Source organism: Lissotriton helveticus, chromosome 2_1, assembly GCF_964261635.1.
Source record: "Lissotriton helveticus chromosome 2_1, aLisHel1.1, whole genome shotgun sequence".
Lineage (NCBI taxonomy): Eukaryota > Metazoa > Chordata > Amphibia > Caudata > Salamandridae > Lissotriton > Lissotriton helveticus.
Genome location: NC_136059.1, coordinates 1,014,958,824 through 1,015,103,002, shown reverse-complemented (window position 1 = coordinate 1,015,103,002; position 144,179 = coordinate 1,014,958,824).

Sequence of the window (144,179 nt, the reverse complement as noted above, 5' to 3'; positions counted from 1 at the left end):
TTTAAAGCACGGAATCAGCTGAGGATCATTCAATGTGAGCATAGAGTGCCAGTCAAAGCACTCATCCAGGAGGTGCCAACATGTTGGAACTCAACTTATTACATGCTTGAACATTTGTTTGAGCAGTACAAACCAATCAATGACTATGTCAAGCAAGTTAGACTAGGGGATGCTACTGTGAAAGGCATGACCATTGAGATGGACCAATGGGGCCTAGTTAAATGCCTGACAGAGATGCTACTTCCTTTTGAGCTCTTCACACGTGAAATCAGCAAGGAGGATTGTACTATGGGCCAAGCAATCCCATTGTTGCACATGCTAGAGCAACAGCTGAAGGCGGTGTCTGACACGTACGCGGGTGTGGAGGAAAAAAATTAAGCATATGAGTTGGTGGAGAGCTTATCCCTTCGCTTAGCTGAAAGTACAAGGGTGCAAACTAAGATTGTGGCAGACAAACATTACATTTCTGCCACAATTCTGGATTCACGGTACAAATCAGTACTGAACGCAAATACATGAATTCCTTTTTCAGAAGTGGATGTTGCTAAGTACAAAACTTGGATAGATGAGGTAGACAGTGGCTTTGAAAAAGAACTGCTGGTAAATAAAGGCCCTCTACTCCAGGCCACAACAAGTACTGCAGGGAATCTGGCGTCAAGTTCAACTTCAGAGCCTAAGGGCAGTACGTTTGGCTCACAGCAGTCACCAACACTATCAAGAACAGCAAGAACAGGATCATCAGCCCCAGTAAAATCGGCACAGGATTGGTATCAACAGCAAGGGCTTGTTAGTCCAGTGCTGATGCAAAGGCAAAAGAGGCCCAGCAAAGCGGAGCACCCCTGAGCATTGAGCGGATGGTCAGGCCTATCTGGATGGTCCAACAGAGCTCTACATTGATCAAAACCAATTGGTGTATTGGTATGGGAAAAGACACCAATGGTCAGTCCTTAGCACGCTGGCGATAAACTATCTGGCTTGCCCTGTCGCAAGTGCCTCTTCTGAGCGTGTTTTCAGTGCTGATGGTGTCATTGTAACAGTGAAAGGGACCAGTCTCTCACCCAAAAATGTGGAGAGGTTAACCATGATCAAAATGAATCCGCACTTTATACCACTGGATTACAAAATACATGAATCACAGCAGGAAGATGAACACAGCGACTTAGGTGATGGAAGTAGTGTGTTAGATGACCAACTTCAGGTTGAACCACCAGAGTTTGAGGATGAGCTCTACTTCCCTGACAACTAGGCTTTCAATTTGTTACTTTCTTTCTTCTTCATTTACTTGTATTATTTGCATGTATCTCTGTCTTTCTGGTTCGAATCACAACAAATCCATCAATACCGTCCTTTCTTTTTATTGCCATTTTGTAGTTGCAGCTGTGTGCATTTAAGTCCACACCTCCGAGTACTGCTCCCTCCTCCAGTCCTGACTCGCCCTAAATCCATTTCCTTCAAGCCAGACATTGGATGGAGAATAGTACAAGACATTTTGCCTCGTCGAGTCCCTCCAAAAGAAGTGGAACATGATGACTTTAGCTATCCTCCTTTCTGACCCGAGAGTAACTGCCCCTTAGCTTAAGATGAAAAGGAACAGGTAATGGAGGCATGCATTGGACGCGGACTCTGAGTGATTGGTGTTTGTGTTGTTGTTTGTTGTGCATGAAGTGAAGTCAAAGTGTGCTAGTATTTAATCTACACACAAAAAGTGACTCAAGTCAATGTTTCCCTTCTTGTTGCTTAATAACAAAATTGTACTTCTACTGCAGGCCAATCCATAGCATTTTTGAATATGGAATCTGGACTCACTCTGTACACTACAGACTGAGTTGGACAACAACATGATGATGACCACATAGTATCTCCGCAGTCAGTTGGTTGGATCGGAGATGATTGATGGAATAACTCAGGGTGTTTCAAATCACAAAGTGGCATAAAAGGTAAACAAGTCAACAACAACCACTGCAGACCTACATGTCTGTGTAGTAGTGGTGGAGTTGAGTAGTCATGAGTGGTGTGACTGACAGCCGGGCTTTGATTTAGTTACTTACTTTAGAAAATGCTATGTTGCTGTATATGTGTGCTCTGTGACTGTCTGGCTCAGTCAAAATCTAAGCTAATTGGAGGTTGGGTCGGTGCCATGGGCCTGCTCTGTCCTGTTGCTATTGTAGTTTAATTCTTGAAACATACAACAGAGTAGACATGATTTAGCCATGCAGCCTTTGAAAGTGTTTGCACTCCTCCGTAATTCATGCATTTTTTTCTCATTGGTTTTCCAAAATCCCTTTTGTTTTTCCATCTTCACTGACAGGCCGGTCTTTACCCTCTGCTAAACAGAGAACAACAACTCACACTTACCTACCAATCCGCATCTGCCAGGCAGCCAGTGGCACCCAAGATTGACGAACGCAGCGTCCATGAAAGGGAGGACCAAGAGAAATGCCGAGATGCAACTCCCCAATTTGACCAGGATAACATACAGTAATTTTAGTATCATTCATCATCTTTTAAATAGCTTTATTTTATTTTTTCTCCCATCAATATGAATGTGTGTTTGTTGTTGTTGTTATTATGTTTCCTCGTTGCTTATAATTGATCCCTACAGATGTTTTTAAATTTTCTTTGCTTGCTTTAAAAGGTAGCCAGGTACAACAGAACACAAAATGTATGTAATTTGGATCTCTATGAGGGCAGACAGGCAAGACAAATAGCATAATAATATTTAATAATATACTGCTGCCCTGTACTGTCTACTTTTCCCATTAGTAAGTACTACTTATCATCATTAATCATAAAGTCATCATCCTGAATGCATTTCCTTTTTCTCCCTTAATAGGTATATGATGTCCGTCTGCCAAGATTGTGTGTGTTTAGTTGTTGTTGACTATGTGCAATGTTGTCTTTGTCAAACCTTTACCTCAAATACCCCTTCCCAACCATTCATCAAACCCTAACCCTCTTCCCCTGGGCTGTGTGATTTATATTGAGGTGCAACTAAATTAAATTTACACCAATAATTGATCACACACTTGCTGGCGCGGATGTGGTGAAAGCAACACTAATTCAATTTCAATCAAGGCAGGGCAAGGATCTTCTTCTGCCTGCCAATGCCCACCCATGCTCTGCATATTTGCAAGTCAATTTTTTTCCAAAGGCACATAATCCATCATAATTGATTGCCGGCATTGATTAGATTGTTCATCCCTCTCCTAAGTTACAGCACTAAAGGTTATGCTGGTGTCGAGTGACTCGAGTCAACTACAGTTTGTAACCATTATGTTTTTACCAAAGTATTTTACTTTAGCATTGCTAATCATCAGTGTTATGGTTTCTTGTTTGGCAGTCTTCTTGTGTACTGTACTGTAATTTGTTTCTATTACTCCTTCCACAGTCTCTCTCAGGCGACTGACTGTCTCATTTGCTTTTTTTGCAAATGCTACTGCCAGTGTCTACTGTACTACCACCTCAACCATGGCATCTTGGGAAATCAAACCATCATCACCATGCTGCCATTGCTGTGCCTAAGTTTAAACACCAATCACAGGTATGAGAAGAAGTTTGGGGGAGGCATCATTAATTATGGAAATTAATTCATTAATTCGCACATCCACACCCTTGAGTCCAGTTGCAGATGGCATAGACTAGGAGGAGAGACTGACAGTAGTAGTAGGACAAGTCACTCAGTGAGGGTACCACATCGATCTGTTTGTGTGTTACAAAATCAGCAGATTATTTAAATCAAAAACTGGCTGCAACCCTGCTGCAGCAAAGGAAGGAAACTGTGTGATGTAAACGAGTAACCCCCATGAAACATTTACATCGTATGTCAAGTTTAAATATAAATATAATTTAATCCCAAACAAATTAAACTAATGTAAAAAACCCCACAACCCCTGACTCACCCCTCCCCCTAACCCCAACCAATGTCCAACAAGACAAAGAGTCCAACCAATGTTCATTAAATAAAATTACTAAATAAAATTGTCCATAAATATATAAACCCAAACTTTTCCCCAACCTAGCCCAATGCCCGCCCACCAAAAACAGGAATAAAACAGGGGCAATCTAACGGGATCTCTGTCGGCGGGCTCGCAGTTTCTGCCTAATTGCCAGGAGCTCCTTTACCTGCTCCTCTAGGCGCGCCAATTGTAGGAGCATGCAACCCTTAAAAGCTTGACTATTGCATCCACGGGGGGCAGCAGTGCATGATGAACTGCGGCAGGTGGCTGCCAGACCGCAGCGCCATACCACTCGAGGGGCCTGGTTGGGGCCCGGGGCATTGGAGGAGCTTACGGCTGCTGCCACCTCCTCCTCCTCCTCCTCCTCCGTCAGAGCCACCAGCCACTGATATTAATTGCGGATGGCCTCAGGCTTCCAGCGCCGGGCCTATGGCTGCCAACTCCTTCCTGTCTGGTTTTGCTTTTACTTTTGGTTGGGAAGGAGTAGCTATATCAAAAAAGAAAAAAGACTATTGTAGCCAATACTGTCAGTAAAACAGTAACACAAAATTAATTCTACATATAGTGGCACAGTAGCACTAGCAAGCACAGTACATAACATTTGTGGTATCTATGGACTCGAGTGCACCAGTTTTTTTCTCTCTTGTTTAGCTAAATTAAGTAACCTTATTGTAGCTGGCATGCCAGCTCAGTCAGCTTGCGCCCAAGACAAACATACTCATGATGCAGACTCACGTTATTTTTATTTCTTATTGTCTGCAGGTGGGTAATCATCTTATTTTTTCTATTATGGCTGGAACTAGGCAACGTAGCCCAATGCCCGGCCACCAAAAACAGGAATAAAACAGGGGCAATCTAACGGGATCTCTGTCGGCGGGCTCGCAGTTTCTGCTTAATTGCCAGGAGCTCCTTTACCTGCTCCTCTAGGCGCGCCAATTGTAGGAGCATGCAACACTTAAAAGCTTGACTATTGCATCCACGGGGGGCAGCAGTGCTTGATGAACTGCGGCAGGTGGCTGCCAGACCGCAGCGCCATACCACTCGAGGGGCCTGGTTGGGGCACGGGGCATTGGAGGAGCTTGCGGCTGCTGCCGCTTCCTCCTCCTCCTCCTCCTCCGTCAGAGCCACCAGCCACTGATATTCATTGCGGATGGCCTCAGGCTTCCAGCGCCGGGCCTATGGCTGCCAACTCCTTCCTGTCTGGTTTTGCTTTTACTTTTGGTTGGGAAGGAGTAGCTATATCAAAAAAGAAAAAAGACTATTGTAGCCAATACTGTCAGTAAAACAGTAACACAACATTAATTCTTCACATAGTGGCACATTAGCACTAGCAAGCACAGTACATAACATTTGTGGTATCTATGGACTCGAGTGCACCAGCTTTATTCTCTCTTGTTTAGCTAAATTAAGTAACCTTTTTGTAGCTGGCATGCCAGCTCAGTCAGCTTGCGCCCAAGACAAACATACTCATGATGCAGACTCACGTTATTTTTATTTCTTACTGTCTGCAGGTGGGTAATCATCTTATTTTTTCTATTATGGGTGGAACTGGCCATACTCTGTTACATCAAGGGCAACTGCTCAATTTCACTTTCACCCTACCCTGACTACTATAACAAGGCAGATGATATCTGATCAAAAGTATCATTGCTTATATATATGGGATGACACAAGGTACTTTGTTTTGATAGATTGTGTAACCATGCAGCCGATAGGCCACCCATGGCAGGCTGACACAGTCGAAAACAAATTAACATAGGTAGTGAGTATGCCTCAGAGTTGGAGGGAGGCACTTGATAACATGCATACCCAATATATATGATGTGCTTGCAAACTACTGTGAGTCAAGGGAGTATTATGAAAATACAACCTCTATTCTCCTTGGCTTTGCTACTCTGGTGCTGTTTATTTCCTTTTACATTCTCTTCAAAGATTCTTCATCCAGTGACAGTCTCCACCTATGCTATGATGAATACAATCAAGGCATCCATCCATTCAAAGTAAACATGTCTATCATTGTTCCTAACCTATCAACAAACCTTAGTTTGTTTCAACAACAACAAACTTTTTTTTGAACCACCACCCAAGTGTCCTTCCTTCCTTGCTTGCCTGTGAGTTTGACCCATGAAACACCCGAGAGGATTCTTGCTATCACCCATACAGTTTCTTCCACCCAGACAGGCATCTTTTCACCTTCCACCCATCCTTCAACCACCCATGCATTTGATTCCTATTAGCCACCTATGCATGCATCCCATGTGGCATGTATCCTTCTCTGCCAGTTATATATATTACACCCCGCCCGTCCTTCTTCTTTCCATCCTTCTTTCCCTTTTCGTTCAACCCATCCATCAAGGTCATCTGACTCTTAGTCTTCTTCATAAAACTTTCCCAGCTTAGTTGAAGTCAGATAGAAGAGGCCATTAGTTACTCAACTACTACTCCCACCGCTAATGCTATTGCTCTGATGCAAAGTAAAGGGTGTCTTCTTTAACCGTTGTTCACAAAAACGTAGTCTCTCTCAACATACAGTGTTCACCCTTGCAGCGAGTGTGCAACTATTGTCAATAAGTTAGGAATATAAGTATAACTTACTACCGCCCACCACTGCTGCTGGCTCACCCACCCCTGTGGCAGCTGCCGCATCCTCTGCTCCCTCCTGGCTGGCGTTGCCTGTCCCACCGCTGGCCCCGGCACTGGTGGTCTGTATGCCTAGAAAAACCATTACACATTTTTTAGATGCCATATATACCTCCCTTATTTATTCTTTTTCACTAGCAAGATTGAAAAAAAAGTTGAAATACATATATATATGCTGTGGTGTGCCGTCTCCCCGACGAAATAAAATACACTGCTCACCTGCACTTGGGTCTCCTCTCTTCTTCTGCGCTGCGGTATCCAGGATTGGGCTCCAGGCGAGAGCAAGCAGGGACTGTCTTCATATATATATATATATATATATACATATTACATACATCACTGGTACAAATTGGGTGCTAGAGTAGAGTAGACACTGGTCCGAGTATGTCCTATCCTGTCAGAAATAGTAAAATATCTGGTTGGGCATTATTGGTGGGAATTGTCGAAAATACTCTCAAGATTAATAAGACTGGAAGAGGGCAACCCAAAGGACTGGACTCATTGACTAGAGCTTTTGATGAATCTGAGTTTTAAAACATTTTAAATGAAAATAAAGAGTGGCCAACTGGGCAAGCTTAGCTACAAACAGACTAATATAGTAGTATTACAGAGAGTCAGAGCAGAAGCTGTTAGAGGCAGGGATAACAAGAATTTAGAAACGGATAGTGTAGATCGAAGAAGATTTGCTAAAAAATAAAATTAGGAAACGGAAATAATAGTTCGTAAAAAATAAGGTGCAGTAAAAGTTATTGAAATATAATTAATATTAACAACTGGAGGACTTACTGAGGTCAGCAGTAGAACCCTTGGTATTGGAGCTGTCCTGGCCCTGGGATAGGGAGGTACCTTGTTGTTGTCCAGCTTCTCCCGCCAACCCTGACCCCATCTTCTTTCCCCTGGATGCTGATCATGTATTATATAATAAAGAAAGAGACAAACATTGAAAATTGTTGTGAAACAAATAGAATATTTTTTTAAACGCTCAAAAAACTATTTTTTGGAAACAACAATTGCAATAAAATTGACCTATATATTCTGATCGACTAGTAGTGTCACAGGATTCGCAGACCGTCTAGGTATTACTTATGAACTAATCCAGTGTACCATTCTGATTCCAGAATCCTAAGCCTAAGTAACACCTGACCTTGCCCACCTCTTCCAGACAAGCCAATTGTTCACTAAGTCTGCATTTCCATTTATTTTAGTCCTCAAAATGCAGAGATGGAGGACGCATGCATACATTTTTGCATACACCAAATTGTTATTTGGTTGCTACTAATATTCTGCTAAACCTATTACTCACTCACCAACAAACTACTAAAGGTTCTACTAAGGACTGGAGTAAGCAGCACTCAGCAGCACGTGGCGTGACAGAGGATGCATCACGCAAACTGCAAAAGAATTACCACCAGTATCTTAGTGACAGGAGGACAAAGGAAAGACTAGAGTCTCTCTAGCATTACCTAAGTTAAGTTCTCTACAATAAACTCTCTTACATAATCAGCCCAAGCGACCGTACCCGCAAAGTTGCAAACAAATTAGATCAGCAGTGCCGAGCACCTGTGTCTAGAAGAATAACAATCACAGAAGATATTTAAATGCAATTTACCTGCAATGTAAGCAGCACCATTCCTGCTATTTGGGAAAGAATTATATTCGCAATAACAGTAACACAGTCTAGAGAACACGCAATACTACTGGTATTAGCTACTCACCAAGCCCCACGCCCTCATCACCTAGCAGTTCCAGCAGTTCCTGCTCCCTGTCCAAGATGTCTGACCACCGGTGGGTCAGCTGGTTATGGGTGTGCTGGACCCCAAAGCAGCAAAACTCTGCCTGGTGGACCCTCGCCCACCAGCTGTGATGCTCCTGGGCAGCGTACCAGGAGCCAGACCTGTCTCCTGATGCCAAAGTCAAGGGGAGGTGGCGATGCACGAAAAAACAAGGGCGGCCACCTCCGCCTTGCTAAAAAGGTATCGGGCCTGTACCCCTTCTGGGTGCAGTCTGCCGCAGGGAAGGGGGCTCTTCTTGGGCGCAGGCTCCTTGCCCTTGGAGCCGGTACCCTTAGCCATGGTCTGGGGGTGGGATGGGGCGGAAAAGAAAATGTAGCAGTAAAAAATAAAGTCAGGGGAAGAAGTAGGAGAGTAAAAAAGGAAGTAATATAAAATAGTAGAAAAAGGTAAAAAAAGCAGTAAAAGTAAAAATAAAACACAAAATATGCACTTAGAGACAGAGAGGGAAAGATAATAAATATAAAAAGATCAGAAAATCTGTGTAAAAAACAATGGATTGAAAAGATTGGAGTGAGATTGAAAAGCAGGCCCCAGAACCATGCAAAGAATAGGAAAACAAGATGGCTGCGCCCCTTGGCGACCGCGTGGTGAAGTTTGTGCGATATATTTCCCCCGAACACGTCATCCACGTTGCCAAACTTCAAAAACATCTTGCGAGCATACGAGAGCATACGTGAGCATGCAGAAAGTAGCAACTCCGCTTGCTCGGGTAACTCCGCGCAGCATTACAGAGTTTTTGTGCCGCTACGTGTAACCTCGCGTAGCTTTGCGTAGCGCGGCTGCACGAACTTCGCCCAGGGTTAGTCCTGAGATGTCAAAAGCGACTTTTTGCCATGGTTCCTTTGGCCATTCTATCATTTCTAGTGGGGGAATGTTTACCCTTAAAAAGAAATCGCTAGACACACACACTTCACACTCTCAGACTGTACAATCAATAAATCCATCCATTCCAGGTCACCAGAAATAATTCCTTATCAACCGTTTCATGGCCGAATTCCTTGGATGGGTTTTGTGAGCAATTTTAAGTATCACATCCCGCATTCCTTTGCGAGGGAACACAGGGCCCGATTCACAGAACTAACTTAAGACTTAATCCTAAACTTACTACCATTTTTGTATTCACAGAAGGTACTTACTCATTTCAGTATTCACAGAAGTTAGGACTCCTAACTTTAAGACACCTAAATGCCTTCTGTGAATATCGAAAGTCTTAAAATTAGGATTCTTCTCAGTTTAGGAGTAGTAATGTTAGGAGTCCTAACTTTAGGACTCCTAAATGCCTTCTGTGAATACCGAAAGTTTTAAAATTAGGATTTTTTTCAGTTTAGTAGTAGTAAAGTTAGGACTCCTAACTTTAGGACTCCTAAATGCCTTCTGTGAATACCGAAAGTCTTAAAATTAGGATTTTTTCTCAATTTAGTAGTAGTAATGTTGGGACTCCTAACTTTAGGACTCCTAAATGCCGTCTGTGAATACTGAAAGATTTAAAATTAGGATTTTTCTCAGTTTAGGAGTAGTAAAGTTAGGACTCATAACTTTACTACTCCTAAGCTGAGAAAAATCCTAACTTTATGACTTTAGGTGTTCACAGAAGGCATTTAGGAGTCCTGTTCTGTTTCATTTAATGTTATTGAAGCAAATACAACATTCCATTCCTCTTTTCCACTTTTCTGATGAGGAACAGCCGTCTGAAGCTGAACTCGGACAAGACGGAGGTACTCATCCTCGGACCCACCCCCTCATCCTTCTCCTACCTCACCGCCAAGTCCTGGAACACCCTCCCTACCCACATACGGCAGACCCAAGACCTACTCGCCTTCAGAAGACTCCTCAAGACCTGGCTCTTCCAGGTCTTCCCCTCAGCGCCTTGAGACCCTCACGGGTAAGTAGCGCGCTCTACAAGAACTCTGACTGATTGATTGATTGATTCTGTGACAACACACCTCCGATACCATACAAACTGGCATCAACAGTAATAATGCATTCCTTTCTCATTCAAAATGGTTTTAAAGTAGGTGCACTAACAGTCTCTAGTTTGAGATCTTCAAATGCTTTTTGTTGTTCACATGACCAGTCATAAGAAACATTTTGTCTCAAAGGTTTGCTCAAGGGTTCCATCTTTGTGGCTAAATTCTCAACAAATTTGCTGTAATATACACACATGCCTACAAACGATAACAATTGTTCTTTATTGGTTGGAGCTGGGGCATTAAGAATAGCATCCACATTAGATTTTTGTGGGATGACTCCATCACTAGACAATGGTGGGCCTAGATATTCCACAGATTGATAAAACAATTTGCATTTATGTGCTTTAAGGGTGAGCCCATGTTTTTCCAACCTCTTACAAACTTCATTCAAATACATTTCATGCTCTGTTTCATTCTTTGAGAAAATCAGAATATCGTCTTGAAAACACCTTACATATTGATCGATGTCTCTGAATATCTGAAACATCACCCTTTGAAAAACAGACGCGGCTGATGCCAACACGAAAGGCGTATTGGTAAAGACCTTGAGGTGTAATAAATACCATACTTTTTTAAATCTTCCACCAGTTCTATCTGGTGGCAGGCAGACCTTAAGTCTAATGATGAATTTCCTTTTGCACCTTCCAGCATTGACACAAACTCATTTATATTGGGTAAAGGGTGAAAAATTATAATTATATTCACATTCAATGCTCTTAAGGCGACACATACCCTAAATTTTTGGTCTGGCTTGCGCACTAAAACAATGGGGGAAATCCATTCGGAGGACTCAATAGCCTCAATGATGCCTTCACTAGATAATTCTTTGAACAAGTCCCTTAATTCATTTTGTATGTTAATTTGTACACCCCTCAATTTCTGTTTGCCAGGATAGGCATTATCTTTTAAAATGATTTTGTGAGAGTAGTTTTTTTAGTTTGCCCAACCTGTCACAAAATACATTTTGTAATTATTAACAAGGTGTACTTCTTTTTCACCATAACCTATAATGGCAATTTGTCCTGCACCCTTTTCTTCACTTAGTGACACTGGTTCAATGGAACGTGGATTTAAAATGATGCAAAATTTCCACTTGTCCCTCCAGCCTAAAACATTTACTCCTTTCACAGCAATATACAATTTTATCTGTGCATATCTTCCTTTAAAACACAAAGAACATTGAAAAAACTTTCCATATCTATTTTTAATTTTTAAACCGTCAAAGATCTCAGCCACGATGTCAGATGGTTGCAGCTGATTACTTTTACATATTTCACTAATATTTTCCCTGTAATACTGTTGAGTGATGACTGTCCAATGGGACCCTGAATCGACCATAAGCTCTAATTCTGCTCCCAATACTTGTACCAAACAATTGGGAGATTTAATTACTATTTCTTTTTAAGAGCGGAATCCATGACTGATGATGGACACCACAAATCCATTGTCACACTCAGATAACTCACTGTACTCGCTTCCATATTTAACCTTGTTTGTTTCACAGATGCACGAAACCATACCACGTTTTTGATTAGGGTTTCTTCTGCTATCCCTGCAAGAGTTACCAAAATGTCCCACTCTGACGCATTTCCTGCATTCTCTATTTATGGCAGGACATCCAGGAAAGCAATATGAGATCTACTTCCACACCTTTAGTACATATTTTAATTTGCATGACTATCATACCTCTTAAAGCTATTACTAATAATATATTTTGCAACATTGTATTTGGCTTGTGAAATATCACTCTTGTGTTCATTTTTGGTTTTGAGTGCACACACTTCCTCCACCCCCTCCGTCTTAACAGTATTTTGTCTTACAGTTTGCATCCATTTTTCTGATTGTTCTAAAGCTTTTGCTGTGGCTATGCCTTCTACTAGTTTAGGATCACCCATAACCCATATTGTTTCTTGTATTTTCCTATTTCTAACATGCACTATGATCTGGTCTCTGATCATCTAATCTGCCATTAACCCAAAATTACAATACATGCTTAATGGTCTTAGTGCAGTCAAAAAATCATCAAAGGACTCTTTTTGTGCTCTAGTATAGAATTTAAATCTGTTTAGGTCAATGTTTGTTATAGATTTGAACCTCTCTTCCATTCTTAACATTGCTTCTACATATACAATCATATTTTCCTTTCCTTCTTGTGCCATCACTTGTGGAAGTGCTCTAAAATGTACTTGCACTTCTGAACCCAGGCAATGTAAAAATATGCTTTTCTTCCTTTCTGTTCCCATACATTATTCATCTATTGCCTTCATATATGTTACAAATTCCTCTTTCCACTTTGTCCACGGTATGGGTGGGTCATCTTTGCTTTGCAAAAATGTTCCTGGCGGTTCAAACTGCATACTGTCTCATTATCTTATTATCTGGATATACATATAACTAACCCCACTTCTAATGTAAGTTGAGTCACACTAACACAGAGTATTGTAAACATTCAAATTTGATTTGTTCTTTTTTTGTTGTTGTTATCTTTCTTCCAAAACACATATACTCACCCAAACTTGTGCCATATGTTTTGCTTGCACCTTCTCAGTGAGAAATACTCACGGCGATATACGTGAACCAAACGCAGTGTAAACTTGGAAAGTTACAATGCGGTAAAGCATTGTTATGGTGGTTTCACCAAAATTGCCAGCATGTCACGTTGCACGTATTCAGACATGTGGCATGTTGTCATTGCCTGACGCGCCTGCTTACGTGTTTCCCTCTTGTCTTCCAATCATTGCTGACGGCTTCTTCTGATTTCGAAGGTTGAAGAATGCGTTCCACACCAGAATCTCCTTCCAGGCATGAGTTTGTTATGGATTGAATTGTTCTCATTGCTCCTCCGTGTCCTCATCAAATAAACAGCGAAGCACAAACTTGAAAAAATGCAGTTCAGGGTAACACTTCCAACAACAGAAATCCACAAAGACAGTGGCCAATGCTTCTCCGTTGCACACTCAAAGTATAACTGACATCCAAAATAATGTACATTTTCTCATAAATCCAGAGTGGTTCTTCAGCTTGTCGCCATTTATAATATTCCTTCAGACTGTATCTTCTTGAAATAAATGTAGTCTTGTCCGCATGGCAAAAACATCCATCCATCAGTGACTCCAGATGCAACTGAAGCGCCAATGGAATTTATTAATCAAGGCTCTAAACTGAACATGGAACACATACAAAAGTACACATAGTGCATGCCATGCAAGGACAGGCTATGTGAGCATTATTATTAAAGTAACAGCATACATAAATATAACAGAATGTAACACACACCCCATCAGACTTGGAGATCCATTAGAACGTTTCACCAGATCCCACAGGAATGTGCACCATGTCCTGCTGCCCTGCTGGGCTGTGCTGAGCTGAGCTGTTCAGGTTTAATGCAGAAGAGTACTTGCTGCTTGCCTGACTCCTCTGGGAACAGTGTGCTCTCAGGATGTTCTGGGATGCTTTCTTGAACTCCTGACTCGAGCATGGGTAGATAATCGTGTTAATACAGCTGTTGAAGTATCCGAGCCAAAATATCATTTTATGAACTGTGTCAGAGGCCTTCATTGCTGGGAAGATAGATCCTAAGCTCATCAGTCAGCTGTCTGAACACTGTTGCCTCTTCAGCACCTTGAAACAATCTATTTTATGTTTGAGGGTATCTAATAGTTTAATATTTTAGTCCTTGCCATATCCGCTCATTTTTTCCATACATCGGTCCAACATAAATATGTTATCTCTTTTTCCAACATGATAGATAAGTACCAGTACTGTGAGCCTCTAGCCCTTTTCATTTGCCTTGATTGCTTCATTTGTCTCAAAATTCAGAGGAATTTGAATTAAAGCACCCATAACAAAGCATACTTCATATTTTTTTTATTTAAATTGTGTATTGCCGATCCATGTCATAGTTAACATCTGTTACAATTCATATGGCATAAAAAAATCAATACAAAAGACTTACACCGCAGATCACAGTTTCATCATATTCATAAAGTGATTATAGATAATATCCCACCTTGTAAGGAAATAGATAGACAGTAACAAAACCCATTATATACACATTTCATTCATCTAGTATGTGATCTATCTTTGGACCCCAAATCCTTAAACACATTTTCCGTTTCTGTGGCCTTTTAAGAGAATAAAGACTATACTAAAGATTAAAAATGACATAAACTCTAGCTCTTCACATCTCAAAAGTTAGGGGTTCATTCTGTAGCTAGGAGAAAGCTATAAAAAGTCGAGCAACCACAGTAGTCATAAAATCAAGTACCTATATCAAGTCTCCGGCCCTTTCCCCAGGCCCAGTAACATTGTTATTGTTTATTTCTATACCAAGCACCTCTAATAAAAAGACCTCCCTTCACCCCAGCAATTGTCTAAATTGAACACAAGTAAAGAGCATATGGAGAATATCTGCCTGTTCATCCCCGCAGCAGAAACATTTGCCATCATTTATCCTCCCCCATTTAAGTATTTTAACGGGAGTATGATACAAATTTAAAACAGTTTTAAAGTGCTGTGCTTTTAAATTAGAGGAAATGAAAATATCCTATGCTATCTCAATAGATTCCATCAGAATTTCCCCATCTTGACCCTGTAAATTATTCCACTTAAGATTTTGAGCCTCCAAGTCATCCTGTTGGGTATCCACCAAACAATTTTAAAGCCGACGGATCTTATCTCTCCGTCTTATTGCCTCAACAAGAGAGTTTATCATTACAGTCCCCTGCTTTCATTTTCTGGATAAGAAATCTAGGATCTGTAAAAACTTAAAAAATACAGTTTTAGGGAAAAGATATTTTTCAGCGAATGATGAAAATGAGAGGATACCATCTGTATTATAAAAATCCCCTACCATTCCCATTTTGTCTCCATCTAGCCATTATGGTATCCCAAAAAACAGAGGGCAATACCGTGAATGCAGCAGTAGGTGTATAAAAACAAACCCCCTCTATCTTCAAATATTTACGGATATGTTTTCAGGCTTTAAATGATGCTAGCAGAACCTTAAAACGAGTCTTCTTATATTAGCTTGTTTCAACTATATTGAATAAACATCTCTTTGCCACTGAGTCAAGAACCATTTGATAGATAGCTGGAGCCTCTGACACATTGCTAGCGCCTTCACCGGTAAGAACTACCCAGCCTCATCGCTTTTAAGGTAAAGTCATAAATGTCATTGCTCTATGAGGTTGCCCCTGGCTCCACATAAACCTACCGCACATCAACTGTAATTTCTGGAGCTAATTGCGACTAAGTTCTAAGGGTTCTGATCTTAAATATTAAAGCACATTACATCTTCCTACCAACAAGAGATGAAGATATTCAATTTTATCTAGCTGTTTTTTATTCCCAGCTAACATTCAGTCATGTTTTTAATACTAAAATAAACATCTTCATCCATGACCCGAGAGTCGCCACTACAGGCTTGATTTGTACAGATAATCTGAGTCTTTAGTCACATTTAATTTATAACCCGATATTTGCCCAAATAAGGAGGCCAGTCGCTCTATTTTCAGGATAGTAGTAGTTGGATAGTGAGTGACGATGGCAATATCACCCGGATAGGCAAACACCTGGTAATTTTCCTGCCTATCTTGGATGGATTTGATAGTCACACTATCCTCTACCATGGTAAGAATTAGGTTGATATATAGAGCAAATAGTAAGGGGGAGCAGGGGAAACCCTGCCTCGTCCCCCTTGAAATAATAACCAGCTCTCATTCTAAACCCATCATACAAATTTGAGCTGTAGGTGTTCTATACTTAGTCCTTATGGATTTATTAAAACCGATCCCAAACCCAAACCGTGGAGAACCGACCACACGAGCTGCCATGAAACCCGGTAAAATGCCTTTATTCTCCAACACTGCTGAACTACAAGCTGCGCTCTCGGACTTTGCGCCTTCCTTCCTTTTAGAGTAAGCGCCGGAGCCTGCTGTCGATTAGACTAACCTCAACGAGGCTGAGCCCACTCGTGACTGCATGGTGAATCCTGACACTAATGCTTGTTTGAAACAATTGATCCCACAAATAAAGCACACTGAAAAATCCTACTGCACCAGTATCACTACAGTGTATGCGTTTTTTTGTTAGTCCATAGCTGATAATACCCAGAAACGGGTAACCAAGTAGTCAAAAAGGTTGCGACATCAATAGCTCATGGAGACTAGATAAATAATAAAACACTGTGGTACACTACGGCTTCAGCAGAACTGCATGACATATGACTTCTACATTACACCAACAAAAAGGCGAACCTAGGCAATGCCAAAGTCACAAAGTCAAGGGGTGTGCCCAGGATGTTATAGTGAAAAAGTCTGTATGGTAAATATGTGTGGGTTATGTCCAGAATTATATGATTATAAAGACTTTTATTATTCATTGCTTTAGTGAGGTGTTTTGATAAGAGATTAACACTTGATACTACGACAATCTCACTGGATTATGGTGGAGACAGCAACACCCTATTTTTGGTGATTATGGCGGTCTGATTAATTATAACTCGCCATTGTAAAACATCTGCTCTTCCTGAACATGTAATTTTGTGTGAAAGGTGGGATCTATTATTTGGAGTAAATATAAAATCTGCATTTCTTACATATAACCAGATAGATGTGGTGGGAATCTGACAAGTAAAACATGTAAAGTAAAAAGTACTTTGAATGAGAAATCTGAAAAAAACAAGTCTTGAATTAAAATGCCAGTTTCTGTGTTATTTTTGTATTCATAATTTAGAAAAAGTGAAAAGAAGATAATCTTATAGAAACTTGTAGGATGTAAGGGGATGAAGATGCAAAATGTGTTGTTTAATAACGCACAAATAAAAGCCCAGGCAACATAAAGAGCAGTGATGTTCATCTGCACAACACCTTAGTACCCATATTTACATTGATGATCTCTGCAGATAGGTTGGCAGTCCGCTTAAAGACCCAAGCACGCATTAACAGACCACATCTAGAAGCAAATTAAAATGGGCATATTTTGAAAAGAACATTCCTACGTTCCTCATAGGTGTGACGCAGAGGAAGTACTGACTGTAACTTTCCAATACTACTAGATGAATGAGATCCTTGCAATTGGTATTTGCAAAGCATAAATATTCCTAATAAACTAGAATTCAACAGCTTTGGTGTTATGAGCACATGTTTATTATTTAATTACACAAAATGTAACAGCCTATTTTGAATAGTATTTAAATTCTAAATTTTCAATATTTAATAACAAATCCTTTAAAAATAAATATATAATCTCTACTACGTTTTATTAATGTTTAACACTAACTTATATTTGTTTATATTTTACACTACTTTAAATAATTTGATTGAATATAGCATTATTTCCTATGGGGTTTTATTTAACGTCTCTACCTCCATTGTTTTCTATTGGGGGTGTTGGAGTACCAATGGTTAGCTATGTGTGGTGCTAGACTTACTCCAGCTCAAAGCTGGAGTACATTTGCAACTTTTGTGGGTCGTTTTTGTCTCAAATAACTATAGAAGTGTTGTTTGTGATTAGCAATGAACTTGCTCTTCTGCTGGAGGTCATGTGGAGTGCTGTACTTACTACAAAAGTGTAAGTTACCACAAAAAGCTAAGTTACTACAAAAGGGTAAGTTACTACAAAAGTGCAGTTTATGAATACATAAAAGTAGTAAACTTAAACAAAAGAGTAAATACACTCTAAGTGCAGTTTAAGTATCAGGCCCTGTGAAAGTAATTGAAGAATTCCAGTTGCAAAACAGTAATACTTTACCACCAGTGTAAAACTGGCGGTAACCCATTTGCAAAGGGAAAGTGGTCCCCAAGGGATACCTTCCCCTTTATGAATGTAAGTAATAATTTTTTTATAGAGCAGGCAGTGGTCCCGTGCATCACTGCCTACTCTTAAAAAGTAAAATTTCAAGGTTTCATTTTTTTCTTTTAAAACACATCCCATTTTCCATTAAGGAAAACAAACGGCATTTAAAAAAAAACAGTTCGCTTTATTAAAAAGCAATCACACACATGGTGGTCAGCAAGCCACCATCCCTGTGATGGCTGTAATTCCTAATGGGTTGCAAACAGCTACCTACATCATCAGTATTTATGAGGTAGGTTGATTTGCGACTCAAAAGGAATACCGATGTCCTAGTTACAATTCAGAGAAAATGGCACTTAGGAAATCGGTATTCCTAATGTTTGTACATCGGGTCCCAAATTGTTAGGACAAGAAAATATAAACTTTCTAAAAGTGGCATTTTACAAAATGATGACTTTACCATTGAAGAGAATTTTAAATTACAAATCTTTTGAGACCAACTTGATTCTTTTTTTACCTGTTCCCAATCAAATGTTGGCCCTAATTAAATGTAATAAGATAATCCAATGCGATCCTTTGGAAGAGATAGGACTCACAATAGTGAAAAAAAATTTTTAAGTGCGTTTCCCAAACAGGATATGTAAATCTTCAAAGAACATATCCAATTTTTTAATTACACTAGGCCTGGCAAAAATATTTTTTTGCTAGGTTGAATTGGTAGTATTAAACTGCACACAGGCTGCAATGACAACCCTGAGACATGTTTTCAATGGCTACATACGTGGGTGGCACAATCATTGCTGCAAGCGCACTAGTAGCATTTAATTTACAGGCCCTGGTTACAAGTAATACCACTTTACTAGGAACTTATAGGTACACTAAATGTGGCAATTGGGTGTGAGCCAATCATACTATGATTAAATGTGTAGCTCAAACACTTTGCCACTGGTTAGCATTGGTAAAGAGCACAGAGTCCGAAAGACAAAAAAAAACAAATTTCAGCAACAGTAGGTGAGTAGACAGAAGGTTTTGTAGAAGACGATGTTAAGGGCTGTCAGGCCTATCTGTGTTCATTCTTCTTCTTAATGTATTTATTTATAACTTAAAGTGTAATCTCCCAGTAGGATCTGCAGAACATAAATAGTTTTCATTAGAACATCGTTTCACTGTTTCATACGTGCCAACAATTTAGACGAGGTCAGTGCGAGATTTTTAAGAAATGGTTGAGAGAATATATTTTCCCCATTGGTTTAGACTGATGTAGAGGAAATCTGTCTGAATCTGGTCTATTGACGTGTATGGTGACAGACAATCAGTATTTCATTTTTGGCAGTTTAATAACAGCACAAACAAAAGCAGATATATTTTTTATATGCCCTGTGTAAAATTTACAAAAATAAAATGTTGTAGCCTGCCACACCTTCTAATCTCCCCCTCCAAGAATTTAGGGCAAAGCATTCTGGCTCTGGATATATATTTCCAAGCTCAAGCTGGTTTGTTTCCAGCAGACCATGATTTGGCTATCCGAATCGGGTTACAGCATGTCGGAATCAAAAGGCAGAAAACTATCTTTGAAATCGGTAGTCTCCCATCTGAATCGGGAGGATTGTCATGTATGCTGTTTACCTTGTGTATTTGGTACAGCTTTTGCCAGCTCTGGGGCCACTGGTTGGAAAAGCAGTGCTAGGGCCTGAAAGGTGCAAGCCAGCCGCCGCTGCTGTGATACCTAAATGATGTCAGTGCTTGAACTTGGAATTGTGTTCAAATTGTGCTTCCACTAATTACAGCATCTCAGTAGTTAGTGGGTCAATAATTTGAGGCTTGAGTTGAAGTGGGGTCTTCAGTGCTTACCAAGTGACGGTTAAATGTGATCTATGACATACAAGAGATGTGATACTTTGCAGTAGTATTCAGTACTATAAGAAGCAACACAGTGTAATAGAAAACAAAATGATTGGCATCCTCAATGAAGGCTGATGAGTGAGTCTCTCTACAGTGTCAATGTGCAATATGGCTTTCATTTCTGCCTATACACAAATTTCTCTTAGATAGTCTGGGCCCTCCCTGGGTATCTCTGGGTTTCCTAAGCAGTCATACTCACCTGATCCAAACAGATTTCAATCAGAAGGAGCAATGGGCTACCTATTCTGAAACACTTTACTGCTTTTCATATTTGTCCTTCCTTCAACATTCTTAAAACTACCAAGTGTTCAGTCCTCCCTCCCTCCCTCCCCTCCCCTCCCCTCCCCTCCACTCCCCTCCCCTCCCTTCCCTTCCCCTTCCTCTTCCCCTCCCTTCCCCTCCACCTCCCTCCCTCCCCCAGCCTCCCTCCCTCCCTCCCCTCCCCTCCCCTCTCTTCCCTTCCCTTCCCTTCCCCTTCCTCTTCCCCTCCCCTCCCTTCCCCTCCCCCTCCCTCCCTCCCCCCAGCCTCCCTCCCTCCATTCATTTCTACTTTCCTTTTTGCCTCCCTCCATCAATGAGGCCTTCCTTTCTTCTGTTGTTTCTTCCAACATTTTGAGGAACATTTGCAAGACCCCTGTGCCGCGTACTATCACTGTTTTGTGTCTCCAGTGGCTCACAATGCTGAGCCATATATGCTGCGCCACACAAAGCCGCCCTGCATGGCTTTAGGCCTTGTAAATATGGCCCCCTTTCATGCATTACTCTGCGTGAAAGGGGCATTCGATGGGTGTTGCTGTGGGTGTTCCCATGCAACACCCATAGATTCTGACGCATTTCCAGATTTACAAAGTTTCATTATCTCAGAATGCGTCAGAGTCTAATGCCTTCCCAGGGGAGGCGTTAAAGTGGTGCAACAAGGAGAAGGAGGAAAACGTCATCAATTATTGTATTGGTGTAGGATTGTGTACCTTCACACACAAAAACAATCATCCCTGCAATGCATCACCATTGTGCAAGGGTGCCTGTGCTGGTGTTGGGCAGCCAATTGTGCACCCGTGCAGAGGAAAGCTCAGGGATGCATCGCATTGCTGTGAATACAACTTGATTTAATTGCTTCCCATTCCTTCCATTGTCTCCATACTTCCCTTCTCCCATTCTTAATTTTGTTTACTTCCTTCCTTCCTCTCTGCATATCCTCCTTTTTTTCTCTCTGTAATTCCATCCTTTCTTCTCCCTTTTACCCTCCAATCTTCATTGTATTCCTTTCATTTTCTTATTTCTCGATTGGTATTTTCTCTCCTTCATTACTTCCTTTTTTCTTCCCTTATCTGCCATCCTTCCTTTAGTCCAACTCGCCCATTCTCCCTCCCATCATTCCCCTCTTTTTCTTCCTTACTCTCCCCCTTCCTTCCTTTCTTCTCACGTCAACTTTTATAAAATAAATATATATTGGGCTCTTTCACATTTTTAGGTTTTATTAGAAAATAAAGGTGAGGCTAGGCGGAAAGGAGTAAATTAGGAGAACTTGAGCTACATTTTGATCCAAGCTCAGACAACACGATTTTTTTTATCTCGTCCTTCTATATCTACGATCGCCCTCTACTTAAAAGCCTTTTAGACTTAAAGTGCCATCCAGAGGTACATAATTGCACAAGTGACACTCCTTATTTTTTACAAATTGCACGTGTCATAAAGATGTAAAACAAAATTGTAATCTCTGATTTTCTAACCCTTCTCCATGCCATCTGTTCTCTGTCAAACACGGGGCGGACGGGAGCCCCGTGCACACTGGCACAGATGGGACCTTGTTGTAGATTAGAGCGCACTACACAGCATGCACAATTTCCCATTACGCACTCTCCTGTATCATTATTAGTATGACGCATATTTTATGTTGCATTCGTGCAGTGTCTGCTGTCCCAAAATATTTCAGAGCCACTGGATAGTTCATTCAACGACACTTCCCTCGGGGGCCCTCCTACCCACGTAGCCAGCCCCAGCGGCACTCGAGAGTGGGCGCTCTAGCCGTAAGGACATGATGTATGCCCGGCCCTCATCTGCTGCTGGGAGTTAGCTCTGCGAGTTCAAGCCTTTCTACACAGATAGATTGGCGCTAGTTTTCATCATTTATCCTCTGCCACCATTTTGTCAGAAACTTTCGGCCCATTGTATCAATTCATCTTCCGTAGCATCGATGAGATTTGCGCTGGGTGCCATGGGGTTTCGGGGGTTCTCTATTTTTAAGCTGCCCTTTCTTTGAAACAATCCCCAGGAGTGTTTTCTGTAGCTGCTAGGCTCATTTCTTCCCTTACCTGTGATAGATTCGTTTCAATTCTCTCAGAGTATTGTAAACGGGAGGGAAAGAGCCGCAGTTTTCCTGTGAAACTGAGGAGTTTGTTGGCATTAATGATAACTGTTGATGGCCTAATTCACTGCTGAGGCTAACAGTTTAAGTTTCAGGGGCCTTTTCACACATGCACTTTGTGCTAGGATTAGTAATGTCAAAATAGTCCTAACCAGTGCTTCATTTGTAAAACAATAAGTGTCAGAGCCCTCGCTTGGAGGCTCATGTAGCTTGCACCACACCACTGTCGGCACTGCCAATGACAGTACTTACACAATTACTAACCATCACACTGCTACACGTGCACGACAATTCAGACTGTTTAAGGTACCCAAAGCTATATGAATGGCTTGGGTGGCAGATTTTAGTTGTATTCTATTCTCTACTGAATTTGTAAACAACTGTTGTTCTGCTCATCGTTATAGTTCACAAACAGCAACAGCATGTGGCAGATGTCATAAGTGCCTGTGTTGGCAATTAAATGCCGGTGCCGAGTAGCAGAAACCACCCGGCTCAAATTAAGCACTGCTAATTACATTCTACACAATTCTATTGACAAATCTATTTGCGGGGCCTCTGCCTCCAACTCTCCTATATTTTCTCTGGGGAGGACGCCTCCCTGGTAGCCGAAATCTCCACACATATAGGCATACCTTTTAGTAGTAACTGCAGGATGAACCTGGGGAAATAGCTGGAAAATGGGCAATACTTAGTATTACATGGGAGGGGTTAGGGTGGATTAAGGAGGGATTTAGGAGGAGACACGGAAATATAAACATCAACCCCCAAATAACTAAGGCTATTGTTCTTTACAAACTGCATTTCTAAAATTACTGCAGCCAAAAAGGACCCAAAACAAACATAAATGTACTCCATCCGAGTCTTAGGGTAACTCCAGCGCCACGCATGGCCTCTTACAGACAGAGTGGGCTGTAGTGCTGGTTGCGCCTGGAGTGACAATCTTTTTTGGCACCAATGAACTCCTTCTCTGAAGATTCCCTCACTACCATGCTCCAACAGTGCCGCTCATCTCTCCTAAGCCACTATCTGACATGCAATTCATTTGTTTGATAGTGCTACTCATACCAGTGTTGAGAGTCAGAGAAGTTTACATTACACACACATTATACAGAGACAGTGAATCATATGTGTGTAAATCAGTCTATAGGAAATGTTACATACGACAATGAGGATTACAAGGTGAGGCGAGGTGGGGGGGGGGGGCGAGGGGATGGCCTAACGGCTAGGGCGGTCGACCTCGAATCTTGGGAACTGGGTTCGAGCCCCAGCAATGACACTGAACATCCTGTGATTCTGGGTGAATCACTTAATCTCCCCATGCCTAACAAAAATGAAACTGTCCTCAGGTAACGAAACTGGTGCTGTGTAAAGCGCTCTGATACCCGATTTGGGTCAAGTGTGCGCTATATAAAACTCTGTTAAAAATACAAATTAAAATTAAAAAAAGGTGTAGGAATCACGTCATCCATACTAGCAGGTTGTATATTTGAAGAATATTTCACCTGAAGAAGCATAAACTCATGTTTAGCCAAGCAAACCTTTTTTTTAGCAACTTTAAGATAATGAAAGACTGGGGCAAAAAACCTACAGCTCGATTCATCAAAGTCCTGTTTTGCGAGTCTGTAATAGCGATTCATAAGGAACAGACAATTGAATTTGCGCTTCCCACTGATTCCTTATTTGCGATTAGCTTATCGCAAATAAGGAATAACTCCCCATTCATTCCTATGGGCCTAAAGGCCCATAGGAATGCATGGGGAGTCATTCCTTATTTGCGTTTAGCAATTAGCTAATCGCAAATAAGATCAGTCTATTTCTGTCCAAACAGCCCGAGCCTGGAACACCCTGCCGCTCTCTCTGCGAGCGTCAGCGACACTGACAGAATTTAAGAAAGGACTGAAAACCCACCTTTTTAAACTTAGTATCTAGCTGCTCTTCCTCTCTCTCTGGTTCGGCTCTGTTTTAGCTCACATATCGCGCCAGGATACTCTGTAGTAGCAGAGCGCGTAATAAAATATTTTATACATACATACATACATACATTGCGATTTCAAGGTTGCCAGGGTGTCCAAAGGACACCCTGTAGCACCCCTGAAATGTAATCTGCATTGGTGTTGCGCACATACATGTCCAAAGGACATGTGTGTGTGTAACATGCAACCTAGAAAAATGCATTTAAATGCATTTTTCTAAGTTTTCGCTATTTACCATGAGGTTTGACCTCGCGGTAAATAGCGGCCCAAAATTGCGATTTCGCAATTTTAAAATGGTTCATGAATTGCATTTAAGGAATCTCAAATAGAGATTCCTTAAATGCAATTCCTCGCAAATGTGCGAATTCTTTAATAGCGAATTTTGCATTTGGGATGATGAATCCCAAATGCAAAAATTGCACTCGCAAAGGGCAAGATTCTCAGAATCTGGCCCTTTGCGAGCGCAATTTAGCTTGATGAATCAGGCTGCTAATGTTCTAACCTATACCATGCAGTTTGCATGCAGCTCTTTGATAACTGTTTATAAGTCACTCTGCTATATTAGGATTGTAACTTATATGAACTTCAAGTAAAAAATGATCTTTGTGACAAAAGCAGTAGCCAATTGAGCTAGCCACATAAATACAGTTCTGTGATCTGCATGGTACAAGCTCTGTGCTACTTTATGATGAGCCTACCACTAGACAAAACTTCGATCTCTCTCAAGCAGGAACATTAACCACCAGAGTTAGCGTGACATATTTATTGTTGCCTGGAAACTTCTGGGCACATAACAAACATTGCAGCAGGTGCTTTTAAACCCATACGTTATTTCTAATCACAACTCCCAGCCCAGCACGAGGTGCAGCTGCACTGGGTGCCTTGCTTTTGAGCCGGCCCTGCTCACAGGTATTGCAACACACTTCCATAGACAATAATGGAGGCAGGGAATTTATATTAGATAAAACAATATATGTTACACATGTTACATATATGTATGTAAGTGTTAACAGTTAAATACAACTTTTAAATTGTTAATAAAAAGTTAAAATCAATTTAAATTTATTAAACAAATATGATAAAAAAAATTAGTAAATTATAATTAAGTATAAAAATGATACTGAGGGTGGCATTCTTTCAAATAACCTAAATAATTACAAATGTATTGTGATGTTATATTTATTTTAGTTCTAGGTTAATAATTATTATTTTAAGTTATATTACATTTCTATTTTAAAGTAAAAGATGTTTAATATTTTTAAAGAACGAAAACATTTTATTATGTTTGCCTGTATTTTACCATACTGAGAATACTACCTCTATGTGAATAGGTAATAGTAGTAACATTTCTCTTGTAGACCTTGTTTAGGCAGCCGCCACCCCCCTGTTTTTGAAATGTAACTCTATACTTAGGGCCTGATCATGATGTCAGTTTGAGTTGCCTCCGACTGGCATCTCTGTGGTTTCGGATCCAATAGTCCTCAGGTTGGCGTTCCAAAAACGCAATTACGATGCGACCACAATTAGTGCGTTCACAAACTCCCATTTCCCTATGGGAGCTTGCGCAGTAGTTGGAAACGGGCCACAGGACAAGCTCTCATAGAGAAATGGGAGTTACTGTGAATCCCTGCACCGAGATGTGCCTCCCTGGCCCACAACAGGAGGCAGCAGGAGGGAGGTGCTTCTAGGGGCTCACAAAGTCGCTTTTTGAATGGCTTTCCATGTCGAAAAGCCCGACATGGAAAGCCTGTCGGAAACCTATGTTATAATCCCGACAGCAGAAATGCCATCCTTTAGGGATTACAATTGGTTTCTGACTGGCCAATAAGCTCCTTCAACCTGTCGGAAGCCAGTCAGATTGACCGTCCAGTTTAATCTCTGAACGCCTTCTTTGTAATAAGGTGGTTGGAGTTTAAATCATGGATGTCACTTGGAAAGTGACATCCAAATGAGCCGCTCAATAGTAAAAGTAGCCACTGAATGGTCATAAGCAAAACAAAGTGCAAACCTAGTGCTACATGCCCTAGTACGCTTGTGTGTGAGTAAATTTACACATGCAACCTTTGTCTTTGTGAATTGGGCCCCCAGTATATCTCTCATGTTACTTTTTCACCTAAGATTGTGTAACCTGTGTTGCTTGATTCATTATTGCATGTTGCTACAGTTACTCAGATAGCTACTGGGGAAAATGTAGCTATTTTCCTGCAAGTAAATCTTTTGACTATGTTTCTTATGTGTTCCAGTTAAGAAGTATTCTTTCTTGAGTAATGCCATTGTTGCTATATTTGCATAAGTAATGGATATTCACAACTTGTGTTTTTGTGTATGCCTCTCTGGTGCCTGGTAATTTCAGCAGAATGTTGGCTTTATATTAAATGAGTAGTGTCTATTTTTATCTGAAGGATATTTAAAGAAGAAGAATATAATAAGTGGCAGTCATTCCCCTCTGAGTGTTGTTGAAGAGTCTTGTTTTTCTCTATTCAAAATTCACTCAGAATTTCTCCATTAATAAACTGTGTATGGTCAGTGGATTAATAATTATGCCCCAGACATCTCATGACTACAAGAGCTGTCCAATGTCTACATTTAGAATAAAGGATTGTACTCTTAATAGAATCTACAGGGGAAGTTGTGTTCCCTCTGGAATTCAATGCAGGAAGAATCTATCACTGGGAGGTCAAAGATGAATGAGGATGTCTACCAGACATCTTCCACTAGAGCATAAAAAGGGGCCGTATTGCATAAAGTGCTCTGGGGACACAACAGGCGTTTGCGCCCACTTTGTGCACCCTGGGGCACCTTGGTATGCCAGAAGGGGCTGCAGACGCTGGTGCAGCCCCTTCTGTAATGCCTATAGTGCTAAGGCACATAAAGCGCCAGCACTATCTGCACGGGGTGTCCCCTCATTTGCATTGGGGCGTGCCTCATGCAAATGAGGGAATCTCTTTCCTTTGCACCGTGCTGTATCACAGACCCGGGCACAGATGCAAAATAGCCTTCAGGAGGTACACTGAGAGTGTGCCATCTAAAAGGTGGCACACTGTCAGTGCACCCCCTGATGGCAGCCCACTGGAGCGGGCAAGGGTTGTCCCATGGACTCCCCCAGACATTCCCTTGCAGGTGGGTGCATCAGTGACTGCACCCGGCTGCAAGGGGATCGCTAATCTCCTTCAAAAGTTCAGGCGGATTGCTGCCTGCACTGTGGAAACATGGAATGGCTGTAAAGCAGCCGCTCCATTTTTCACAGGAATGAGTTCACCGCTGACCTGGGGGCAGTGTATTCATGGTAATAGGGCACATTTTCTCTGTGTACACCAGGTGCACCTTTTTAAAGGTGCGCCCAGCGCAAACAATAAAAATGCACATTTACCATAATACGTCCCCTGGTGTCTAAATTATTCTTGGAACATTGAACCAATGCTTCATGTGTATTTTGTTTTTTAAAATGGGAGTTATTTGATTTCTCTGGAATTTCTTGTAAATTTTGCTAAAGCCTTAAAGGCCTGGCTTTTTTCTTAACTTGCCAGGCAAGCTTAGTTACCATTATGTGTGCAGTTATTAGATTATCTGTGAGCATTAGTTTCTTTTAGTTCCATGATACCGGCTGGGTGTGTGTTGAGTTCTATAAAAGCCTCACCTAAACTTACCACTATGTGTGATTCAGGTAATCAATGGTCCTTACAAATGACCTTCTAAAAATAAATTTGACAGGTGCTTTATATGTGGGATCAAGTAGCCTCAGTCGTACATTATAAGGATATTGGAAGTCACCGAGGAGTTCCATGACCATATCGATAAAGAAGAGAGAGTTCTTTTATAAAGCTATGGAGTTCCCAGGTGACTACTAATATCCTTATCATGTTTGGAATGGTGGTACTTTTTTGCTTATAATACATGGTCAGATCAACACCTTTCCCACAAACCACTTCAATCCTTGAGGCATTGCTCTTTTATATGAAAGAGAATGCATGTTTCTGCACATCAAGAATGAAAATAGACTATGTAATGCAAAACTAAGCACATAAACAAAAGGTGTTAGATCTTTGTTTCAAAAAGATATGAGAAGCAGTTTAATAAAAGTAGTAGAAAAATTCAGAAATATTCAAATTTTTTATAATTTCCCAACGAGTGCAAAACAATAAACATATTGCCATAAGTATCTCCTTTCTTTTTGTCAATGTACAGCTATGGGAATAAAGAAGAAGAAAGAAAAGCATATTGTTTCACTCCTTAAACATCTGCTTTAAATATGCTCTGTGACATGATCTGCATTTCCCCTCAGCAGCCAGCTCTAGCAGCAGACATTGTGATGTCAGAACTAAACTGTAATATGTTATTACAGTTGATCTCTGATGTAATTTCTTTGTTAAGTCGGGGGCTCTCATAGAGAGCCTCTATCATGTATTTCTGTTTCTAAATCCCATTACTCACAGCTATGACATGTCAACAATTGATAACAAAACTTGTTACCCACTGTTGCTACATCATAAAGGCCTTCCAGGCCAGCTTGACAGGGCTCTCTGAGAGCCTGTCAGTGTAGCTTTGCCTGTATTCTTGGTATGAAAGCAGACAGCACAGATGCAGGAGGAGGAAAGAAGACAGGGAACATGCTGGGGGTTGGTCAAGGATGACATACGTTTTTTTAACCTTTGGGATAGGGGGTACATAACAGATGCCATGTTTTGTATGGCTCCCCATTACTCCTTCCTCTGCCCCTGAAAAATAGTGAAAGCAGATGATTTTGGGGACCATAGTTAACATACAATTATAGACTTTTGAAAAGCTAATCACAGAGATATTTTTAACCTCAGGGTTCTGTGTGAAATGATAGACAACTCATGCATCACTCTTGTTGTCTATTTGATGTCACTCGGAACCCCTCAGGAAAAAACATCTTTGTAATTCACTGTTACCCATCCATATTTCTGTATATAATCGGTAACTGGATCCATCAATTCGATTTTTTATAAAGAAATTAGAGATGGATTTTATACTGGGATTGCAGCAGAACCCCATCTATCTATTTATATAAAAACGAAAGTATGTCAGTTTGTCCTTTATGCATTATTACACTATTCATCCGATCGGCATGAATCTTTGGGAAGTTGTTGAGTGCACACACGCGAATGTTTCTGGCAAAAAAAAAAAAATATAAAAAAAAAAAATTTGTTAACAGTTGCTGAGTACACTCCCGCGAAGGTTTCTGGCAAAAAAAACAAAAAACAAATGTGTTAAATATCGGCCCCCTGGCCCTCCAGGTCCCTCATAATCTTTCCGAAACTGAACGTTTACAGTTTACGGTGCGACTCGCTTTTGCAATGACCATCAACAAAGCACAAGGACAATCGCTGCAAATGTGTAGACTAGATTTGGAGAATCCGTACTTCTCACATGGACAACTGTATGTGGCCAACTCACGCATCGGAAAACCTTCTGATTTATTCGTGTACGCACCAGACGAAAAAACAAAATATACCGTGTATCCACAAGCACTCGAATAAATAAACAGAATTAAAACAACACTTTAAAATGTTTTCCATATTAAAATGAATAAGTTGCAATAAAAATGACACAATGTAAATTGAATGTTATCATAACAAGTTTCCTTAAATTTCCTTTCTTCTGAGATCGCAGCAACGCGCGACGGGTAAGCTAGTGTATTGTAAAAGTAATATGAACTGGAATCAATATAAATCACATTGTCAGAGTTTCTGTTTGGGCCAGATTGATATATCCCCAGCAAAGGTAATTCCTGAAGCAATATGGCTCATGAAAAACCTTATTGTCCCGATTACCTGAACCTGGTCTAGTTTCGTGATAATTCTGCTGCCCTTTCTCGCTGCTAAAACACACACTGTCTCAGACTGTAAGATATTATCTTACTCCTACTTTGAATTCTTTCCTTTAGTGAGTGAATCTTTTAGTTTTCAAGTAAGACAGTTTCATTTCTGTTATGATTTTGGGGTGTTTCATGGGCAAACAAAATAGCTCATATACCCCTCTGATATATATTTATGATCTTACTAAGTGCTGGGAAAAATAAAACATTTGTGTTTTTCTGGTTGAAAGTCTGGACTTCTGATGTGGGATGCACCAAGAGTGAGAGAAAAAAAACAAGACAAAGAGGCAGATGTAATTCAAGTTGGAGCTACCTGCAAATTGTGTACTGAATTCATGAAACAACATGTAGATGGCCTAATGAGGAGAGTTTCCTTAAAAACCAGAACTAATAGCCAAGCCTGGAAAGGATATGTAGAGGTATGTTGAGACCCACTTAAGGATGGGGAGAGTGTGGCTGGTAAGGTCACACCTTGCCCACAATTCCCTCATCTTCCTTGGATCTCAGGAGACACTCGTGTTTGAAAACTAACAGCAACACAATAGCTAAGGCTGAATGTAGGAAATTGGGTTTCTGGTTGAGCAGGGTGAAACCCTACCCAAGTAGCACAATTCCTGTCTGGGTGAAACATAATCCAACGCCAAAATAACCTATGCTATACCCTCTTGTAGCTTGGTGCAAAGCAGTCATGAATAAGTTAGAGGTAATGTGTGAAGTATTTATGCAGTACTTCAAACAGTAATAAAGTGAAAGCACAAAACATTCCAGCTCCAATTTTGGAAAATAGAGTAAAATGTATTAAATTATGTGAGATCAAAACGTCAAAAATCCATTCAGAACTGCAGATATGCAATTTTAAAGGTTTAGGTGAAAACAGTGCCTAGAAGCACAAAGCACCAACTGTGGTTATCTTGTAATTCCGGAGCGGAACAAAGTCACAAGTTCATGCCGACCGCGTTGGACCACGGGCCAAGTACAGGGACCAATTTAAGCCAGCTGAATAAAAGACCTTAAAGCCTGTTTTGCAGAGCATTACGAGATGCTATGTTGAGAACGAGTCGGAGAGCAGTGGTTCTGAGTAGACGCGTGGCTGGATGCAGAGTCCTGCGTCATTGTCAATGATGCCATCAAAGAGGGGGGTGGCAGTGCGAAGTCCTACATTGATTATGCGTCACACACCGGTGATTCGAAAGCAGCTGCGGGGCAGCTATTCACATCCCGGTGTCATCATTGAGGATGCTTTCAACAAGGGCTTGCAATGTGAAGGCCTTCTTTGAGGATTATTGCACAGCAGCAGTTCTGAGGAAACTGCGGCCTAAGGGGTTGCATCACAGGGCATTGGTTCTGCTCACAGGACCAAACCTGGCCTGGCAGAGCACCTTCAGTCCCACTGCAAGGGTTCAGGTCTAGGGTGGCACCACTTGGGGGGGGAGGGCAACGCAGAGAGCCCAGGTGCTGGTTTCAAAGTGGTTGGAGCCTTTTATGTCCCTGAGTCTCTGATCAGGAGGAAAGCCAACTAGCTCTTGGAGTAACTTTGGTGCTTCTGGGATCACAATGCTGGTCCAGTCCTTCTTACTTAGGCTGCAGGTCAACAGGTCAGCAAGGCAACGGTGTAACAGTTCTTCTAGCACAGAAGCACAGAAGTACTTCTGAGTCTTTCACAGGTCCAGTGGTGTACTGAAGAGTTGGGTCTTAGGTTCCATTAATCATACCTGGTGTCCACTTTGAAAGTAAGAGAAGTTTCTGAAGGTTTCCACCCTCAGATGCCTTCATGCCATGGCCTCAGCTTGTTAGTTGTCACAAGAGACTGTTGTCAAACCCCTTTGTGAGTCTGCTGGTCAGAGCCTTTGTGATGTGTAAGTGTAGTAGATGAGGTCAGACATACCCCATCCTACCTGCTACTACTCCCCTTTGACTCACTGTCTGGGAGCAATACACAAAGACCAATTGTCAGCTACTCCTAGTCATATGACCTAGGATACAGGTTGCAGGCACCAAATGGTTAGGATGCGAAATGGCTTAACATTCTAAAAGTGGGACTTCAAGAATTGTGACTTAAAATCTGACTTCACCATTAAAGAGGGTTTTAGATTAAAGTTACTTAGACACCAAATTTGACATCCATACCTGTCCCAATTGAAAGGTATTACTAATTGAATATAATAAGTTAGCACAAAGTTATCTTTTGGCAGACCTTGCAGTAGCAAAACACAGATTTAAGAGTTGTTCACTTCCAGGACATGTAAATGTGAAAAGTACATGTTTAACTTCTTAAATTCACTGCAACCTGCCCTATGGGCTGATCAGGGCCAGGTTGGGATGCTTGTTTAAAACTGAACACACAGGCTGCAATGGCAGGCCTGAGACATGTTTAAAGGGCTAATTAAGAGTGTCACAATAAGTGATGCAGGCATACCAGTAACACTTCATATACAGGCCCTGGGTGCATGTAGTACAACTTTACTAGGCACTTACAAGTAAATAATATTTGAGAACTGGTTATAAGCCAATTTCACCATGTTTAGAGGAGAGAGCACACTTACTATACTATAGTACTGGTTAACAGTCGTAGGGTGCACATAGTCCTCAGGCCAACAAAAACGAGAACAGGAAGAAACTGGAGGAGTAAGGCAAAAGGTTTTGGGGAAGACCAACCTAAGGCTGACAGGTCTAACACCGAACAATATAATATGAACAGCATGCAAGATAAGTAGTTTGCTTTCAATACAAAAACAGAGTTTGAGCACTGAAGAAGGTAAATAGTTGACTTGTGTTGTCTAAACCGAGATCAATGACTAATTAAGGCATGTAAATATGACATATTTAAACAGATTCCTCTGGAGATATTCAGAATATGAATCAGTACACATAAATCTGCGTTCAATACAAACTCCCTGCAAGCCATGGTGATGGTGATACATTGTGGGAAACCAGTTCCATGTTCAGGGTCTGCCAATGTCTTTTATACCTTATAACATTGCCTCCATTGCATGTCACGAGCAACTATGACCCAGACTGCACCATTATCGTAAATGTTGGCAGAGTGGCTAATAAATGCATTAACTTTAAACACCATCTCTCTAGCTCAGGGGTACTCATAGTACGGTATGCAACGTTTACAACAAAATTTTTACAACGCACTACCATTACAACGCAGGTATTACCACGCATACCATTACAACGCATTGCGCTGGGGGGCGCTCTAGGGTAAGTAATACGTTTAATTTTCTATCCAACACCTTCCCTAGTGTCCACGGGGACTGGAGTTGGAATAGAAAATTATACTTACCACTATCCAGCACCTCTAAGCGCTATGCGTTGTAACGGTATTCGTTGTAAATACCGCGTTGTAAAGGTATGCGTGGTAAAAGTATGCGTTGTAATGCCATACATCCTCATAGTATGGCCCGCGGGCCAGGGGCGGCCCGGCAAGCCTTCCCTGGCGGCCCGCGGACCCCCGAGACATCATACCTGTGTTTTACGTTTTTATTTTTTTAAAGTGTCTGCAGCAGCGCGAGAGACTCTGCTGCTCTGTGGGGGCTGCCGGCCAGGCGACCCTAGCAATGGCCAGAGTACAGCTGCAGGGGCCTAAGAAGAGGTGAAATACAAAGGCCTCATTAACATGCAAATGGTCTTTTGAAGACCTGTGAAGTGCTCGGGTGCGGCTGTGAGTGTGTGTGTGCCCCGGCTGGCACACAGGCAGGGTGAGATGACGGAGGGAGTGGGAGGGAAAGGGAGGGGGAGGGGGACGGAGAGGGAGTGAGTGGGAGTGAGAGAGAGTGAGAGGGAGTGAGAGGGAGTGAGAGGGAGTGAGAGAGAGTGAGAGAGAGTGAGAGGGAGTGAGAGAGAGTGAGAGAGAGTGAGAGGGAGTGAGAGGGAGTGAGAGGGAGTGAGAGAGAGTGAGAGGGAGTGAGTGAGTGAGTGAGAGGGAGTGAGTGAGTGAGAGGGAGTGAGTGAGAGGAAGTGAGTGAGAGGGAGTGAGTGAGAGGGAGTGAGTGAGTGAGAGGAAGGGAGTGAGTGAGATGGAGGGAGTGAGTGAGTGAGAGGGAGTGAGAGGGAGTGAGAGAGAGTGAGAGGGAGTGAGTGAGTGAGAGGGAGTGAGTGAGTGAGTGAGTGAGAGTGAGTGAGTGAGTGGGAGGGAGGGAGGGAGAGGGAGTGAGAGGGAGTGAGAGAGAGGGAGTGAGTGGGAGTGAGAGGGAGAGGGAAGGAGTGAGAGGGTGTGAGAGGGAGTGAGAGAGAGTGAGTGAGAGGGAATGAGTGAGTGAGAGGGAGTGAGTGAGTGAGAGGGAGTGAGTGAGTGAGAGGAAGTGAGTGAGAGGGAGTGAGTGAGAGGGAGTGAGTGAGTGAGAGGAAGGGAGTGAGTGAGATGGAGGGAGTGAGTGAGTGAGAGGGAGTGAGTGAGTGAGAGGGAGGAAGTGAGTGAGAGGGAGTGAGTGAGTGAGAGGATGGGAGGGAGTGAGTGAGAGGGAAGGAGGGAGTGTGTGAGAGGGAGGAAGGGAGTGAGTGAGGGGGAGTGAGTGAGTGAGAGGGAGTGAGTGAGTGAGAGGGAGGGAGTGAGTGAGAGGGAGGGAGTGAGTGAGAGAGAGGGAGGGAGGGAGTGAGAGGGAGGGAGTGAGAGAGAGGGAGTGAGAGTGAGTGAGTGAGGGAGAGGGAGTGAGTGAGAGGGAGAGGGAGTGAGTGAGAGTGAGAGGGAGTGAGTGAGGGAGGGAGTGGGAGTGAGTGAGAGGGAGTATGTGAGTGAGTGAGAGGGAGTGCGAGAGAGTGAGAGGGAGTGAGTGAGAGGGAGTGAGTGGGAGAGGGAGGGAGTGAGTGGGAGAGGGAGGGAGGGAGTGAGTGAGACGGAGAGGGAGTGAGACAGACAGGGAGGGAGAGGGAGTGAGACAGAGACAGAGGAAGGGAAAGGGAGGGATAGGGAGGGAGACAGAGAGGGAGGGAAAGGGAGGGAGACAAAGAGGGAGGGAAAGGTAGGGAGACTGATAGGGAATGACATGGAGGGACAGAGAGGGAGACTGATGGGCAGTGAGATGGAGGGAAAGGGAGGGAAATAGAGGGAGGGAAAGGGAGGGAGACGGAGAGGGAGTGAGAGGGAGGGAAAGGGAGGGAGACGGAGAGGGAGTGAAAGGGAGGGAGATGGAGGAGTGAGGGAGGGAGAGGGAGGGAAAGGGAGGGAGACGGAGAGGGAGTGAGAGGGAGGGAAAGGGAGGGAGACTGATAGGGAGTGAGAGGGAGGGAGAGGGAGGGAAAGGAAGGGAAATGGAGGGAGAGGGAGGGACAGGGAGTGAAAGGGAGTGAGACGGAGAGTGAGTGAGAGGGAGGGAGACGGAGAGGGAGGGAGAGAGAGAGGGAGGGAGTGAGAGAGAGGGAGTGAGAGAGAGGGAGTGAGACAGTCAGAGTGAGACAGAGGAAGACAGGAGACTGGGAGGGAGAGAGGGAGAGAGAGCTAGAGAGAGGGAGAGAGAGCTAGAGAGAGGGAGGGAGACCGAGAGAGAAAGAGAGAGAGAGATGTGTGTATGCTGGGACGGCTCAGTGGACGAAGGCGTCCGCTGCAGGGACCTGTGATCAACCTCATGGTCAGTTTTACGTTGTCGCTCTAGCCCCACCCCCTCCCCCACTGACCCCGCCCCCCACCGATGCGGCCCTCGGACACAAACCAAACTGTAAATTTGGCCCCCGAGAGAAAGTTTGTGAGTACCCATGCTCTAGCTGATGGTATTCTCAATTGGCACATGCAAATGGACCAGTGAGGTCGTGGGTCCAGACCGGACAGATGCAGGGTACAAACTACGATCTCAAGTCCTGCTAGCATGCCACTGAATAGATCAATTAAGTGCATGTCTCAACCTGTTCTGCCTCCCAGTGGGAGGACAGCTAATATTGGAGGAGAGTGAATTCACTGCAAAACATATGAAGACATTAGGCTGTTGGGAGAATGTACCAGACAGAGCACATGAAGAATCCCTCCTTCAAAATGAAGGGTATGTCAGGACCATGATGACAACATCTCTGTCATTGACATTCCACCATTTATATTCACAGCAGATCCGATTTGGCTAGACAGTACACCATTCGCTCTAAATAATAGAAGAACAAGTAATCGGATGTGAAGCAGTTTAGAAGCTGCTCATTCTTTACATGACACATAAACCAATATTCATGACGATAACAGATATATAAAATGAATGTGCACCTTGCACACGTCTTGGAAAATTACAATGATCATGAAAAATAAAATTGTCAATGCACCGTAAAAGCATGCTTAAGGTGTAAAGGTGGAAGAGTGGTTTAAACAGGGTGTTCTAACAAGTGTTAACAGATGTTCTATGAAGTTCTGAATCATGCCAAACATTCTCTGAAGTAATCATGTATTTCGTTTATTATAACCGAACCATCTGAATAATAAATAGTTAATAAGATTTTTAGGTGAAAGGTATTACTGTGTTACATTAGTAGGCTTTACTTATAACTAAAATGATTCAGATGCTATACTATTATAATGAATATAAATGTGCTATCGTCTCTAAAACCATCTTCTTTTATTCTTTTTGTAATGCACTATTGAATAATGAAAACTTGGTGCAAAACTGTCATATTAATAGCTAGAAAACTGAACATTTTCCTAAACGATCTTTATATATATATATATAAAGATATACTCTACATATATATATATATATATTACCTACTGGCGGTCGCCAGTAGGTATATATAGTTAGGATTTTTTCTCTATGGGTTTTTTGAAAATTCTATGTCTAATAACTTTGGCGTTTGTGGACGGAATTGGCTGAAATTTTCAGGAAAATGGCACATTTTGTTTCTGAGCAGCCCCTGAAAATTTTGGGGGGGTTCGTCAAGGGGGGGCCGAGAAAAAAGGGGGGTCCCAAAACGTGTTTTTAACATTGAGTTTTCCATAGGGCGGTTGGCCTCACTTTTAGCCCGAACGGCTGAATGGATTTGCACGAAACTTGGCAAAATTGTAGGGACTGGTAGCCCGATGTGCCTTTTGTAGGTCTCAATATATGTGCTCCAGTGGATTTTGAGAAATTAACGTTTAAAAAAATATATATATCTGTAACAGCGGACCGGGCAGCGCTCTGGTTCGCGGACTTTTCGCGCAACGGAGCTTTGTGAAGCGAAGCTGATTGGTTCTCCGGCGTCTGTCAACATTCCAAACAGTCCGTAGCGGCCGCCATCTTGTCTCTCGGTAGGATCGAGAGACAAGAGGAGGCCGAAGCGAAGGGGCAAATGACCATAAGGGGGCATAGTACATTGTCGCTCACCCCCTAGGTTTGATGTGGAGGTTTTAAAAGGGCCCCGCGGGGCAAAAAAAAATAAAAATAATAATAATCGAACAGCTGAATGGATTTGCACGAAAGTTGGCAAAATTGTAGGGACTGGTAGCCCGATGTGCCTTTGCTAGATCTCAATATATGTGCTCCAGTGGATTTTGAGAAATTAACGTTCAAAAAAAGATATATATCTGTAACAGCGCACCGCTTCGCGTACTTTTCGCGTTACGGAGCTTTGCGAAGCGAAGCTGATTGGCTCTCCGGCGTCTGTAAACATTCCAAACAGTCCGTAGCGGCCGCCATCTTGTCTCTCGGTAGGATCAAGAGACAAGAGGAGGCCAAAGCAAAGGGGCAAATGACCATAAGGGGGAATAGTAGATCGTCGGTGACCCCCTACGTTTGATGTGGAGGTTTTAAAAGGGCACCGCGGGGCAAAAAAAATAATAATAATAATAATCGAACGGCTGAATGGATTTGCACGAAACTTGGCAAAATTGTAGGGACTGGTAGCCCGATGTGCCTTTGCTAGGTCTCAATATATGTGCTCTAGTGGATTTTGAGAAATTAACGTTCAAAAAAAGATATATATCTGTAACAGCGCTCCGCTTCTCGTACTTTTCGCGTTACGGAGGTTTGCGAAGCTGATTGGTTTTTCGGCGTCTGTAAACATTCCAAACAGTCCGTAGCGGCCGCCATCTTGTCTCTTGGTAGGATCGAGAGACAAGAGGAGGCCAAAGCGAAGGGGCAAATGACCATAAGGGGGCATAGTAGATCCTCCCTGACCCCCTAGGTTTGATGTGGAGGCTTTGAAAGGGTCTCGCAGGGCAAAAAAAAAATATACCGTTTTTTTAGTTTTTTTGCGTGGAGTGCGCCCGGTTCGCGAACCGGGAAGCGCTCTGGGGAGCGTACTTTCTTGAAAATTAGTGAAAAAAGTTAGAGTAAAATAATAATTGTGAGTGATCAGATGTAGGGTAGCTCTGAGAAGAGCTTTTGGGTTTATGGTACATTTAGGTACTTATAAGTAGGTACCAATGCACAGTCTTAAATTCAGAGTGAAAACTCTGTTGCCCTCATCTGAGAAGTGAACTCCATCTGCTCTGTAGATATCTTGCATGTAGTAACGCAAGTTATTGTTGTACAGGGAGCCCATTCCATGGTCTCTCATGTAAGCTGAAACAGATTTGTTTACATGCTTCCTCGATTTCTCAATTTGTGGACAAAATTGGTTCGACCACCTCCATTTCTGTCTTTGGCATATATTTGAATATACCAAGGCAGTCTGAGGAAAAAGTGCCATCAATTGCTCAAAGGTGTCCTTTAAAAGCATTTCCAGACCTACCCCAGTCAAAGTGCCCAAATCATTACCTCCACAGTGCACAATTAACAGGTCAGGTTTTGGCAAATGCATAAAGGTTTTCACCAATGGTATCAATTGGTGACATTTTAATCCTCTGTGGCCAAACCACTTAATTTCCACATCTTGTAAATTGAGGTTAGGTAAATTCCTGTTTTCAGCGTACCTTTGAGCCCAATAGATGTAGCTATGTCCAACAATCCAGACAGAAAACATGGCGAGAGAAGGTTCTCCTGCAGTCAGATGAAGTGTGGCAATGAAATGGCAGTTGAAAAAATGAGAGTGTAAAATGAAAAAAACTGAGGAGTTTCTGTGTTAATGAAGCAGTAAGAGTGATTGGTGGATTTTGATTGCTGAAAACAGAAAGTTAGTGTGCATGGATGAGTTCGTTGAAAGATGTATTTTGAGTGGCGAAGAAAAAATCATTAAATGAAAGAATGCTTTGGATATGCAGGTGCACTGAGAGTTCAGAGTTCAATTGCAACATTGTTGTGTGAGAGGTCTTGCAAGAGGTGGTTGCTATGCAGAAAAAGCAGAGAGGGGCAGAGGGGGGAAGGGTTTTGCTTTGAAAAAAAGTGAGGGAAGAGTTTTGATTGGGTGACATGAGAGATCTGTGTGAGGAATTACAGCATTTCTGTGCTTTTGATAGCTGCAGACTCTGGAGTGCATACCTTTTGCTCTGCTGAAGACAAATTGGTGTGTTTCTGAGACTGTTTTGAAACTCAAAGTATTTGCTAAGGTGAGAAAAAATTTCTTTAATTTAGATAGAAAATAGTGTGCTTTAAGGAGAAAATTATGAAGAAAGTTGTGTTTTTCAAATGTTGCTTTGTCTCAAGTGTTTCACAAATAGATTTTGTTTCTTTGAGAAATTGTAATTGGAGAAAATGTGAAGTATTAGTACTGACAGGGCTTTTATGTGCATAGGAGCTGTGGAGTGTTTTCAAATTATGACTTGTAAATCGTTTTTGAGAAAAAGCAATGGTTTTAATATTGATGAGAAGGACATAATGGTGTCTGCTTCTTTATAAGGTAATTGAGGGTCTCTGATGTTATTTTTCCCATTTCAATGTAAGAAGTTTGTGTGTGGAGCAAATTGCTTGTAAATATGCTCCCACCTGTGCATGGCAAATTTAGATTTTGAATGTTTCCGTTACATAGGCATGTTAAAGGTGACTGAAACATGCTGCAAAGGCAATCAAAAAATGCTTTTATGTGTCTTAAGGACATTTTAAGTCATTTCCCCATGTGCAGTGTTTTCAAATTATGAGTTGAAAATCGTTTTTGAGGTAAAGGAATGTTTTCAAAATTTATGTGCGCCATATGACCCCAAATTTTTTTTTCAGGGGTGCAGCAGGGTGTTCTTGAGACACCCCTGCACCGTCGGAAAAATTCGTAATTTGCGATGAGGTAATTGCTAATCGCAAATTGCACCTTCATTCCTATGGGCCTCCTGCTGCATGGAAATGAATGGGTAATCTTGCTGAAATGCAAAGTCGAATCTGTATTTAAAAGGGTCTGCACCTCTGTACGGGTGTTCGCTATGTGAAGCACGAAAGTTTCACGGGCCGAACTCAAGGCCACCTCTCTCTGAGACAAAAGAGCTCTTATTCTTGCCATGCTGTTGAAATGTGCTCCCAAGGTTGGTATTTGTGGCCAGATTGAAAACTCCCTATGTTCATGTGTGGGAGGAAATAGAACATTTCTGCAGCAAATAACCCGTTCATTTACTGTTACGATAAAATGAATACTTTTAATTAACCCAGAACAATCTTCATTATTGAGCATCAAATAACTACCATTTTCCAAGAACTTGAACGTGGGGATGATAGCAGGAACTGGCGTGCCTTGCAACACGCAAGCCATATTTGGTCGGTGTTTGTTGCATGAACCGTGTAACTGTATGTGCCTACACATTAGTGAATGATCTGGCGTCTCAGTGCATTCCTCTCCATTCAGATAAAGGTCTTGATCATCTTTGAAAATCTGTATGTGTATGGAAGCGACCAGACCTCATGAAGAAAACCACTACCTAAAGGTTAATAACGACCTAGTGGTATATATTTCATACAATTTGAAAACTTATATAAAGCAAAAGGCAGCGTTATTAAACCGTGGATAAGGCACGTTGCCAAAGCAGTGAACCTTTTGGATTTATACTGGAAATGTTAAAGGAAGAATTACGGAGTAGGGCCTGTAAATCTTTAATGGACAACGAGTAAAATTACTCCAACCATCATATTCCTCTAACTCCGGGATAGTAGGGGTGTTTAATTTTTTAGAAGTAGCCAATCCAAAGCATTTGGTCTGGGAAATTGTTTCATTCACAAACAACATATGATTTGGGATGAGACATGCACGGTGGAAAGCCTCAGTGCCTTGTACCTGCCAGGTTCGTGAACCCCAAACTGATGTAGATCCTGGATATTTTTACACTGTGTTACGTTAGCATGGGCTCATTACTGGTTTAAACGCCATTTTTCCTTTTTTGTAACTTCTGCACACGATACTTAGTTGTTGCTTTAGCTTTCAGCCTACCTGCGTCAAGATCTATGCCTGCTTCAAGCAGGCGCAGGGTTTTGATGTAGCTTTGTCCTATCTGATTGTAAATGCGGCACACCGTGGGTGGCAGAGCAGCGGTGCACGTTAACTGGTGCATCCCTGGGGATGTGCTAGTTAATATAAATCTGCCCCTTTACATTTAATTATGTGCAGGGGACACAGAGTAGGTGAGGTTTATCCAAGGTTAAGAAGAGATGAGTCCTGTTCAGTGAAAAATTGGAGATAGGCTTCAGTATATTATATACTTAAGTAGTGTGTTAAGTTTTTGATGACTGTTATTAATTTACTGTTGGGTAATAGTGGTTAATAACATTTTTTATTATATTTTACCACAGATTCAACTGCAGATTATTTCAAGATTTTAGGATGCCTAGCAAAGAAAGAGTAAGAAAGGCTGCAAAACGTCAAAGACAGCAGGACCATGGAAGAATGCAGCAGTCCTCTAACAAAAAGATTTGTCAAGTCACCAAGAAAGCACCGGGTAAGAGTCGAAAAACAGTCATAAGAAATATGTGTAGTAAAAAAAATATTACTACAGAAAATGTTTCACTCCAGAAAAGGAGACAGAATTCAAATGGTAAGGAAAGGCCAATGAGAAATGTTACTGCTAGAGTAAGAGATAACTCTATGCATGAAAGTAGAAGGAAACAAGAGTTTAGGGATATTCGTAAATGAATGTTCCGCAACAGGATAATTGGGAATTTGTTAAAAAATATTAAGAAAGGTCAGCAGAAAGTGGTTTTTTATAAGAGAAAAAAAATTGTTGAGAAAGTTATTGATCAGGCATTTGAAATTAAACGTAAGTTATTTATTTTGACAATCAATAGAATTCGGAAGCTAAACAAGGTAATTTATGATTTCAAAAGAAATAGTAGATGGAAGAGAATAGTTAATCGTAGTAATTTTTGTGACGTTTTTTCTGGAGAATGGATGCATAGTTCCAGCTCTGAGGCATTTTTTAATGAGGAGAGTTATTTCCAGGATAATGATTTGGTGCATGCAGTTGACACCAGTGGTCGAGCTTATGAAGTGAAAGATGGTTGTCCAGTTGAAAAAGAAAAACTTGTGACAACAGAGATAGAAGAGGTGTTAGGTAATGAGGTTTTAGGGAGACGTCCTAAGGGTCCTGTGTACACCTGGAAGTGTAGTAGTATTTGCAGTGTACGACAGGATTCCATCAATTTGCTTTGTGATTTTATACGGTCATTTAGTAAGAACAGTTTGAAGCAGAAAATGAAGTTGTTGCAAGAATTAGATCCTTGCAGAGTGAGAGAAGTGATAGGTTTGCATGGTCATTCACTGGCTTGTCTTTCCAGGAGAGTATGCCAGAGTGTTTTTCATCATTTCAGGATGCTAGCAGTGCATCATAATAAAGTGAGGAAATTAGTTAGAATGTTGTATTATGCTAAGAGTCCAGCAATTATGCTTAAACAATTATGCGCTGCTCTTTTGCATGGTTCTGAAATAGATGTGAAGAATATATGTGAAGAAATTGAGTTTTGTTACTTTGGAAGTAAAGAGGAGAATGTTGAAATTGACCAAGAAGAAGAGAGTAATGTGGAAGATAGTGTACAGGTTTCCAGTACAGATAATTTCCAGAGGGAAATTGCGACGTTTGAGGTGAAATCAAGTGAGAGGCCAAATTTCACTTGTGTGTGTTGTCGACGCACTTATTATAAGAATCAGACTAAGTTAGTGGATTTATATGGAAAAAGTGAAAGGGAAAATAATAGTGAATGGAAGGATTTTACAACATACTTGATGGTAGAAAATTGTTTTGATTTGGGATTGGATCAACGTGTGTGTACTTATTGTTGTAACAAATTAAATCAAAACCAGATGCCTGCTAGAGCAGTTCATAATAATCTGGAATTGGTTGAGATTCCTTCTGAATTGAAGGATTTAAATACTTATGAATCTATTTTGATTCAAAGTATCCATCCCTTTCAGGCTATTGTAAGAATGGAGCCAAAGACAGGGAAATTGCCTCCATCAGATTTACAGAGAGGATTAAAGGGAAGAGTTGTTTATTTGCCTCTAGATTTGAAGAAAAACATTAACACAATTGGAGTAGAAAAAGTGGAAGAGGAACCTCTTGTTATCTTAGTTAATGGGGTTCCGACAAAGAATAAGAAAATATGGCAAGATTTAGTAGATGTTAGGAAAGTCAAAAGGGCAACATTGTATTTGAAAAAATATAATAAGTACTATAAAAATGTATATGTTGCAGAAGAGGAAGTAAGTGAGGAAGAGGATAGCGATTTGTGTGCTGGTCAAATTGAGAAAGTAGAACCCTGTACTAGTGAAGAAATATATGAACATTATAGTGTTCATCCTTTGCATTCCAAGGAAGTCATGGGGAATGCTATTGAGTTGTTTCAAATGAAACAAGCGAAAGGGAGTCCCATTAGTGTTTGGGAGGAAAGTTTGGAAGCTCGGTGTTTCCCACAGCTTTTTCCAACAGGTCAGGGAGGAAGATATGATGAGCGACCTCATCAAATTCCTGCTTCTGAATACCGGACTTTGCGATTGTATGCAGGAGATCCTAGGTTTCGACAATGCATTCCTTATTTGTTTCATCTCCTGTTTGAAAGCGATCTGTCTGGACTGTCATATGCAGTGAACCACATCTTGAAAAGTGGTATACACATGCAAAACATCTCGGCAAGTGACTTTATGGATAAAGTCAATGTCCAAGACAGTATTTTGGATTCTCACCTGATTAATCTCATGGCGTGTCAGCGTGGTACTAATGAGTACTGGTACCGTCGTCATGGTGATTTAAAATGTATGCTAAGGAACTTAGGAACTCCCACATGGTTCCTCACTTTGAGCTGTGCTGAGTATGGCTGGGAAGACTTACTTGAATTTCTACGAGAGGCAAATGCTAACGTAGAAAACATCGAATTCAAGACACCCGGAGAACTGTGCTCTTTGGATCCAGTCAATGTATGTAGGTACTTCAATCATAGATTTGAAGGTATGATGTCTTTCATCATGAATAAGAAGAATCCACCTCTTGGAGAGGTGTTGGATTTCTTCTGGAGGAAGGAGTACCAAGCAAGAGGTGCTCCTCATATACATATGTTGCTGTGGATCAAGGATGCACCTAAATTTGGAACGGATGCAGAAGACTCAGTGATGAGTTTCATAGAACAGTATTCTACGTGTGCTGTTCCAAACGCAAAGGAGAAAAAAAGCCTACGAGAAAAAGTTCTACGTTTCCAAAGCCATCGATGTGGAAAGTACTGTCGTCGTAAATTCCGGAACAAAGACAAGTTCTACACCAAATGTCGTTTCGGCTTTCCACGACCGGTGATTTCTAAAGGAAGAGTGAACAGTTTGATGTCTTCGCTGCGACATAATGTGATGAAGAAATCACCTAAAAACACATACAATTTGAAGAGGAACGAAGAGTCTAAGTACATTAACGACTACAACCCGGTGATTTTGTCCATGTGGAATGCTAACATGGATATACAGTTTGTGGCTGATAACTGTATGGCTGTGGCTCGGTATGTGACATCTTACATCACCAAAAAAGAGAAGACAGAATTGAAGGATATGTGGGAGGACATTTCCCATGAAAAGAGCCTCAGCAAGAAGTTGTACAGTTTCAGTCTGAAGATGTTGTCGCATCGAGAAATCGGAGCTTACGAATGTTCTGACCGGTTGTCTTCAGCAAGTCTCTATGCCAAGTCCAGGAGTATCGTTTGGGCGAGTGTTGGTCTTGCTGCAACGCGTAATCGAGTTCTGAAACCTGTGCGGGAAATTGAGTATTTGGCGGAAAAGGAGCCAAACAGTACCGACATTTTGAAGAGCAACATGTTGGATACATATTATCCAAATCGAAGCAGTCACCTCGAGAATGTTTGTCTGTATGAGGTTCTGCAAAATTACATATTCAAGAGGAACATCAAAGAAGATACTGAGAAAGGAGTGTATGCTGTAATAGGAAGTGAGGGATGTCTGGTCAAGCAAAGAAAATGCCACTTGATAAACCATCGAAAATTGAGTGGCGAATCTCCTGAAAAAAAGGAGTTTTTCTATTTAGCACTTTTGCAACTTTTTAAGCCTTGGCGTGCAGAAGAGGAACTGCTTGGAGATTTCCTTTGTTACGAAGACTCATTCAATGCTGCCAAGGAGACCATAGAATGTCCTGCTTTTCCCAAATATGTAGAAATGTTGAATGTGGAAATTGGGCAGGAAGCAACGATTGCAGCCGAGATTGCCAGAGACAGTTCTCAGGACAGTCAGAGTTCTGCTTCATTGAGTCAGGATCCACTAGGAGGACCTCTTATCGAAAATGAAGCTGCCACTGCTATGAATGAAGTGGAAAGAGCCATGGCACATGCTCAGGAGGATGCGGTTAACTTAGAAGAGTTGGAAAGACAACTCAACGTTGAGCAGAGGAAAATATATGACGAACTTACCATGCAAATTGATCATGGATTAAGTCATGACAAGAAAGAGTGCTCATGTACGTCGTTGAAGCCTGTCCGACTGTACGTGAGTGGAGAAGCGGGAACTGGAAAAAGTTTCCTTATTAAAGCAATTTCATGTTATTTGCAGGAAAGGACAGAGTCATCGCTGTCTTGTGTTGTCACCGCTCCAACTGGACTGGCAGCACATAACATTAAAGGGATTACTTTACATCGTTTACTGATGCTGCCAGTGGAGCATGACAACAAATTAGAATATCACAAGCTATCTGGAGATGCTTGTTTTGAAGTTTCAAGAGTCTTGAGGAAAATGAAACTTCTTATCATTGACGAAGTAAGCATGGTTTCCAATGTCATGCTTGCCTTTGTGCATTTGAGAATGCAAGAAGTTCTCAAAACAGAGTATGATGTGTTATTTGGTGGCAAACACATCATTGTTTTCGGAGATCTTCTGCAGCTGACACCAGTGAAAGGGCAACCTGTGTTCAAAATGCTCACGCATGAAGATACCAGGAAGTGCTTAGGGAGTATTGGCAACGTCAATATATGGTTAAACTTCAATTATGCTGAACTGCATGAAAATATGCGTCAGGCAAAGGATGAAGTTTACAAGACTATTCTACAAGATGTTAGAATTGGAAAAGTGACCGAGCATGGGAAAGAAGCTTTACATGCACGATTACTGACAAATTTATATCCAGACGAAGATGTTGTGCCTGAGAATATTTTTCAGAAAGTTACTGAGAAAAAATCTGGAATATGTTTGATGCCAACTCTTGCAGAATGTGCCAAATTCAACAACAAAATGTTGCATTTAGAAAAGCAAGAGATTGTGAAATTGGAAGCTATTGACAGAGTAGAGCATATGGGATCAACAATTATTTTGTCTGAGAATCTGAAAACAAAATTGGATTCATTAGAGAAGAGTATATCTAAAACTGCGGGTTTTGAAAAGACTCTGAATGTGTGCTTGAACTGCCGTATAATTTTAAGAAGGAATTTACATGTTGAAAGAGGTCTGGTAAATGGATCAATGGGTAATGTTGTTGATTTTGTGAAATACAGAAATAGAGATGGAATTGAATTTTTAAAAATTAAATTTGATGGCATTGAGGAAGTACAGCTAATTGCTCGTTGTTCTGCTAGATTTTTGCTTGTAAATGACTTATATGTTCGTCGTAAGCAGTTTCCTGTTTGCTTGGCATATGCGGTGACAATTCATAAATCGCAAGGTTTAAGTGTAGACTGTGCATTGGTGAATATTGGCAGTTCTGTGTTCAAGGAGGGTATGGCATATGTGGCATTGTCACGAGTTAGGACTTTATCGGGATTGTACTTGATTGAGTGTGATGTCACAAACATTTGTGCGGATCTAGATTGTGTTAAGGAATACAATAGGTTGAGAAGAGAGTATGCGCCACATTTGCCTCAGTATCCTTTGTTTGAGAAACGTGTGGTAGGCCGGAAACGAAGAAATGTGACCAATACTGGGGAGGTTGTAGCAAAAAGACGAAAAGTCGATGAACCTGAAATTACAAGCAGAAACAAAAAGGATTCTGTTGAAGATGTTGTTGGTTTTCAATTTGAAAACAGTTCTGGTGTCAACTGCTATGCTAATGTAGTAGTTAATGTTTTGTTTTCTCTAGAAAATGTAAAAGAAGAGATTGTGGTCAATTCTGATCAAAGATTTTGCAGTTTGTTAAATTCTGTGTTAGAGAAATGTAGCACTGATAGAACAAACATAGAAAGTGTGTCTGAAATTCGAAATCTGTTAGACAGATGTTCAGGCCAAACACAATTCTCTCAAAATAGTCAGCAAGATTGTCAGGAGTTTTTAATGTACATGCTTGATGTATTGCATGATGAAGGTGTAGATGTAGATCACCTGTTTGGGCTTTCTTATCAATGGCAGCATGACTGCGAGAACTGTAGGGTATCAAGTACTACTAGTGTAGACTCAGAAAGATTTATATATTTAACTTTGCCAGACAGTAAATCAGTCTCTTTTAATAAGCTAGTAAAAGCAGCTGATCACAACATGGAGTGTAGCCAATGTAAATCTGAAATGATGTCCACATTATTTATACGAACATATGGCCAGTATGTCATTTTAATGTTCCAACGATGTAGGCCTGATGGAACAAAATTGACAACTTTAATTAAAAATTTTGTGGCTTCACAGTTGTCAATATCAGGAAGGACTTTTGTAACTGTAGCAATTATATATCATGATGGTCCTTCAATAACATCAGGACATTATACAGCTTATTTAAAGTGTAGAAATGGCTGGTCATTCTGCAATGATTCTGTTTTAATTTTCAAAAAAAAATTGCCGTTTGACCTTAAAAACTCTTACCTGGTGTTTTTAAAACCAAAATTTTAGGGAAAGAATCTCGGGATGTGCTCTGAGGAATTTCAAGAAGTTCTCATGGCTCCTACACGATTTGGCCTTGAGGATAAGTGTAGTACAGAGACATAACTTCTTACCATAACACTGGACTTTATGGAGAAATACGTGCACTTTGAATGAGTTCAGAAAAACTGTTTCTTTTTATAAGCTAATTGAAGCAGCCAATCAAAACATGGAGTAGAGGGAATGTAAGTCTGCAATGCTGTCTACTGTTTTACATTGCTTTGTGATTAAAAGTGATGTAGAGAATTAAATAATTGTACTAGTCATAAAGGTAGTGTAAGTCTGCTTCATAGTAAGCAGTATCAGTGTGATAGGAAATGTAGAACATGATTGAGGAAGAAGGGGAAGATATTACTAGTCCAGGATTGTGTAAATGATCTTCAACATTTTAATTCTGAAAGTTGTGGAAATGCGAAAAGACGGGATTGGCTAACAAGAAATCCAAGAGTTATACATGGCTCTGACAAGATTTGGCCTTGTGGAATCTTGTGGTAGAGAGCAAGAAGTCATTTATTGTATGTAACATGTTTTTGAAAACGATGGAGGTTTTCTTTCAGAAAGTGGCGGGTTGAAAGTAATAACAGCACTGTAGAAAAATACAAACTGGGGGGGCACTACCAACCAGAATATAAGATCCTTAATTATTGCCCGGCGATGTCGCCTCTTGAACCCACAAAGAAGTTAAACTATTGAAGAGGCAGGCGCTGGAGACTGGAAGGCAGGAAACAAGGTTTTTATTCGCTCCGGAGGAGAACACAACGAAAACGGACAGAAGGTATCGTTCTGAGGTGCTCTAACTGCATCCCGGAGGCCTGGCCTCTTATACACAAGTTTATCTCTTTATTACATGTAACACATTCTCGTTGATACTTTGATGTACGGAAAGACATCCTCAGAATCCCCCCTTCCCAGCCCGTTCCCATGCAAGGCTACAGTGGAAGTCCCCGCCCCGTTCACAACAGGTGATGATCATTGCGCAGCTGGGTATTCCGCCGATTCACGGAGTGTGCGGGTTTCGATCGGATCTCGTGGGATGGGGGGGGCTTTGATCATCTCGGGGGTCCTTTGAGGAGGGAAGCTTCCTATTGTATGGGGAGGGGCAAGAGATTGGTATCGGCAGAGCTAGGTGTCGGCCTGGGAACGGGGAAGACAAACGGGCACACGGGGAAAAGGGGTTTGCATCAAAAGGGCCGGAGGTCATGACGGGGAAGCAGGGAGATGTCGCGCTGGGAACAGGATGAGGGCCTGGGGCAGAGCAGCGCCGAAGAGGGGTTTATGACTCAAGGCAGGTGCAAGCAGGGGGGGTTGCCAGCGAAGTTAGGAGAGAGAGAGAGAGACGCGCTGGCTCTCGGCGAGAGCAGGGAAGCCATGGTGTCCAAAATGACGGCTGTTTTACGCGCACAAAAGGTTTAAGGAGAGCAAGAGGGCGCCGATAATGTTGACGGTTTTCAGCCTAACTTTTAACAGTCCTCCCTTTTCAACATATCTAGCCAACTTGCTTACTCAATGTCAATTTTCATCAAATTCCTAACTTCGGTATCATATAATGCCCTCATATGTTCGCTTCCAATGTCCACAGTTTTGGGAAAAATACAACTCGCACATAAAGAACACATAGGTGGCAAACATTGAATTCCTAAGCATAGGCCACATATTACAACTACGGGAATCAGGATAATGGTGAGCAGTCTCCAGCCCCAGCTTTTGACGGTGTCCCAGAACCAACCACCAAGCGACCATTCTTCTTGCTCTTGGTGAACTTCCGAAGAGAGTCTGTGAAGATGTTCGATGGCTTTGTACACTGAGGGTGAGTTGTCCGGTATGTATGTACAACAGCTGGCCCCAATAATGCGGCATGCTCCTCCACGGTCCGCCAGAACCACATCTAGAACGAGGCGGTTCTGAAGAGCCACCAAACGGACCGCTTGGAGCTCGGCAGTGTTGTTGGCAAAGATGCCCGCTGTGATGTTCATGGTTGTCTCGACTGCCTGAGTCAAATGTCGGATGGCACGGCTGTTTGCCATCGGGCCCCAGAGGGGGACGAGTCCTTTCATAGCATCGAGGAACTGTGCCCCTGTTGAGTCGGCTTGCTCAACGTCTTTGGCTCGTTTTTGTCTGTGGTGATTCGCTGGGGCCACATAAGTTGGAGGAAGGACGAAGGAGATGTAGCAAGTGCCCCCCCAGCCTTTGGGGAGCCAGGTGTAGGCCTTCGTGCCACAGATGAAATACATGTTTGGGGATGACACAAAGGAAGGTGGATCCGTGGAGTCCAAAGTTCTGGTAAAGCGGCAAGCGCTGTGACCCACCAGCTGTGTCCCAAGTCCTTCTACACACATGTGGCCTGTGACGTTGATGACCGTCAGGGCCACAGTCAGAGTGGCAGCCGTTCGTTTCCGCAGATAGGAGAAGGTGGGTCTGGTTGGATTGTTGAACACCTGCATTTCGATTCGTTCTTTGGCCGGAATGTCCATTTGGATTGAGTCGCTGGGGGTCAGCGGGCAGAAGTGTGTCTTTGTCTTGTTTCGCCCGGCCCCATGAGAAGAATGTGCTGCAGCTCTGCTGGAGGTGGCATTTCCCGTATAGCTCTCTTGCAGGAGGATCAGCCAGGCAAGGCAGGAGCCGTGGACGGAGAAGGGTGAAGGGATGAATGGTATTGAATGTCCAGTGGCATGGGGTAGCAACCCACAGATCCAGCAGTTGGTGGCGTTGGTGGCAAGATTGTGCTGGTGAAGTAGCTGCACGAAAGAGTTGTTCCAAAACTCCTTTCGCCTCTCTCTTAGTTGAGGAGAGAGCGAAATTAGATAATGTTCCTTCATGGTGGTAGGCTGAGCAGTGGTTAGGAATGTTTCGTGAGCAGGTGCGTGTTCTTCCATAATCCAGAGCGTAGTCATGAGGAGAAAACAGAGGAGGATTACGATGAAGAGTGCAATTGTCTTTGAGCTATGGAGTCTGTCTGTTCTCGGATTTCTGTAGTGGGTATTTCCTGTTGTCTCAGTCGGCTTCTTGTTTGGCGCTTCCATCATCTTCTTATCTGGCGCTTCCATCATCTTCGTCTTCAAGGTGCTCGGTAGTGGGCAGGACCACAGACTCAGTTTTAGCTTCTCTCCAGGTAACCCTTGGTAGTTTGGGTCACCGTTCTGAGATTCTTTAACCTAGTCCGTGGCCTACTTAGCCGAAGCTCCCTCCTTTCGGCGCAGGAAATACCCTTCTCGAGATGGCACAGTGGGGTCAGGATGTTTTGAAAGTTCAAGTGTCTCTGTATCAGGGTAGCAGTTCAACGATGGTCGGTCCCGGTTCAGGAGCTCTTCTTGGGTGTTGACGGTGTCTGTCGTGGCCAGGGCTGGAGAGACCTTTTTGCAGTGATGAGCGTGCAGCCAGTGTTTCTTCCCCTCCACTCGAAGTGCGGTCCGAGTGGTGATCAGCACTTGCCAGGGGCCCGTCCACCGGGGTTCCAAACTCTTTGATCGCTGAAAGTTTCGGATCAGCACGAAGTCCCCTGGCTGGATGGCGTGACCCGGACCCCTGGAAGCATCGGGGATGGCCTGCCGCACCTGCTGATGAAGGACAGACAAAGTTTCAGTCAATTTGTACAGATAATCAGACATTAGGACATCCGGAACGTCATGAATGGACGTTGGTTTCGGGGCAGACCATACGCTCATGGGTCGACCGAAGACAACTTCATAAGGGGTTAAGTGATGTCGGGTGGGGGTAGAGCGCATCGATAGCAATGCCAATGGGAGGGCGTCTGGCCATTTCAGGCCCGTCGTAGCCACTATTTTGGCCAGTTTAAGCTTTAGTGTGGCGTTGTGTCGTTCGACAAGCCCAGCAGATTGAGGGTGGAAGACTGCGTGGAATTTCTGTTTGATACCCAGCCCATTTAGGATGAGCTGGATAACGTTGGCTACGAAGTGGGGGCCATTATCACTCCATAAAACACGACAGAGGCCATAACGGGGGAAAAACTCTTTTAACAGGACCTTTGCAGTGGCCATAGCGGTGTTGTCACGGGTTGGATATGCTTCCACCCATTTGCTAAATGCGCACACCACGACAAGTACATATTTCAGGCCTTGGCATCTGTCTAGCTGGATGTAGTCCATCTGCAGGACTTCAAATGGGTGGTTTGGGACCCCAAATCCCCCCCGGGGTACTACAGTTCCCTTCCCGGGGTTGTGTTGCAGGCATATTAAGCATTGTTGGACCAGGCGTTTGGCGGAATCTGGGATCTTGTCATTGTGCCAAACCCTGGAGACAAGTTCGATCATGGGGGCTGATCCTATGTGGGCTGGGGAGTGTGCCATGGTTAATATGGGAATCAAGTATGAATCAGGTAGCAACCATCTGTTCGTGTCTTTTGTCCGCCAGCAGCCTTCATCGTCTTTCAATCCCACCCGTGCCCATTCAGTCAATTCGTGTTGTGTGCTAGCCGTTTGTATGTCTCTAATTGTGTCCTTGGCGTCAGTCCAGTTTTCTGCTTGTGACCTGGTCACGTACATACGTGTTGTCGTTCTATTTTCAGCTGTCGTTCGGGCGGTGATGTCGGCTAGTGCATTTCCCTGTCCAATAATGTCTGTCACCTTCTTGTGTGCCTGGCATTTGATAACGGCAAGTTTGTTGGGGAGGAGGACAGCTTCGATTAAGGCGGAGACTAAATCCCCGTGCAGGATGGGCGTGCCGTGTGAGGTCAAGTATCCTCTCTCCCTCCAGAGGAGCCCAAAATGGTGAACCACCCCGAAGGCATACTGGCTGTCGGTGTAAATGTTCGCCGTGGTTCCTGTTGCCAGGATGCAGGCTCTCGTCAAAGCAATCAGTTCCGCTGCCTGGGCAGATCGCTGGGTGATGCGGGCTGTTTCTACTACAGTTCGAGCCGTGGTGACTGCATAGGCAGCGGAAGTGGTACCATCGGAGAGTTTGATGCAAGAACCGTCCACCCACAACTCCCCGTCGGGGTCAGGGAAAGCTGTGTCTCTGAGATCGACCCTACTCCTGGTCTGTTCGTCCGTAAGAGTCACGCAGTCATGTACGGGGTGCACATTGGGGTCGTTCTCTGGCAAGGGTAACAGAGTTGCTGGGTTCAGTGTGGTGCATCTTTTCAGGGTGATATGGGGGGCAAGCAAGGTTAGTTCGTATCCAGTCAGTCGTGCACTCGTCAGATGTTGCGTCTTGGTTTGGTTCAGGAGGGTGTCGACTGCATGGGGTACCAGTACCGTGAGGGAATTCGAGAGTACAATCCCCTCACTCTGTCGGATAGAGACTGCAGCAGCAGCTACAGCTCGAAGGCAGGCAGGCAAGGCTCTGGCGACAGGGTCAAGAGTGGCAGAGAAGTAAGCGCACGGTCGTTGCTTAGGACCGATGGCCTGGGTCAGGACAGATAAAGCGCACCCCTCCCTTTCGTGAGTGTAAAGGGAGAAGGGCTTTCTGTAATCAGGGGTACCCAGGACAGGGGCTGAGCAAAGGGCATCTCGTAGTTCTGTGAAGGAGGTTTGACACTCAGGAGTCCAAGGGAGTGGGAAAGGGACGTCTTTGTTTAGGAGAGAGAGCAGTGGTTTTACAACGAGGCTGAAGTTTGGCAACCATTGTCGGCAGAAGGAGGTGAGGCCTAATAGGGAGCGAACCTGCTTCTGGGTTTTAGGGACAGGGGTGTCTAGAATGGTCTGGATTCGATCAGGGGTGAGTTTCCTTCCATCTTTGGACAGAAGGTGGCCTAGGTAAGTGACCTGGGGTAGGCAGAATTGCAACTTCTTCTTGGAGACCTTGTGACCATTTTCCGCAAGGAAGTGCAAGAGTTGAATGGTGGCGGTAACCGCTAGAGGGGTGGTGTCGGCTGCCAAAAGGATGTCATCGACATATTGTACCAACGCCACCCCGTCGGGTAACCGGACTTGGTCTAGTTGCCTTTTGAGGGCCTGGCTGTAGATGCTAGGGCTCTCCGTGTAGCCTTGAGGGGCTCGGCAAAACCTATATGAGCGGGATTTTAGGGTAAAGCCGAAGAGATATCGGCTGTCTGGGTGGATGGGGATGGAGAAGAAAGCGTTCTTGAGGTCGATGACGGAAAAGGTGGTGGCAGTGGATGGAATCAAGGTCAGGATGGTGGTGATGTCTGAGACCACAGGGTACTGGGGTACCACCACTTTGTTGATCTCTCGGAGGTTGATGATGAAACGGTATGCTTTCTCATCTCCCTCTCCCTGCTTCTTGATAATGGGCAAGATAGGGCTGTTGCAAACGTTGCTAACCACTTCCTCTACCACTCCTGCGTCTATCAGTGACTGGATAATCATTACCAATGCCTTCTCGCCCTCTGGCGATATCCGATATTGTGGGAGTTTTGGGAGTGTTGCGTCTGGTCGGACAGTAATGTGCACTGGGTCAATTAACATACGCCCTACGTCCGAATCCGCTTTGGCCCACAGATACGGAGGTAGGGTGTCAAGCAGGGACGCGTCGACGTCGGTGATGGAAAACATGTGTCGGGGGGAACAATGTTTAAGCAGAACGGGGTTGTCGTAAAGAAACACTCGAACTCCATCTTGAGAACACCTAATCGTCGCTCGGAAGTGTTTCAGTAAGTCAAGTCCCATAATGGCGTCAGGGCTATTGGAGGAAAGCAGGAACGTGGTGTCGGTGGTGTTGTTTTCTACGTCAAAGAGAATCGGGGCAGACAAAGGGTTGGTGGAGGGCGTTCCATCGAAACCTGTCGATGTTATGAGTGAGCCAGACAAGGGTGCCCTTGGAATCAGTCGTTTAGATAACGCACTACGTGTTGCGCCAGTGTCTACCAGAAATGGAGACTTGGTACCCAGGACCTTAGCAGTGACATAAGGGCCCTGCTGGTCAACATAGAGCTCGACTGGATCCCTCCCTCGCCCTTGGCTGTCCTATGCAAAGGTGTGAGTGTCGTCATAGTCAGATTGTTGATATTGGTTCTGTCTGGGTCGATCGAACGTATTCGGTCTGCTGGATCTGTCATTAGTCGCGTCATTTGGGGGCCCTCGTTGTGGTCCCTTAGGTCTCGGTCCGTTTGCTACATCCCTGGGGTCTCTGTTCCTGATCATTTCCAGGAGAACTGGGCACTGGGATTTCCAATGGCCAGTCCCTTTGCAGAAAGCGCACTGGTCATCTCTAAGGTCTGTGCGTCCACTGTAGGGAGTCAGAGTGCGGTCCTGGGGAAATGCAGTCTTAGGGACGTTTGTCTGGTAGTTTCCCCGGTATTGGTCTCGTCCTATAGTCACCCCTTGCAGTTTGGCAATCATCACCCTCTCTTTTAAGTCTTTCTTCTTTTTCTCTGTCGCCCTATCGTTTTCATTTTTCTGATGCTCATAATATTGGGCCATTTGGAGAATCGCTGTAGGTTTGGAGGCTGCCCAACTACTCTCGCTGGCCTGTAGTTTCTGGGAGATGTCCAATGATAGGCCCTTAACATAATTCTGGACAAACAGATGGTGTCCGGTTGCAGTGGTCATGTCCTGGCCGCTGTAATCGGAGAACACCGTTTCAAACCGGGAGAAGTATTCCGATACATCCTCCTGGGGTTTTTGGCGACAGGCTGTTACTATCGACCAGTCCACTTTCTTTTCTGGGATTAGGGTTTTTAATTTCTCTACAATTTTATCTGGGAGGTCTAGAATGGATTTCAACGGCTTTTGTCCTGGTCCCCGTTGTTTGTCCAAGTCATCGAGTTGTGACCAGGTATGTCCGAACAGCTCAAGGTGGTCGACTTTCCGGATTTGCTTCCACACATCAGCTGGTAGACATAACCCGAAGAACAAGTCGATGTCAGCCAGGGTCATGATAGTTGAACCCAGGGCTGTACCCAATTCAGTATAGAAGGCAGTGGGGTTTTTACGTAGGTCGGGTAGAGATTTCCGGAATGTCAGTATCTCTTGCCGGTCCCATGGCTGGTAGACCCAGTTGTATACTACCCTTCCCTTCGCATCTTGGTTGTTTGCATCATCGTGAGTCCCTGTACCCCGAGGAGGAACCCAGTAAGGGGCAGCCTCACGTATCGGCATCATGGTGTTAGATTGCTCGGTTGGTGGTTCGGTCACTACGGGGGCCGCGGATTTAGCTCCCGGCTTTCGTTCAGTGAGGTGGCGGAAAACCTCAAGCGTACGCGTAAGGAGGTCCGACACATCACACTCGCCCTCATCCCCGATATCGACCTTCCGGTACAGAGTCCTTAGGCTCTCGGGACCTTTGTCTCGATATCGGTCCTCGTATGTATTCAAGACATGATAACACAGTCGTACGGTAAAATGTCGTCTGTGACTCCCTGTATACGAGCTGAACATATCTGTGATGTACTCTTCATCATCCTTCCTTTCTACCAGTGTCCTTGCTATTTTGTCGATCCCCGCTCGCTCATCTTTGTCTAGCCTGTTTGTTCTTGCAAGGCCAGCCCCTCGAGTCTCATGCTCGTCTAACGTTGTCGTTGATGCGGGTTTTAATACAAGGGGTTCGGCTGGCACAGAGGCCATTGGGGCCGACGCTGCGGCGGTACCTTCGTTTGTACCTGGGGGTGGCGCGTGCTGCGCCAAGGGTCGAGAAGGGGCGTATGGAGGGGGCATGTAGATGATAGGAGGACCTAACAGCAGGTCCTCATTGGCTTGTCGTTTCGAGGGTAAATCAGGGTAGAGCATGGAGGGGGTTCTAACCGGACACTGGCTTGGCGTTTCCCTTTCTAGTTTCTGTTTAGCTTTCTCTCTTTCCTCTATCTCCTTTTTTAGTTTCTGAGCAGCTAGGTGGGCTGCTTTTTGCAGCTCTTTTTCCAACCTACTCTCAGTTTTCTTTTTACGCTGTTCAGTTTCTTTTCGCCACATGCCGAAGCTATCAAGCATAGTGGGTGTTGTCTTGTTTTTACCTAGGGCAGTTTCTAGCATTTTTATTTTATCATCATCGAAGGATCCTGTCAGGGGCCATTGACTTTCTTGACCCTGTTTTGTATATTTATGCCATAGTTTACTATAGGCAATAGCGGTCAATCCATGCTTCATGAACATGTCCTTATTAGGGGTGCCTTCCAGTGGGGCTGGATGGTCCATCTCTAATAAGCGGTCCGGGCTAAACAGGCTACTAATCAGTGGGGAGAAGACAGACATGACGGCTCGTAACGAGGGACTAAAAAGTCAGCACTGCCTATCTTATCACTAGGTGCAAAGACTAGACAGAATATTTCTATTCTACGTTGTTTGCAGGCAGTGAATACCTCATGGATCACAATAACCAAAGACCAATAAATAACAATGGGGAGAATGAGTAGGTCCGCAAGGATCTGCGTTACCTACCTTTTTCACTATCTGCAAAAAGGGTGGTCTCTTCCCTGTTTGCAGACAGGGAATCTCCAGGAAACAATAATTTTGCGAACAACAGTTCAGTTTCAAGCAATTATAGGGTGGGGGAGAAAAAATAAGCACGGCTGCTACCCTACCTATCCTCCACTGCTTGCAAAGAGAGAGACCTTTGTTTCTCCGTTTGCAGACAGTGAATCCCTCATAGATCAAGATAACAAAAGACCGATAAATAACAATGGGGAGAATGAGTAGGTCCGCAAAGATCTGCGTTACCTACCCTTTTCACTATCTGCAAAAAGGGTGGTCTCTTCCCTGTTTGCAGACAGGGAATCTCCAGGAAACAATAGTTTGTGAACAACAGCTCAGTTTCAGGTGATTATTGAGTGGGGGAGAAAAATAAGCACGGTTGTCTGCCCTACCTATCCTCCACTGCTTGCAAAGAGAGAGCCTGTTGTTTCTCCGTTTGCAGACAGTGAATCTCCAAATAAACAAAAAGAGCAATACTAGTATTTAACAAACAAGCAATCAAGCAATTTTTTCGCAATTTGTCGTGGTAACACGACCTTACCCGGACCGCATGGACAGTTTCCTGACTTCCGAATCCAGCGCCCGATCGTCCTCTCTTCTTCGTTATCCTCGCGGCACTCCTGATGGTTCCCAGTCAGGACCGTAGATCACTCGAGAGAGGTCTGTTCGGAACCAGTGAAGTTCGGATGATCGGCTGTCAGACGAGGGTCTATCGGACAGACGCGTTCCCGATCGTTGCAGTCGTTCACTTTGTCGTCAGGACCTCTCCCACTGGATCCATGGGTCGCTGATGGGCCCCACGCTTGGGACGCCAATTGTAGAAAAATACAAACTGGGGGGGCACTACCAACCAGAATATAAGATCCTTAATTATTGCCCGGCGATGTCGCCTCTTGAACCCACAAAGAAGTTAAACTATTGAAGAGGCAGGCGCTGGAGACTGGAAGGCAGGAAACAAGGTTTTTATTCGCTCCGGAGGAGAACACAACGAAAACGGACAGAAGGTATCGTTCTGAGGTGCTCTAACTGCATCCCGGAGGCCTGGCCTCTTATACACAAGTTTATCTCTTTATTACATGTAACACATTCTCGTTGATACTTTGATGTACGGAAAGACATCCTCAGAATCCCCCCTTCCCAGCCCGTTCCCATGCAAGGCTACAGTGGAAGTCCCCGCCCCGTTCACAACAGGTGATGATCATTGCGCAGCTGGGTATTCCGCCGATTCACGGAGTGTGCGGGTTTCGATCGGATCTCGTGGGATGGGGGGGCTTTGATCATCTCGGGGGTCCTTTGAGGAGGGAAGCTTCCTATTGTATGGGGAGGGGCAAGAGATTGGTATCGGCAGAGCTAGGTGTCGGCCTGGGAACGGGGAAGACAAACGGGCACACGGGGAAAAGGGGTTTGCATCAAAAGGGCCGGAGGTCATGACGGGGAAGCAGGGAGATGTCGCGCTGGGAACAGGATGAGGGCCTGGGGCAGAGCAGCGCCGAAGAGGGGTTTATGACTCAAGGCAGGTGCAAGCAGGGGGGGGTTGCCAGCGAAGTTAGGAGAGAGAGAGAGAGACGCGCTGGCTCTCGGCGAGAGCAGGGAAGCCATGGTGTCCAAAATGACGGCTGTTTTACGCGCACAAAAGGTTTAAGGAGAGCAAGAGGGCGCCGATAATGTTGACGGTTTTCAGCCTAACTTTTAACAGCACAACAGAGTGTAAGCTGTTTATAGGACATCCTTGGCCGTCATGGAAAGTAAGTTAACTTTAAGGAGTTCTGAATTCTGATTTCTAATGTTGTATGGGTTTTTTAAACACAATCATTTTGATTGTGTTTTTTTTTCCCCGCTGTTATATGATGAATACCTTCAAGTCACTGTTTTAGTGAAATTTGATACATTCTGAGAACAGCAAAAATAAACCATTTAACATGTATAATTAATTCTGTTCTGTTTGCATTTATGATGTACATGTAGAACTGTGTAGGAGGCATGGAGAAGGTGAGGCTTCTGTAAGTGTCAAAGTTGTTGCATACAGTCCTCATATTCTACGTAGTCTTTTATATTTCATTACTTTCACTGTTTCTGACTGATCTAAAAAATTTTTTTTAAAAAGAACAGTAAGTATAAGGGAAGGAAACAGACAGTTATGTTAAAAGAAACACAGCTATAGGGAATAAACTAGGGATACTGTTACCCGCAATCCTCTGCTGATGATGTCACTGAGCATGTCATGAATGATGTAATATGTGACATCATCAGCAGTGGATTACGGGTAATAGTATCTCTACTTTACTCCCTTATAGCTGTCTTTCTTTTAACATAAGTGTCTGTTTCCTTCCCTTATACTTACTGTTCTTTTTTTTAAAAAATTTTTTTGGGTTCGCTTCCGGTTCGCGTACCGGGGAGCGAACTGGGAAGCGAACTAAGAGAAATAGAGGTTGGCACAGTTGCAAATATTGTACCAATTTTTTAATAACGGGGAGGTAGTTCTGAAAATAACTTTTTTTTAAATTGTTTTTGTTGTTTTATATTTTTTTTATTATTTTTCTGAACATTTTTTTACTTTTTTTGAATTTTTCTGAACAGTTTTATAATTTTTTTGTTTTTTTTTCGGAGGGGGCAACGAAAACGATTCATTGTAAAGGGCTCAACAGGAGCAAGAAAACAAAAAAAAAGAATTTATTGTTTGGGGAGTTTCGGACAAACATGAGCATGATTGTCAATAGCTCTGTTGATCAGAGTGATGCTACTTTCTGCGTAGCAAATGAATCCACTGCAATGTAGGCAGACTTGTTTTACTTCACGAAATCTCGTTTGTATATTTGGCACCATCTCCCTGCCCTCTGGTCCCGTTACTTCCGGTACAACAGATCTTCTGGCCATAATAGGGAGATTATCTAGGTCGTCCTGTTCCTCTTCTTCGTCTTCTTGCTGAATTATAACTTTAGCAGGTGGTCCACTCTTCCTTGGATGTGGTGGAGGTGGTGGGGAAGCACCAGCTGAAGCTAGTAAAGAAGCCATTGCTCACTGGTAACAAAGGGTCTTTCTCTCACAATGATGAAAGTCAAAGTGAGGAAAGAAGGAGGGATTTTCACCATTTGGGAAAAAAAATAGTTCTCAACCAATGAAAAGTGTTCATTTTAGATCATATGACCTAGTCTTACATCATTAGGAAACCGAAAGTGAAATGAACCAATGAAAAGTGTTATTACCAAGTCACATGACCTGCTATGTATATGTTACGCGCTTTGCAGGGCCTCCCGGTTTGCTTCCAGAAACCTGTGCTTTGCGACTCGGTAAGCGTACGAGTTCGCTAACGTAGCACGTCATATGACGTATCACGCGACAACGCGAAACGTCATGCGGACGGGAGGCGTCACGATGTTGTTTTCTAACGCGGCAGTTGCGGTAAAGAAACGTTTACCGGCTCGTGGTCTATTTCGCGGCATCAAGGTCAGCTAACGGGAAGCTTCCCGATTCGCGAAGCGGGAACGAAGAAAAAAAAATATTTAAAAAAAAAGTTATTAATAAACATATAAAATATATTTTTGGATTTAAAGAAGAATACATTTTACAGCTACAGATATTAGCTGTTAAAAAACCAATGAAATTCACTGAAAAAACCATAGGTTATAGACCATATATAGTTAGGAATTTGCATTTACAAAACCTTGAAAATTCACTGAAAAAACCATAGGTTAGAGACCATATATAGTTAGCTGGACATTTTATTGACATAAAACCAATGAAATTCCATATATAGTTAGTTGCACTAACTATATATCGTGCACCCGCAATCCACTGCTGATGATGTCACATATTACATCATTCATGACATGGTCAGTGACATCACTGATGACATCACTGATGACATCTCAAATGACATCACTGATGACATCACTGATGACATCTCAAATGACATCAATGATGACATCATGACACACCAATACCAGTTACTACATACGCACTCACTGATTCCTACGTCTACACACACATTCACTCATTCACCCATACAATCACTCATACATACAGTCACTCATTATTACAACACTATCATATGCACTCATACACCTATGCAGACACTCACACACTGCCACTCATCCATGGAGTTACTCACACACATAGTCAGTCCTGTAAAGAATCAATCACACTTCCATTTCCTCATCTATACAGTTAAACACAGAACACCATACTTCAGTGACATCACTGATGACATCACTGATGACATCTCAAATGACATCACTGATGACATCTCAAATGACATCACTGATGACATCATGAAACACCAATACCAGTTACTACATACGCACTCACTGATTCCTACGTCTACACACACATTCACTCATTCACCCATACAATCACTCATACATACAGTCACTCATTATTACAACACTATCATATGCACTCATACACCTAGTCAGTCCTGTGAAGAATCAATCACACTTCGATTTCCTCATCTATACAGTTAAACACAGACCACCATACTTTTTCACACATATACTAACACATACTTACTCTCTTATACAATCACTGATACAAGTACACATTGATATGCACAGAGTCACACAACTCCCAGCCAGCCACACACACACTCAGTCTTCCATACATCCACTCATTCTTCAATATGTAAAACATATTTAAACTTTACAAAAACACAGACACTAGATGATGTCATCAGTGATGTCATTTGAGATGTCATCAGTGATGTCATCAGTGATGTCATTTGAGATGTCATCAGTGATGTCATCAGTGATGTCACTGACCATGTCATGAATGATGTAATATGTGACATCATCAGCAGTGGATTGCGGGTGCACGATATATAGTTAGTGCAACTAACTATATATGGAATTTCATTGGTTTTATGTCAATAAAATGTCCAGCTAACTATATATGGTCTCTAACCTATGGTTTTTTCAGTGAATTTTCAAGGTTTTGTAAATGCAAATTCCTAACTATATATGGTCTATAACCTATGGTTTTTTCAGTGAATATATATATATATATATGTAGAGTCTCAAATTTCCTAAAACCAGAAAAAATATCTAATGTATCCACAATTGTTATACTTAAATGTTTCCTAAAGCAGTACTAGACTAAATTGAATACTTTTATGAGACAATCTATGACATTGACTGCTTTGAAAAAAGTCTTAATGACATTTCACATGCTTATGCTAAATGTGTATATGCCTTCAAAGTGTGCTATAATTGATATAATGCATTAACTTAGCATTACACTACGGGCCTTTATTTTCTCATGATGTCTGTGAGAAGGTATTTCATTTCAGCTTTTGCTCATTACACATTCTTGTTCATTCCCATACCATGTTTGTGGAGTAAGTTCATATTATATTAGAGAAAAGTACCTTACCATGGGAACCTTCCTTGGAGACTAGCACATGAGATTCCTAAGCGGTATAATGGGCCTTTTTGTGGACTAACCTGTGCCTGGGAAACATTATCCTTCCCACGTCTAGTGTGTAATATTTTCTAGATCATTTTTGTACCTCATAGGATGTAAAACGATGGCGGGGTGGCACAGTAGGTGTCACCTCTGGACAGATGAACTGTAATACCAAACACTTCCCAGGCGAGGAGGAGCTGGTGGAGTTACAGGACAGCCAGTGTTCGAGTAGTTGCCTTATATGATGCTTTGCGGACTCTTTGGCCAGATCCCATGCTAATGCTGAGAGAACTTTGCAAACATTTCCCGTTCCATTGCGGATGTTAGAATCCCCTTGCCTAATGGACACTCCTTGGAGTCCTTGCCAGAACCATAGCTTTTTGCGGATGCCCTGCTAAGATTCTCCTTCGGGCCCATTATTTCTAGACCCCTGATATGAGTTGTCATTTACTATGGACTCTGAGAAGTTTTCTCCCTTAAACTCAGGTTAATGCTATGATTACGTATGGTAATCCCCATTACTCTTAGTCCTACTCGTCCTCGACCCAGTCATACTTCCCGCCCTCCCTCCCTGTCCAGGCCTTTGTTGCTTGGTGTGTCAGGATGTGCTTCTGGTGGTTGGTAGTGATATAGCACCTGGCAGGAGGGGGGGGTGGAGCCTAAAAGCGTTTCCTGTTTTGTTTCCTGTCGTGTGGAATACCTCATGAGTGATGACTGGGTCGAGGACGAGGGACGTAGAGGTAATGTGCAGTTTTATATTGCACTTGTAACTGATTTATTGGAGACTCTTGACCTAGCTTTCTAAATGTTGATTTTTACCTTGTTTCCTTATTACTAAATATTATAAACTTAAATTGTAACTCTTTAATGTCTGAGTGTCTTGAGTTCTCATGATCTAAGATAGTTAGATTACTAATGTACAGCAACAATAATCATACATTTTTCACCAACACACAGGTTCCGGTGCTGCTGTACTGTATTGCGACAGCAGAGTTGTTAGTCTGTGTCATTCTTTACCGTTTGAGGTTAGGACTTCCTGTTGCCATCCTATACCTTTAAAGTAGGGGTCCTGAAAGTTATATATCTGAACCTAATTACTCATTTATAAATTGGTTGCCAATTCCTGATCCTCAATGGGAAGCCAATGTTTGAACATCCTTGTTTCCTTCACCCCTCAATGCGCTGAGCAAGTTCCAGTGGCGGACCAAAGAGAGAAGAAATTATTGTTGGTCGTAGTTATACAATTGTTTGGGCCCGGTAAATCCTGGATCAGATGGAATATCTGATTCCCAGGGGCAGTTTCTCCATGAGGGCTCAGGGGCTGCTGTGCCCCTCTGAAATCCCTACACATTTACATAAAAAAATCTTTAGTAGATCAATTTATTTAGGGATATGATCGTATCCCTAAATAAACGGATATATTTAAATCTGTGCTGTCTGTTTCAAGCTGCCTGCCCTGCCTCACTCTGATGCAGGAGACGAAAGCCAGGCAGTAAATCAACTTTCTTAACAGTATACACAATGCAGGGCTTTTCTGTTTAAAATCACTTAATGCCATTGTGGTCAAGGGTTGTATGCACACTGTAGGTTAGTGAACAACAAGCGGCACGGTTTAAGGCGTCTGATACTTCATCCCTGCGTGATTTCAGTCATCCGTCATTCAAAGATGTAGATTCCACCCTTTTGTCATAAGTGAGACTGGATGCAAGCACGTCTGATCCGGTGCCTTGTTTTAGGTAATGGTAAGTGTTTGCAAGCTAATGCTGTGTGTGTATATTGTACTTAGACCCCTAATCACGCTATCCTCTCCCACTGTGACACCCAACGCCCTCGCTGCACATCGCTCACTCCTTTACCAGTGGAGCTGCGGTATTTGCTCCCTTGTGAAATGTATCCAAATAAGAAGCAGTGTTCACTCTTGTTCCCTTGCAAAGTTGATCCAAATATCTGAGTCAAGCCCAAAGTGAGAGATAAGTGCTTACTTCGAATATGTGCTTACAGTGGCCAGATTTCTGATGTATGATATTAAAATTGGCCCTGTGTTCATGCCCCTAAGTTAACCCTGATCCAAAAACATGGATTGACTTGCAAACAATGAATGTTAAAAACGTGAAGGGAATGCATTTCAGGGATTTAGTTCCGCTCTTATTTCACATGCTTTACTTAATCTTGCATTCCCCAAGAGTTAGATATTTTATAATGTTGTTTATCTGCATTTTATTCTGTGCACACTTTGAGACTTGAGCCACGTTGTGTGTTTATGAGGGGCTTTGATTGAATGCTCAGGCACTAAGACTGAAGCCAAACAAAGTGACTGTCAGTGGGTTGGCCTCTCTGCGGAGCACACAGAACAACGTTTGTGTATTCCATGTGCAACTGAAATTCTGTGGATATGTGTGTGAAGGGGGCACACAGATGTCAGAATATTTGCAAGGCAAAAGTAAGCAAAATTAAAGTGCTTGAATTTGAGGGAGTGCAGTGCATGTTGGGGCATTGAAGTGACAGAGATGCGAGTAAGTGCCTTCAGGGAAGAGTGAAAAGAGGATGCTGAAGAGGAAAGAGAGGGGTTGTAGATGTGCAGATGGACAAGATATGAAGAGAAAAAAAGGGTACATATCTTAATAAAGCACACATAATTGAAGGCCAAAACTCCTTCCACAGGCCTCAATGCTATTTAATTCACAGACTCACTATTTCAGAACTTAAACCTTTCTAAAGTTAATTATTTATAAGAAATCAATGTTGTTACTCATTTATCTTTAACAGCTAACACCCAGTGACAAACCCAATCCTACTGACAGGCTTTAGGTGTATGTAGGTTGTTGTGCCATTTATCTGGATACAATTAAATCTCAGGGAGAAACCAAAATACTGGTCAGGTGGCACACTATGGAAATCACAGAAATGTATTTGCCATGTTTTTTTATGGAGAGTACCCACTTTTTTCACGGAAAGACCTGTCTGCACATATTTCCATATGACTGGTTACAGCCAGCATCTGTGGGTGCTTCTCGATGTCTGGTTAGAGCATATTTTTCCAAAGTTAATGCTGCATGCAGTGCAAGACACTGGGCAAGCATACATTTTAAAGGGCTAAAGTTGTCATTCTGAACAATTTACATGTTACATTACCTGTTGAACAAATTCTGCAAGAAGATATGCAGCAGTTTTTAATGTGTTTAATATTTCAAGAGTTTATGTTCCCACTGTTTAATAAGCCTTGCATTATCGCTACATTAATTTGCTTCAAAATGCACCATTTGGCAATCTTTTTTCATTTCTTTCTTGGGAGAGGGACTCAACCTGATTTGTCCATTGAACTTGTTCACACTGCTTGCTATATAAAAGCCATGACCAACATTTATATGTCTCTCCACTTTCAAATGACACCAGCCGCCACTGCTGATTCCACCAATAATGTGATAGAGTGGTTCCTGTCATTATTAGTGCATGAAAGAAAGCATGAAAAGAACATACCAACCCAGTTCGTTCTGTCTCTTGAATCTCGAACCACTCTCTCCTTTCATATTGTCTTATGTCCTGTTCATCGTCACCCGTACGTTCTATACACCATGACAACATTGCACACTCCATGATTTCTCTGTTAGTTTATCTCGCAGGAAAACATCCTATCTGTCAGCTGTTCCTCATGTCAGCATCTTCACACACACACCCAAGCTTTTCTGTGCTCACATGCACATGTCTTGTGCACAAACAAATCCATCCACAACGTTCAAATTTGCAGAAGCTGCTATATTGTTGTGTATTTTTACCCTATAAGTCAATCAATCAATCAATCAATCAATACATTTATAGAGCACCCTACTCACCCATGAGGGTCTCAAGGCGCTGAAGGGAGGGGGGTGCTGTTACTGCTCGAATAGCCAGGTCTTGAGGTGCTTCCTGAAGGTGAGATGGTCCTGGGTCAGTCGTAGGTGTGCGGGGAGGGAGTTCCATGTCTTGGCGGCCAGGTAGGAGAATGATCTTCCTCCGTTTGTGGTTCTGCGGATCCGTGGGATGATGGCGTGGGTGAGGCTGGCGGAGTGGAGCTGGTGGGTGGGAGCGTAGAACGAGAGGCGGTTGTTGAGGTATTCGGGGCCCATGTCGTGGAGCGCTTTGTGTGCGTGGGTGAGGAGCCTGAACGTGATCCTCTTGCTGACGGGGAGCCAGTGCAGGTTTCTCAGGTGGGGTGTTATGTGGCTGCGGCGATAGTTGTCGAGAATGAGTCGTGCGGAGGTGTTTTGCATGCGCTGAAGTCGTTTCTGAAGTTTGGCTGTGGTTCCTGCGTGCAGGGCGTTCCCGTAGTCCAGTCGGCTGGTGACGAGGGCCTGGGTGACTGTTTTCTGGTTTCGGTGGAGATCCAACGGAAGATCTTTCGGAGCATAGAAGATATCCATGTCTTATAAACCCACTTGAAAATGTCCTGTCAACAGAGATGCCAAGAATGGCTACTGCACAATCTTTTGCCTCAAAGATGTGCCCCAGAAATGTAAAAAAAGAATAAGCAAAATAATGATTTAATCGTTGATTCCCAAATTAATCAATATGTTTTAATGATAATCTATGATGTTTGATTGGTTTGCATACAATATATCAATAATCAGTATATGTCTTTTTCCCCGTTTTTTCTTCTTGTATCTGTTAGGCAACCAGACTATATATCTCTGAGCATCCCAACGTCTTTACGACGAGTTTTAGTGACTGTCTACCCTTACATGATCCAAGACTATTGTACTTATTACAAGTACGATGATCCTAGGACCGCTGTACTTGTAGTGGCGGTCTGACCACCGCCATCATTGTGAGTTTGCCTGCCGTATTTTGAGTGCGGCGGTTGGACTGCCACAGGACCGCCAACTCCACTGGGATTAATAATTCCATGGCTGCGGCGCAGTGGAAAGGGGCAGGAATATACTGGTGGTGCTGCTGCGGCACTGTTGAGCATATTCTGAGTTGTATATCCACCACTCATTGCTGAACTTGAAATCTCTCTTTGTCTGCCATAGTCTAACCATCAATGTGGAATGTGGAGACAGGGACTAACTTTAAATGCTAACTTTAAATGCCCCACGTGCAATTGGATGCCTACCCGGTTATTAGATGTTTCTCCTTACTCTCCCTCCTCAATTCAGATTGCTAAACATGGAAAGCACTTAAGTGCTATTCTTCTAAACACACATTCGCTGCAAAAACATGCAGCTCAAAGTTTTGATCTTCTGGCTGATGAGGGTCCGGATTGCCTATCTCTCACTGAAACATGGTTATCCGAGTCCTCCGATCCCTCCATTGCAGCTGCCATTCCTGAGGGGTATAAAGGGAAAGACCGCCCAAATAGGAAGAGAGGTGGCATCGCTATCATCTTCAAATAGGAGTTAGACTTTTACCCTCTCTCGTTAGACCCGATCGATGGAGCTGAGTGACTTGAATTCCGCTGCCCCCTATCCCCCAAACAATGCTTAGCAGGGATACTAACGTATAGACCCCCAGTAGCTCTTGGTAACTTCTTGCCCTCACTGAATGAAGATACTACTCCCCTCGCCATAAATATGATCAGTTCCTCCTTCTGGGCGATTTTAATTGACAAATGGATAAGCCAATGGACCCCAATATAATCTCCATGACTGAAATTTTGGCGGAGTGTAATTTGGCGCTGCCCATCTTTTCTCCCACACATAATTTGGGCCACACCCATGACCAGATATTCTGTAGTACAGAACTAAAGACTGACCTTCCGACCCCCATCACCTGGTCCAACCACTTTCTTATCAATTTTAAGATACTGAACCTAGACTCTGGCCTCCTGGTCCATTAGGACTGAATACAAATACAGAGCCTTCCATAAAATATCCCTTCCCACACTGGGTGAGGCTCTGGAATCATCTGCACCCAACTCTTTCTGGCGATCTTGAACTTGATGCCACAGCATTGGAACGCTGGCCGTGGTCCAGCCTGGAAGACTGCCACTGTGTCCTCACAACCTCAAGGAGGACCCGCCCGTGTGCTCCATAGTTTAAGGAACCCTTAAGAGCAAGCAAAAGGACCTGTAGAGGTCTAGAAAGGAAATGGCGTAAACATTATTCACTGGAAGATAGAAAAACCTACAAGACTGCCCTGAAATCTATTACCTTCTGTTGAAAGAGGCCAAAAGGAATTATTTACAGGCAAAGATAGACATTGCTCAAAATAAGGGAAAGGTAATCTTCAACATAGTTAAATCTTTCATCTCCCCTTTGGCAATGAAGGCTGAATCCCCTCACTCAGCTGACTGGACTCAACAGGTTGCACTATCCTTTCACAATAGATTGCATTAATCCAACAATCTTTCTCTGAAAACACTGAAGACAACCTAGTGATAGAGCAATCTTCGATCACAATAGTAGACGCTCCGCTGACTCCTATGTTATTAGAGTTCCCTAAAATACTATTAGCTGACTCGCTCCATTACCTTAAAGGTCTCAGGTCTGGCTTTCCAATTGATGCCTGCCCAGCAAATGTTTTGGCTTCCCTTTCCCCTACAATTACTGTCACAGTAAATAAGGTACTGAATCTATCTCTCTCTGCTGGGAAAGTGCCAAGTATTTGGAAGCAGGCCAAAAACCTTCCACTTTAAAAAAAAACCTTCTGCTGATCATAATGATCCCACCAATTACAGGCAAAAATCTCTCCTTCCAGCTCTCTCAAAGGACCTAGAAAAAAATGTGAACAAAGCCATTCCAGATCACGCAGAAAGCTAAAATCTGCTGCACCCATCTCAATCTGGCTTCAGGGCTACTTGTAACACTGAGACTGACCTATTGGAAGTGACTGAGTACATCAGAGAAAAATTGGATCAGGGTGGTTGGGATATCCTGATATTACTTGATCTGTCAGCAGCATTTGATACTGTCCCGCATGAGAGACTTATTGACAGATTGTTTGGGAATTGGAATTGGTGGGACAGCATTGACCTGGCTGACTTCTTTCTGGCAGGACAGATCCCAAGAAATATGGCTTCCCCCTTTTTCGGCCCCCTTGTACGGTATGAAGGTAGGAGTTCCCAAGGGCTCTATTCTTAGCCCGACTCTATTTAACCTGTACATGTCCCCCTTGACATCCTTGGCAGAGGCAAAGGGCACTAAGATCTTATCCTACGTTGATGACACACAACAGACTTTCACCTGCAAAAAAGGAACTGATTTTGATGGTGTTAAAAAATCAGAGCGTGTCTTACAAAGGTGATTCAGTGGCTCAAGGTGAATCAGCTGAAATGCAACTCGGACAAATCTGAGATTATCTTCTTTGGCCAACCGGCAGTCAGTAATTGGAAAGCATGGTGGCCAGAAGAGTATTCACCTCCTCACATTGAGCAGTAATCTGTGAGAAACATTGGTGTTTTTCTGGATAACCCCCTTTCCACGAGGTCCCAGGTCCAAGCTCTGGTTGGCACCCGCTTTAGCATTTTGTGCATGTTAAAAACATGTCTTCCACTTCAAACAATAGAGACTAGGAAAATAGTGGTCCGACCTTGGTGACGTCAAGACTGGACTACGCAAATGTCTTGTATCTGGGCCTTGCCAGCTGCCTTATGCAGCGTCTGCAAGTAGGGCAAAATGCCACTGCCAGGGTGATCCTCAGACCCAAACCAAGGTCCCATATGTCCCCCCTTCTTAAATCCCTCCTTTGGCTGTGATTGAAAGAAAAGATCAAATTCAAAGCCCTTGTTGTCTTTTTCAAGGCCCTTCCTGGAAAAGGAGCAAGCTACCTTAGCAAACGAGTTAACCGATATACTCCAGCACGGTCTCTAAAATCCCCCTCCTCTGACTTTCCCCGTGCTCCCAAAGTATGCTTGGCCCGGATGGAGGGCAGGTCATTTGGTTACCTGGGGGCACAGGCTTGGAACAGACTCCCTGCTACTCTGCAAGCCATCTCAGAACTCTCAGTTTTCAAAAAGCAACCTCAAAACAGTGTTTTTTTAAAACTTAGCTGCGTATTCTAGCTACCTGCCACATGTTTCTGTCAGTGCCGGGACACTTTTTTGAGTAGCTGTTGCGCTATAACAAATACGTTTCATTCATGCAGTCAGTCATTCATTTCAAGGCGGTGAGCCCACTATGAAAAGGGTGACGGAGATACAACTAGAGATGCCCTACCAGGACCCTCTGTCATTTTTAGTCCAGGGAGTGTATGTAGGGGGACACATGTTGTGCCCCCCCCCCCCCGGAATTGCACTGTGTGGCATGCACAACATGGTACATTCCACACTGTGCAGGAACGACCTGAAGGTGCACTGAGAGCGAAGGTCTGTTGGTAAGGCTCTCCTATGAGCCTAAAACAGACATCACTGTGAGAACTTGGTCCTGCACGGTGTGGCATGCATGACATGGCCCATGCTACGTCATGCAGGAATGCGCAGCAGGCACTGTCACACCGGCGGTCTGACGTTAAGGTTTTCCTATTTAGCCTAACACAGCTGCCACAATGAGATTGCCGCAGCACCGCCAGCCCACCTTAAATTCAATCTAGAATCCGGTGGGTGGGAGCACCACGGGCTTGGCAGTCCTCCTGCAAGCGCAGCAGTAGCAATGCTGCAGGAGGACAGCCAAACTTGCAATAAGGCCCTTAAATCTGCTGTGAACCATAAATACCAGCCTCCAAAATCTTTATTGCACATTGTACCACTAGGAATACCAGGAAATACATCTGGCAACTTGTCAACAAGACAGCAAAATTCAGTAGACCCAATCACTTTTTCAAAGTATAGTCAGGTTTATTCACAAAACAATTCAACATAAAACAGAACATATCCTAAGATTAAATTAAGAACCAGAAATTACAATGCCCACAAGAAATGTTATAAATGCTTTTAAATCAACTATGCAAGCTTACGCACGAAATATGAAAGAATCACTTTTTTATCAATGCAGTTCTCTTCAATGATAAACAAATTGAAATACTTTGCTGCAGGCAAGGAAAGGAATTGACCGTGAATTAGTGACCTTCATACATACTTCTTTTTATCAGCCAAGATTTTGGAATGATTCACAGTCTCATAATTCGTTGATACACATTATACTCAACCTTTCCTCTTTGGAAGGTAAAAATATTTCAGTCCCTACAGAGTGTTTTCAACAGATTTACAAACGTATATTTAAAATTGTAGTCACATCTCCTACACATCTGGTTGCTAAAATCATAAGGTGTCAGTTTATTTCTATCTCACTCTAGTATGTGTTATTGTTTGCATAGAGTTATGTGGATCTGAATTAATTCCAAACTATAGAGCAATACCTCAAGATCACCTGCACTCTGTGAACAGGCAGGAAAGTCATAGAGAGCTAACTGCTTAGGCCGCTGCTCCATATTTCTAGGATTATTTAATATTTTCGATATTTGGTGTATTACATGTGTTTTGTTGGAGACTAGTAGTTAGTGACAATTAAAACCTTCCATTATGTGATTAGTTTGTTAACCTTTCTTAAACAACCACTCCCCCAATAGACAGGGCACTGGATTCAAAACAGTAACACAACGCCATGAACATTTGTTTACCCCTCTTGCATTTTATTTTGATTTACCTATCTTGTGCTGCAGGGATGTTCTCTCGCTGTTTGACTATTCAAGCTGCCCCAGGCCTGTGGAAAGGCTGAGGGAGTGGCCTCTCTCTGGAGAATTCACCAACCAGCCCTTTTGTCTTCTGAGCTTCTCACTCCTGAACTGACCGCCCTTCTATATGTGCCACCTATAGCTCCTCTTCCTATATTTCAGGGTTTGTCTCTGCCAGAGAGGGCAATGTTGGTTAAAAATATTTAATTGATATAGCTAAGGCCTGGGAAAGGGGAGGTAAACCTATCTCAAGTCAAGGGGTTGGAGAGGATCTTACACTATAAAGAAGTGGTGGTGCTGGAGGGATATGTCTTCCCTATTCAATACTCATAAACCAAAAGTATCCCACCATGTATACGTATGATATGCAGGGCACTAGTCTATTCAGGTGGTACACCGTCCATTTAAAGGCAGGAAAGGAAAGAATTATTTATATAACCCTCACACACTCTAGTAGTGTCATGCTTTATAATCGGGTTCATCCCGACTCCTAAAAGTCAGGGTGGGCTCCACCATATTTCAGGGTGCCCTTAAAAGAAGTAGACCAGAGGGCATACATATTACAAATCCTCCAATTACTCCAATGCATCACTTTATTCACAGCGTGTTTGGGGATATTAAAAGGGGAATTCGTCAGGTATTGAGTATATGATGGCCCAATGACCCTAAAACTAGCATGATTCAGCCCTATACTGTGGCCCTACGGGGTCATGGGCTTTCATCAGGGTGATCAGCTCCTCCTCCCTGGTGTGTTAAGTTCAAGAAGCTTCCCAAAGTGATGTGCATGTGTCTGCCTTCACCTAAGTGGACAAGCATATACTTGCCCTTTAGTCTGTTGATTTTTACGCTCTATGCCCCCTGGTCTACTTCTTTTAAGTGCTCTCTGAAATATGGTTGAGCACTCCCCTGACATTTAGGAGTCAGGGTAAACCCGAAGTTGAAGCATGACACTACTAGAGTGTGTGAGGGTTATAAACAAAAGGAATACTTTCCTTTCCTGCCTTCAAATGGATGTTGTACCACCTGAAGAGACTAGTGCCCTGCTTATCGTAAGTATACAGGGTGGGATACTTTTGGTTTATGAGTAAAAATATTTAACTACACAATAGCCCTGCACTCATTTGAAAAGTCAGTTACAACAATGAGGAATGTCTAACAATCATCCTCCTATGTGTCCTTCATTTCCACAGAGGTGTGACTGAGCAGATTTAAAAAACCCCAAGGTTGCTACTCCAATGTCTCTGCTATAGCAGTCTACATGTACAGCAAGCAATTTCCTTGATTTATTTTTTTAATACAATGAGGCCTTGTGCTTACCATTGCAACTGCGAAAAGAACATTGTACTCAGCTTTCCATGAAGACATAATTATTGTGTGTGGAATGCCTAACTAGCTTGACAACAGCTTCTTCACTTTGGAAAGTGTTCTCAATTTGCACAAGAGGACGGGTAAGCCTTATTCTTCTGATTCACTGATAATAACGAAATGCACTTTAGGTGGTAATGCAATGATTCAACTTAGTAACGTTCCAATGTGCATTTGCATCCACTTCTCTACCAAATATAAACTAAAACACTTGACCACTCTCCACTTTTACTACACGAGCTCGTATTGATGAATTCTTGTGTTGATCTGAAAACAAATGATCAGTTGGCTAATAAAGAAGAGCAGGTTATTCGCATCTCTCCTCTCCCCTTGCTGGACACCTTCTAAAACTACTCAAAGGTATAAGCAGTTGCTGATTTGCCATTCACATCTCAGAATACATTTCTCTAATCATCTTTGAATTGCTTGCCTCCTTCTACTCCTCAGAACAAAATGAATGGCATAGGCTGCGAGTTGTGTCTGCACCTCTTTCTGATTGTTTTATTTTTTTATTTTTATTGAAGTCCTTTAGTGACACCATACATCATAACACAAAAACAGAATAAGCATATTTTAAAGCAAAGTCATGCCATAAATACAGAAAATACATAAGCATTCATTTTTCTCTGCCAAATCTTTAAAAAAAACAATTAATCAAAGTAAGATCGTGATATTTTTTCTAATTTTCTCACCCCTCCAATTGTCTGAGCATAAATTTGTTAGCTTTTTCTGACTCTTTCCATTTTATGAAACCATTCCTGTACCAAGGGGCAGTGCTGTGAACGCCAATTCTGCAATAACAGCGATCTAGCTACCGCCATTGCTATATAGACCAGTTTTACCAACTGTTCAGAAAGCCTAAGGTCTGGATCAAAACCATACAATATTAACTTAACTTTTGGAAGAATCATGATATTATAATGATCTTGAAAAAACACAAAAATACCATCCCAAAATACCGTAATTTTTTAACAAAAAGCCATTATATGGGACCAATTAGAAGGAGCATAATGTAAACACCTGAAACAGTTGGATGAATTATTAATATACATTTTGGCTATAACCGCCGGTGTGCGATACAGAAGCCATTTGCTGAAAAATAGCATTCTGCGCCAATTGGCTCCCCTTAATACAGTAAAGTTAAATTTATTAATGGTCTTCCAAGTAGTTGGGGATAACACATGACTTTCTTATCTCTGCCATTTACTAATTGGTTTTAGGCTTGAGTCCCCCTCCCTGCTCAAAATTAAATAGCCTTTCCACTCCCCAGGTTTCCTCACCCGTGGATTCACAAAAAGGTCATTATTCAATTGAATAGGTGAACTAATCCGTGTAGGGTCCATTTGTCCCAAAATTTCTCTAAATCAGGTTATATCAGCCTATCAATAAAAAATCCCCACGAATTAGGGATGCCATCTCTGTCAGGGTTATCCATGATTCATTCCTGACATAATCCCTTAACATAGTAAACCCTGCCCGCCGCCAGTTTTGCAGTATCTCTGGGCGTATTTCAATCCCCATGAGTGAAAATACACTCTTCAGGGGGGTTGTTAAATTAAAAATGGGAAGGGAGTATCTTTTAAGCATCGCAGAGAGTCTCTTAAAAAAACAATTCAGTGTCTTATAACTAACAAATTTGGGTGATTTAAGAACCTGAAGCGGGGAGGGTATTTGAAACTCAAGACAAATTAAATCAAAGAAGAAATTTATAACTAACTACTGACCATGAATTTGTTTTTTAAATCTTGCCAAATATTGTGCAAAATATGCATTGTAATAATCCTTAAGATTTGGTAGGGCAAGGCCACCTTGTTCCTTATCCTCATAAAGAGTTCCTATTGCGATCCGAGGTGTCTTTTTGGCCCAGACAAATGCTGAAAACAAAGATTCTGCTTTAGAAAAAAATGACCCGGGTAAAAAACAAGAATTAGTGGAAAACAAGAAATTAAATAAGGGAAGAACAGACATTTTTATTAGCGCAACCCAGCCAAGAATGGATAATGGCAGTGGGTTCCATTGTGCGAGCATTGAACGAACCTTCTGAAGAAGAGGATCAAAATTTAACAAATACAGATCTTTAACAAATGGGGAGAAAAAAAAACCTAGATATCTTTTGGGTCTATTATTAATGCAGCTGCCTATGTCAGAATGAAGTTCTGGGTTTATACCCCCACAAACCAGAATTTCCGTTTTCTTTTTATTAATCCGGTACCCCCTGAGAGCCTCAAATTCTTCAAAAATCTTCAAAGCATATGTTTGAGATTGCATATCAGGTTTGATTAACAACATTATATCGTCAGCATATAATTTAATCTTGGCCATAGAGGTGACGGGGGGAGAGATATTTACGCAGTTCCTACTTGCGGTTGCTAAGGGTTCAATGAAAAATGCAAAAAGAACGGGTGACAATGGGCAACCCTGCCTGGTCCAACCAAAGCTGCATTAATAATAACGTTGGCTTGGGTGGTGTAGGAGACTCTTTTCATTATTTTACAACATTTTGGGATTCCCAGAGAAAATCACAAATCTGATCCAGAATCTTTAAACAGGTGCTCTTTCTGATTGTTGTCTCCTCTTCGTACCCTCTAAATTCATACAATAGCAGTGATCACAGACATCAAGAGTGCAGGTCAATATACTGTGACAGATGCAGCTGTCTGTGACATATGTTGGCCATTCTTTGAAAGCCATCAGTATATTCACCCAAAGATGGTCCTATGGAGCCTGTAGACACATTGCTATCTTAGTGGCTCAAGTAGGACACTTATCTGAATACCATTAGCAGTTAAATATTCTGAGGGCACCAAGCATAACAAGAAAGTAGCTATAAAGTCAGGGAAAAAGCTACATGCCAGGGCTGATTTACCCAGCACAATTTTGCAGCCGTGCAGGCAGAGCTATTGTGAGCAGAGGATGTTTCCTGTGTGATGTCCAATGAAGACTCTGGTGATGTTTCAAGTAAAAACACCTTGAACCTACATTCTTCTGGTGGCAGATGTTGGGCTATGCCATTTCCATACATCCTAGATATGGAAGCAGCCTCTCACTCAAATTTGTGGATTGGTGGTCAACAACACTTTGTCCACACCTGCAAGGTAGACGAATCGTGCCACACATGTTGGTGCTGTGTTCGTGAAACACCTCAATGAACAATTTGCTGGGTATGGGGAGGAAGGATGATGGACTTTGGTGCTAGGCAAGAGGTAGGATAGCGAAGGAGGTTGGGCAATGAAAGCATGATTTAAATGTCACGATTGCATGTTCTATGGTTGCACAGTCTTTCCTGTCTGAGTTTATTTACTGGCTTTCCACGTATATAAGGGTTCCACTTTGGTGTCATTAGGAAGAGTTCAATCAGGTGTACAGTGTGAACTGTTCTGGGTAGAATGTGTTCTTACATCATAAAATAGTTAATTTGGCAAATAATTCCATGATGTGTTCTTGGTAACATGACTGCCACATGTAGGTCAATAGCAATTTGTTCTAGAGGAACGCATATACACACCTGCATGCTGTGCATTTACCTCCTATACTTCTAGCAAAACAGACATTCAATAGTATAAGTTTTCAAACATTTGGCCTGGCTAGTATTAAAATGTAATGAGGCATTTGTTGCTACATACATTTAGGGATTTTCTCACGAAGGTATTTTCAGCTATATATGTGTTTTAACGTTCTCATTCGCCCCTCCAAGGAATCATTCAAGGATTGTCGACAGACAGAAGTGGGTTTCATACTGTTTATTTTTCAGCCATAAGTGCAGAGAAATCCACAGTATTAGGATCCACGTATGTCAAGGGAAGTGGGTGCTGAAGCGTGGTTTGCCTTGTAAGTTTGTGAATATCACTCTGATGCCAGTGGTACATGGCCTCCTCACCTTGTGTAACAGACACTACAAGTAGGCTGCAAACTAGCTCTCACATAAGGAAGCTTAGCGCTGGAGTATGCAAATGGCCAATAGTAGCTCACCACACTATGGGAGTTGGTCATTTACTCCTCTGCAATCTAACATATGACCCCGAATGTTGCCTTTCATAAATATCTGTACAAGGGTGTCATCTCTCTTTCGACATTTAACAGATATTGAGCCTAATGCTGGATGTTCTGTCCATGTGCTGACCCCAGCATGACATTTGTCTTACCCTATCCAATATCATAATCGCAAATTGTATTACTTTCCTCTCTTTTTCTCTGTACTCTCTCTTGCTCCCTCTCTCATCCTCCTAGGTGTATCCACTCCTACTACCAATAGACACATCACATTTGTTCATCCTTTATCACGGCAGCAAAGGTGTCATTGTATTAGTTATGAATATGCCTCTTCTCTCCGCATGTCATTATTTTGCATGCCGTCACAACGCGGTCATAACAACGACCGCGTTGTGACTACGCATACCATTACTCCGCAAGTCGTTACACCGACTTGCGGAGGGGGAGGCGCTGGATGTGGTAATAGTAAAATGTACTATTTGAACTCCAGTCTGTGCGGACACTAGGGAAGGTGTTGGATTTTAAATCCAACACCATACCCCCCTCCGCAAGTCGTTATAATGACTTGCGGAGTAATGGTATGCTTTGTCACATTGTGGTCGTTGTAATGACCGCGTTGTGACAGCATGCAGGGTCACGGATGCGCAGTGAAGGTGCATTATCATTAGTTATCCATGGTGCAAACTCTGCCGTTTCCAGTGAGGTAGTCTAGTGCATCATTGATACCGATTTTATAGGTTTGGTCCTAATGTTTCTGAATTCTATGCATTTACACATTCTTGTAGTGATGCAGACGTCCCGTCCTGTTTGGGCACATAGATCGGGTTTATATTTGTGTGGAAAGCTAATAGCCTATCTTGAAATCTTCAGTGTTTATTTCAGGTTAGGGTGGTATTTTTGGTTGATGGAGTTTTACAGAAATGTGAAGTTTCCCCTTGTATAATGCTGGCAAAGTGATAATACTGCCAGTGGATGTAGGAAGGATGAATCACACCTATTCTGGTGGAACATTGTAATACTCATTCCTGACAGTATCATGGGTGTGTGCTTCTGGGTTACTGCTATCACTCATTGTATTTCGTCAATGCCACTCATAGTCGCATTCTGCTATACGTTATACAGACAATCTTGTTTAGAGGGTGGCCTTGCATAGAATTTTACATTACTACTCACAGCCTTCTATCCTTCATCTGTAATATTTTAACGCATGGACAAAATAAAGAACTTAGCCTATATTTGGACTTAGACACTACTGATAGCCTTCTATCCTTCCTCTGTATGATATTCCAGTACGAATAAAACAAGAACTTAGCCTATATTTGACTTAGACATGCTGCTCCTACTGACAATTGAAACCATTGTAAAAAACTGTTTTTGACAGGTGAGTACTTTGAGGAACATGTTCCCTAATTTGCAAACAATACGGATGAATAGTAATTATTCTCTTTATAACTCGAGATTCGTGATGAGTATCAAGCATTTCGTTCACAGTAAGTTGATTTTTCTTAGCACCCAAGACAGTAACGCCTTGCGGAGGAAAAGAAACAGGCAGGTGCCCATTGCCCTGCCCCTGTGCTATACCAGAAAGAGGAGCCATATAAGGACATGTGGTCAAACCTGCTAGAGGCCAAACATATTCCTTTCTTATTATTTGTGTTCTCTTCCTTCAGCCAACCTTCAAACGTTAGCGCACACACACACACACAAGACACAAAGATACTTATATAATAGATCATGCAAGGTGGAAGTATTATGTGATATGGCTGGTGAGCCTCATCATGTAATATTAACACAATACACAAAAGTGGATCTCTAATGTGCTCAAAGCAATCCCTAGCTCAGTCCTGGTAGAGTGGCAAAGAACAGTCAAGCTTACTTAGTAGAACATGTGTAAAGCATTTTCTGCACCAACATTGACAATAAGTGAATGGCACTACTCGAAAGAAATCAGACACCAATTCATAAAAATAGTATGTGTTTTGCCACACACTCGATGACACCACCTTCAGGAAACAGGGACACAACAGTGGGGATGTTGCTGATGTCGGTCGCTGTGAGGAGCTCTTGGACTGGAGATGTCGATTTCGAGGTTGATCACCCAACTGGTGATCATCAAGCCTTGGCTATGGCAAATGTAGTCCTCGGCTACTTCGGTGTCTGGAAGTCAACCAGTAGTGGCCGGCATGCATTGGTGGGGGCGGGGCAGGCCGGGGGGAGGAGAGCATGTACAAAAAAAGAAAAAAAGAAAACAACTTACCACCTGAATGCTCTCCTGCTCTCTCCCACATCGTCTCAGTCTCTCCGAGGCCAGAACAGGAAGCAGCCAGGCTCCCTCCCTAAGCCAATCACAATGTTGCAATGCAGCGTTATGATTGGTCTGAGCCCGTTGATCGGCTCTCAGCCAGGGAATGGGGGCCATGCCTTGTAATGCAGCCTTTATGGAGAACATGCGAAGTGCGTATGACTGTTTGACAGTGTTCCCTTTAAGAAACCAAGCGCGCAGTGTCCTGTGTTAAGCGCGCACACGTTCCCGCCGCTGCCTGCTTGCCTGCTTTTAAAATGCGAGTGGTGAAAAACAGCAATTTACTGGTTGCCGGAAGCCTTTACACACGTTCACAAGCAAGTTGCTCCTGCACTTGCTCCAAATTCCATTGCAAGACTGTCATGCATAAATATTTTCACAAAGACCCACCATCAGCCCGCAAACTCTCTCTATTGAGAAAAGGCATGCATCAAGTCCAAAAGCACGACATGTGCTTCACACGTCGTGCTTTCGGACTTGCTGCATTTCTTTTCTAAATAGAGCGCGGCTAGGTGCTGATTGTGGGCCACTGTTTAAATATGTCTGTTAATTGCTGTGCATGACAGTGCTGCAATTAACAGGAATCGTTTCACAAAGGTCCACAATCAGCCAGCAGCGGGATTCATTAAAAATGCAGCAAGTCCAAAAGCACGACGTGTAAAGCACACGTTGTGCTTTTGGACTTGATGCATGCCTTTTCTCAAAAGAGAGAGGCTGCAGGTTGATTGAGTGCATTTGTGAAAATATTAAATTTTAATTGCAGTGCGTAACGGGTGCTGTGATTAACATGAATACTTTCACAAATTCCCACAATCAGCCCTCAGCCGCACTCTATTGAGAAAAGAAATGCAGCAAATTCAAAAGCACAACGTGTAAAGCATACGTCGTGCTTTTGGACTTGATGCATATCTTTTCCATTGCTGACAAGGATTATTTATGTTTAGGAGAATTTTGACGGACATTCACATAGCTGAAAAGGTTTCAGACTGCTCTGTGTAATATTTTCAGTTAAAACAGGCATTGAAGATAAGGAAAATATATAAATATCAGAAATTACACCCATTTCAGCAACCAGAAATTCTAAAAAGTGAACTGCTGCAAAGGACCAGAAAAATATTCAGCCATGATACCAATTATTATGTGAAATCCAAAAACAAACTGCTACTTTGATTCTTTATTATATTTGCTTGGTGATAACGGTGTGTGTTTTGTTCCTGTGCTATTTTCCATGCCGATGCTTCCAAGCTTACCATTGCACACTCACCCAGTTGAGGCTCCGACCATGAACCATGGTGCAAGTTTCAGCAAGTGGTTATCAGCGGCCCGCTGCTAGTGTAGCCAAACCTCGCTCAAATTTTTTTCATAACAAATACTTTCAGGCCTCTGAGGATTGATGCTTCCTTTCTCATACACCTGTCACAGATGCAGCCTAACCCTGAGGCATTGCGTGCTTTACGCATGTCTATGGCACATCGCCAGGATTGGGGAGGGGTAGGGGTGGTAAACATATGCAAATTGAAATTGCTGGCGATACAGATGTGGGAAGTGCTCCAGTGTCTTCTCCTTACACACTGACCTGAAGCAACGCCCCACTGAGGGGGAGGGGTTGCTCAAGTGGTGCCCCTGACAATGACCTCAGAGCTGGGGACAGATTATAGGACACACACTGTAGTATCCTGCATAATATACTGTAAGGTGTTTTACCAGCCCTGCTATGCCAGTGCCTGTGCTCTGACTCATTAGAATCTTGGAGTCTGATGATGCCTCGGAATGTTGGGACTGAGGGAGGCAGAGGGACAGTTGGTCATGGCCTGAGCAGCTGACAGGCAGCTCCTGGTGGGGCTCTAATCTACCACATATCTACATGATAACCTGTACCTTACAACCTGTTATCTTCATGAAATAAATTATCTTGAAATACTACCTTCTTGAGTCGACCTTCTTCACTACACACACCTTATGACTTCCTGCTGTTATCTTAGTTTGAGCAGCGGCATCAAACCTTCATCATGCCATAATCAACATTATACAGGAATATATAGCACCACTGTAATTCCAGAAAACAAATTTCCACAACATGAAAATGACTATTTCAATACAAGGGCAACCATGTTAACAACCTTAATGTCCACCTTTTTTCTCACCTACCATATCCCTGCACTTAGACTCTACTGATGACTGTGCCAAGTGCCAGCTACGCAGCATGTCAAGCTGTCAGCCTGAGCTTCCTTCTTCTGGAACTATAGGGCTTATTTGCAAGCCCCATGCGCTGCTGGCACATCACTTTTTCCCATATTAAAAGCAGCACACCGGCGGCGCCAGGGGCTTGTAAATAAGCCCCTAAGTTTGTTTGTTCCTGCACGCACATGCCTTGTAGCATCATTTTAAATGTTGCTCCTTATTCTGCCCAGAAGCACAAGCTCAGTTCAAAGGATGCTGTCTCGAGTCAATGAAGCAAGCGAGTCACAGATTTGGATGTTAGCACAAACAGGACTGTGGCTAGAATGGGAGCGCTTCATCGATGGATCAGAGGAGCACAGATAGTGTCGATTTGACCACGATCTGTGGAACACCAGACATAAACTCCTCTGTGGCCTGGCCTGGTCTTGGAAGTACATCAACCCAGTGGAAGAGAAGCCATGGACGGGAACAGAGAGAGGGATCAGCTTCTCAGACAGATCTTCACTTTAAGTTATGACAGCTGTTTCCTAGTCGTCTCGGTGATGCCAAAGGAAATTAACACAATATACAGTCAAAATAATACGCAAATACCAAAATGGTAAAGCACTTACCGGTTTCTTGAAAATAGCCCTGACCAGTTACCAGCTCTGAGTCTCAGAAAACCAGAGACAGTAAAGCAGCCAACTGCAGAACAAAGTTAGAAGAAAGGATACCGAAGAGTAAAGAGTGACCTATTGATAATGGGAAAAGTAAATTTGCAAATTGCAGCATTCTTAAAGCTGTAGACTGGCTGTGTGTGGCAAGGGCTCCCCCAAATCGAGGGCACCTCACATATGGCATTTGTTGCTGGGACCTTGGATGGGGGTTGGTGGCATGATATGGAGAGGCCTCGGTGATAGCAGGCCATTATCATGCTGTCACGTCTAATTGGCAACGACAGTGCAACCACTTTTTCGTGACAGAGCAAGATTCAGCTTAACACTCAGCTTTAATTACTATGCTGTGAATATGCTGTGACAGCCCAGCCAAGTGCCATTCATTGCACAACAATCTCAGGCGTTGCGGTAATGCGGGAACTTTTCTTTAAATGCATTAGTATAACGCGCAATGCATGGCACTTGGCAGAGCTGAATTCAACAGTTACGAGTGACACTTTCTCGCGAGTAAAATCAAGCAGTGAAGACAAGGGAAACATAACAATTTCAGAAATTGCACCCATTTAAGCAACGAGAAACTCTAAGACATCTTAAAGCCGCTATAAAGCACAGAAAATTGCATGACGTCCCGTTAGTGGGGATGTGAGTGAGGGTAAATGTGCTCTGTAAGGTAACGGCAAAGACATATAAGGTGGAAACGCAAGTGGTGCAGGTATGGGCTGCAAGAGCTTTTAAATCTCACCTCCAGCAGAGGACACAACCAAAAACCATTGAAAAGAACACCTTCTCTATTAGCTGCCAATTTTGTAGATATTAGTTTTCGCATTTCCATGGTTTCTGTGTACTTAAGATGTTTGAAAGTTAGTTTGGCATTTTCTCGAGAGTGAAACCAAGCGACGAAGTGCTTGGAAAGAGATAAATATTGAAAATTGCACCCTCTCGATAAATAAGACCTACAATATCTTGAAACTGCTTCAAAAAAAAAAAGTTAAGATACTGATATGATTTGTGTGCCCAGAAGATATAAAAATAAAGAAATCATCAAATAAAATCTCATATCTCCCATGCGTTTGTACTTTATTGCACCGTAATACAGCTAAGCACATCCTGCTGAAATCAAATGTACACAGGGCAGATACTTTGATGTTGCGGACAGTACAAAAATATCTGTACATACTAAAAAGAACAAATATGAACAGAAAACAGTTTTTAAAGTGTTCTGGAGATGATATATGAGAGACTAACACTTAAAGTAAACATATAAAGAAATGGCACGTTACAAATGACTACATTCAATGTTGTTTCCAGTCCTGTTTAGTATCAGGTGCGGGCTTTGGCAAACTCTTTGAATAACAACTAATGGCTCATATATCACTGGAGAAGGTATAAACCCTAAGGTGAGTTACCTGACTGCTGCTTTCCACCAGTGCCTGAGAGCAGCTTTATTTTCAGTCTTGAGCTGCAACATGTCTTAGTGATTCAGCAGGGGAGGAAGGAAAAAGTCTATAGCTGCAATTTAAAGATGTGTCAGAGCGCATGGAGAGCCACAGGCTTTTCTCATCAGGAGTTTCTCACTCTGGCTCACAACAGTTTTTGCTTCTTACAGGGCCCCTTGCATGCTGGGTTAATGGGGGCCCAGCTGCCTGCCCAAGCAGCAGCAATGCCTTCTAGGGTTAGGCTAGTAAAATGAAAAACATCCTGCATAATCTTAGTCATTGACGCTGACAAAATTGTGAAGTCCAGTAAGGATGAACACGGTACATTGCCACTGAGGCCCGAGTGTACACTATGACACCAATTCCACACTCTCTCTGTGCCTGCAGCCAGCACTGCAATACGATTATTATTTTTTTTATTTGCCCACCACTTAGTTCATAATTGTAGCTCAGTTCCTACTATGGATCACGTTATTCAGTAATTCTGTCAAAGGCGTATGTATTCAGCGAAACGTTAACATTTGGTGATAGAATACACACCAGGGAATTCACTAACTCGTGTTCTAAAGTTTACATCACTGAAAACAAGTTGGGCGTGCTACCATACCCTGTGTATGGCTTACGGCTTTGCTTAAGATGTTTCTCAATAGGCGACCGGGAACTTCCTAAGAAAAAATATCACGCTCTTTCCCGAAATTAAAACAATGTGATTGTGAATGTTAATACTATGACTGACAGTGGCTGGTGGTTATATCTAATGTGTTCATTCTGTAGTTCTTTTTCTTTCCCTCAGCACCTTAACTCTCCACTGGTGACGACTGGCCCTCTCACCGCTGACTACTGACCACATGATGAAGCAGTGCACTCTCCCTTGCCCAGTGGACTCGAGTCAGCTGCCGGGGCTGCTTGGAAATAATTATCCGGCATAGCCAATAATTTAGCTCCTGTGCCCCCTGACAGAGCGGGCATCCTGGACAGGTCTGAGCACCATCATTCTTTACGCTTTGTGCTTTTGGACTTGCTGCATTTCTTTTAGGTAACATATAAGTTTCAAATCTTTGCTTAGCGAGTGTGCCGCCTGGCTGGTGTTTTTCTGCTTCTTTCTGTCTCTGCATCCAGATATATAGTACAACAATTAACATGACACCTACAGCAGTAAACTCGTACGATGGTACCACCGTTGATGTCTTGTGCTTTTCTAAACCCGAAGTGTACTTGCCTGTGTAACCAACTCATGTCATGGCATGTGTGTCCAAATTGCAAACCTGCCTTAAGACCCTTAACATGGCGCAGTATCTGTGAAAATGCACAGTTTTTTCACTTTTTTAAGCAAAGGTTTGGAGTGATATTTGGCCATGCACCTGCATGCCGGGTCTGGTTCCTGGCACACATAGCGTTCCCTGCAACGCACATAGACCCTACACTGCCGCCCACAGAGAAAAAAAATTAGAGGGAATATTTCTGTTTGACCAGCCCGAGAGGGCTGTCAATCAGTCATTGCACACTTGGATTGGGAAAACCACTTCTCCCCTGCTCTGAGACCAGCCCAGCCCGCCCCACAAAGCTGCGTAGCAGGAACAAATACAATCATAATAACTGAGTTTTATCAGTTTATTTGTTCTTTCTTTGACTGCTTTGCAGCAGTGGGGTGGCGCTCCTACACCTTAGCAGACAAGCCGCCACTAAAGTCAACAGTTGTGGAATAGCGGCTCGAAACTTGTGAGCTTAGATACCACTCCAAATTTGCTGGACACCTCTTGTCTTTGGGCTCACTCTCCACAGGCCCATCGGGTCACACATTCTTGTGAAGTAGCATGTTGATTCTTCTGCAGGTTGCAGGAGACTGGTCTTACCAGTCAGGGGTGTCTGCTTTGGATTCTGGCAGCTACTGGAGTCTCTCTTGCTGGGACAATGAGCTTTCACCAGGGACATATGTCGGACACTCGGTTGTAGTATATGGTCTCTTCAGGGTACTTAAGTGCTCTATCTTTGACCTGTTGTCAGTGATGACATCTTCTCTGTGTCTCTTCTCAGATTCCAAGTTAGACCTGAGGTTCTGGTGTCAGGAGAGCCCCTTAAATGCTAGTTTAGGGGGCATTAAGGGTGTGAAGGACAGTGGCCAATGGTCTTCTAGTCCCTGTGCCTAACCCTCCCCTGCAGTGACCATATCCTGTGGGAGTACATCACTGTGCTACCCAGAATACTCTATTTCACGGTCTCCCAAAATATCAGAACTCTTGTTTGGTTGTACAGACCTCATAGCCCTAAATGGGTGGCTAAACTTTGGGTAGTGTATGTCTCCTGAATAACTAATTTTCCACCTGCCTCAACTGCAGGTGTGGAAAGGGCTTTGTCCTCGAGTGGGGGACGAGGCCATTACACATCAAGGGCGGTAAAAGCATTAGAGGCTCACCGGCTTGGTGACTGTAAACACTAGTCATCCTGGGAGGGAGGAGGTGTGACCTCTTTCCTGCCCAGGCCTTTGTCTCCATCCTGGTGAAGTGATAGCACACCCCACAAGGGGGGAGACTGTTTTCTTGTCTGCAAATGGCTCAGGTAAGCCTGCCGAGACACTTGAGGTTTGTATCCTAGCGGGGCACCCACGCAGGGTGGCACCCCGGTGCATGCCAGCTCACCCTTGATATGAGAAGAATCATGTTGGGGGTGAAAAGCACAGTGTTTGATCCCAAACATGTTACAATTTAGTAGTTTCATAATGGAGCTGGCTATCTCGAGTCTGCTCTGTAGTCAGTCCATGTTACTCTATGGACCGCTGGGCGCTTACAGTAAACCTTGCTTTACTGGGTTACTGTAGAGATCTATGTGTATGAAAATATATATATCCTTTAAAATAATGCACTCTACCTCCTGGGTGTAGGAGGGCAACCTTAAAAGGGACTTACTTACATTAAGGCAGTGGTGTGGCTCTGCAGCACAAGTGTGTGCAGAGTCATTCTAAAGCAAACAGGCTGCTTGTGCAGGGCTGCAATGGCAGACCTGTGGAAATACGTTTACGTGGGTCACACAAGGTGCCGCAATATAGTGCTACAGCCCTGGTGATCCCACTTATCACCCTTGTCCTGGGTACCAATGGTACTATAAACTTGGGACATACAAGGAGTATTAAGTGTCTTGCTAATTGGACGTACCAATTCAACAGTTACAGTTTAAGGTAAAAAGCACTTGCGCCAGGACCTGGTAAACAGGTCCCAGTGTACTTCCAGATCTAGAAAGACAGCATCTAGATCAAAAAGTGGGGGGTGATTATGACAAAAAGGGCCCTTTCTAACAGTAGATATTTAATGTAGAACAAATTAGAAAAGAATACTTGTAACCTGATAGTGGTAATAATCATGATTACACCAGCACTAATAAACAGGAAGGAACTGAAAACCTCAAAAACCCTGAGCATCATACATGTCTATATATATTCTCCATGTTGACTATCGCCATAATTGAGACTGGCTAACTATTTGATATAATAAAAAACAAAATAAGTGAGTCTTCTAGCAGATGCAAGGCCAAATACAACAGACAATAGCACTCCCAACAGGTAACACTGGGAAATGCCTGAGGAAGGTACAAGACATCTTTGTTATACGAGTGCGAACAAAGAAAGTGGTTGGAGGTGACTTCACTGCAGAGTAACATTGACGTAGACCGAGTACCTAGGGGGTCTACGCATCTATACGATTCCTGCTTACGAAAATCCTAATCCTAAATTACTTGACGAATGGCGGCACATTAAGCTGAGTCAAGTAAGGGAATGCTGTTCATTTTGGTGAAATTCACCTGGAGTGACAGGGATAAAGCGCTACTGGAAATTGAGAAAATGGAGGCGGAAATAGATAAAGAGGATAAGAATAAAATTGAGGAGCTTAAGGAGTAGATGAATAAATGATTCATAAAATATGAGACAAAGATCACACAAAGAAAGCAAGAGAAATTTGAATAGGATGAGCATAATTATACCCAGGAGAGAGTGTTCAAGTTTGCGAAAAAGTTTGAAGGATTACGTAAAGAACTGAAGGCAAAGGAGAACATGCCCGAGACAGCAAGAATTGAGACCTCAGCGTCTGAAGTCACTGGAAGCGAATCCTTGAATGATGGGGCGAGCAGTTCAGTGTTGAAGAAGACCCCTTTTCAGGAGGAATTCCGCATCATGAGGCAAACGTGGCTCAGAGGAGGCAAGAGCAGACCACCCGAGGCAGAAAAAGGAAAACAAGGAGGTGCTGTTGAAGCAGAAGGGTCAAATGTGCCAACAAGAGTTGCTCGCAGCAGGAAGGTGAAGAAATGGAATTAGACAATTTAACCATTATAAACTTAACACCCAAAATTCTCACGACCACAGAACAGGAAGTCCTGAAATTGGGACTTACCTTTAGTCCATCAAATAAATTGGAGTATGCCCAAACACGCATCGACCTTTTCAAAATGAACCACAAACTTAACCTCCACAAGTATTTGAAAGCAAACCCCAACTTTTTGAAACAGAAGACACCACCGAAAATGGCTAGGGTGACGGATGCCCTGACAGGCGAAAATCTAGCAGCCTTCAAAGTTATGGAATCATTACGATTAAATAACGTTGAAGAGAATAGTCAAAGGAAGGATCTACTGCAAAGAACAGTGCAGTTGGGATTTGAGCAGGTAAAAGATAAGAGTCCATTTAAACCGACCTCCCAGTTTTCACCACAGTTACCTCCTGATGCAATTGACGTATTTTCTAAGGCAGTCAAAAAAGATCTCCTGACACTGAGAAAGAAAAAATCAGGTTCTAGAAAAATGCATAACATAACGGAAGAACAACGAGAAGCCATCAAAAGTCTGCGAAATGACCCTATCATCTGCAAACCTTCGGATAAAGGAGGAATCATTGTCCTTCACCCAGGGAGAAATATAGTGCTGAAGCACTAAGACAACTATTTGATGCTAATAGCTACCAAACTAACTCAAAGGATGTCTATTTGAATAGTGTACAAGGATATCATGAATTAATCAAGTTATGGTTTGATAAATCAATGCTGGATATGGACGAGTACTTATTCCTCCGTTGCCTAAATCCAGTGGTGCCCACATTCTACCACATCCAGAAAATACATAAGAACAGTGAAAAAACGCTGGGGAGACCTAATGTCTCCTTGCAAGGGGGACTCACGGAACTTCTGCCTATATTGTTGTCGATTATTGTCTTTTTCCCGTAAAGAGTTTGCCTGCATATGTGGAAAAGTAAATTTTGCCATGTTCTGTGTCCCTACGTGTTCCTCATCTTATGTTATGTGTGCATGATTAATATGCATATGTATTCCCCATGATCGATTAAAGACGCAATTACAGTTGTGTCCATCTCTAGTATGCCAGTTTCCAGTTCTCGTGAAAGCTACGAGTATTAGGCCTATGCAAAGTTACGTTGCCACGTTCCCAGTGTGCACGATTATTTCATTGTAAAGTCCCCGTTCCTAGGCCTCAAAAGGGCCCGGACACCAGATTCAGCTCCTGCCTCCTGAGCCCTCGCTGAGGAGCGATACAGCCCCCACCTGTATTCCTGACCCTTCACTTACTTCCTGCCTCACAGTGCCCGGTGCAGCCTGGCTCTGCCTGCTAGTCTGCCAAGAGTATGTTATGATTCTAGTTATCAGTCCAGCCCTCCTTCTCTACATTCCTAAACTACTGAATCGCATCAATAGTTTCCGTCACAGTCTAGCCTTTACGTCTCCATGTAAGAGAAATACTGTATTTATGGTCATTTAATATTCTTCAACACGCACTACATGTAGAATAATGCATGCACCAGTCTTAGAGTCTGTTAGCCTTTACCCCGATAACTTTTGGATTCTATCAACATGTTCTCTAAACATCAGATACTAGATAGTGGTAGGTACATGTTGCCCTGACTCTCCAGACTTCAGTCTCTGCTCCTAGTACAGAGTTCATAGCCCCCAGCTTCTCCTAGTAACACGTCATTGTCAGTTTGCGCGCACCATTAGGTTAGAGGTCCCGGCTCCTTAGGTAGCCCCCTCCATGTTTCCGCCCCATTTATGACATATTCTGTTACGTTTACATCACATGTCTATGTATACGCCTCCTGTTACACCCACTTTCACCCTTATCTTTCGCGACTGCTATTGACCACACCCACTGCTCCGCCTATTGTATGTATTGCAATTGCAACTGTTTTAGTATATATGCTTGTGTATTGTTATTAAAGTTAGCGCGCTCATTCCAGATCCAGCCCCGGCAGCTGCCGGGCCACGCCAGTCCAATCCTGCCCCCCTGCCGGGCTCTGCCATCCTATTCATGTGCAGGTTGTCCTGTTCCTGTCCTTTATGCTGTATTAAACCTGCAAACTCCTACTACCTCGAATCTTGACTCTTATTTATTGAGCTATCTGTTATTACTATGTCCAGTAAAACCTAGATCCGGTATTATTTATTTATATACCACATAATGGCGCCCGAATAGGAACTTGCCCTTTCCCCACGCGCCGGTGAAGCCACGTATGCCCCCTGATCCTCTGCAGCCGTGACGGAACCATACCGTGCACGTGCAGATATTTCTGCTTCAAGTATCCCTCAGGCCCACGGAGGAGACGGAGGTTGCGGTCCAGCATCCAGACGAGGCGGTGGAGGAACGCGGCGAGTCCCGACCAGAGCCCAAGCCGAGAGTCCAAGGTCCGAGGTATCCGGAGGCCCACCCGTAACAGAAGTCCGAAGTGTGTCCGTCCGGCGTCGAAGCAGTCCAGTCCAGTCCGAGGCCTTCCGTTCTTGCTGCCCGGTGAGTACCGTTGCTGGGGAGTATCTAGACAGGGTCAATCTAATTGTCTCTGGTCCGTGGGGTTTGGTGGTACACAGATCCCAAAACGAAGTGTCCACTCCGGTGGATGCGGGTCCTGACGTGTCTCTTTATGAGACCGGTAAGTTTCGTACTGTTTCAGCAGTGCATCTAGTCTCTGTTCTAGTCAGTTCAGTTCTCAAGAAGGTTCATGTATTCTGTTTTCCGTATTCCAGGTAGTATTCTGTCCGAACTGTTATTTTAAATGTTCTTCATGTATTTTAATGTCGTGGTATGAGAGCGGTGTAATTATCGTGTTTATTGTGTATTGTATTGTGTCCAGATTACAGTTCAGTCATGCCGTGGTTTTCCAAACTACGTCAGTTAAGAACTAGGAAAGGTCTGTTAGAAGAAGCAGTTCCTGTCCCGCCTAGGGACAGTCCAGGTCATTTTATGTATCAGAAGCATGGCATAAGTGCCATATTATATCTAGATTTATGGGTAGAGTATACCAAACAGTTAGAAGAAAAGTATAGATGGCCCGTATCGGGTACATGGGATGCCGAGTGCATCATGCGAGTAGAAGAAGCATTATGGAAAAAGAAAGCCAGACAGTCACAGAAAGATGCCATCGAGTTATGGCGCAAAGAATCTCATAAAAGAACCGAAAAAGAAATCAGAAAGTCAGAATTAAGTAGAGAATCCTTAGAACGAGCCCAAGAAAGGGAATTAATCGAGATAGGTGAACGAGTCAAAACCGAACAGTCAGACAGACAGAGGAATGCCCTCATTAAGGGTATGTATCCTCTTCTTGCCGAGGGCTTGCCAAAAGCGACCCCGGAGGCATCCAGTAATTTTCCGCCACCATTAGTTCCGACCAAGCTGCGTCACAAACCGACCGCAGCTGATATTTTCATCTCGTCCTATTTGGACGACACAGTCCCAGAATATGCAAATCCTGTTCCGCCAGTCCCTGTAAATCAAGCAATTCCTGTTCCTCCAGACACCGGAGTACCTGCTACGGTACCCCCGGTCCAGCCTACATTACAATTTCCCGCCACTCTGCCAGCACGAAGAGTATCAGTCGACGATTCCAGTTTAGGGGCCGCAGGAGGAGGTCCTCCTGGTACCCCGCCACCACACCAACGTTTAACGTTAGTTGAGTTACATGAATGTGCGTTACAGCGTACGCCCAAATATAAGTCCGTTGCAGAAATCCGACGAGCTCTTACTGAATGCCGCTATGATCCAGTCGCTGGTGATGATAGTACGGTTCTATATTCCATACGTGTAAGACGGGTGCTCGGGTTTTTAGACACCCTACCAGATATGAAAGAAGATCTAGACAGAATATATCGTTTCATCCGTACAGGGAATGATCCAGAAAGTATTGGCGAAGCCATGTCTCAAAGGAAAGCTGAGATCCAGCTCATGCTATTAAAGTTTCTGATTAATTGTTTAATAAGGGAACAAGATTATCCGACCAAAGATCCGGCCGAAATGAGAATCCTGACAAGGTGGAGTGATAATATAGCCGAGGGTAAACACAGAACTATCAGTAGTATAGAGAGTATGTACAAGAGAATTCGTAAGGAAATAATAAAGTTACACGAACAACGTAAAGCAGCACAAGTAAGCGAGAAAGAGAATGACTCTTCTACTGAAGAGGTAGAGGACGAGAATCCCGCCAGAATAGCGTATGTAGGTAAATCTAGATTTCCAGACCGCCATTTACGCCTAGAACACAAGTCAGTTTTTCATCATCCAGCACCAGAACAAGGTTCTCTAGAACAAGTATTTCAAGCTACCGATCAAATTCTGAAATCACGAATCGGTTATAGTGAGTTAAGTACTATGCATGAACAAGAACTAGTCCGATCAGCAGTCCGATGGATTACTGATTCTACCACTTTTCCAGACGAAATAGTGGCACAAATGTTTCTGAAATTGCCCCCAGCCGAGCAGCGACTGGTGGGTATGTATATGATCCAACACCTCATCACATTGTATGAGGGTCAACATTCTGATCCAGGTCCGTTACACGATGTCTTGAACGAGTTACTCCAGTATAGATGGAAAGGTTTAGGTACCGATTTAATTAGTGTCATTTTAGAACAGCGTCACAAATATAGTATGTTTTTGAACCCGCATTTTGTTCATGTCTCACCTCCAGAAAGTAAACCGTTTTACATAGACAGACAAAACCGGTTACGAGAAGTACACCCAGTCAGGACAACAGATGGTGAAATGCAAAGAGTATTTGTTTACACCCCGATTACAAAGATGGAACTCTTAGAAATGAAGAAATTAATTCCTTGTCATGACAAAGATCCAGCAGGGTTCCACCGAGAATTAAAAGACATGCTCCGTATGGGAGAATACACTTATCCAGATATTATTAAAATGTTAAAGGTCCTGTTGCCCGCAGGGGTATATGAAAAACTCAAGGAAAAAGAATGGGAGGTGGGAGAGAAAAAGATCGATTGGGCAGTTCTAGAAGCTGAAGATAAGATACGAGTACCAGGTACCGGTCTTGGAGAGAAATGTAAAGAATTACCAGAACTATTAATACAAGTTTTGCCCAGATTATTAGCCACGAAAAAGGAAGACTGGGATGCAATCTCAGCCTGTAAACAGAAACAAGACGAAGACACTAGTGATTTTTATTCTAGATTTGAGAAATGTTTTATTATAAACAGTGGCCTCAAGACGAGTAGTGAGTCGTACCCTCATCTTTTTGTTACTAAACTAGTCGAGAATTCAAGTCCACAAGTTAAGAATCGAGTTTTGAAAGTCGAAAGTACGTGGCAAGCAAGTACTCCGTCCCAGATGTTACAGATGCTCCAGTACCACCAGAATCGAATCAGAGAAGAGCAAGATCATGAGAGAAAACGTATGAAAGACACGAAAATGAAAGTACTAGTTGCACAATCTGTTCCTCAAGACAGTCAGAAGAGGGGTCCGAATCAAGCCAGTCATCCTGCAGCTCCCGTTAAAGGGACATGCAATTATTGTAAACAGCCAGGTCATTTCATAAACGAGTGTGCAGTTCTGAAACACAATATAGCTACCGGTAAGACTAAAGAAAGACCACGTCCGCCTAGACAAGAACAAGTTTCACAGACTTCTCAGCCACAGAATGCACAACAGACAGTTCCAGCACCGCAGCCTATTGCTGCAACACAGCATGTTACACAGCAGATGTATCAGTATGCACAGTCCGAGTATCCAGAGTATCAGCCATATTCATGAAACAGCCTAGAGAGGGAGGTAGGCTTGCCTCTCATCGAGATTCCTGTAGATCAAGAAGGTCCCTATGTTCATAGTCAAGTACTAGGGAAAGACAGAAAGTTTCTGATTGATACAGGGGCAAGTAGGACGACCATCAGTCACGCCGAAGTTCCAGGGGCTCCGCTCTCAGGCTCTAGAAATGTTTCCCTTGGATTTTCAGGAAAGCCTATTGTAAACGAGATATCTAAGCCAGTTACTTTAGAAGTAGGTCCATTGTCCCGTACTACTGATCTGTTACTTACTAAGTCATGTCCAGAAAATTTGTTAGGCATTAAGACACTGAAAGAATTAGGTGCAGTTATTTGCTGCTCCCCAGAGGGAATACGATTGTTTTTACGTGACTTCAAGGGTCACTATGTATTACGAGATTTTGATCCAAGATTGTCCAATGTTCCGCAGCATCTCTGGGCGCAAGGTCCAACTGATGTTGGTTTCATGCAAATCACACCCCATCGTGTGACTCTCAAGCCAGGTGTAGTGTTACCACGAATCAGACAGTACAGATTGCCACCTGAGGCTGTAGCAGCCTTATCCAAAATTATTGACGAGCTCATGGCTCAAGGGGTAGTTGTAGAAACTGACTCCAATGTATGTAATTCTCCGATCATTCCAGTCATGAAACGTACTGATCCAAATGCACCCCCAGTATATCGATTAGTGATTGACCTACGAGAACCCAATAAATGTATTATTCCCCAGTACCCAGTTGTCCCAGATATTTCTTCCCTATTAACAGCCATTGATTCCGAAGCCTCATTTTTTACAGTCATAGATCTCAAGAACGCGTTCTTCAGTGTCCCCATTCATCCAGACAGCCAGTTTCTTTTCGGATTTTGTTTAAATGGAAGGAGCTATATGTTCACACGAGCTCCTCAAGGTTTCACAGAAAGTCCTAGTATTTACAGTCAAGCACTTAAGAGACAACTAGACAACATTCACATGCCAACTGACACTGCCCTGCTCCAGTATGTCGATGATCTACTGATCACAGCCCGTTCTGAACGTGCTTGTGAGCGAGCATCACTTACAGTCTTGTATTTTCTCGCCGAGATGGGGCACAAGGTGTCCCCTTCGAAGCTTCAATTCTGTGTCCAGCAAGTGATCTACTTAGGCCACTTACTGTCCAAGTGGGGTAGGCAGTTGACACCAGACCGTATCCAGTTAATAGCGAGTCTTCCTCAGCCCAAGACCCAGAAGGAGGTACGTGCTTTTATCGGCCTTACTTCTTATTGTAGACAATGGATTCCTCAGTATGCATTTCTAGCTAAACCACTGATACAGCTAACGACACAGGAGGCAGCCGTATCGACTGTCCTCCCTTGGACATCTGAACATACACTTAGTTTCAATGAGTTAAAGAAAGTTTTATGCCAAGCTCCAGTTCTAGCTACACCGAACTACAGTAAGCCTTTTACACTTTTTGTCACAGAACGTGAAGGTACAGCATTATCTGTTCTCACACAAGATCAAGCAGGACAATACAAGCCCTGTGCTTATTTTTCGAGCACATTAGATCCTGTAGCCCAGGCTCTGCCTGCGTGCCTCAAGTCAGTTGCAGCCACAGCACTAGCTATCAGACAAAGTGATTCCATAGTATTAGGACATTCCTTGACAGTACAAGTTCCACACTCCGTGGAAGTTCTTTTAAACCGAACCCAGACTCAGCACTTGACAATTGCACGTTTAACAGGTTATGAATTGACACTGTTCCAGCCACACATAGAAATCAGACGCTGCAACGTTCTAAATCCTGCTACACTGTTACCGTCAGTTAATTCGAATCCTGCCACACACGACTGTGTGGAAGTAGTTAACATTATGACTAAGCCAAGACAAGATCTGACAGATATTCCATTACCAGATCCCGACCTGACATTTTATGTGGATGGTTCATGTATGAGAACAAGTACAGGAGAACTAGTAGCCGCGTATGCAGTGACTACTGACACTGAAGTTATAGAAACACACCGTATTGACACCCTGTCTGCCCAAGCAGCAGAGCTAGTTGATCTGACACAAGCCTGCATACACGCCAAGAACCTGAAAGTTAATGTTTACACAGATTCACGCTACGCATTTGGAGTTGTACACGACTTCGGAGTGCTCTGGCAGGAGAGAGGTTTCATGACTTCTCACGGAACCAAGATTCAGCATGGTCTCCTTATTCAAGCTCTGTTAGATGCAATCCATTTACCGACATCTATTGCTATCATGAAGTGCAAAGCACATACGAAAGTTACTGACACTATTTCCCAGGGTAATGATCTAGCAGATCGCACAGCCAAGCTTACAGCACAGACTCCAGACATTTCAGTTAATCCGACACAGACACATACTCCAGATCCGACTACATGTATGACAGTTAAGGACCCTACTCAAGATGTCATAGATATCCAGTTACATGCTACTCCCGATGAAATCAAGAAATGGTCCGAACAAGGAGGGGTCCAGACAGATCAGGGATGGGTAACGAAGGGTAAAGCCACATGGTTTCTCCCCGACTCTATGGTTCAAGTCATTATCAATACCGCACATAGTCCAGCACATTTAGGAGAAAAAGCTATGTTAGACAGTATCCAGAACATTTGGTTTAACAAGCATTTACGAGCTGCAGCCAAGCAGAAAGTCCGTACCTGTATGATATGTTGCCAGTTTAATCCAGGTAAAAGTGTCCCGGTGGAACAAGGTGGATTCCAGCCCCCTGACCACCCTTTTGAGGTCCTCCAGATGGATTATATTCAGATGGAGCGATGTCGAGGTTTCAAGTATGTCCTTGTAGTTGTATGCGCTTTGTCCAGGTGGACAGAGGCATATCCAGTTCCAGATTACACAGCCGCGACCACTGCCAAGCAGTTGGTTCGTGAATTCTTCCCCCGTTATGGACTCCCTAGGGTCGTATATTCTGATAACGGCCAGCCATTCTCATCTGAGCTTATGAAACACATCTCCCTTTTGTTAGGGTACCAGTGGAAGTTCCATTGTGTACGCCATCCAGAAGCAGCCGGTCTCGTAGAGAGACATAACCAGACCCTGAAAATCCGCATTGCCAAAGTCTGTAAAGAGAAAGGTGTAGACTGGATAGTAGCTCTGCCAGTCGCTTTATTTTATATGCGCATGGTCGCACATTCCAGATCAGGTCTGTCCCCGTACGAGGTCGTATTCGGCCGCCCCCCTAATATGTGGGGTACACCTAGACCCCGAAGTATTACCGATGTTTCAAGTAATATGCTGACAGATTACCTAGCTTCCTTGATGTCTGCCCTACACTCTTGTCGTTCACAGGTTGCCGCCGCATTTCCAGACAATACCGAGGTGGCACCGCATGAAATCGTTCCCGGAAGTTTGGTTCTTGTGAGGAACTTTGATCGTTCAAGTCCGCTGGAGCCTCGCTGGAAGGAGCCAAGACAGGTCCTCCTGGCCACCCGTACTGCCGTCAAGCTGGAAGGCAGGAAGGGCTGGGTCCATTTGTCTCATGTGAAGAAATTTTACGGACTAAAGCCTGTTTTTAAGAACATTTCCCAGGATTTGAAAGACTGCCAAAGTACTATTCTTAAGGACTGTCCCGCAAAAGACAATGATACTGAACCCTCCCTGTTAGAGAAAACTCCGCAACAGGAGTATAAGCAAAAACTAAGGTCTAGTAAAATAAGTCAGCCAGTTTGATTGTCTAAGTCCTCCCCTAGGTGAAACGGTTAGACCGGTTTCTGACATGTATAAAATAGACCCCCATAGTGAGAGAGTTAGTCAAAACTCAATCCGATGTATAGTTTTTCTAAGTTTCATATTGTTTTTCAGCCTTATGACTACCTGCACCAGTTATGCATTTTATTTGTATTTTCCAGTTTCTCATGTAAATAAGTCTTCTATTGCTACAGTAGAGCACACGTTTAGTGATCTGCCTCCTCATGAACTATCTTACCGTCTTGCTATGCGTAATAATTCCTTTATCCGCATGTTACATTATTCACACCAGATCAGCAATGCCACAAATTGTTGGGTGTGTGGTCGACTCCCCCCTTTCCAGACACCGAAGGGAGTTCTGCCACTGTTTCCTTATCCATTTTCACATAATGGTTCGTGTGGAGCATGGTCCACGTTAACGTCATCCTCAACAGATATGTCTTTTCTTAACAGTACATGTTTTCCAGACAAGCAAGGTCTTCCCCACAGAACCGGGTTAGATCTAGAAAATGAAGTTTATAATTTAGGTAATTATTCTTCGAATTTCATGGTCCTGAATGTCCAGTCTGATACTACTCCAGACTTACCTGCTATGTCAGTACTACCAGTAAAAGGTGAATTATGTGTCCGAAAGAATGGTTCCGTACATGTAGGACATAGTGATTGTACTACTATTGTCAAGTATAGTGACAGTAGGAAATCTATTTTTAAAGCTTCACGTCATTCTTATTTTGTTTGTGGTCAGACCGCATATGTTCGTCTGCCCCTCGATTGGGAGGGAACCTGTTACATTGCATTCCTACTGCCACCAGTTTTCCTAGCCCCACCTGACTATCATAGGAATTCCCACCTAGTACATACTAGACACAAGAGAGACCTCCCGATTGTCGATTATACTGAAACTGCTCTAGAACAATACATAGATATCAATAAAGGTGTATTTCCCTATTTAGGTACTGTCGTGAATAGTAAACTGATACGTAGATTAACCAGAACACTTGAAGCAGTAGTGATTGAGACTACTTCTGCTCTAAGTAACTTAACCGAAGAACAATCCTTTATGAGAATTGTCGTGCTCCAGAATCGTCTCGTCCTTGACGTCATACTGGCCGATAGGGGCGGGGCTTGTAGAGTCATCGGATCTAGTTGCTGCATTTTCATTCCAAATAACGCGCCGTCTGTTTATTCAGCTATAACCAGACTCCATAAAATTGCCCATATGTTACACCAAGATCCAGGCACCTGGACATGGTCCGGTTGGTTCTGGAATATAATTTCCGCCTGGGGATGGAAAGTCTTGTCCTTTCTAGGTATTGCAGTAGCGATCATATTCAGTTGCTGCCTCTGCATACAATGTGGCCCTGCGATTTGTGGCATTTGTGCTACCTCTTGTATTCCTAGTCCCAAGTCCCGTTCTAAATCCCGTTCCAAGAAAATTCGAGACGAGCAAATGATACTGTATGAAATGATAGATGGTATCATGAATATTGATGTTTCCTGATGGAAACGTAGTGACAAGGAGGGAATGTGGAAAAGTAAATTTTGCCATGTTCTGTGTCCCTACGTGTTCCTCATCTTATGTTATGTGTGCATGATTAATATGCATATGTATTCCCCATGATCGATTAAAGACGCAATTACAGTTGTGTCCATCTCTAGTATGCCAGTTTCCAGTTCTCGTGAAAGCTACGAGTATTAGGCCTATGCAAAGTTACGTTGCCACGTTCCCAGTGTGCACGATTATTTCATTGTAAAGTCCCCGTTCCTAGGCCTCAAAAGGGCCCGGACACCAGATTCAGCTCCTGCCTCCTGAGCCCTCGCTGAGGAGCGATACAGCCCCCACCTGTATTCCTGACCCTTCACTTACTTCCTGCCTCACAGTGCCCGGTGCAGCCTGGCTCTGCCTGCTAGTCTGCCAAGAGTATGTTATGATTCTAGTTATCAGTCCAGCCCTCCTTCTCTACATTCCTAAACTACTGAATCGCATCAATAGTTTCCGTCACAGTCTAGCCTTTACGTCTCCATGTAAGAGAAATACTGTATTTATGGTCATTTAATATTCTTCAACACGCACTACATGTAGAATAATGCATGCACCAGTCTTAGAGTCTGTTAGCCTTTACCCCGATAACTTTTGGATTCTATCAACATGTTCTCTAAACATCAGATACTAGATAGTGGTAGGTACATGTTGCCCTGACTCTCCAGACTTCAGTCTCTGCTCCTAGTACAGAGTTCATAGCCCCCAGCTTCTCCTAGTAACACGTCATTGTCAGTTTGCGCGCACCATTAGGTTAGAGGTCCCGGCTCCTTAGGTAGCCCCCTCCATGTTTCCGCCCCATTTATGACATATTCTGTTACGTTTACATCACATGTCTATGTATACGCCTCCTGTTACACCCACTTTCACCCTTATCTTTCGCGACTGCTATTGACCACACCCACTGCTCCGCCTATTGTATGTATTGCAATTGCAACTGTTTTAGTATATATGCTTGTGTATTGTTATTAAAGTTAGCGCGCTCATTCCAGATCCAGCCCCGGCAGCTGCCGGGCCACGCCAGTCCAATCCTGCCCCCCTGCCGGGCTCTGCCATCCTATTCATGTGCAGGTTGTCCTGTTCCTGTCCTTTATGCTGTATTAAACCTGCAAACTCCTACTACCTCGAATCTTGACTCTTATTTATTGAGCTATCTGTTATTACTATGTCCAGTAAAACCTAGATCCGGTATTATTTATTTATATACCACACATATATCAAAGATTTGCTGGATATTTTTTAAACCGCATAGAAACACTACAAGGGGACCCAGAGTATAAATTAATCGTTTTGGACATTATGAGCTTATATACTCGCATACAGCATGAGCATGGACTTAAAGCGGTAGCACACTTTTTGAAAAAGAAACCATTGAAGTTCACTGAACATAAAATGATTCTGCAGTTCACTGAATTTTACTTGACTAATAACATTTTTGTATTTGGTGAGGAATTTATCGACAAATCTCTGGCGCAGCGATGGGCACTTGCATCTCCCCCAGCTACGCGAACTTGTTTGTGGGCTGGTCGGATGAGCAAGATTCCAGATCACCTGGAAATATTGAGATGAGTAGGGTTATTTCCTGGTATTGTTATATAGACGATCTGTGCATAATTTGTAATGGATCAATAAAGTCGGCAATAGAATTCATCAATAGTTTGAATAACAACATAGGTAATTTGGAGTTCAGTCGAGAGATCAGTTCCAACACAGTGAATTTCTTGGACCTCAAAGTGAGCGTAATTGACAATAACCCCCACGTATCACTGTACTGTAAACCGACGGCCGGTAACTCATTGTTACATGCGGATAATATTCATCCCCCAAGGTTAGTTAAGAGTATCCCCTATGGGGAATTCTTAAGATTAAAACGGAACAGTACAAGAGATGTGGACTTTGTAGTAGCTGCCCAAGCTAGCCTGAATAGATTCACTATCAGGGGCTACAATAAGGATTTTCTGGATGTAACCCTTAATAGGGTGAAAAATATATCCAGGGAAACCCTTACCTGTAAAGAGAAAAAGAAGAAAGATGAGACGGGAGAGACCAAGTTCAGGATGGTAACCACTTTTTCGGATGATGCCAATGAACTAAGTATGAGAAAAAAAATGGCACATCTTGAAAACAGATAATATCATAGATTCAGCTATTCCAGATACCCCACTGATAACCTTTAGAAAGGCCAGATCGCTAAGGGACAGTTTTGTACAAAGTCACCTAGAAGTAAAACCCAACACAGGGGGGACCCTAAGGGAGCTTAGAGGTTTTTATCCTTGCGGAAAATGCAAGGCCTGTGCAGGGAGTAAAAGAACACTAATGTACAAAGTGACAGATCTTAAGAAGCCAAGAATTATAAAAAAGTTTCTCGCATGTAACACCACGTATTTGGTGTACTGCTTAGAATGTCCCTGCGGATTGAGGTACATTGGCAGCACTATCTACCCCATAAAGATTCGATTTCTAGAACATATGAGGGCGATAGCTCAAAATGATGCAACTTACCCAGTCGCAAGACATTTCGCAGAGAAACATGGCAGTGACAGGGAATTGTTACGCTACTATGGATTAGACCTGATCCTGAATAGTGTGATGGGAGGCAATAGGATCAAGAAGTTGCGCAGGCTCGAATCGAGATACATAATTAATTTAGAGTCTAAGGCCCCTAAAGGTATGAATATAGGGGAAGAATTAGCCATAACATCTCGGCGATTAACTGTATGAAAACTGGAGTTAGTCTGTATGTAAGTAACCTGTAACAATATGTCAGATCTGTATACATTTTCTGAATGAACTGCTTTGAGGGAACATTTTTGAAACATTTTTAAATTCATAATTTGATTGTTTATTTGACCAGGATGCATGATACAATGGATAGTGAGGGGGAGGTCTAGCCGATACATGGCGTGATTGAGACTCAAATTGCTGCCATGATTTGTATTGATTAATAATAATATACTAATGGTATTGAGACGATAATCGGCCTTACATGTCAACTAAGATCGTGGAGCAGTCATGCCGATACATGGCTGAATAACATATGAAATGGATTCATTTGTGTCAAATTCTGATTCGCAAGGTTTCATTTTATATTCATCATATGGAATAATGAAATTGCAAATGTAATCGGATTGGATTATGTGTTGCCCGGCTGCGGAAGTAATGCAAAGTGTATTGGCTATGTTTTTGACATAATTAGCTATTTGGACAATATATGTTTCAATATGGCACCCCAATTCATATGTGAAACGATGGTACCTCGTTGATTTCAATATTTAATGCATCATGTGTGACTTATCTTTTGGTTTTAAAAATCTGCCGCTTTTTGGCGAGTAACAAGAAAACATTAGATTAAGGCGTAAGCCGAAACGCGTCATATTGGCTGTACAAATTATAGTAATCTGAAAGAGAGCCGAGTCACAAGAAAACAGTAAAACAAGGTTGAGAAATAAGGAAAGGGGGCAGGGGGGAAATGTTCAGACCCTATGGTCTTGGTCAGGGGGTGGTACATGGATCTTTAGGCTCAATTTTTATTTAAAAAAAAATAAAAAATGGCGGGGTACTCGTGCAGTACTTGCACGCGGTGGAAAAGGTGCAAAAAACTAGAAATCTGTTTCATTCATTGGGCCACGGGGGGCAAATTACGGGGGCAATTTTTTTGCATAATGGGGGCTTGTAAGGTGCCCCAAGCACTGGGGAATGGCACTCCTCTGGTTTTATTTTAAAGTATGCGGAGGGGTTACGGTCCTACTCCCCGCAGTCTCGGGGAGCGGCACCCCTCGGGGATTTAAAAAAAAATATATGTTTTGAGCTCTCCCTCCCTCTCTCCCAGTACATGTCGCGGGGAACGCCACCTTTCAGGGGCAGTAATGTGTAAAATGATCTTCCAGCTCCGGGTACCTGCACTGCTTTGGGTTTTTTAATAATGTTGAGAGGGTGGGCTTGATAATACGTCCTTGTTAATTCCCATAGAAACCCATGTTCTGGTGTTAACATGGGCTTCTATGGGAAATAAGAAGGCCGTATTATCAAGCTCATTATGGCCGTTTTATCGGCAGTTTCCTGCCAATAAAACGGCGATAATTTTAATACCGGTCCTTGATAATATGCACCTAAGTTTACAGGTAAAAAAAAGAGCAATGGGCCATATTATTAACAAAAGACGATTCCTTAGCGCCGCTTTTATCGGCATGAAACTACTGATAAAGCAGTGATAATGGGCTTGATAATATGCCCTTGTGAATTCCTATAGCAGCCCAGGTTAACACCGAACCTGGGCTGCTATGGGAATTTACAAGTGCCTATTATCAAGCCCATTATTGCCGCTTTATCGGCAGATTCCTGCCGATGAAAGCGGCGATAATGTATCGTCTTTTGTTAATAATATGCCCCTTCATTTCTATGATAGTATGTAAAACTTTCCTGTTTTTTGTGTAGCAGTTGTACTCTCTATGCATGCGCAGCCTCGTTTCAAAGCCCACGTTTTTTTCTTTTTCTTCAAATTCAACAAGCAAACCTTTATTTATTTCAGGTAGTAAACTTGTCGCTTTCTTTTCCCGGGTCGTGTCTGTGTGTCATCCGCTGCTGTACTTTTGTAATATATTAATAATCATATTTTTTCTATATTTATTTGAAAGGTAGTGCCAAGGCGTCAAACGTTGATTACGTACTCCGTCCACCGCCATTTTAGTAGTTTTTCACCCTTATTTTTATTATATCTGTTACTTAGAACTCAGTAGTTTTCAATCCTAGTCTTGAATATCTTACTATAGTATTTCAACATTATTTTTATTGTGGACCGTCATATCCCCCCCCCACAAAATAAAAGAAGTATGTAGTTTTTTTATGAACTTTTATTAAAACAAGAAATGTAAACAAAACTCAATTATAACTATATTAGAAGCAACTAGAAAAATAACTTTAACAACAAACAATATTATAAACAAATTGTTAAATGGACTCCAAAAGATGTCCGATTGGTAATCCGCAAAACAAAAAAGAAAATTAGAGTTTAGAATTATGTAGATGTGAGTAAATGAGCTGAAGCATTACAAGTCTTGGTAACTCTACAGTTTTACGTGTGCAGTGTGCCTCGTACATTTCAGTTCTGTTATGGTGCTGCGTTCAAGTGGTGTCTATATGGAAGTGCCTACTGCGTTACTGATGCAAAAGTGGCATAACGGGATTGTAAATATGCCGACTTATTTCTAATGCATTGCTATGAAGGCTTTGTAGATCTAGGTCTCTGTGCTTACCGTTGTATAAACACTGTGGACAAACACTTCGGCCAGTTGAATTCACAACTTCTTTTCAGCAATTCTTCTACACGTCCAAGCAGACAGCAGTGTCTATAAGTTTAAGAGAGAAAGGGAAATGATTTCACAGAGAGTGAGAGAGAGAAAGAGAGAGAAAACAACATTAAAACTGTGTTGCAGAGTCTGGAGTTGAGTTTTTTTCTTCAAAAGTCAGACGTAGATTTACAAGCTCCTTGCGTCACTTTACCCATGTTAAAAGTGACTCAAAAGTGGCGTAATAAGGTTGTGGATCTGTTTGTCAGACTGTTGTAACCTATCTGTTGTCACTGCTTGGAGGTAATTATAGATTTTACAGAGAAGCTGTTGTACACTATGCACTCTGGGCCATATTATCAAGCCTGGGCGACAAAATTATCACCACTTTATCGGCAGAAAAGTGCCGCTAAAGTGGCGATAATGGGTTTGATAATATGCTCTATGGAATTCCAATCGAAGCTCATGTTAGATGTCCTTCACATCTAACATGAGCTTCGATTGGAATTCCATAGAGCATGTTATCAAACCCATTATTGCCACCTTAGCGGCACTTTCCTGCCGATAAAGTGGCGATAATTTTGTCACCCAGGCTTGATAATATGGCCCTCTCTCCTTTCACAAATAAAGGTAACACTACAGTTTTACGAGTGCAGTGTACCTGTTATATTTCACTTGTTATAGTGGCGCGTTCAAGTGGTGTCTATATGGAAGTGCCTACTGCGTTATTGACACAAAAGTGGCATAACGGCATTGTAAATATGCCGACTTATTTCTAATGCATTGCTATGAAGGCATTGTATATGTAGGCTGCTGTGCTTACCTTGTATAAACAGTGCGGCCACCGGAGTTCACCATTCGACTTGAACTCTGCTTTTATACGTCAAAGTATATTCAATACGTTGCAGACAATTCCATTGCTGTTGCTCGATAGGCCGTGGTTGCTTCTGAAGGATGTTTGGTGAAGGAAACAAAAGGACATTTTGATTAGTCATCGTAAACTGAGTTGCGAAACTACTGTCAAAAGTGAATTTTAATGTGGGTTCTTAATATTCCGAACTTAGACTGTTACAGCAGCTCATTGAGTCGCAGAGTTTGGAGTTGAGAGTTTTTCTTGAAAAGTCAGACGCAGATTTACAAGCTCCTTGCGTCACTTTACCCATGTTAAAAGTGACTCAAAAGTGGCGTAATAGGCTTGTGAAACTATTTGTCAGACTGTTGTAACCTATGTGTTGTTACTGCTCGGAGCTAATTATACATTTGTACACAGTGAAGCTGCTGCAGACTTTTTAGTCTTTCTTTTCACAAATAATTTGTTGTTGTTTCGGCAACAAAGGGCCATTTTATTAACCAAGGGCGATACATTATCGCACAGCCACGGCCAGTAGTGGGAGTACCGACCGGGCGGTGACGTGGGGACGGGGAGGGGCAGGGTGGGGGTAGTAATGTATGGATTACAGACTTTAACAGGTAAGTAAACATACAAATAAATAAAACAAATCTCATTGCACACAATGCATCGCATTTGGTGAATTAGTGCGCGCAACGAAATTCGTTTTATTTATTTTTATTTTTACTTACCTGTTAAAGTCCGTAATCCATACATACTACCCCCCACCCTGCCCCTCCCCACGTCACCGCCCGGACGGTACTCCCACTACCGGCCGCGCCTGTTATCGCCGCTTTTATCGGCAGGAAACTGGGCTTGGTAGTATGCCCTTGTGAATTCCTATAGCAGCCCAGGTTAACACAAGAACCTGGGGTGCTATGGGAATTCACAAGGGCATATTATCAAGCCCATTATCGCCGCTTTATCAGCAGTTTCCTGCCAATAAAACGGCAACAATTTGAACACCGGTCCTTGATAATATGTCTGTTTGTGTTGTGAATATATTCCGGACATTTCAGCGATTATAAAAACGTTACTGCTATTGGGAAAAAAAATTAAATATGTAAATTAATACATTATATAGGAGTGCGTGCGTCTAAAATATTAAGTTGCATTTTTGTATGTAGTCAGCTACAACCCTTTGACTCCTTCTGATGCGTACTCAAGCCTCACTGCTCACCTTTTGTGGAAACGGGTTTCTTCATGATGTAGTCACGATCTTCAACAAAGAAGTCTCATACGTGTTGCCGAGTCTTGATACCTCTATGGCTCACGACATACTCGTGCTCCCATCATCATCATCGCAAGTTCTTCACCCGCTCAGTGCTTCGGGTACCACTAACTCAGTGACCAAAGAGGCCACTCATGTGGTAGTGGGCCCTTTGTTCGGTGCTTTGGGAACAACTCTAAAATGGCGTACAACACGTGCGCTCCGTCGTTTTTATAGATAGGGTCAAGTGTGTAGTTATGGATGCGCTGAATGGGTGTGGTGTGGGTGTATACCAGCCATGAGGTAGTGTGTGTGTGTTGCTCTGACAACTAGACCTGCAACTAAGAAACCACAACAATGGAAGTTTGGGCCTTATACTTTTGTTGTGTTTTCCTGATAGCGTAAGAGTGGCCTTCTTTTTTCTATGTGATGTTATAGAGTCACCATGTATTTTGTGACGCATTTTATTGTACAATACGTTTGAAAAACTAGTTGTGGCAGGGTGTTTTTTAAATTAAACTGTGTACTCTGGTTACGAGTTTGTTGAGTGTGGAAGTATATATATATTTTTTTCTATTTTGTATTCTATCATAATTATGCTGACTTTTCTGCTTTAGAGTGCAGTACTATATTATTTTTTAAAATGTATAACAAACTGTTGAAATCATGTTTGAAATTAGAATGGAAGCATTTAAGCTGCTCTCTGTGAGGAATAGCAATGCCGGCTCCCGCAGGAAGTGGGGAGCCGGCTGGGATCGTGGAGGCCTTGCGACTGTTCCCACGGTCCGCAACGTTAGATTTGAGCCCCGGGGGATGGGGTCCTCGGGAATTATAGAAAATTAGTGTTAAAGGCTATTTTTCTTTATGGTAGATTTATCGTACGCGTACCAAGCACGTATGGATGACGTATAGCTGGAATATTGGAAGTCGTCCTGTAAGCGTACCTAAGCAAGAAAAATAAAAATAATTTTAGATATTTATGAAGTGTATTTGTTTATGTGTTGTGTGGCTCTAAAAAGAGCCATTGTGTTTTTTTGGAAATTTGAGTACCTACAAGTAAGTACTGATGCAGAGTCTTAAGTTTATAAGGAAGACTCTGTTCCCCTCATCTGTAAAATGTACGCCTTCTCCTCTATATAGATGTCATGCATATTTTAACGCAGATTGTTGTTGTAAATGAACCCCATTCGATAGTCTCGGAGAAAGGCAGAAACAGATTTATTCACATGTTTCCTAGCTTTTTCAATCCGTTAACAATAGTGGTTGGACCAGTTACATTTCTGACTTTCCCTTCACGACTACACCACCACCAGACCCCTCACACGCATACAAACTATTGGCTGGAACAAAAGATCTCCAACAAAGCGCGCCTACGGCGCCCGTCAGACATTGCAGCGCCAGTCTGACGAGGAGCAGGGGACCAATGATGAAGCATGACACCTAGATTTCTGGGTGTGTGAGGTCCCTTAGTTCCAACAAGGGAACTCCCAGTTCCCTGACTATAGTTTAGTTCTGTCTCCATTCTCCCATACCTCCCTTTGATCCCCGGGGAACTCAGTATCCTTCTTTGGTTACAAGTTATCTGGACATATACTCTGGACCCCGTAAAAAACTGTCCACACTGGTTCCTTCCTTTGTACTAAATTTCAAGCGTGGGTTATACCCATGGAACTTTGAGGGTTACCTACAGTGACAATTTTCACTGAGAGGACCAGCAGCCGGCGGAACCATTTTCTGGTTACCTCCTAGGCCGCCCACAATTCACTGTATTTCTGTAATCTGTCTCAAAACTCAGTAGTCATTCTCACATACTGGCAGACGATCTTCCCAATATGGAGGACGTACCAGGATTGAGTTTTGACGAAGAGGCTATAGCCGAGGCATTAAGATCAGCCGCTCCACCATTTGGGGTTGGAGGGGCCACTGCCTCACACTCCACTAATGATGACTGGTCCACGCTTACTGGATTGAAGAAAGAATGGTTAAGGATAACTGTACATGGTATTATGATGACTGAATACCTTAGGGCTAAGATAGCTCCGCAAGGACTCCTGGTAACCATCATACCAAGACTCTTCTTAGAGGATAGTCAATTTAAGGGGGATTGGTGCCAGGTCTCCTGGAAGTGCACCAAGGACCTTCTGTTCCTAATAGTTAAAACAGCCAAGAGATTGGCGGATGCACTCCTAGCCAAGATTACGGCCTTGGAAACCGCCATCAGGGGCACTCTAACTAAACCCCTTTCACTACGAAACTGGCAGAAATCAATCAAGCAATTGCCGATAGCCAAGAGTTTCTTCTCAAACAAAAAATGGCCAAACTCCAAAAGGATGTTTCCAAATTTGATAAGGAAAAGGTCTATCCCTACCTAAGAGAAGTATATTCCAATAAAAAGACTAGCTACTCTTCTGACGAAAGCTCTGAATTCAACAATCGGAGGGGCTCCTCCGGTAGTGATTCCAGCGGGGGCAACCCATCATATAATAACAAAAAGAATCAGCAGCAGCAGAGATGGAACCAAGGTTTCAATCAAAGCCATATGTTCCAAGGGCCGTCTCAAATGATACCTCCCTGGCAATATCCGTTCTACCCCCAGGGTCCGCCACCACAGTTCTTCCCCATGAACCCCCCTTTTCACGACAGAGGCTGGGGCAGAGGAAGAGGGCGAAGGCGAGGCAATCAGAAAGGGGTACAATTCCAAGACCAACAGACAGCATCGACGTCAGTGGAGACGAGGAGCACAACCCGAGGGAGAAGAGTTTAATAGTGAACCTCTCCAACAGACCATTGACCCCCACTGAGACAGTGGTCCTCGAAAAAGGCTTGGGATTCGTCCCCACTCCCACCCCAGATAATTTCACAGAAATGTGTGAGATTAAACAGTTTTTCAGGAAAATACGCTTACGAGCCTATTTTGGAGACAGACCTGAGAACGTCCTATTGGACACTGGGTTACGCAAACCCTCTACATTCAACCCCACTGATGGCATGGTTCCCCCTGAGATCCTGGTTTTTGAAAAGGCAGTCCTCAAATCTATGAAGACAAAGCCTAACACACCAGTCTTCAATAACCTGAGCAAAAGTGAGAGGACAGCTGTACAGAATCTGGGTAATGACTGCTCCATCGTTATCAAACAAGCAGACAAGGGTGGAGCGACCGTGATCCAAAACATCACGGACTACGATTCTGAATGTAAACGCCAGCTTGCCAACACTAACCACTACAGACCACTACCATCAGATCCCACCCCTAGACTGACTACCGCCATTACCAGTTTGGTTATGGAAGGAGAAACAAATGAATGGATCTCGAAAAACGAGGCAGACTTTCTGATCACAAAGGACCCGGCCATCCCTTATTTTTATACTCTTCCTAAAATACACAAGGGTACAACACCAACACCCGGGAGACCGATAGTGTCTGGCATAGGATCACTCCTTGAGCCGCTGTCAAAATTCTGTGACATATTCTTACAACCCATAGTGAGGAAGATACCATCTTTCCTCCAGGACACTAGGGATGTCCTCCCCCTTATCGAATCCATCGAGGGCAGAGGGAATGTAGACCTCCTCCTGACTTTGGATGTGGAGGCCTTATATACAAACATTCCACAACAGGCCACCCTTGACGCAGTTGAGCAAACTCTCCGGCTGGAGGAGTGGAGCTCACCAACACCCATTTCCTTCATAATGGCATGTGCCAGCATTGTATTAACAGAGAACTTTTTCCAATATGGGTCTCAACTGTACCATCAGATCCAGGGGACCTCGATGGGTTCGACCTTTGCCCCCAGCCTAGCCTGTATCTACATGGCCACCTTTGAGAGTAATCATATTTACTCAGCTAACAACCCCTACATCCAGAACATCACGATGTGGTGTAGGTATATTGATGATATTCTGGTCCTTTGGCATGGTGACCGAGAGAGTTGTGAAGCTTTCTGTTTATGGATCAACCATCAAAATCAATTCCTCAAATTCACAGCCACAATCTCAGACAATAAGATACCTTTCCTTGATCTCACAATCAGTCTAACTCAGGTGGGACTGAGTACCTCCCTGTACAGGAAAGAGACGGATAGAAATAGCTTGTTGCTCTTTGGGAGTAATCACCCAAGATCCTTACGAGAAAACCTCCCTTTCGGACAGTTTCTGAGGATCAGAAGGAACTGTACCTCAGTCTCCGATTACAAGAAAGAGTCTAGGATGCTTCAACACAAATTGCAAGATAGAGGCTATCCTTCTAGACTGGTTAACAATTCACGTAAAAGAGCCTTAAACAATCCTAGAGAGACCTTACTGGAGACACGCCCCAAAGAGCACGAAGATGTCATCACGTGTGTAACATGCTTTACACAGAATTCAAATGCCTTGAAGAAAACAATCAACCAACATTGGGGGTTGCTGAACACGGGGGATCTGGCTATACCACGCCCTCGTTTTGCATTTAAACGCACAGCTAATCTAAAAGATTCCCTGATCCACACACGCCCCAAAAAACAGACTACCACCACCAGTCAGACTACCTTGTGGAATCTTCCACCGGTGGTTGGTCATTATCCCTGTGGCGGCTGTGTTGTATGCCCACAAACAACACAATGCAAAGAGATCAAACTTTCTGAGACGTTCACCTGGCACTTGAACAAGCACACAAATTGTAACAGCTCACGATGCATCTATCTCCTGACTTGCCCATGCGGCAGTCAGTACATAGGCATGACGATGAGACAAATAAAACTGAGAATTATGGAACATAAGAGCAACATCCGGTGCTCTAAAACCCATACCAGATTGTATGAACATTACTTGCAACATGGCCACCAAGCTGATAGTATTAAATGGGTGGTACTTGAGTCCCATACTTCTATCACTCACCAGGCACTTTTCAGAATTGAACAACGTTGGATACATCGTCTACAGTTAGATACCCGGGGGCTTAATGATTCTGTACCCTGGGCATCACTAGCGAGATGAGTCTTCCCATGACTAGAGATGTTCCCCCTCCAACAGTCATTCTCTGTCTTGAAAATGATTTACCGCCACCTTGGTTGTCTGGCTATTCTCCATTTTTGACACAGATAGCCATTATAGATGTCAGCCTGAGTGACGATTGATGGGAGTTTACCAAAGCCCTTCATCATCACATCATCACATCCAGACAATTGAGAACATGACAGGGTAACATCACATTGTACGGTTACTATAGAACACCAGTGTGAATTAGGTCACAACTTAGCCCCATTGAGAAGTGCGGCCTTTGGCTAATCAGCAACTCTCCCCGTCTACATCCAACTAAACACCTGTAGGTTGACATCCCATTGCCTGCCCCATTCCAACCTATCCTCCTTTGAGACACATGTGTCCTCATCCTTTTAGGTCCTAATCCTCACTGATTGCAGGGCATCATAGGTCACTGGTCTACAACTTTTAATACTTCCACACATGGATATACAGACCATGAGATCACTATGTAGAGAGGTGTATATTTCCACCCTCCTACCTTCCTACAATGTAACTTTATATTAGATTAATGATGACATGTTACATTAGTAAGGCGTGGCTAGTGATCACTTCATCAAGCAATCTGGTCGGCGTTATCACAGCCTACTTCCTCGAGCATTGGTATCAATCCCGACTGCTAGATTGCCAGAGACAGACCTTCCCTGTCCATTCACTAACCCCTATAAGATGGCCGCCACAATAGGGAAGACATGTCCCTCTATGGTTGCCTGACGCGCGCTCAAGCCACTGCGCATGCGCAGCCGAGGATGTCTTGGCCACGCCCACCATCAGAGCGCGACGCGGCAAAGTCGCGGTTCAACAGCATATAGCCCTGCCGATCCCGCCGGGGCGGTACCAGCTGTTTCGCGCTACCGGTCGGAGCGCCGTGCGTGGGGGGTAGGTCTTTCCACCTCTGCTGTTTGATGCCAAGGTAAGAGCGTGTGTGTGTGTGTAACCATGTGGAGCGTCATGCATTGGACATGGTGCTTGCGTGATTGGCCTTACCTTTGAGAGCGTTGTCTCGGGTCTCTCTCCCCGCTCTGTGACCAATGGATATTTACTTGGCGGTCGGGTGCCCGGCAGGGACGGCGGACATTGGGACCAATGGGGGCATGGCCCTCCCGGGCCTCTGTGATGGGGTGCGGGCGGGGACAACCGGTCCGGTCCCATACCGGCCCCGGACGCGGAGGCGGGGAGGGCCGTTCTTCATGGCCTGCGGCTGCATTTCATGTTTGGCCACCCACTGGCAGGGCAGGCCGACAAGTCGAGAGTGAGGGATGGGGGTTTGAGATGGCTCTCCCGGGCCCTCCCCTTCACTCAATCACAGTCCTGGCAGTCAGGCCCAGTGTCCGGTTACCAACCTGGCCTGGCTGCACTCAACCACGTCATTTCCCACCTATAAATAAACCCCTTTGGGTTCCTGTATCTGTTCTTATTGTCACAGGTATTAACCTCCTCGAACAGCCCCACGGGAACAGACTGCGGGGCCCTCCCGGGTTATATTGTAGGGTAAGCTAAAATCCAGTCAAACATTACTGAGTGTTGTGAATACCTCTTCTTCTGTTTTTTAATTTTCTTTCAATTATGATCGGTTTAATCCTTCATTACACTGCCACAAATTCATTGAATGGACATGCTAATTTAATCATGCCTATCACTGTGTTATTGTGATTTAGACCTCATAGATCATTGGTGTATGGGCTATGGAGCACTTTTTCGGATCCTAGGTCTAATATGGATTGTATCCACCTAATGCTAAAGTGGTATCCCTGTATATATTTCTTCCAGGTTCCCCCTTAGAGTAGGACCTGTTGGCTTGCTCCCTGATTGACCCAGTGAGGTTGTATCTTTTTAATTTGTTATCTTATTACTTTTCACTGTGTAGTACATTTGTTTTGAGGTCCTGAAGAATTGCCATACAGGCATGAAACATGTCGACCTTTTAGAGGGTTGAGTCAGTCCGCTGTCATTCAAACAGTTCCTTTCTCCCCTCTCACCCTTTTAATAAGGGAGTCAGCCACCCGAATAAAATCCCTTGTGGACTGACTCACCTCCTTTTAAACCTCACTTTCCCTTCACGACTACACCACCACCAGACCCCTCACACGCATACAAACTATTGGCTGGAACAAAAGATCTCCAACAAAGGGCGCCTACGGCGCCCGTCAGACATTGCAGCGCCAGTCTGACGAGGAGCAGGGGACCAATGATGAAGCATGACACCTAGATTTCTGGGTGTGTGAGGTCCCTTAGTTCCAACAAGGGAACTCCCAGTTCCCTGACTATAGTTTAGTTCTGTCTCCATTCTCCCATACCTCCCTTTGATCCCCGGGGAACTCAGTATCCTTCTTTGGTTACAAGTTATCTGGACATATACTCTGGACCCCGTAAAAAACTGTCCACACTGGTTCCTTCCTTTGTACTACATTTCTGCCTTTGGCATATATTAGAATATACAAAGGCAGTTTTGGGGAACAGTGTCATCAATTGTGCATAGGTGTCCTTCATAAGCATTTCCAAACCTACCCCTGTCAAAGTGCCTAGGTCATTGCCACCACAGTGCACAATTATGTGGTCAGCGTGTTGGAGATGCAAAAAGGATTTCACCTATGGAATCAATTGGTGCCACTTTAACCCTCTCTGTCCAATCAATTTAATGTCTACATTTGGTAAACATAGGTCTTTGTGAATTCCTTTCCGTTCTGCGTACCTTTGACGGTTAGCATCTTGAAGAGAGGTCTGGATGCACTCTGAAGGTCTCTGTAAATGAAGTGGCAGTTTGAAAAGTGAGATTTTTCCTAAAATGGTGGACAACATGCTGTTTTGAAAAAAGAAAAAGGATTGATTAGTTGTTCGAGAACATTCTGCACTAAGCTACGATGAATGTTTCTGTGTTTTAAAAGGCTGATTTTTATTGGTTAAGAATAAGTGTTAGCAAAGAATGTTACATAAAATAAGCTGGTATATTCTCAAGTGAAGCATACTTGCTGTTTTAATTTACAACAATGTATGATGAACTTTTCACCTGTGTGCTGAGTTAGGTGTTCCCTAAAGTGTTTCTATGGTAACTGGCAGATTGTGGAATGGAGGAAGGGTTGAAAGTTTTGTCAGTTGGAAAGGGTGCAAAAGTTCAAGCAATATAAATGTGTGTTTCGTTTTGATTTTAATGTGGGAATAAATGTGATTTTTTATTTATTTGTATATGTGTGTAGATTGAGTGTGTAGATTGATCGGAAAAGTTTGCTATTTGCTATAGGACTTCCTGATCCCGTAGGACTGCTTAGGGAGATTTACAATGATGTCCAAGTTCAAAATCTTTGATGGCCTTTGTTGAGCCTTTGATGGCCCTGGGGAGCACCGTCTCCGAGGGTCGGCTCTTGTAGTGTTATAGGGTGCCTATTCGTGGGAGTGTGCCGTTTGCTATAGTTGGGCGAGAGTTCTCTTTGAAGTAGAAAAGCAGATTGTTTTTCATCTGAAAGAGCAGTATATAAGGTAGTTTCTCTGACCAAAAGCAATTCCGGCTCCCGAATGATGCAGGGAGCCGGCTGGTACCGTGGTGGATTTGGGGCTCTACCTACGGTCTTGAACGTTATATTTGAGGGTTGGTGGATGGGGTGTCCGGTGATTGTAAAAAATGAGTGATGTATGCTATTTTTTTTTACGGTATATTTATTGTGCGCGTACAGTGCAAATTTTGAAAGTTGTTCCATAAGCGCATGTAAGCAAGAAAAATGAATTAAAAATAAATATTTTACAGATATTTATCAAGTTTATGTGGTTATATCTTTGTTGCTTTTAATGAGACCTTTTTGCTTTATTGGTACTCATAAGTAAGTGCTTATGCATAGTCTAAATTTGTTGAGGAGCAGTGTATTATACAGTGCTGAACTTTTGACCTCTGTTGACAGTTGACTTTTGCATGATCTGTTGGGGGTAGGGTGGAAAGTTATGTCAGTTGGAAAGGTTTGGAATGTTAAACCAATAGAAATGTGTGTTTTGTTTTGAATTAATGTGTACAGGATTTTAAATGGTTATTTATATGTATGTATGTGTAAAATGAGAGGGAAAATGTTCCATTTGACGGTTCTGCTGCAAACACTGAAGTAGAGAGATTCTGTATGAGTCCCCACGGTGTGAGTGGTATTCTTCTTAATCTACGAATACATTTGAAAGGTGAGTTGATAAGTTGTATGGGAGTGCGGTGCATCTTTGTACATTAAGGAATTATGGGGTATATCAAGACAGGCAATAATATTATTGCCGCTTTATGGGTAGAAAACTGCCGATAAAGCGGCGATAATGTATCGCCTGTCTTGATAATATGCCCCTATATTCGTCCTTTGTTAAACGTTTTATAGTAGTAAATGTGTTTCGCTATAATTCCTGCTGTTATGTTTTTTTGTTTAATATCAGTTTGTGCGTCTCTGTACATTAAGGGATTATGGGCCATATTATCAATAAAGGGCGATACATTATCGCTGGTTTTATCGGCAGGAAACTGCCGGTAAAGCGGTGATAATGATCTTGATAACATCCACAGCCGGTAGTGGGAGTACCGGCCGGGCGGTGATGTGGGTAGGGGGAGGGGTAGGACGGGGGTAGTAATGTATGAAATACGGACTTTAAGAGGTAAGTAAACATAAAAATAAATAAAACGAATTTCGTTGCTTGCACTGCATCGCATTTGGTGATGCAGTGCGCGCAACGAAATTCATTTTATTTATTTTTTGCTTACTTACCTGTTAAAGTCTGTATTCCTTACATTACTACCCCCCACCCGGTCCCTCCCCCTCCCCACGTCACCGCCCGGTTGGCACTCGCACTACTGGCCACGGCTGCTTGATAATATATCCTTGTGAATTCCTATAGAAGCTCAGGTTATGGTGTTAACCTGGGCTTCTATGGGAATTCACAAGGATATATTATTGAGACCATTATCGCCGCTTTAGCGGTAGTTTCCTGCCGATAAAAGCGGCGATAATGTATCACCCTTTACTGATAATATGGCACTGACTGACGGGCATATTATCAAGGACCGGTGTTAAAATTATCTACTTTTTATGGGCAGGAAACTGCAGATAAAGCGACAATAATGGGCTTGATAATATGCCCTTGTGAATTCCCATAGCACCCCAGGTTCTTGTGTAAACCTGGGCTGCTATAGGAATTCACAAGGGCATACTACCAAGCCCATTAGAGCTGCTTTATCGGCAGTTTCCTGCCGATAAAAGAGGCGATAGATGAAGTTGCGATAATGGGCTTTATAATATGCTCTATGGAATTCCAATCGAAGCTCATGTTAGATGTTCTTTCCTGTCGTTAAAGTTGCGATAATTGTATCACCCAGGCTTGATAATATGCTCCAATATTCGCTCCTTATTGCATATTTTCTACGCTCTGGGTCATATTATCAAGGCCTGGTGTTAAAATTATCGCAGTTTTATTGGAAAGAAACTTCCGATAAAACGGCGATAATGGTCTTGATAATACGCCCTTGTTAATTCCCTAGAAGCCCATGTTATTGTGTTAACATGAGCTTCTATGGGAATTAACAAGGGCGTATTATCAAGCCCATTATCGTCGTTTTATCGGCAGCTTCCTGCCGATAAAACTACGATAATTTTAACCCCGGGCCTTGATAATATGGACCTCTGTTGTCATGCTCCCTCCTCTCTTGTCTTACTCCTTCCTCTCTCTTTATACTATCTTCTTTTTCTTATATTCGGTTCTCTTTTTATACTTTTTTTTCATACTTGCTCCTATTTTTGCATGTTTGTCCTACTGTTTATATTGTCTTTTGTCTTTATATTCACCACTGTCGTGATAGTTGTTACTGTCTTCTCATAGTACTTCCTCTCTGCTTATACGGTCAGTCTTCCTTTATATTTGTCTTTTCTCTATATTTTTGTCTCTGTGTCTTTTTACATTCCTTCGTCTTTCTTCATATATACTCTTCTGTTGTTATATTCTATGTTTCTTCTTATTCTTGCTGTTCTTTGCAGGTATTCCCTATTGTTTTCTCATACTTTTCGTTTTCTTCTAATACTCTTGTGTCAGTTCTCACATTTCTTCTGTCTTTTCTTATAGTTTGCACTCTCTACTAATATTGTCGTCTTTTCTCATTGTGACATTTCTCTCCTTATTTTACCCCCTTTTGTTATACTGCTCCCTGTTCTCATATTCTCCTCTCTCTTCTCTTACTTCTTAATGTGTCCTCTTACTAGTGAGCTTTTCTTATATTGGCCTTTGTCCTATATTCCTTCTGTCTGTGTTCATATTTTCCACTGTTTCTTCATATTTCTTTTCTATTTGTATTTTCTGTCCTCTCTGTTTATACTTCTTAAATCTGTTCATAATGTTTGCTCACATCTGTTACTGCACCTTGATTCACTGTATACACTCTGCAGCACTTTCCTCATATTCTCTGTCTTTTCATACTGACCTCTCTCTTTATATTTGTTTGTCTTGTCATACTTTTGCCTCTTTCGTGATACACTTTTCAGTCTTTATAATCCTCCATCTGTTTATACTCCTTCTTTTCACCTCAGACTGTATCCTCTGTTCTTCTTTACCCCTTTTTTTCTTTTGCTCCACTTTTCCTGACATTGCTCGTGCTTTCTTCTGGTATTGTTCTCTCTGTCCTTATACATAGTGGGGCATATTACCAAGCAATAGCGATAATTATCGCTATTGCTTGGTTAGAGACAAAATTTTACCGCTGAGCTGCGGCGATTTTTATCGCAGATAAACCTTGTATTACCAAGGTTTATCGCAAATGCGATAAAAAACGGCCGCAATGCATGAATATTGCTGAAAAGTCAGCGATATTCATGCATTACCGAGCTAATGCTCTTAGCCATGTTATCCACCTCCCATTGGATAACGTGGCTAAGAACTGCTCAGGGCAGGTGTTAGCTTTTGGAGATATTCGCGCTTAGCGCGAATATCTCCAAAAGTTGGTAATAGGAGATAGCAATGTTAGCGACTGTTTCCAGTCGCTAACATCTTGGCACGCCCACTTTGCATGTCATTAGTGATAAATATCACTGACATGCAAAGTGGGGCCCAAGATGGTCGCTATCTCCTACTAGCTGTTGCTAACTGGTGTTAGCGACAGCTAGGTAATAGGGAGATAATGTTATCTCCGCTTTCTTGGCTTTTAAAGCAAAAAAGCAGAGATAAACCCCCTTGATAATATGCCCCAGTGTCCTTTGCTAGTATTACTTTTTTGTTCTTATAGTTGCGTTTTTTTCACATGTTCCTTCTTTTTTTCTTTAGAGTCTTTCTCTTCTTATAGTGTCCCCTCTGTCCTCTTAATCTCTTTTTTTTCTTCTTATACTCTTTGTTCTTCTCATATTTCCATCTTTCTCTTCATACTCTCCCTTACCTATTCATATTTTCCAGTTTATCCATACTTCCTTTATTCTGTTATATTGCAGTGTCTATGTATACTCTCTTGTTTTATTATATTTTCCCTTGTTTCATTCTCCTTCTTTTTTGTTGTAAGTCCTTTTATTTTTATAGTCCCAGGTTTGTCCTCATAATCCTCCCTCTGATCTTGTAAGTAATATAATAGAATATTTGATATATTTATTTTTGTAATGTTATATATATTTTTTTGTTATAGATTCTGTTTATCGATACTGAAAAAACTGCATGATGCCTACTAAGTTTCAAAAGCGGAAACAACGAAAGAAAGGTGGGTATTTGAAGATAAGTCATCAACAAGATTTACATAAACAGGAATGTGTCGAGAAAGAAAGTCCTGGTAAGACAAGGAACACTTTTTTGAGGAAAATATTAAAGACTAATGGGGTCATTAGGATCGCGGACGGACTTGCGTCCGTCCGCGACCCCAGAGCAGGAGGGAACCTCCGCATGGCATGCGGAGTTCCCTCCTGTGTAATTAGGATGTGACCGCAAGGGTGGCGGTCACATCCTCTATTTTTAACATTGCGGCGGGTGGAGCTTCAAGCTGCACCCGCCGCAATGTTAAAAATGCACGCATTGCATTTGCATGCAGTAAGAGGCAGGCACCGCGCGGTGCCTGCCGCTTTCTGCACGCAAATGCAGGGGGGTACCATAGGTACCCCCCATGTGCACCCCCCACCCCCCCTTCACCTAGGGGGGCCCGCAACGGGCCCCCGCAGTGAAGTTCCGTATGTTTTTCCACGGCGGAAAACCCGCCGCGGAAAAGCATACTTTACAGGCCATCCTAATATGGTGGACGGTGTCTGACAGACACCATCACCATATTACAGCTTTTCCACCGCGGTTGTAAGCCAGCCGCGGCGGAAAAGCTGCGGACGGAAACCAGGACCCACCAGCCATCCTAATGTGGCGGTGGGTCTTTGGTCAGTCTGCTGCGGTTTTCCGCATCCTCTGGGCCGGCGGTGCCTTCCGCCGGCCCCGAGGATGCGGAAAAACCGCGATCCTAATCGACCCCTATGAGTAGGGTGCACCAACAGAAAAATGTTACTAGTATATCAGCAACGAAAAAGAAAAATACAAATAAAGAGAACAATCATGGAAAATCAAGTGCAGAGAAAACTGTGTATAGTAAAAGGAGGAAAAATCAATTTATGGAATTTAGCAAAAAAAATTTCTATAATAGATTTCTCTCAAATTTAATTAAAGAAATTAAGGTATGTAAGAAAAAAAACAGTATTTTATAAGAAGAAGAAAGGAAATGAAAACGTACTTCAGAAAGCTTTGGAATTAAAAAGAAAATTATTTATTTTAATAATCAATAGAATTAGATCACTAGATAAGCCAATCCATTTAATGAAGGCCCAAAGTAAGTGGAGAAGAGTAATTAACAGAAGTAATTTTTGTGAGTTTTTTTGGGTGAATGGAAACATAGTTCAAGTTCTGAACCTTTTTTTAATAAAGAAATTTATCTTCAGGGTAATGATTTGTTGCATGCAGTTGACACTAGTGGTCGTGCTTATGAGGTTAGAAATGGTTGTCCTATTGAGAAAGAGAAAATTGTTCCTAGAAATGCAGAAGAGGTGTTAGCTGGTGAAGTTTTAGGGAGATGTTCTAAAGCTCCAGTGTACACTTGGAATTGTAGTAGTATTTGCAGTGTGCGGCAAGAATCTATTGATTTTTTACGCAATTTGTTACGTACCTATACTAAGAAAAGTGTTAAAGAAAAGATTAAGATGTTGCAAGGACTAGACCCTTGCAGAGTGAGAGAAAATACTGGTTTGCAAGGTCATTCTCTGGCTTGTGTTTCTAAAAAAGTATGTCAAAGTGTTTTTCACCATTTCAGGATGTTAGCAGTACATCATTCTGAAATGAGGAAATTAGTGAGAAAATTGTATTATGCAAAAAGTCTAGCACTAATGTTAAAAAAGTTGAACAGTGCTCTTTTGCGTGGATCTGTATCAGATGTAACAAACGTTTGTGATGAAATTCAGATTTGTTACTTTGGTCCTCAGGAAGACAGTGCAGAAACTGAGACATTAATAGAAGAAAATGTGGAAGAGAATGTAGACCATTGCAGTGTGGAAAATTTTGAGCAAGAAATTATAAAGTTTAAGGTGATTTCAGGTGATAGGCCAAATTATTCTTGTATCTGTTGTCGATGAATTCATTATTAAAATCAGACCAGGAGTGTTGATTTGTATTTAAAAAGTGAAAAGGAAAATAATAATGAGTGGAAGGATTTTGCAACTTATTTGTTGGTTGAGAATTGTTTTGATTTGGGCTCTGATCAGCGTATTTGTAAATATTGTTATAACAAATTAGATGAGAACAAAATGCCTGCTAGAGCTGTGCATAATAATCTTGAGTTGGTAAATATTCCTTCTGAACTGATGGATTTAAATACCTATGAGTCTATTCTTATTCAATGTGTGCATCCATTTCAGGCTATTGTTCGTATGGAGCCTAAGACAGGAAAATTGCCTCCTTCAGATTTACAGAGAGGATAAAAGGAAAGAGTTGTATATTTGCCTCTAGATTTAAAGAAAAATATTGAAACAATTGGTGTAGAAAATGTAGAGGATGAACCTCTAGGTATTCTTGTTAATGGCGTTGCTACTAAGAGTAAGAAAATCTGGCAAGAATTAGTGGATGCTAGGAAAGTGAAAAAGGCAACTTTGTATCTGGTAAAAAATAATCAATATTACAAAAATGTGTCTGTGGGAGAAGAAGAAATAATTGTACAAAAAGATAGTGACTTGCCATCTGGACAAATTGAAAAAGTGGATGTGTCCAGAACTGAAGAAATCTACGAACATTACAGTGTTCATCCATTGCATTCCAAAGAAATGATGGGGAATGCTATAGAGTTATTCCAAATGAAAGAAGCAAAAGGAAGTCCCATTAGTGTATGGGAAAAAAGCTTGGAAGCTCGTTGTTTCCCTCAGTTGTTTCCTACAGGAAAAGGAGGACGATATGATGAACGACCTGTGCAGATTCCTGCATCTGAATACCGGACATCAAGATTATATGCAGAAGATACAAGATTTCGACAATGTATTCCATATTTGTTTCATCTTTTGTTTGAGAGGGATTTGTCTGGACTTTCTTATGCAGTAAGCCATATATTGAAAACAGGTGTACATCTGCAAAATGTTTCAGCAAAGGAATTTATGGATAAAGTACAGCAGAAAGATAATGTTTTGGAATCTCAGCTGATTAATCTGATGGCATGTCAGCGTGGTACTAATGAGTACTGGTACCGTCGTCACGGAGAACTCAAATGTATGCTAAGGAACTTAGGAACTCCTACATGGTTCCTTACTCTAAGCTGTGCTGAATATGCTTGGGATGATTTACTTCAATTTCTTCGAGAGGCAAATCCAAATATACTAAATATCGAATACAAGACACCTGGAGAATTGTGCTCTTTGGATCCTGTTAATGTATGCAGGTATTTCAATCATAGATTCGAAGCTATGATGTCTTGTATCACCGATAAAAATAATCCTCCTCTTGGAGAGGTTCGGGATTTCTTTTGGAGAAAGGAGTATCAAGCGAGAGGTGCTCCTCACATACATATGCTATTATGGATCAAAGATGCTCCCAAATTTGGAACAGACTCAGATGATACTGTGTTGTCTTTTATTGAAGAATATGCTACATGTGATGTACCCAAAAGTACACAAGATAAGGACTTAAGACAACAAGTCTTACGATTCCAAAGCCATCGTTGTGGGAAATACTGTCGTCTAAAGTACAAATCTAAGGACAAATTCTACATCAAAGCCGTTTTCCATTTCCACGACCTGTAATATCGAAAGGAAGAGTGAACACTTTTATGGCATCTTTGCGACATACTATCACAAGAAAGTCTCCAAAAAATACCTACAACTTAAGAAGAAATGAAGAGTCAAAATACATAAATGACCATAACTCAGTTATTTTGTCCATGTGGAATGCTAATATGGATATTCAATATGTTGCAGAAAATTCCATTGCTGTTGCTCGATATGTGACATCATACATAACAAAGTCAGAAAAAACGGAATTGAAGGAAATGTGGGAAGAGATTTCCCATGAGAAGAGTCTAAGTAAGAAATTATACAGTTACAGTTTGAAGATGTTATCTCATCGAGAAATTGGAGCCTATGAATGCTCGGATCGCTTATCATCTGCAAGTCTGTACTCTAAATCTAGAAGAATCATTTGGATGAGTCTAGGTCTTGCTTCAACACGAAACTGAGTACTTAAATCTGTACAAGAAATTGAATATTTAGCTGAAAAAGAGCCAGAAAGTACAGATATTGTGAAAAAAATATGTTGGATACATATTATACAAATAGAAGTCATCATCTTGAGAACATTTGTCTCTACGAAGTGCTGCAAAACTATATTTTTAAACAGAATATTACAGAAAACATCAATAATGGTATATATGCTGTGATTGGTTCTGAAGGATGTCTGGTAAAAGAAAGAAAAGGACATTTGATTAATCACCGTAAACTGGGGTGCGAAACAACTGACAAAAGGCAATTTTACTATTTAGCTCTTTTGTAACTTTTCAAACCATGGCGTTCAGAATTGGAATTACTTGGAGATTTCGAGAGTTGTGAAGATTCCTTCAATGCAACTAAAGATACTATAGAATGTCATGTTTTTGCTAATTATGTGAAAATGTTCAACGACGAAATTGAGCAAGAAACTACAATTGCAGCTGAGATTGCTAGAGATAGTTCTCAAGACAGTCAAACTTCTGCTCCGTTTAGTCAGGACACACTAGGAGAACCAATTCTTTAAAATGAAGCAGCAACTGCTATGGAAGAGGTGGAAACAGCAATGTATCAAGCGCAAGAAGATGTATTAAACTTAGGAAACTTGGAAGAACAACTAAATCTTGTGCAGAAAGAAATATATGAGCAAGTGAGAGAACAGATTCAGCATGGATTACTACATGAGAAGAAAGAGTGCTCTTGCTCATCATTTCAACCTATCCGAATGTACGTGAGTGGACAAGCTGGAACAGGCGAAAGTTTTTTAATTAAAGTAATCATAACTTTTCTACAGAAAACAACTGAGTCGCATTTATCTTGTGTTGTCACTGCTCCAACTGGATTAGCTTTTTTTTAGAAAAACAAGTGCCACCCCCACCAATTCTCAGTGCTCTTTACTACAAGCAAACAAATCAAAAATGAATTACAGATTTGTTTGGTATATTTATTTTTACCCTTTGCTTTAGAAATTTCAACGTACACACTCAGACGAGTTGTCCGAGAAAGACACTCAACATGTGACAACTACTAGACAATAATGCAACAAAAAAGAAGAATATACATCACAAAACTTTCGAAAAAAGATTTCAAAAGGAACACACAATTAGTATGATACACATTTCATAGTGAATGATCGTTTGGAAACATTCATCAAATTGATTGGAACATTTACTCAACCAGTAACAATATATTAACTCAATGAAGGAGACACGTTCTGGAAAAACATTGGAAGAATATAGACAAGTTAATCATATAGTCAGTGAGACCCAGAAATAAATGCTGTATCCTTTGCACATTCCTCCAATGGTGCCGACGCGTTTCGAGACCGTAAGACAAGTTGACGGACTCTCATCAGGGCTCATTCAATGTGGTTCTAAAGGTGTGTGTTAAAAACAAAGAGAGAGCGACATGTCACCAATTGTTTTCAGTACCCAGGTGACTGCCCCCACTGCCCCTCTAGGCCCTTTTAGTACCTGAAAGTGGCTTCGGAGGCCTGATCTCGGGGATCTGTTAGCACCAATACTTGTAGCGGGACCGTGTTATCTGTAAGATAACATCAAGCTTAAAATGCCATCAGGCAATGCATATTCAGTTAGTACACACGCGGGCGAGCCCGCGAAACATCAAAGAAGAAATCATCGGATTCATACCTAGGACAGTACCAGGATTTCTCCCTGTCCCTTTCTCATTTCAAGTGTCCCGTCGTTCCTTCTTTATACCTGTGAAGTGCGAACCAAAGTCGCCGCATTAGACTATTACACCGACTCACACATTAAGAATGCGCAAAGATGTTTAAGAACCAAAGTTTTTGATTTAAAACCGCCTACCTGGAGACTCAGCGTTTTCTCAATGGTCTCAGGTAAACAGGCGTGCTGTTCGTTCTGGTAAGGGGGCGAGAGAGCGTAGCATTGTTTAAAAGCCTGCCACAAGTCATACTATTTGCAATACAGGCAGCACGCAGGATGGGTTCATATCCAAATTTACCTTAACTTGCGCGTCTTGGGATCTCAATAAGATTACTGATCCTTCGTGCATCAAGGTCAAGCGGGTTAGGGCAAAGCCGTACTTTATCCCATGTCTATGCCTGCAGCCTGTCAAACAAAGGCGAAAAACTCATGAGTTGTCGTCTCCGTTTGCGCATATGGAGATAGCCACTGATTGCTATGCGGAGCACTCACCCGCTCGGTAGGCGCTCCGTCGTCAATCTCCCAGGTTAGATTCCGAATCAGTACTGCCATGCTTGGGGCGGGGATTTAAACCTTTATTTGGCGCATGGAATTCTGGGACATGTAGTTTGAGGAACATTGCACAAATTACGAAGTAACAGGATTAAAGCCTCGATACTTCCGACATACTGTTCAATCCAGTTTGGGCACTGTTAAATCGCATAATCAGATACGCCTCCTTGCGCAGGAGGGTTTCCTCGATGTCAACAAGACCTTTTTTGGTGGGCATTGTATACAACACTGTCCAAGAGAAATCAGTTTCTGTGTGTGTTTTATCAATGAAGTGTTGAACCATTGGGGCGCTGAGCACTTTGTTTTTGATTCGTGATCGATGCTGTGTTATCCTAGTGTTGACTTGCTGGTTAGTCTTCCCTATATACAGTTTGGGGCAACCGCAGATGATGGCGTACACAACATTTTTGGTCCTACAGTTGGAGAACCCTTTATTGGTCCATTTTACTTGCTTGTGTTGGAATTCAGAACCTTCTAGGCAGGACCCACAGGACACGCAGTTACCACATTTATGGTGCCCCTCAACCGGTTTGAGGCCCCATTTGGATAACAGGTCTTGCTTGGGTTTAGGTGTGGCAATGTCGGCACGTACTAAGTGTTGGCCGATACTCCTATTTTTTCTGTAGGCAAAAATAGGCCTAGGAAAGGGACACTCCAGTTCTTCCAACAGGTGCCAGTTCTTTAGGACCATTTGTCTGACCCGATGTGTGTCAGGCCCAAAAGTTGTGACACACACCATCTGTTCAAGATCACTTTTTGTTTTATTCTGCAGTAAGCATTCTCTTGGCGTGTAGCGAGCCCTTTTATACGAGTGTTTAAGCATCTTCTAGGGGTACCCACGGGTGATCATTTCATCACAGAACTTTTCGGCATGGTGGTCAAAGTCCTCCAGACTTGAGCAATTTCTCCGTATGCCGAGTAATTGTCCGTATGGTAGATTACTTTTCAAGTTACGTGGATGGGCACTCCGGTGATGGAGGATGGTGTTTTTGTCTGTTTTTTTGCGATAGAGAGAAGATTTGAGGCGCCCGTCTGGACAGGTAATTTGGACGTCTAAGAACGTCATCACAGTTTTACTCTGTTCGAGGGAGAATTTAATATCCTGGTGTTTATTATTAAGCCAATGGTGGAAGGACATCAACTCGGTGTGGCTCCCCTGCCACAGGAGCCACACGTCGTCGATGTACCGTAGCCATTGCTTAATGTGTTTCTGGAAGGGATTATTGTTTTCAATGAACATTTGTTCATATTGTGCCATAAACAAAATGGCTACCTCCGGCGCATACGGACAGCCCATGGCCGTCCCTTTGATTTGCATATAAAATTGATCATTGAATCGGAAATAATTCTTTTTCAATGTCAATTCAGCCAGTTGTACAATAAATTGTGTCGGTACTCTATGAGGTCGTTCTCTGGTGTCCAAATACATCTCTATCACCTCAAGCGCCTCATCCTGAGGGATCTGTGTATATAAGGACGTCACGTCCATTGTGACCATAATTTCAGATTCGGGATCGAATTCCGTGCCCTCCACTTTGGCTAGAAAATCCGTAGTATCCTTCAGATAGGACCTTACCCCACTGACAAAAGGTTTTAGAAAAAAATCAATGTATTTGGAGATAGGCTCCAAACACGAGTCACACCCCGAGACAATTGGTCGTCCCGGGGGGTCAGTCAAGTTTTTGTGGATTTTTGGGAGGAGGTACAAGACAGGGGTTCGAGGGAACTTCTTCACAAGAAATTCACTTTCCTTTACTCCTACGAACCCACTGTCTTTACCGTCCTGAATCAGTTGCATTATCAATCCCTGAATTTCCTTAACAGGGTCTCCCTGCAGTTTCCTATACCATGTTGCATTGTCAACCTGCAGTTGGCCTTCCATTAGGTATTTATCTTTGGGCCACAATACCACGGCCCCGCCTTTGTCGGCTGGTTTTATCAGGACGGAATGATCCTCTTGTAAATTCCTGAGTGCTTGTCTTTGTCCTTTACTCACATTGGATGGGACATACTTTTTTTGTTTCTCAAATTTGTTGATGGAGGACAATAATACTTGCTCATATGCAAGGACTTGCTTGGAGATATTTTGGTTTGGGATGAAATTCGACTTGTTTCTCAACCCAGTGGTTTCAATATTTGCAACAGGTGGCTGATTGGCAAAAAATGCCCGAAGGCGTATTTTGCGGCAAAAAGCAATCATCTCCATCTTCAGTTTAGTATAATCAGTCTGTTGGCTAGGAACAAATTTGAGCCCCAAATTAAGCACAGATTCCTCGTCCTGGGTAAGTTGTTTAGTAGATAAATTTACAATGTTATTTGGAGCCGCTATGATTGGTAGTGGTTCCTGCGCGTGCGCATTTCCCACGGGACTTTGTATCTTGTCTTGCCCTGTTGGTTTTTGTCTAAAAAAGACACCTGTTTTTTATTGGAATTGCCCTTCGGATCAGACCCAGAGGAATCAGATGAGGAGGATGTTTCTGAAAAGGTCTTAAAACGATTCCGTGACCGACCCTGAAATTTATAAAGTGCGCCACGCGAGTCAGCCTGAGTATAATAATCGTCCTTCAGGAAGGGATATGCCTTTTCTAAACTGAAGGATTTGGCGTCTTTCTCGTATTGTGAGGTTTTGTTATTGATTGTGATATCCCGAAAAGCCAGAATTTCCTTTTCAATTTTTTCAATCAAAGTTTTAGCATCAGGAACCACAGTACTGTCCAAAATACTTTTAGTGAGTTCTTGAATTTCTTCCAATTCTTTCTGACATAAGCGTTGTGCGGTCTCAATGGTATGGACCATGAGGTCCCGACTGCACTTCGTGTTGATGCAACTGAATCCTTTCTTATACTCAGCGTCATCCGTAAATATTACCGGGACATTCTTTACTTGAAGACCCCAGGGGATTGTGCCTCCCCTTAGGTGCTTCAACAAGAAATGCCCATGTAATTCTGTTCTAATGTGTTTTTTGCTAAGTCTCGTTAGTTTGTCGGACTCATTCTGTTGTTGTGCCGAGGTGCTAAGGGCAACGTCGGGGAAGGGGTCTGACTCACATAGGGATTTGATATGGCTCTCTGAAAATGAAAGAGTGTCTTTCTCGGACATCCCCAATGAAGGACAATGTGTCCTTCCTCCTATCAATGGAAAAAATAGCAGAACTAAGTGACTTAAATGCCCTTTGTACTCTCGCGGGTGATTACGCCCGCCCTAAACTGGTTAAAGTTAAGGAGGTAGGTCCCGGGACGTGGGGTAGGCTGGACCGTATATCATTTTTAGAAAAACAAGTGCCACCCCCACCAATTCTCAGTGCTCTTTACTACAAGCAAACACATAAAAAATGAATTACAGATTTGTTTGGTATATTTATTTTTACCCTTTGCTTTAGAAATTTCAACGTATACACTCAGACGAGTTGTCCGAGAAAGACACTCAACATGTGACAACTACTAGACAATAATGCAACAAAAAAGAAGAATATACATCACAAAACTTTCGAAAAAAGATTTCAAAAGGAACACACAATTAGTATGATACACATTTCATAGTGAATGATCGTTTGGAAACATTCATCAAATTGATTGGAACATTTACTCAACCAGTAACAATATATTAACTCAATGAAGGAGACACGTTCTGGAAAAACATTGGAAGAATATAGACAAGTTAATCATATAGTCAGTGAGACCCAGAAATAAATGCTGTATCCTTTGCACATTCCTCCAATGGTGCCGACGCGTTTCGAGACCGTAAGACAAGTTGACGGACTCTCATCAGGGCTCATTCAATGTGGTTCTAAAGGTGTGTGTTAAAAACAAAGAGAGAGCGACATGTCACCAATTGTTTTCAGTACCCAGGTGACTGCCCCCACTGCCCCTCTAGGCCCTTTTAGTACCTGAAAGTGGCTCCGGAGGCCTGATCTCGGGGATCTGTTAGCACCAATACTTGTAGCGGGACCGTGTTATCTGTAAGATAACATCAAGCTTAAAATGCCATCAGGCAATGCATATTCAGTTAGTACACACGCGGGCGAGCCCGCGAAACATCAAAGAAGAAATCATCGGATTCATACCTAGGACAGTACCAGGATTTCTCCCTGTCCCTTTCTCATTTCAAGTGTCCCGTCGTTCCTTCTTTATACCTGTGAAGTGCGAACCAAAGTCGCCGCATTAGACTATTACACCGACTCACACATTAAGAATGCGCAAAGATGTTTAAGAACCAAAGTTTTTGATTTAAAACCGCCTACCTGGAGACTCAGCGTTTTCTCAATGGTCTCAGGTAAACAGGCGTGCTGTTCGTTCTGGTAAGGGGGCGAGAGAGCGTAGCATTGTTTAAAAGCCTGCCACAAGTCATACTATTTGCAATACAGGCAGCACGCAGGATGGGTTCATATCCAAATTTACCTTAACTTGCGCGTCTTGGGATCTCAATAAGATTACTGATCCTTCGTGCATCAAGGTCAAGCGGGTTAGGGCAAAGCCGTACTTTATCCCATGTCTATGCCTGCAGCCTGTCAAACAAAGGCGAAAAACTCATGAGTTGTCGTCTCCGTTTGCGCATATGGAGATAGCCACTGATTGTTATGCGGAGCACTCACCCGCTCGGTAGGCGCTCCGTCGTCAATCTCCCAGGTTAGATTCCGAATCAGTACTGCCATGCTTGGGGCGGGGATTTAAACCTTTATTTGGCGCATGGAATTCTGGGACATGTAGTTTGAGGAACATTGCACAAATTACGAAGTAACAGGATTAAAGCCTCGATACTTCCGACATACTGTTCAATCCAGTTTGGGCACTGTTAAATCGCATAATCAGATACGCCTCCTTGCGCAGGAGGGTTTCCTCGATGTCAACAAGACCTTTTTTGGTGGGCATTGTATACAACACTGTCCAAGAGAAATCAGTTTCTGTGTGTGTTTTATCAATGAAGTGTTGAACCATTGGGGCGCTGAGCACTTTGTTTTTGATTCGTGATCGATGCTGTGTTATCCTAGTGTTGACTTGCTGGTTAGTCTTCCCTATATACAGTTTGGGGCAACCGCAGATGATGGCGTACACAACATTTTTGGTCCTACAGTTGGAGAACCCTTTATTGGTCCATTTTACTTGCTTGTGTTGGAATTCAGAACCTTCTAGGCAGGACCCACAGGACACGCAGTTACCACATTTATGGTGCCCCTCAACCGGTTTGAGGCCCCATTTGGATAACAGGTCTTGCTTGGGTTTAGGTGTGGCAATGTCGGCACGTACTAAGTGTTGGCCGATACTCCTATTTTTTCTGTAGGCAAAAATAGGCCTAGGAAAGGGACACTCCAGTTCTTCCAACAGGTGCCAGTTCTTTAGGACCATTTGTCTGACCCGATGTGTGTCAGGCCCAAAAGTTGTGACACACACCATCTGTTCAAGATCACTTTTTGTTTTATTCTGCAGTAAGCATTCTCTTGGCGTGTAGTGAGCCCTTTTATACGAGTGTTTAAGCATCTTCTTGGGGTACCCACGGGTGATCATTTCATCACAGAACTTTTCGGCATGGTGGTCAAAGTCCTCCAGACTTGATTAGCAGCACACAATATTAAAGGAATTACTTTACATTGTTTCTTAATGCTACCAGTAGAGCATGAAAACAAATTAGAATACCAGAAGCTATCTGGAGAAACTTCTTGTGAAGTTTCAAGAGTGTTGAGGAAAATGAAACTTCTCATTATATGAGGTAAGCATGGTATCAAACTTAATGCTTGCCTTTGTGCATTTAAGAATGAAGCAAAATTCTTAAAACAGAGTATGATGTATTATTCGGAGGAAAACACGTCATAGTTTTTGGAGATTTTCTACAACTTACTCCTGTTAAAGGACAACCAGTGCTTAAAACACTGGTGCATGAAGATACTAGAAAGTCTTTGGGGAGCATTGAAAATGTGAACATTTGGTCATATTTTCAGTATAAATAACTTATTGCAAATATGCGACAGGCAAATGATGCTGATTATGGAACTAATCTTCAAGATATAAGAATTGGAAAAATGAGCGAAAATGGCAAACAAGGTTTACAGAGACGATTACTTTCAAATTTGTTTCCAAATGAAAATATTGTCCAAGAGAAAATATACATGAGAATTACAGAAAACAAATCTGTAATCTGCTTAATGCCAACACTGCGTGAATGTGCTATATTGAATGAAGAAATGTTAAAGTTGGAAAATGAAGAAATTATAAAATTGGAAGCAATTGATAAAATAGAACATGAAGGAATCACTATTATTTTGAGTGAAAAGTTCAAGAGGAAATTGGATTCTTTAGAGAAATCGATAAGTAAAACTGCTGGTTTAGAAAAGAATGTATATGCATGTGTAAACTGTAGGGTCATTTTATGACGTAATTTGAATGTGGAAAAAGGTTTAGTAAATGGAGCAATGGGTAAAATTGTTGATTTTGTTAATTATGTAAATAGAGGTGGGATTGAATTTTTGAAAATCAAATTTGATGAAATTGCTGAAGTAGAACAACTTAGTTGTGGTGCTGCTCGATTTTGCTTGTAAATGATTTGTATGTGTTTCCTGTTTCTTTGGCATATGCGGTGACCATTCATAATTCTCAAGGTTTAAGTGTAGATAGTGCTTTAGTGAATATTGGAAGTAGCGTGTTTAAAGAGGGGATGGCATATGTTGCTTTGTCTCGAGTCAGAACTTTATCTGGATTGTACTTGATTGATTTTGATGAGACAAAGGTTTGTGCAGATGCAAATTGTGTGAAAGAGTATAATAGGTTAAGAAGAGAATATGCACCCAATTTAGGTCAATATCCAGTATTTGAAAAGTGTCTTGTATGTAGAAAAAGAAGATTTGAGAATATCTGTAGTGAAACTGTAGAGAAAGAAAAAAAACAAGATGAAGTTGCGCCTGCAAGCAAAAAGAGAAAGGAAAGTGTTGAAGAGAATGTTGGTTATCGGTTTGAAAATAGTTGTGGTGTCAACTGCTATGCTAATGTAGTTGTTGATGTTGTTTTTTTTCTTGAAAGTTTGCAACAGCAAATTGTAGAAAATCGGGACAAAAGATTCTGTTCATTGTTGAATTCTGTTTATGAGAAATGTAGTATTGATAGAAAGTAAAATACAAAGTGTTTCTGATATTCAAAATGTTTTGGACATATGTTCTAGTTCTACTCAATTTACGAAGAATATTCAGCAAGATTGTCAGGAATTTTTTATGTTTATGCTTGGTGTACTGGAAGATGAAGGTATAGATGTTGAAAACCTTTTTGGCCTTTCTTATAAATGGCAACATCACTGTCAAAATTGTTTGTTTACATGTAGCACTAACATAGACACTGAAAGATTCATATATTTGACTTTACCTGACTGTGAATCAGTGTCTTTTAACAATCTAATTAGAGGAGCAAGTCAAAGCATTGAGTGTAGCCAATGTAAATCAGAAATTACATCAACATTACTTATACAAAGATATGGACAGTATGTTATTTTAATGCTGCAACGTTGTAGAGCTGATGGAAGAAAATATGATAATTTAATAAAAAATGTTGTAGCTGATCAATGTTCAATATCAGGAAGAACTTTTGTAGCTATTGCAATTATTTTTCATGATGGACCATCTACCACATCTGGACATTACATTGTGTATTTAAACTGTCTGAAAGGTTGGATATATTGTAATGATAGTCAATTAGTTTTTAAGCAACGCTTGCCCAAAGAGTTACCAAATTCTTACCTAATATTTTTAAAGGCAAAATTTTAAGATGAAAATTTGCTCTTTAGGATTACTGCTGTTATGGTAGATTAGTCTGGTGTTGTAGAGTATTTTGTAAGTGAGGGTGAGGAGCTTGAAGGTGATCCTCTTGTTGATATTGAAACAGTGTAGGTTTATCAGGTGGTGAGTGATGTGGCTGCAGCAGGGAACATTCATAATCACTCAGGTGGAGGTCTTTTGGATTTGTTGTAGTCGTTGTAGGTGTTTGGCTGGAATTCCTGTGTAGAGTGTTTTGCCACAGTGTAGTCTGCTGTTGATGAGGGCATGTGTCACTGTTTTTCTTCTTTTGGGTAGGATCCACTTGTAAATGTTGTGGAGCATGTGGAGGGTGTTATAGCAGGACGAGAAGACGGTGTAGACTTGGTTACACATGGAGAGGGAGGATTTGAGGTTGAATCCTAGGTTGTGGATATGGTTGGTAGGTGTTGTTACTGTTCACAGTGTAGTCAGGTAGTAGGAGTTGTCTGAGGCTGAGGGGGTGGGTCTGAGGATGAGTACCTTGATCTTGTGTGAGTTTATGTTTACAGTGCTGCTCTTTATGTAGTTAGTGACGTCTTTTATTGTGTCATGGAGGTTGCTTTTGGTGGTATGTGGTTCTTGGTGAGGAAGAGTATGAGCTCGGTGTTGTTGATGTAGGAGATGATGTTGAGGTTGTGAAGGTGGGCTACTTGTGTGAGGGTGGCCATGTAGATGTTGAACAGCTTAGGACTGATGGATGAGTCCTGGGGGACCCGTAGATGATGTTGGTGGTTTTGGATTAGAAGGCTGGGAGGCGGACGTTCAGGATTACTATTGAACAACTTCCAAACAAAGGATTTGATGCATACTATTTGGCAGTGTGGAATAGTGTGTGAAACCATTAAGGACTTTTTGTTGTGGATTTTGTCAGCATATATTTGTAAGTAACATTATTTACAGTGTAAGAAAATTTATCATAATGTTTTGTTATTTTATGATTGTTTGAGATGTGTCATATTTATGTAAGAAATTGCTCTTAGAAAAAAACATTTAAGATATGTTTTATTTCTATTTTTTTAAATTGTGATTGAGAATGTTGAATGTTTTTTAGGATAATCTTATTGATTGTCTATTTTTTGCCCGCTGTTATGTGATGAGTACTATTGAACTCACTGTTTCTAGTGAAATTCAATATATTCTGAGAACAGCAAAAAAGGCAAATGAAATGGTTTACAAATGGTTTTGTGTTGTAAAATATATATTGTAACTGTATTTTTTTGTGTCTTCCACAGGTGATAATTTTAAAATATATAATTGTTTTATTATTTATTATGCTTAAGGTAAGTACAAGTAACTGTCAGCTGCGGCCCGTGGAGGGAGTTGCGGTGGGGCAGGCAGGCGGGGTGGGGGAGGGGCAGGGTGGGGGTGATAAACAGGGGAATCTGGATGATTGCAGGTAAGTAAACAATTAAATTAATAAAATGAATTTCGTACCGGGCCCTGCATCGCAAAATGCGAAGCAGGGCACCGAACGAAGGGGCATATTATCAACAAAAGGCGATACATTATCACCGCTTTTATTGGTAGGAAACTGCTGATAAAGCGGCGATAATGGGCTTGATAATAGGCCCTTGTAAATTCCCATAGCAGCCCAGGTTCTGGTGTTAACCTGGGCTGCTATGGGAATTCAAAAGAGCATATTATCAAGCCCATTATCGCCGCTTTATCGGCAGTTTACTGCCAATAAAAGTGGCGATAATCTATCGCCTTTTGTTGATAATATGCCCCGAAATACGTTTTATTAATGTAATTGTTTACTTACCTGCAATCATCCAGATTCCGTTGTTTATCACCCCTCACCCTGCCCCTCCCCCGCCCCGCCTGCCTGGCCCACCGCAACTCCCTCCACGGGCCACGGCTGAAAGACGCGGTAGCGATCTAGTCATTTACCACAGAGTTGTGGGGAGTCCTTGGTGAGGCGCGCGCTCACTAACGAGTGCGCACTCCACCGAAGATGTTCCCGAGTTCAGACCCGTTTTCAATTGCTCTTTCGACATTCCTGAAGAGAAAGTGGAAATATTTCTGTGAGAGTTAAAGAACGTTGTATGACAAGTTAGTGAGTAAGTAAACTTACCTGACATTATAGACAATATTGAATGTACTCAGTCGATGTATTTTCTCAAACTTAAAACAAGAAACGATAAAAATCGTGTTAAGCAAGGTTTTAAGGGAAAAGAACACATTGAGTAAGGAATACTACTAGAAAGACTTTTGAATTAAGAAGGAACATTAGTGAAAAACATAAGATTTTCAAGGATTGACAGAATAGGTATCAAGCAACTGCATAAAGAAAGGTTAGTAGAGGAACACAAGGCAATTAATAATATAAAAATTAGACAATAAACTGAGAGGCCTAGGTTAATGAATGTTACGTAATTATAGGTTATAAGCTGTGAGAAAAATGAAGAACCGCAAGCTTCAAGGTTGCAGATAAATACTAGAGGATAGGCTAGTTCGAAAGTTGAAGAGGTAGGTAATTAGTAGGGTTAGACTAAGTTATAGATGAGGAATAGAGATAAAGTAAAGACATGAAGTATTCAAAAAGTAGTGTGATAATGATGTCTAAATATACACAGATACACCGTGTTATTCTGGACAATGAATAGTATCTTTTGCATTTTACTAAAACACATGTATTATTTTGGAATGGGTAAGGTGAATAGATATATTCTACTGTTTTTAGTAGTGTATTTTAGTGTAATAGCCTGAGTCTTTAAGAAAAGCTAAGAACAGGATATTGTTATAAGTAATTATATTTATATAGCTTTGCAAAGGAGTAAAACTGTAGAAATGGAATGTTATTAGATAATAGTATTTATATAGTATTTTTTGTAGGCCAAAATAGGTGAAAACTGTAGTTTTGTTTTATATCTTATGAAAAGTGATAAAATTAACTGTTTATATTTTTATAGAAGGAGCAAAAACATAAAGGAAAAATTATGGAAAGAGAACAGTCTCATACTGAATAGATTTTGGATATTATCTTGAGTATAATTGAAGAATTAATCGTATCTGTCACAGGCAATGAGCGTGAAGAAGGGGAAATTAGTGCTGCAGAAATGAGGTGTGATTTCGAAGACGAAAGCTTTGATGGAGAATTTCTAGAAGTATTAAATTATGTTGAAATTTTAGAACAAATTAATTCAGAAACTGCTACGAGGCAATTGATCTGAATGGCATATCTGATGAACTTGTGTTGGAATGTCTGTTCAATTATGAGATGTTACAAAAATAAATGTATTGTTTAAAAATAATAAAGGTTTGAGAACTATCTACTACTGTATTTATTGTACTAAAAGTGTAGCACTTATAGATTCAGTTATATATTCTTTAAATGTTTGTATTGATGTACAATATGCAAAGTGGGTCCGCGGGTATGGTTTCCTTAAAATTTGTATGGAGTATACATGCAGTCTTGTATGCTCCTGCAAACTTGTGTTTTATACCTGTGCTGTAAAGGTGGTGCATTGTTTGAGTTATGTTACAAAAGGAACAAATTTCAAGCAATGGTCTGGGGGCCCTATGCTGAGAATGCTGTGTCAATCCTTACACCTGCTTCAACTAGTGCAGGCTTTTGACACAGCATGAGCCCTAAAGTGACAAAGTGAAATCTTGTAGATTTCAGTCAACCACTTTTAGGAGGTGTTCCTGCGCCGGAACGCCCCCCCCTATGTAGGAATGTCTTCTTCTGGTACAGGGATTTACCATGTGACGCACCTCCCAGAGACATCACATTCTAAATACCACATACCATGGCACATTTTTTGCACCACCGCTTTATCAGAAAAGTGATGCAACGACGGTGTAAAAGAGGCACAAGGGTGTTGTAAATCTGCCCCTAACAAACACTTACAAATTCACCCAGGAAGTTTTACTAGGAATGCATTCTTTTTGAATTTACATTGGTATTATTTTACATAAAAAATATGAAATGTAACTTTAAAATAAAATAAATATAAGTATTTATAATAAAAATGCAGAAAATTACTATAACAAGAAAGAAATATAATAATTAATACATTTTAAAATTATCATTTACAAAACCTTTGAAATTCACCGAAAAAACCATAGGTTTCAGGCACGTTATAGTTAGGAATTAGCATTTAAAAAACCTTAGAAATTCACTGAAAAAAGCCATAGGTTTCAGCCACGTTATAGTTAGGAATTAGCATTTAAAAAACCTTAGAAATTCACTGAAAAAACCATAGGTTTCACCCATGTTTTAGTTAGCTGGACATTTCTCTTATACAAAACCATTGAAATTCCCCTGTTATAGTTAGTTCAGCTAACTATAACTCGCGTGCCCGCAATGCACTGCTGATGACGTCACATATTACATCACTCATCACATGGTCAGTGACATCACTGATGACATCACTGATGACATCATCCACTGAATGTGTGTCTTTCTGAAAAATAAATATTTTTATATATATATATATCTAAAGGTCGATGGAAGACTAAATGGGTAAATACCTGTCTAAATGGATTTTTTTGTTGTAAATGTTATTGTATAACTGACTTATTAAGTTTATCTTAGTGAATACATTTATTAGCGAGCAATGTTTAAATATGTAAATATCCGTATCAGTGTCTCACTTTGTGTATAAGTGGCTGCATGGGTTGGTGAGAAGCTACACGCGTGTCTATATGGGTTATTAGTTGTTTTTTTGAGTATCAGAATGAGTCTCTGTACGGTTTGGTGGCGGGTATTACTCACTGTTTGTATGTGTTTTGAAGACAGCATGTGTGCAGGACTGTACGGGTGGTTGAATGTGTGTATGGGTGTGCTAGTGAGTGAATGACTGCCTCAATAGTGTCTTTATGAGTAAGTACATATGTTTTAAACTAGTATATGTGAGTATTCATGTATATAAGTATGGATATATGACAGTGGCAGATTGAAAAAGTTCCTGTATAAATAAGTATGTGTTTCTATAACTGATTGTTTAAGAGAGTAAGTATGTGCATGTTTCTGTAAAAGTAAGTGTAGTGGTGTGTGTATAGCTGTATATGCTATTTCTAACAGTAGTTCTGCTAAGTGCTGATTCTGACAGTGGTCCAGGTGGCCCTGTCTTGTACATAATCCCTTGTGAATATTGCCCGTGCCAGTTGCCACAATGTATATCGTGTGATTACTATCTGATGTGTTATGACAATACAGAAGTTATTTTTATATAACCTTGTGTGGAGTTCCTTTTGTGGTGTGCCTAGGATGTTGTTGCTGTTGTGTGCGTGCGCAAATGCTTTACACATTGCCTCCGGGATAAGCCTGTCTGCTCGTGCCAAGCTACCAAGGGGGTGAGCAGGGGTTATCATGGCGTGTGACCCCCTTGCCCTAACTAGAATGGTGGTTTCTGCCTGGCTTTGGCGTAAGCCTTAGCCAACCTGAAATCCCAGTTCTAACAGTGCTTAGGTGGTGTTGTATAGGGAGTGCGAAGGTAAATCAATACGGTATTTGTAAAGTGGCAGCTACTCACCCTTATGGGTGAGTAGAGGCGGGGTCAAAGCGAGAGGTCTGTGCTGCAAAGTGAGATGTTCTGGCCGCTGTGCCACAGCTGTGTGGAGAATACATTTTGGCGAGGGTCCGGGAGTTGCCGGTATCTGGCCCTAAAATTGCGGGCTTAAGTTGTAAGTTATAGGGTGGCTCTAAAAAGAGCCATTGTGTTTATTATTTGGAGCTACATATAACTGCGGATGCACAGCTTCAAGTTATTCAGGAAAACTCGGTTTCCCTGATCTGTGAAGTGTACTCCATCACTTCTGTATATATCTGCCATATCAAAACCTATGTTGTTGTTGTAGATGGAGCCCATTGTGTGGTCTCTGAGGTATGCAGATACAGCTTTGTTGAATTTTTTCCTAGATTTTTCAATCTGAGGACAACATTGTTTGGACCATTTCCACTTCTGTCTTTACCATATATTGGAATATACAAAGACAGTTTGAGGCAAAAGTGACATCAGTTGTCCAAAGGTGTCCTCCATAAGAAATCCTAAACCTACCCCAGTCAATGTTCCTTGGTCATTTCCACAACAGTGCACAATCATGAGGTCAGGTTTTAACCAAAGGCAACAATTGATGCCACTTCAATCCTCTCTGTCCAAACCATTTAATGTCCACATTTTGTAAACCTGGGTCTAAGTCGATACCTCTCTGTTCTGCATACCTCTTGCACCAGAAAACATAGGTATGTCCTACGATTCATACTAGCATTTTGAAGGTATGGCTGAAAGTTATGGAAAAATGTCCGTAGGTCATGCAGTTCCTTCGTAGAATAAGAGATATTTTTAAAGATGGGGTACTACTTTCTTTTTGCATACAAAACGGTACTTGATTGGGAGATGATAAGCATTGTTTTTTAAAAGTAGGGTGCACATTTGTTTTGTGGAAAAGCATATTTGTGATTGGCTAAGAAAAAGCAGTTTGCATGTGGAATACATATTGTAGGATAAAATTTGCTGAATTCATCCACACCTGCTACTTGCATTTGGAAGGCACTGTTCGAATTTAAAACAATTGTGAACTTTTAACCTGCACATGCAGTTAAATGTTCTAGAAAATGCTGCAAAAAAATATTGTTCAGTTTAAAGAAATTGTGAACTTTTAACCTCAGCGTGTTGTAGAAAGTTCTAGAAAGTGTGTTGATAGAATACGTTGCATTTCTGAGTTCTAAGTGTACTTGAATATTAAAAAAACTGTTTATATGGAAAATTAGAAAGACAGTAATAGAGAGAAGTTTTGAAAGCTAAAAGAATGAAGTAACTATTGTCGCCAGTAGGTAGACATAGAGTTAGGACCGAGTTTCCATAGGAAGAGCATTTTTTGTTTTGCTTATAACTTATGCGTCATTTGATGAATCTTCATGTAATTTTGAAAACTAATTCTTTTTTCATATTAGCTCATTTGTTGAAAGCTTGGGAGTGATTCGTCAAGGGGGGGCCGAAATAAAAGGGGGGTCCCAAAACGTGTTTTCCCTATGTTAATTTCCATAGGAAAGTTTAGACAAGGCTACAGGTCGAACGGAATTACCCCAAATTTGGCAGGGAGAAGGGTCTTGGTGTAGAAATCACGCTTTTGTTTATTTGGTGTAAATCGGTTCAGTAGTTTTTGAGAAGTATTGAAATTTATAGATATCGAAATGAGGGTAGGAGCATTGTAAGCTTTGTGGGGGAGTGCGAAGCGAAGTAGTCACTGTTACCGGTCTGAAAGTGCAGTGTTGCTCAGAGTGGCATGGTGCTGATATGATATGTTACACTTGGGTATGAAACCGAGAGTCTAAACCAAGGGGTCATTGCTGTAAAGTGATGTGGTCTGTTGTTTGTAGCATACATGTGCAAGTAGTGTTAGTAGGCGTTTATACCATACAGGGAGTGGGAAGCAAACTACTGACCGGTACCGTGCGTTTACACTACACTGGAAGTGGGAAGCAAAGTAATCATGCCTACCGGTGCGACAACTCGGTAATAAAAGCAAGCTGATTGCTGTAAAGTGATGGGCTCTTGGCGCTGTAGGATACTAGCCGCTGTAGTATAAGTGTGTAAGTAGCGTTAGTATGCGTTTATAATATATAGGCAGCGGGAATCGAACTACTCACCCCTACTGGTGTGAAGACTCAGGGATTAAACCATGAGCCTAAATTGTGAGCTCATTGATGTAAAGTGATGTGCTCTGGGCGCTGTAGCATACCTGTGGAAGAAGTGTTATTTTACGTTTATCCAATAACATTACGTTTATTCAATAAATGTTTGAGCCTACTGAGCCAGCTTCCTCGGTTAAAATTCGTAAGGCTTTGAAGTTGGGTTCTCCGTCCGATCCTTGTGCCGCTAGACTTTTGGCTGCGGTTGCGGATACGATTAATCCCCAAGTCAACAAAATTGTTAACACATCTTTGTTGGAGGGGCAGGTTCCTTTATCTTGGAAGCAGGCTCAAATCCTTCCCCTTCTTAAGAAGCCGTCCCTTGATCCAATGATTCCAGGAAACTGCCGCCCTACATCACTGCTTCCAAGCCTGGCCAAGGTCTGTGAGAAGGTCGTCTCCAAGCAATTAACGGATTTTGTTGAGGGTTCAGGCCTATTGCATCCGGCTCAATCAGGTTTTAGTGCTTCTTTTAGCACAGAGTCCGCTCTGCTGGAGGTGACAGAGGCAATTCGTGAGTGTCTGGATACCGGCAGGAGAACAGCTTTGGTCATGGTCGATCTGTCACCGCACTCTTTGCTTCTGGATCGCCTTTCGGAGATTGGGATATCTGGCTCTGTCTGGCATTGGGTTAAATCTTTTTTGGAAAACCGCTCACAGCAAATCTGGCTACCACCTTGTGTTTCGGCATCACAGCGGGTATCCCTAGTTCCCTTCTTTTTAACATCTATGTGACTCCACTGATTTATTTATCTGAGTCTCTAGGGGCTAAGGTGATGGCCTATGCTGATGATACCCAGATCCTGTTTACTTGGGATAGGGCAGTGGACCCAGTCATTGCAGCGCAACATTGCCTTTCTTCGGTTTTTGGCTGGCTTGCTCGGGCATAGTTAAAATGCAATGAGGAGCAATCAGGGGTTCTCTTGTATGGTGCTTTCCCAGCTAACTTCTGAGAGATGTTATGGCCTCCTGGCTTCCCCATGCCTAATGCTATGGATACTGCGGCAAAAAACTTGTGGGTCTGGTACAATGAGAATCTGTCCTTTTCCACTCAGGTCAAAAAACTGTCGGGACTTATTTTGGTACACTAAAAGCCTTGGGGAAGGTCTTGCCTTTTCTCTCTAGACCTGCCAGAGAAATGGTTGTTCATGCTTTGATTTTGTCTCGTTTGGATTCTGCCAACGCACTTTATGTCGGCATTCCTGGCTACCTCCTGAACAAATTGCAGGTTGTTCAGAACGCAGCTGCTAGAATCCTGCTGGGTATATCTCGCAGGTGTAGTTTGTGTGCCTTTTTGCGCTCTTTGCATTCGCTTCCGGTGGAGGCACATATAAAATTCAAAACCCTGCTGATCGGCCATAGGGCCCTATATGGTCAGGGTCCTTCCTACCTGCAGAAGAGGTTTGTTTTTTATAAACCGTCGAGAGAGCTGCAGTCATCTTCTCAGCTTCTGATGCCGACCCCTAGATTCAAACGCCAGAGGCTGGGAGGGAGCTCCTTTGTGCCTAAAGCTGCTTTGGCATGGAACGCACTACGCAGCATTCAAGACTCTTTGATCTTCAAAAAAAAATCTAAAAACTTTCCTCTTTGATTAATGCTTTGGTCAGTGGTTCCTTTCTTTGAGCTTGCGCCGGGACACTTTTTGAGTATCTGTGCGTGGTACAAATGGATTTAACATAACATAACATAACATAACATAAAGGGAGTGGGAAGCGAAATTCTTACCCCTACCGGTCTCAAGACTCGTGGATGAAAGCATGAGCTCATTGCTGTAAAGTCATGTGCTCTGTGTGGTATTCCAGTGTGAGTCATAGTAGAATGTTAGTATGTAATTCTACTAGAATCTAAGTATGTAATGTTAGAATGTAGGGCTGTCATGAGGGGAACCTTGCGGAGTTTGTACACGGAGCTGGAGAAGACGGTTGCCTTGCTGTCTGCTCCTGTTGGTGGTTGTTTCAGGTGTCTTGTTTTCTTGTAATAAATCTACTTATTGGACCCACTGCTGTCTGCCTCTTCACTACATAAATTTGGCGACAAGCGGGAACAATTAAAAAGAAAGCACCACTCACCAATATTTCAAAATTGCTTGCGTTGTGCTGAAGACCCGTTTTCGGTGTGTAGCTGTTTCTACTCATGCCAGGGTCGTCGGCTCATTGAACTGTCATCCGACTTCTGGTAGGATTTATATTTTGCGCTTCCTCTGCTTCTTCACTACATTCTGGTTGCTGTACTACACATGTGTAAGTAGTGTTAGTATGCGTTTATACTAACAAATGCATCATGGTCCTAGGGAGGGCGAAATGCCAGGCGCAGGTAATATAATGTGCCTGGGTGTGATAGCAAATACTTGTTTGACTACTTGAAGCGAGAGGAGGAAAACCTCTTATCGCTTTAATAGAAGGGATGCAGATGGTAAAAATGGAGAGAAAAAAAGAAACAAAAAAAGCGGGGTCTCACCCATTCATTTAAATGAGGCCCCTGGTGGGTAATGTTCCGTAGCCAATCCAATTATTATATTGCGGGGTCTCTGTAGGACTGGGGATCTTAATGTCACATGTAAATTAGGCGCGGAAGGGCACAGAGACGTTTTGCAGCCCAGGGGACAGCTACCTTCCCGGGTATTGTTTACTAATTGTTCGGGGGG